At 41.6% G+C, this 115,999-nt stretch overlaps 5 protein-coding genes across 9 annotated transcripts; 3 read left to right on the top strand and 2 right to left on the bottom strand.

The window, feature by feature from the left end:
* Positions 1-338: 338 nt before the first annotated feature.
* map3k9 (mitogen-activated protein kinase kinase kinase 9) lies at positions 339-32,836 on the top strand. Its single transcript, XM_066694593.1, has 11 exons — positions 339-1,006; positions 7,192-7,605; positions 17,509-17,689; positions 22,880-23,028; positions 23,179-23,354; positions 23,995-24,235; positions 24,462-24,584; positions 26,128-26,278; positions 26,380-26,492; positions 27,274-28,017; positions 28,398-32,836. The coding sequence occupies exons 1-11, from the start codon at positions 592-594 to the stop codon at positions 28,850-28,852; spliced, it is 3,162 nt and encodes a 1,053-aa protein (XP_066550690.1). The 5' UTR covers positions 339-591; the 3' UTR covers positions 28,853-32,836.
* Positions 32,837-35,417: 2,581 nt separating this feature from the next.
* On the bottom strand, positions 35,418-41,418 carry ttc9 (tetratricopeptide repeat domain 9). The gene is made up of 3 exons (XM_066694500.1): positions 40,590-41,418; positions 38,691-38,873; positions 35,418-38,164 (listed from the first exon to the last, which is right to left on the bottom strand). The coding sequence occupies exons 1-3, from the start codon at positions 41,062-41,064 to the stop codon at positions 38,085-38,087; spliced, it is 738 nt and encodes a 245-aa protein (XP_066550597.1). The 5' UTR covers positions 41,065-41,418; the 3' UTR covers positions 35,418-38,084.
* Positions 41,419-45,053: 3,635 nt separating this feature from the next.
* On the top strand, positions 45,054-51,083 carry med6 (mediator complex subunit 6). The gene is made up of 8 exons (XM_066694462.1): positions 45,054-45,114; positions 46,090-46,249; positions 47,172-47,263; positions 47,623-47,705; positions 47,927-48,035; positions 48,528-48,643; positions 49,094-49,121; positions 50,212-51,083. Exons 1-8 carry the CDS (start codon positions 45,093-45,095, stop codon positions 50,337-50,339), a joined length of 738 nt encoding a protein of 245 aa, XP_066550559.1. The 5' UTR covers positions 45,054-45,092; the 3' UTR covers positions 50,340-51,083.
* Positions 51,084-57,561: 6,478 nt separating this feature from the next.
* On the top strand, positions 57,562-101,086 carry pcnx1 (pecanex 1). 4 transcript variants are annotated; one of them, XM_066695048.1, is made up of 36 exons: positions 57,562-57,904; positions 62,444-62,658; positions 63,704-63,809; positions 65,863-65,899; positions 66,758-66,847; positions 67,010-68,851; positions 70,917-71,046; positions 75,858-76,045; positions 80,361-80,454; positions 80,765-80,822; positions 82,762-82,961; positions 83,424-83,577; positions 84,253-84,285; positions 85,327-85,498; positions 86,130-86,240; positions 86,562-86,653; positions 86,920-87,029; positions 87,492-87,597; positions 87,941-88,033; positions 88,465-88,615; positions 90,008-90,149; positions 90,440-90,617; positions 91,563-91,671; positions 91,832-91,961; positions 92,090-92,148; positions 93,455-93,670; positions 93,993-94,246; positions 94,955-95,185; positions 95,794-95,894; positions 96,107-96,257; positions 96,597-96,827; positions 97,449-97,723; positions 98,273-98,454; positions 98,647-99,035; positions 99,408-99,548; positions 99,851-101,086. In XM_066695048.1, the coding sequence occupies exons 1-36, from the start codon at positions 57,752-57,754 to the stop codon at positions 99,989-99,991; spliced, it is 7,065 nt and encodes a 2,354-aa protein (XP_066551145.1). In that variant the 5' UTR covers positions 57,562-57,751; the 3' UTR covers positions 99,992-101,086. The 4 variants fall into 4 exon arrangements, with proteins under 4 accessions (XP_066551145.1, XP_066551144.1, XP_066551147.1 ...); XM_066695047.1 differs by having other exon boundaries at positions 82,747-82,961; XM_066695050.1 differs by lacking the exons at positions 70,917-71,046; positions 75,858-76,045 and having other exon boundaries at positions 57,563-57,904.
* A 2,793-nt stretch (positions 101,087-103,879) lies between these two features.
* LOC136716848 (cingulin-like) lies at positions 103,880-110,447 on the bottom strand. Of its 2 annotated transcripts, none has more exons than XM_066694252.1 (11): positions 110,245-110,447; positions 109,987-110,083; positions 109,525-109,679; positions 108,438-109,170; positions 107,788-107,960; positions 106,805-107,192; positions 106,505-106,607; positions 105,963-106,185; positions 105,452-105,621; positions 104,823-104,914; positions 103,880-104,047 (listed from the first exon to the last, which is right to left on the bottom strand). In XM_066694252.1, the coding sequence occupies exons 1-11, from the start codon at positions 110,341-110,343 to the stop codon at positions 103,935-103,937; spliced, it is 2,346 nt and encodes a 781-aa protein (XP_066550349.1). In that variant the 5' UTR covers positions 110,344-110,447; the 3' UTR covers positions 103,880-103,934. The 2 variants fall into 2 exon arrangements, with proteins under 2 accessions (XP_066550349.1, XP_066550350.1); XM_066694253.1 differs by having other exon boundaries at positions 103,881-104,047; positions 107,845-107,960; positions 110,245-110,446.
* Between the last annotated feature and the right edge of the window lie 5,552 nt (positions 110,448-115,999).

Below are 115,999 nucleotides of genomic sequence, written 5' to 3'. Positions count from 1 at the left end.
CAAAGAGCACGCAAATGGCAAGGTGAGCAATCCAAAAGACATTTTCATAAACATAAATTCTCTATTCTGCTACATTTAACACATTTGAAGCATCTCTGCAAGCTCCAGGTGCAGGATTATTGGTGATTGACAGTTCTCTCTAGCCAACGAGTGGCCAGGCGTGGTGGATCAGCAAGCAGTGGGCGGGTCTGAGGCTGAGAACAAGGTAACGCGTGTACGTGATTGATGCACTAATGCTCCAATGACAATCGCAATCGGGTGATTTGTGACTGGATCTGGCCAGTAGAGATCCAGAGTGGGCGTGGCCACGCGTGTTGGCTTTGAACGATGGATGCAAACAGGACGGGGCAGTAGGAAAGCTGCAATTCCGATACAGACGTGGGATTTTTTTTTATTCTCATCTCATCCAAGGAGGACCCTGACATGAACCGCGATTAAATGACTTGGGTTTTAAAAACAACCCCGAGGACTCCAGTGAACTCCCACTGTGGGCAGCCGGGGCTTTGTTAAGGGTACCCCCGACCCTTGTGTCCCAAGTCAGGTGTATATGAGCCGCCAGGATAATCCCGGCTGCCCCTATGGATCGGTTCAATGGATGCCTTCAAATCCCCTTTTAATAGTAACTCAAGTGCCATCGGGTCTGGTGCCCAGCCGTCCAAGACAGAGATCGCGGCGGTGGCGGAGGCTGTCGGCTGGCCGCAGAGCCCCCAGAGCAGCACCGCCGCCGCCCCAGCCTCGGTCCCCGCAGTGTCGGGCTACTGGACGGCCGTGTTTGACTACGACGCCGGTGCGGAGGATGAGCTCAGTTTACGCAAGGGCGACCTGGTGGAAGTCTTGTCCAAGGACTCGCTGGTGTCCGGAGACGAGGGCTGGTGGACGGGGATCATAGAGGACAGGGTTGGCATTTTCCCCAGCAACTACGTGAGTAGCGGGCACGGCATCTCGAGAAAGCTGCGGGACAAGGATGCGGAGGACTATCCCGATTGCCCCGCACAGCCTCTGCACCGTAAGTATACCTGAAGTACTTGTGATCGTAGACCCAGTGTGCTGGAAATCCCTCTGTGATCTTGCACAATTGAGAACAGTCAAGTTTGGCCCCATTCCTATATGCATGTTTACAGATGACGGTGGGGTGCTGTTTTTATTGCCTTTTGTTTGGATTTGCAAGTGTCCAGAGTCAATACGTGTTAGTCGCGCCTATGTGCACGCTAATGCAATGCATTTTGTGGGGCTGTTTCTGCCCAATTGCGTACCGCTTGCACAGCTGATATGCCATGCTAACACAGCCGTGCCCAATCCTCTGCCGATGGTTCCTTCCGTGCTTGACGTTTTCGTCACAAGCTGCCCTGTACCGTCTCCATCACCCCCACCCCCTTAGCTTTTTTTGTTCTCTCTTCCAGGCCGTAAAGCGCTTGTCCTTTTCAGCTTCTTGCATTGCACTTGCCGCTTTCTTATGTTAGTCTGCTTCTAATGATTTGATGCACTATTTGTAAAACAGCACACCACCTGGAAAGCCTTCACGAATGTAGTAACATATTGGCTACAGTAATCAGTGCTGTCATGGAGGCAGATGAATAGACTGCACGTTATTGACCTCTGACAGGTGCCTTACTTGCATTACTGTGTTAAAAAGCTATATACATATCTGGACATTTTCTCAGGCAAACCCTTAGAGAGGTTTTCAGTAATGTTTGCCCGACAGAAGGAAATTCTATTCTATATATTATAATTAAATCCAGCATTGCCTTTGCCACACCCAACATGAAATTGCCTTGGTAATTAGGGCTCATTTCATGATCTCAGACAGTCAGTAGCCATACTTTGCATGTCTAAAGTAACTTTTGGGAGAAACTATTGAGATTCACCCACTGGCTCAGGTCACAGATGAATGATTCTTTAAACCCAGCCCCCACTGGACATAAGTGTGTCAAATATTATTTTGACTACTTGACAGACTGTCTTTGAAATGCTGAGGTGCTTTATGGTGCTAATGACAATATCTTGCAAAGATGTAAATAGGGGTGCAAGCTGGGCATGAGTTTAGGGCTTTTAAGGGATCAGTTGACTGTGACACAGACAGCCTTAATCTACTGTTTAAGTGAAGCAGAATTGAATTTAGAATTGGTTGTAGTGTTGGACTGATTATAAATGGGTCCGAAGCAACCGATTCACCCATTGATTCACAGCAGAAGCCCTTGTATCTGAATGCTGCCTTTTCAAAAACAACTAGAGTTATACCACAGAACAATACATAAAAAAGGAGTTGAACTTGTATGAAACAAACAATATTATGGAAACTGATTCCCTGGGATCTCTTAGGAAGGTGTTTGCTGTGTTATTGGCATCAGACAGACTACCAAGTAACCCAAAACAAGCAATAGAACTAAATGAATTCCCTTTTTTATGTTCTTATGTTTAGAAGAATAATGCAGAATCTCATGGTTGTACCTTGATCCACATCTGAGACGTACACAACGGAGGCTGAAAAAAGGAGCTATAAAATCCTCATAGAAACATTTTTATTCCTGGTTGGGTTTTATTTGATTTATTTGTTGGGCAGCTGAAAGCTAGACCCACCATTAGCAAATTAGGGATGTAAACATGAAGTAACTCCCACTGCAGGATAGGGTTACTGCAGATCTATCTGGCTTCGTTTCAGGCACATAGTAAACCGCAGATTCCCTACAATGCATTGCACGCTACTATGTCACTGTAAGCCAATGGAGCTTACAATGGTTTGTTTGAAGACAGTCCCTTTTCTTTCGTATTGAAAACACAGAAAACTGAGGCCCTCTAGAAGAATTATCTTATTTTAGTACATAACCACATTCCACATAAAAGGGACAAGGTTAGGAAAATGATTCTAGGAATCCCACTGTGTATCAGCCTAATTTATGTTTTTCGTGGTGTGTTGCGTAATTTCAAGCTTGTTACATTAGTTTGAGGTAAGTTGCAGTGGCAGTTGTGTGGTGTTAATGGTTTAAAATGTAGATTTGTATTGCTCTATCACTACAGTCTGTACAAGAGTCAGTACTTTGCAAAAACCTTAAAAAGAATGTGCTGTAAAAATCAGATACTTGTTTCCCTGTATTTTGAAAAAATGGGCATTGTAGACGTATTATTACTTGTATTCATCTTATGTTATGCCTATATAGTTGCACTGCACTCGTTTCCAAGATGTCAGCTTCCATGTAGTGCAGTAGGGGTATGCCTTGCAATTGCTGTCTGTGTGCCACACTCATTTCTATGGCAGACGGGCACTACTCTAGTAGCTGAAGTGATGTCAGACAGACTGCAGCCTTCAGGACATACCCCTTCATTACTGAATGAAAGCTGACGTCTTGAAAGCGATTGTTCTTGTTTTATAATTTCCAGATTTAAATAAAACATGTCAGGAATTGAAAAATGAAAAGAAAACTGACAGGCAGATACCTTGAATGGTTAAGGCAACACATGTATAATGATGTATTTTTTGGAACATGGTACTTGTTTTTAAGATTTTGATCTTGTAGTAAAATGATTAGCAGAAAAAGACTGAGTAAAAAAAAAAAAAAAAGTGAGAAATCTATTGTATGAAAATACAGTTGGGTCTTTTTTTCCAGTCCTTTTTCCAAAACCCAATTTCTCTCCGCGGCAAAAACTGTTAATCTAGAAATTGAATCAAATGATTAAGATAAGAGAACATCAATTTGTACAGCTGATATTTTACAGTTTTTTCCTACCTCCTAATGTGATAAGAAAATATTTTCCAATATAAGACAGGCACAGCTTAAATAACACACTCTTCTGTGAGAAGGATACCTGGTTCAAAATATTAAGTTAAAGATAACTGTGTAATATCATAGGAGATTCAACCTTTACTGTATTAACTTACAGAGGGGGCTGTTATAGGGACTGGAGGAAACTAATCTCCCTAGAGGGCTTCATTGTCTATAAAATACATCACTGAGTGAACCAATTACTTTCTCACAGAATCAACTTCTTAATCTCTTTCCTTTTTCATTATTTTGCCATGTGTACAGACTTATTCTAATTTATTGGATATATGATTATGTATGTTTTTTGTGTGCTATTTTTACCTCCAGCCTCCAGCTTTAAATAAAAGAACTATGTGGTTGACACTAAACATTCGCATAGGTCTATAGTACTGCTCTCTATTCTCAATCACTGTCGGGGAAACTTGGCCACAAGGCCTTAATGCACTTTGTTCATGCGGTGATGGGCTGTGCCAGATGCAAAGGGGGTGATGAGATACTGCTTGGATCTCTGAGAAATATTAGCCGTGCCCAAGATTAAGAAGTGTTGTTTGTGTAAGGAAGGAAAATGTCAATAATTGAAATGTGATTTTGGGGGGAACTTATAATCAAGTATCCTTACCTGTAGATATTATAGGTAATAGGATGTTTGGTGACCTTTTTTTGTGACATCTGGTGATAAGAGATTACGGGCTCGAGTGTGTCTTGTACATCAGTGGAAAGGGTCTTGTGTCTCAATATCTAATTAAGAGATGGTGGTGGTGAGGTTCAGGGAAGCGACATGGAGTCCGGTAGCTCTATTAGTCCATCCATTCTGAATAAATATGGATCTGTAGAAAAGCTTCTGGGAGGCTTATCTGGTCAAGACACAGCTTTGAACACCGAATGAGTCCTCCAAGAGCATTATTGTAGATTCTAGGGCTGCAACAAACGACTATTTTGATAATCGATTAATCTGTCGATTACTACTTTGATTAATCGGATAAAACTAATTCCAGCATTAAATGCAAGTATTTTATTAAAGTTTAGAATTTTTCCTCATCTTGTGTAATGCTCTCTTTAAAACAAATTGAGATGGCAGTGATAAAACCAATGGAAAACATATGTGCACAAAATAAAGGGCTTTATTGTATATAGTGTATATATCAACAGGTGTTTTTACATTGATCTAAAAACACAAAGCTGTTTTACTTTTCAGTTTGAAAGGTGCTAAACTCTTTTGATAAATAATGAAAAATAAAGTAAACATTCAATTCAGTATTTACAGGCTTTTCTACATCAAATAGCTTCCACGGCAGTCCAATACTGGACTGTGGAGGTAGATTTGTTTTTCCTGAAATGAGAGACGATACGAGTATGCATAGTAGCACAATATTTAAATTTACATGCACACTGGATGATGCATACGATCACAAATTGCGTGAAAAGAGAAAAACACGTGTGTTCATATTCCCTTTCCCACCTCGCACACTGACTGTGAAACGAGCTCGATTAGATCTGATTTCAAATGCGTTAAAAATGACGTCGGACAATGAAACATGAGAGGAAGACGTGGATTGGAAAAGCTCATCATCTGTGTGTCTAACCACGGATAATTATACAACACAGCAAATAAATATAGACCGACAAAAAATGGCACGTCAACGCAGAGGAGCCGGGCAGGAGAGGTACTGACTGTCTGATGTAGCTAGAACTCGACAAAGTGGTTAAGCACAGATCAATAACAACACATTCAAAGTAAAATATTATTTTAATGGTAAAATAGTATTTGAAATGAATAGTTTAACATTGAAACATGCACTCTGCTTTTGTGTCTTTATGGTGAGGTGTAGTTTATGTGCGATATTTTTAACATATTTCGTAAAAATTATGTAAAAGATCAGTTTCTTCAGCAGCCCCGTTGCAAACTCGTAACGAAACTCAAACGTTTTCCATTTGTTTTTTCGTTTACGATATATATTTATATTCTGAATTCAGTATTTACGGCACTAATTTGATCATATATTCACAGTCTTCTGCAGCGCACCGCACTTCCACAGGCTGTGAGCAGCGCACACTAGTTTAAAGAAATGTCTTAAAAATTACCCTTTTAAATAAGTTTTTAAGGAGTTGCAAGAAACGGAAAGGCTGTGGACTTAGTTGCAGCAGACTGTCTTCTGTGCAGTTCAGTGTAAAGAGCTCCCACACTGTAGAAGACTTTCGCGGCTTTCCACGGGTGTAGTTTTTTTTTTTAGCTGCGCCCCGGTAGACCCAACTAATCGACGATGAAATTCATTGCCAACGATTTTTAATAATCGACATAATCGATTTCATCGATTAGTTGTTGCAGCCCTAGTAGATTCCAGTCTGCTTCTTGGTTGAACATTGCCCAAGGACTGAAATAAGAAAATAGTTGTCAGTTGGCTAGGAAGCAAGGGGTGCCATGCAGGCATCCAGAGATGTGCAGCAAAAAAAAAAAAAAACCACCAAGGTCAAAGGTTTCTAATGGTATTATTGATTCATTTGTATCAAATTTTCTCAAGAGTCACAATGAAGTTCAGTTGTAGCTCAAAAGCTGAATGTTCTTAGTGGTGTAGCTGTGTGTAAATTCCATGTGTGTGTGTGAAGGACCTCATGACCACCAGTGTGTTTGAGACACCAATCTACTGCCAGCATGGATGAAATGTGATACTGAGGGCGCATGTATCCTACAGCATGACAGTGCACCATTTCAGAAAGCTTGAGCTGCTGCAAGTAGAGTTATACTGAACATTTCATGGCCATCTCAAGAGTCCTGACCTTAATCCTGGAGAGCAGTCAACCACTGGGATGAACTGGAGCAAAGTAAAATCAGGCAGAAACAAGTAAATAGTAGAGAGTTGGCCAGGAAGCAGGGGTGCCATGCAGGCCGTACCTGCTCTCCAGGTGGCAGTTGTGCTGGTCTGTTTGATGATTCAGGTGGCAGCTTGTTTTTCATAGGTGTCTTTTGGTGCTTTGGTGGTGGAACAACAGTTTGCTGGTGCTACCAGAGGAGATAATGTGGTTAAAGCAAGCACTGCATAATGCTAAATTGTAAAATTGTATTGGGCTTTTTCTCTCCAAAAACAGTGTAGCCCGTAGGCACTTTTACAAATGTTTTTTTTTTATCTGTGTTGCCCTGGAAAGTGTTGTCAGCTCTAAGAGTAGTAATATACAATAATGAGACCTTTATATAGAATTTTATGGAAATATTTGTCATGCACTGAATTAGATCATCACAAATACAGAAGAGGTATTGTGAAACACATGACATAAACTGCTCATATAATTTTTCCTCCACTTTTTGTGATAACCAATGTTTTGATAATGCCTACATTTGTTAACCATTTCAAGATTTTCATGGATTGAAATTGAACAGGACTTCATTAGGATCCCTTTCATGTTGACACTCTTTCTCCTTGCCTGTCTCCCCCTACAGTGCTGGAGATAAACTTTTCCGAGTTGGCCCTGGAGGAGATCATCGGGGTGGGGGGTTTTGGGAAGGTGTACCGGGCTCTATGGCGCGGCGTGGAGGTAGCAGTGAAGGCGGCACGGCGGGACCCTGACGAGGAGGTGGGCCAGACCCTGGAGAGCGTGCGGCAGGAGGCCAAGCTGTTCGCCATGCTGCACCACCCCAACATCATGGGCCTGGTGGGCGTGTGCCTCCAGGAGCCCAACCTCTGCCTGGTGATGGAGTTCGCCCGGGGGGGCTCGCTCAACCGCGTGCTCTCGGGCAAGAGGATCCCCCCTCACACGCTGGTGGACTGGGCGGTGCAGATCGCCAGGGGCATGCACTACCTCCACTGCCAGGCCATCGTGCCCATCATTCACCGAGACCTCAAGTCCAGCAATAGTAAGTCCTTCCTTTCCATATATCAAAGTTGTCATTGATAATGTGCTGACAGATGTATAAAGGAAAGTGGTGTGAGAAGGGTCTAGAGTTTACACATCAAGGTAGCAGAATGGCCAGCAATGTCCAGGATGTTAGTGCTCTTTAGAGAATGGACAAGAAAGAAATAGGAGAGGTGTAAATGACTCCACTGTGGTCAGATGAAAAAAGGGTTTTCTCCAGAGAAAAAAAAGAGAAAGCTTGAGCTGCTGCACTGGGGTTCAAGTAGAGTTACACTGAAAACATTTCATGGCCATCTCAAGAGTCCTGACCTTAATCCTGCAGAGCAGTGAACCACTGGGATGAACTGGAGCAAAGTCAAATCAGGCAGAGACTAGGGGGATCAATTTACTACACGAGTAAATGCGCCCGGGGAGAAATGTCAGAGTATCCCTCTGGCCAATCTATGAAAAGCAGTACAGTGGTCGTTAAGGCCAAGGGTGTGTCTATACCCTATTAAATACATTGAGAAGAGAGATCTTTTATATTTTGACTGTTGACTCAATATTGTGTTTCTAATTTAATGCATCGATGGGTGCCACAAAGTGCTATAGCTTTCATTTTTACTGTAAATACATCCAGCGGTCATCATTTCAGGGTTTAATATATATATATATATATATATATAATCGGATGATGATGATGCTAGATGTGTGTGTAGGCCTTTATTCAGCTCAGCCTCAGATTATAAAACACAACATGCATCTGTGAGGTGGTTTTTGATTAAACATAAACATCTCGTGGGGTGCTATGCTTGCTTTTTTGGACCATGTTAAGCAGTCCAGCACTGTGGACTTGAGAACCACAGCATCGCAGGGAATATTTAATTTGAATCGTGGCGACTTCACGTATCTCTGGTTTGAAGCCAATCTCGCACTAGGTCATGTACATTATAATTTAAACACGAACTGAAAGGTAAGATAAGGAACTGTAATTAAAAAAAGCCTAGCATAGATAGACTTTTTGATTTGAAAATATTTCTAACTGGACTAAAGAAATCTCTACAAGGAGAAATGTCCTGGATTTCTTTGCCTTGGTCTCAAGTTATGGAAGGGGAATTTAACATTGCAATGCTCTTCAAAAGTGCAAAAGTGTGGGCTGTACAAATATTCTTTACATTACAGAGTAATAAGGAATTCATCTCTGAGAGGCATCTGGTAAGGGAATTTACCCCAGGTCAAAAGTATTAATGACCCCTCCCACACAAACACACACACACACACACACATACATATTTCTATGAAAATATCTTGATCAAACTCAGTTTTCTTGTTTGATTCTAATACATTTTGTTAATGAATTCTTTGTGCATTGTTTATTTTCTAGGATTATTTTTTTTTATTTTTACTTAAAGGGATACTTTGGTATTTTGGCATTTTAACCAGATGTCTTACTCACCCATAAGAATTCGTTGAAACCTTTTTTAATTCTGTGCATTCAGTTTGAAGAAATTTTAATTTTTCATTTCGTTAGCTAGGAAGTCAATGGTCGCAAAACGCTGACTAATAGATCTTTGAAATACTCAAAAGCTTGTCCGTTTGTCATTTGTAGTCTTACAGTACTATACATAGTAAATTTAATAGTTGTTGTTAATTAACTGGTAATCATAAGAAATGAGTTTGCACATATTTCCTTATTTACAGACTACTTTCAGTTTTGCCTGTGCTCTCTGGGTTTTCATTTGCGCACAGCGAGCGTATCCTTGTGCCGACCTCATCACAGCTGATTAAATGTGTAGTTTGCTGAGAAAAAATGTTTAAAGATATTCATCAAAATACTTTTGATTTTGTGTAGATTTGTAGAGAATACTTATTGTACAAATGTTCTATCCACCCAGCTTTTGAGTATTTAAAATATGTATTAGCTGGATTTTGAGAGTCAGCATTTTGCGACCATTGACTTCTAGAAAGTATGCTAATCTAACGAAAAAACATGATTTATTTACTGATATAGGCAGCTGTAACATCTGTTCTACATTTCAGTACATTATAAAGAATACAATAATTCAAGATTCCTTCACTTCACTCCACAGCCTTGAGTTTGTCTTAAAATCAAGTTTAAGATCAGATGTTTAAAGGCCCTGATTGAGGACTGCATGGTTTGCCTTGGCCAGTTGATCCAGGACTGTGCCTGTATGCGAAGTGGCCTGTGTCTGTGGGGGGGTGGTAATCCTGTTTTGCAGTGCGTTTGCCTTGCTGTGTCTCTTAAACCGCAAGCCTATTAGTGGGGCTTTAGCCTGTGCTCAAGCAGTCGGTGGACATTGGTCAATTGCTTGGCGATTAGCACATCTTCCATCCTCATATCACCTGCAGGGCGATCCACAGTACTGGGTCATGCTCTGCCATTGTGCTGTTCCCCTAGAGTGCAGATCAGCATCTCTCAGGCTCTGGGCTGAGAGACAGAGAGGCTTCAAGGTCCACTATCAGCTACTACTCCTACAATGCCGTTTCTGCAGGATTGCTTTGTCAGGGCCAGTATTATGTTACTGCAATGGCCAAAATCAAACCAGCAAACAAGGGAAACGTGCAAATGGAGGAGATCCAACAGGCAGCTGTAGAAATGAAGAAATCAGTTTCTTTACTTGTTTATTTATTTTCCAATATAAATATCATTTTTTTAACATTGCATGGGTTTTTTTGGGGTGGGGTTGGCTTACAAGGTTTCCCCAATGTGTGTATTGCTGTTCATGATCGCCTTTAACTTTTGTTTGCTTTTCGAGTACCCAGCTTGCTTTAGCTTCTCAGGGGTAATTAATTGTGAGATTGGACCAGTGGAACTCAACGGGGGTTCCCAGCCCCACACGCTAGCAAAGCGCTACACAGCTCCCCACCCCCCTCGTCATCTCGCCGCAGCGCTAATCCACTTGTCAGCAATTGGTCTCCTTCTGTGTCTCCGTTAAACAGATCACTTGAATTAGTCCGTAGTAAGTCTCTCCTGCCTCTAACAACCCTTAATGGCTCATGATAACCCTCATTTGGCTTCCTGGAGAATCAGATTTTGTTGTCAATGGTGAGAGAATGTTTGTCTCCATTCTCCACAGATGCTGAAACTTAATTTGCTGTCGTGACGGAATGGCATATTAAGTGAAATGCTTTATTTTGCAGAAGCTTTGGAAGAGAGTAGAAATGTTGTTAGTTGCCTTCCATCTTTTTAAAGATTTTACCCTACACTGCAGTGGTGTGTTGGAAGGGGAATGTTGAATCATCATGGTGGAATGAAGAATGTTTTTGGTTGTCCATGTTTTGCATAACCGATCCAGAAGAAAATGTCAAATAAATAGTGTCACATTGGGGTGTGTATCTTTCCCTCTTTGATGATTCAATACTCATCTATATACGTTTAGAAATATTAACGTTTCAATATGATTCGATTGGGCTTTGGGTCAATTTGATGCAATACAATACAATTCGATTTGATAGAATGTGATTCTGTACAATTCAAAGTGGTTGGATTTAGAAATACATTTAAAATAATGAAACTCACATCATCCAACTAAAGGATAGAAATGTATAAACTGGCTATATCCCATGCAATTATTATGGCAGCCAATTTAACACAAAGCAAAGTACAAGTTCTCAAGGTTCTCAAAGAGAAAAAAAGACTCATTACCTGTATATAGGACTAGAAAACCTGTCGCAGTATCAGTTTGTGCGTGGTACAAAGGCTTGCTAACAGGCGAGCTTTCGGCAACACTGTGTCACCTTCGCATATGCGTGGAAAGATTTGTTGTGCTGCCTGAATATTTTATCCCTGCTCGGCATGTTTTGCATATCGCAATGCTTTTATCCAGATTGCCGTCTCTCTCATAAAACCTAAATAGTTTCCATACCTTGGATTTCAGGTTAGTTGCCATGATGAATATAGTCTCTGTAGAGCTACTACTGTCCGACATTTTAGCTTTTTTTTTTTTTTTTTTTTTTTTTTTTTAGCGTCCTTAAGGGTAAGCCCCAATGACATACCCTGATTGGTAGAAAATAATTAGACAAGTAAGGATGAGGCTGATTGGGTTGGCTTTGCTTTTGATTAAGAAAAGTAACGACTTGTGAGTGACAAAATACACATTATGATCCGATCTGCAATTGCTGTATAGGTCTTTTGTAACAAATGTCTTGTAATTGCTATAGTTCATAGCCTAGAGTATTTTTGTTCAACTGCCTCTGAATCAACTTGGCTATCACTGAGAGATAAAGGTTGGATCCCCTTGGAAGCACAGCCCCCTCTAACTCTTGTATACATCCATTCAGCCTCAATGACATCTAGACATGGAGAACACTCCAGTCTTCAGCCACAAAATTCATTGAAAGTGAGTGGCATGCTAAGTCGCATGATTAGCTTATTGAACCCCCTGGCCTCAGCAAGCCAGATCTTAAGTCTATCCAAATGAAATGGCAACCACAACCTGGCTTGATTATGAAAATATATATTTTGACGGCCGCCCATCCCTCTTTTGTATAAAGAAGAATGCCTGCCTTTTTCTTTCCATTCTGAAACTACTTTGTATGGAAGACATTTCCAAGCAAGCAGGCAGATTCTTTGCAAACGGAACCATAAGTGGACGGTCTGCAGGGCCGCCCCTCATCTGGAAATGTCAGGTCTGTTTTTCGGATGGTGATGCATTTTGCATAAGAAAGCAGAGCGCAATTGGAGTCTTCATTGCCTGCCGCCCCTTGCGCTGTTGATGTGTGCTGACAGATGGCTCTCATATTGTGGTTTTAATATCCAGGCTTTGCAGCTGCAATGTTTTGTGTGTGAGGGAGTGTGGTGGGGGGGTGGGGGGCTGCTGCACTCCTCCGGCTCAATGAAGGGGTCTCTCCGGATGAGGCACTTTGGAAATTACATGCTGTGGGGGGGTTGAAGGGGGTGTATTTCGATGGAGTCCAGAATGAAATTCTCATCAATATGGCAGTATGACCTGTAGTAATTAAATATCATACAATATTTAACTACCAGCGATTTCCTATCACACTCACATTGTTTTCTTCATTCTTCCGTTGCATTTTTATGCAGCTTCTATATTTCTAACCTATTACCATTCTTTTTGGTTTCTTAGAAATATCCTGCCAGTATTCCTCCAAATGTTATAAAATCACTTTTTAATCAAATTATCAATTCAACTTAAATTATATGTAAGTTACAACTTATAAGTACATGCCTGCTTCTGGTCTAATTGTCATCTGCCATCAAATCCTGCCTCACTAATGATTAATATACCTATCAAAGAGGGCTGTCAAAACGAGCAGATGTGTTATGATCTGAATTGGGCCTTTGTGAGTCGAATCTTGCAATATATACCATAAATTACAGAAGATACTGGGACATCAGTCACAATGCCAGCAGGCAGGTGCTCAGGATGTGTTTAATAGGGTTCGTTTCGTACTGCTGAATATCTTTTTTGATGCATTGGCTCTCATCCCTCTTCCACTAGAATCTGGTGCCGAGAGGTCGGACTCGGCTTTCTCTTCCTGGTTTTTGATGTCCCATCCCTGAGGCTCTCTGTAGGATTGTGGTCAGGACCTTAGCAGTGTGATTGTTCAATGGGAAAGCTGGCTGACAAGTAATTTATGAGACCTAATTCAGATCACTAACTAAACGCCATTGAGCAACATGTAGGCCTAACCAATTTCCAGAACCTTCAAAAATATTATTTATGCCATTTGGTCACATAAACCAGGTTTACAGCTTGAATTTCTTTATCTTTCCATTTTGGAAAATCGTGGTTGTATGTGTTTTCACTTTCACTCTGCCTAAATGCCGTGTTTTGTGAAACCGTGCATTCCAGTGAGGGCAGTACAGAGTAGATGTAGGGACCCTTGCCATCAAATGAAGTGTTGAAACAATTGAGAGTGCTTTTGCCGCTTCAGTTTGTTACCACCCTCCTCATTTATACCCCAAATGTGATTTAACTGACAGATGTCTGTAACCCATCATTTGCAGATTACATTTTTTGTTTGTTTGTTGATTTCCCCCCCTCCTGGTTGTGTAATAAGCAAAAACAGCAGACCGGATTATTGAGAGATTTGAAACGACACTTAGGCAGAAGACCTGCGGGTTCTTAATTGCCTGTGATGGTGTGGAACTAATTCCAGAGCCGTAAGACATGGACTCTTTACAAAATTCCTCACACTGAAGACTGCTGCTAGCTCTAGAGTGACATGGCGCAACCCATTGGTTGTGTGGAGGGCTCATGGTGGAGCACCTGGCATTTTTGGATCGGACTGAAGGAGCTAGTGTACATGGGCAGAAAGATTAGGTTGGCATCTCAGACCCTCTGAGAGAACTCTTGCCCATTGCTTGTTTTTTTTTTTCTTTCACTCTACCATAAGAAGACAAGTTGAACTAAGATAGCAATGGTGGATGCATTCAGTCCTAAATCGCTTTGACCTTGGGCCAAGTATCTCAAACAAAATGATGGAATGAGGTATCCACTCCTTTAGTGGTTAGCTGTGATTTTGCTGGTTACAGATGATTATTCTACTCTGAACAACAAATGGCCAAATGCATTGTTGAGAAACTGACCCTGACAAGATTACCTAAAAACATAATGAGAAGATGATTTGAATTGTTACATATTGATCACACTCCTGTGAGGTAATGGAATCTGTAATCTGAATTAAAGACCAATGTCTGTATGGTAAGTTATTGTATTAGTTATTGGCTCACCTTTTGGGTTTGTTTTAGGACAACCCTGTCTTTGTAATGTATGGTGTATGTTTCTTGAAACACAGAGAAGGAGGCCTAATAGGCCTAGTGTATCACCTATAAAGCTAGATCTCACCTTGCCTTGCATATAACTGTTAATGGAAATTAGCAGATGCATATACCAACTGTTGTGATCTCAAGTTCAGACAGTTAACTTAAGCTTTTGTTGTACATTTTAAACTAGACGACTGAAATTTTGCAAGAGCAGAAAATATCTTCCGTGTTTTATGATTAAAGTCTAGATATCAGGAGAATGATGGGTCTCAAATACAGAAGGATGATAAGGCAAGAATCACTCTATACAATTAATTAACACACAGTTTTGTGCAGTGTTAATAAATAATTATAATGATGTGGTGGAAACAGACATAAAAACTACTATGTATTTCCTAGTTTGACACAGGTCACTCTTACTTTTACTATCATAGTTTTTTTTTCCCAATTCACAATTTTAGCTGCAGGTTCTGAAAGTAACTAATCTCCAAAATTCTGAACATCTGTTTTATTTTATTGGTTTATGTATCGATTTTTACCTCGGGCAAGATATGTTGAAAAGGTTCCTGTCTGGACACTGAAACAGTGAAAGCTCACAGCAATAGTGAGATTGAAATAATACATGTAATGATTTTCTGGAAGAGCTTTCAATGGTTTTCCATCCACACATAGAGTGCAATAATGGAAATTTAGTCCTGCGTTTTTCAGAGATCAATTATCTCATCGCTATTGTGAAAAGGTGCTTTGCTGCTCATTGACTGAGAGATTTTACATGACAAGAATACATATCAAAATTCCTCCAAATAACACTGATGTAATGTAGTTTTGTAGATACGAATCCTCCTCTTGAAGGCCACAGAACTAGAGCTATAGGTCTTTAAATCCATGCCCAATAACACTTTACCTCACATTAAACATGTTTGGTCCAGATTTTATGTGGTTATTGTGCTTTAATAATAAAATCTGAAGAGTGCATCACTAGTTAAGATGCCTCATTTTCTATTTATTTTTATTCTGGGAAGCCTAATGGAAGCTCAGTGAGGGAGCTTCACAAAAAATATATATATATACAGGGGGCTTATTGAATAATGTAAACAAACATGGACATAACATGTTAAGTAGTGATTTTTTATTTAGTTTTGTATATGTAACCCTTCTGACCGTTACTCTGGTGTTTTAAATGCATCAATTCAGACAATGAACAAGTGGATTCAAGAACAGGTGAAAATCTCTGAAGCCACAGTGAGAGCTTAAAAACAAATAACAAACCCACACTCTATGAATTACCTGTTCAATTATAACTTGTCAGTAGCTTTGCCATCGCATTCTTGGCACTGAAGGGCTTCGGTATACTTTTCAGCTTTTTCCCATTTCAATGTGAAACATGACGTGCCAAAGTTACTTGAAAGTCGGCGTGTGAAAACTCATAGAAGGAACTCGACCTAACATTGTGGGTAATTCACACACATATTTAAAAGCCTGCAGATTCTCCCTTTTCCTTATTGACTAACCTCGTGAAGTCGAATACCCTCCAACAGGCTGCTGTGAAACGTGATGTCATCAGAAGGAGCCTGTAATACGACACTCCGCGATGTCACGTCCCGTCTTCATGCTGTCATTGGAGTCGGTTCAGCTGGCTAGTTCTCCTGCTAAATGGTCCCGTGCCAGTAAAACTGCTCCTGGATGCAAGCAGCCTCTGTGATATTTAGCCATCTGTCAGTACAATGTGGGAAGAGTTGGTAGAATCATTTTGGAGAATCCAGATTTCTAATTAAGATGCTTAGGGTCTGAATTTAATTAACAGTAATTCAGTATTCTTCCTTGCAGGGACATTTTTGATCAGGCCTCCTCTTATCTTATTTTTGCCATGGTTGGTGTTGCAGACTTGCATTTGGCTTTGTCAAGATGGACAGGGGATTTATGTTCTTTTCGTTGGGTTGAAGATATAACTTTACCTGTGTGGACTAGATAACGTGTCTTAACAGACAGGTCTTCCACAAATCTTTGCTGTCTTTAGTGTGTTTTTCCGAAGGTTCTTTTTGAATTTTGAATTTATGAGTGTTCCAGCTGATGTATTGCCCCAGTAGTGAATCCTTGACCTAAACTGTTATTTACTATAAAAAATTAAAAAGGGATAACGATTAGATGAGGCAGTGATTTTTGCTATTAGTGTGGTGTGTTCCTTCATGTATTACAATGTTTCTGAATCTACTACTTTTGTTAGCTCATCTAAACCCTACTAACTTTCATTGAAATGCTTCTTCAAGGAGACCGATTCATAAACTGAATGAAGCAACCCATAATGTTTGGTCAGTTCTGCACACTGTGAAGATGAATTTCAGAATAAAGGTTACAATGAAAATAACGCTACTGATATTTTGTCAATTTACTGTGTAACACTAAAAAATAAGACTGATTGCATTAGCCTTTTGGATTTTATAATTGTGTGCAGCTTGTAATTGATCATCAGTTATTAAAAGTTCACTCAACCTTCTTGATATTAATGGAAAACAGGTATTTGGAATTCATCTTTAAAGGGTGATACATAGCAGAAAAAAGTAAACTAGCTGACCAGCTTCATTAACCCAAGTCTCTTTCTTTCTCTCCTTTTTTCTCTGTTTTTGTCTGTCACACCTTCTCCTCTGTCCATCCTTTGTTTCTGTTGCTCATTCCTCTCTACCCTTTAATGTTTGTTTTTATCATCGCTTCCTTCATATATAACTTTTTCATGTACTCTCCTCTTTCTCTGTTACTTATCCTCCCTGGATTAATCTTTTGCAAATTACTACAAATATCTTCTTCCCTCCATCCAACTTTTATTTGTTTCATTCTTTAATCTTTGCTCTCAATCTATCTTTTTTTTATCCTTGTCTGTGTGTTGTGTATTCCTTACACTTCCTCTCATGTACTCCATTTGTACCACCCTTCAATGTTTTACTGTTATCTTTTTATTTTTAAAATTTTGTATTGTCATGAACTTCCCCCGCACACCTGACACCCCATTGCCCTCCCCCTCCCAACTTGCCTTGCACCTGCATCTCCCTCCCTTTAAATCTTGTGGACCATTGTGGACGTGTCCACTCTCTCCCTTTCCATGACTTCTTTCTTTTCCCAAACACCCTCACTCAACTCCCCCCCCCAACTCTCCTCCCTACCCTTCCCCTGGGCCTGCAGTTCTGATCTTAGAGAAGGTGGAGAACGAAGACTTGGGGAACAAGACCCTGAAGATCACGGACTTCGGCCTGGCCAGGGAGTGGCACCGCACCACCAAGATGAGCGCGGCGGGCACTTACGCCTGGATGGCACCAGAAGTCATCCGCTCGTCCACCTTCTCCAAGGGCAGCGACGTGTGGAGGTGGGCAGCAAGGAGTGGGGCGACACTGCTGAGATGCGCCGAGCACAGACCTCCACTTAATCCACGTCCCCATCCTTGTAGATGCTGGTTCCTGACCCAGCCGTCATTTCTAAACTGAAAGCTTCCTCCAAGAAAAGTTAGATAACTTTTATGCATGTGTTTAATCATTTATTGTTACTTTTGTTACTGAAATAGATAATTTCTCATAAAAAACAGCAAACATGCTCCAGTCATCATTCGCTTATTCTGTGTACTCCGCAATCTTTTTCTTTTTATGTTTTAAGGCGACACACTTGTTCAATTCAGGAGTTAAAAACTTTGGGGAATTTGATTTTGAGAGTGACGGTATTAGTTGCTCTTTGTTCCTAATTGAAAGTGTCCTGAAAATGTCTAGTGCTCGTGTTGCTGATTTGATTGCCTGAAACGCTGAGCAATAAGTGTTCTGTAGCTTCTTCACATCTGGCTTTCATGTTCAGTAAATGCTTTATGGCTTATGATAGGTACGGGAAGAGTAATGTTGAATTTTGAATGTCGAAAGTAGGCAAGTGCAAATGTTGCCTTCCCCACTGTTTCTCTGGCAGGTTCTCTTCAATCCCCATAGCAGTCCTGTGCATTGGCCTCTCTTGCTCGTCCATATTGTGAATTGTGGGATCAGCATTCAACAGAAAGCTAAGCTGAAATTTGGCAATGTTTTCTAGTCAAGTCACTCAAATTCGATTTGATTCTGGATCTCAAGGGAAAGTAGGTATCCTAAAACGTGATCTGACCGTTCATGCTTTAGATACTGCTTGTATCATGAATACATTTGTTATTTTATGTTAGTGTATATAGAGTTCCTGTAGGGTCTTCTCAGAGGAATTGTACACCTCTGAAATAGAATAGTTATTTTTATTAGCCATTGTGTGTTCTGTGTATGTCATTGCTAACTCATTGTGAGGGTAGGTACTATGCTTAATTCATTAATTTGTGTCATTTGGGCCTGGTATAGGTGCATGTGAAGTAACTGTACCAGTTGAGAATTGTAGTTTCTTGGTGGGTTGTGAATACCTCCATCATCTCCCCTCAGTCTTAATGCTATCCTAAAGAGAGTAAACTAAGCAAATCAAGTCCTGACACGTTTCAATGAAATGCCCCTGAACTATTCTCAAAGGAAGAATTTCCTTCTTGACTTGAACTGGACATAATATTTTTAGTGCATTGACACTAGAGCTTTATACTTTATTAAAAAAAGAAGTAAATTATCTGATAAAAATACAATACAAATTGAAGATCTGGGCATTTCTGCAATTAAAATATAACTTCACAATATAGTATTCTTAAACAGAATACACACAACTAGTTGAACAGTTTTTTTTAACCATTTTAATCCACTTTGGAGATAGAGACCTATGGACCTCAGTCTAATTAAAAAACAAGCTACATAATTTAAATATCTCAGCAAAACATTAAACAGTATGGACTATTTTCCTTTGAGAAAATGTTTTTGCCATGTACAATCAAATGGAAGTGAAAATGGCATTTATAGTTATATCATTACTTTATTACTCATCTTTGTCAACATTTTGGTTGTAGAGCATCAGCTTTCCAGCCACATTTGGGTTTAGAAGTAGGCATTGAACAAAGCAATTACACACAGTGGTAAGCTAAACATTCAAAATACTTTTATCAGCGTGGTTTATACATTTAAAAAATTGACAAAATAAAGAAAAACTAAATACTCTGAATTTCTCTGCCAAACTGAAAATTCTCATTTTTTCTGTGGCAAAGAGATTTCTAGGATCCCTGGATTACACAGTGTTACCAAAAATATTAGCACACACTTCCCAGATAAAGAGATCTTGTGCTAAACCCTGGGAATGTGTTGCAGTTTAAAGGTTTACAAATGCAATCTATTAAGCAGATTTGATCGCTTTCAGGGCTTTTACAGTTTCCATAGTCTATTGTACCCCTCAGTAAGGCCAAGGGTAGGCCTAAATCCTATCAAACACACTGTGGACAGCAACAATTTTGTCTGTTATCTGTATACATTTTGTTAAATAATGCCTTTTAGGTTTGTAGTTGGCTGTTTTTGATTGTCTCTAAGTTCTTTCTGGAGGAGACCATTGATGAATGAGTCAATGTAGCCAGCTAAATCCATATCATATCTACCCTGTTCTGTTATTTCACATCTATGAGACTTTTATGTTTTACATTCCTGCTGTATTTCAGTAATATACAGTTAGGTCCATAAATATTTGGACAGCCATCATTTTGGCTCTGTACGCCACCACAATGAATTTGAAAGGAAACAATCAAGATGTGCGTCACTTGACCTGAATCCAATTGAGCATGTATTTCACTTGCTGAAGGCAAAATGCCCCAAGAACAAGCAGGAAATAAAGACAGCTGCAGTGCAGGCCTGGCAGAGCATCACCAGGGAAGAAACCCAACATCTGGTGATGTCTATGGGTTCCAGACTTCAGGGAGTCATTGACTGCAAAGGATTTGCAACCAAGTATTGAAACTCCCAATTATTTCATGATTATGTTAGTTTGTCCAAATACGTTTGAGCCCCTAAAACTGGGGGGACCACATATAAAAATGGGTGTAATTCCTACACTGTTCACCCAATTTGGATGTAACTACCCTCAAACTAAAGATGAAAGTCTACACTTAAAGCTCTTCTTGATTGTTTCCTTTCAGATCTATTGTGGTGGCATACAGAGCCAAAATGATGACAATTGTGTTACTGTCCAAATATTTATGGACCTAACTATATGTAATATAAACCATTTGTACAGGACCCGTTAAGAATTGTGGAAAGTTGATTTATCAATCATACTATGGAATGGATTTAAGGTATTTTATTCTAAATCAAATAGCTTTGTGAACTTCTATACACAGGCACAGGACATGGGTAGTGGCCTGGGTCAATGAGACATTTGAGGGCTTATCCACAGTACTTACAGATAGTTAATCTAAAGGTGTGTGTGCACAGGGAGGTTGTTAGCAGTGTTGTCGATTATGGAAATCTCCTTTCAAGTTGTTTTCCAGATCTATCATTTGGCACATTCATAAACAGACCTCCAAGTCTGCATTTTCTGTGAATGTCAAGCACTTTTTTTGTAGTAGTTACCTTTTCTGGTCCTGGTGTGCAGTTTTGTGTTTTAGTTGCGGTCTGAACTATGGAGAACTAGTGTTTGTGATTATTGAATGGCACAGAATTGTATTCAAAAGCTTATCCGAGACCATGCATTGTATTATAACTACTTTGTGGTATTTCACAAGGGATCTCTCCTGACTTTTCTCTTTGTTCTGTGAGTGTACCTTTGGTAGAAAAATAACATTTTTCAAACTATTTAAAATAAAGATATATGAATAAAGTACCTGAAGTAAAGCTAATGTCCATTAACTCTCATGATATCCCATGATAAATATTTTTAACTGACATGAGATATGAATGTTCTTCTGTTCAGACAAAATAAGAAATGTGTGGAGTTACATTTCCATTACCATTTTAATCCTTTTCAACTGCCAGGACTAATGGTGTGATTAACTGGCTTGAGAACTTAAGTAGTATGGGCTCTGATAAGTCAAAACCCGAGTGTAATGCCTCCAGGAATACTGTTGTGTGCATGTTGTGTGACTGTACTGGGAACTCCCAGATTTCTGCAATCTCCTGGAAAGAACAAAAAGCGTTTGTGGATTGACTTCACTTTCTTGTTCCCCCCTTCCTATTGCATGTCAGCAAATTGGCATTATTCACGATACCTACAGTGAAACCACTTTGTAAAGAATCGAAGAGGATTTGATTTAGAGTTAAGCGGGGAAGGTGTGAGTGCTTGGCGTTTGCCTGTACAGCTGATCAGCAGTGGGCCTCTAAATCAGGACCTTTACTTAATCTTCTGCACCAAGCGTTCACAATTACAAGACTGATTTATATTTATTTCCCAACCTTTGGTCCTAGAGCTCAAATATATGCTGTAACAAACCAAATCGATTCTTGTTTTTGCAGTTGTGCACATTAATTTAAATTTTAAGCAGGGTAGTGCTGACCATCAGGTGAAAAGTAAGTGCAGCACACTAGAGGAAAATGTATAATTCATATGTATTGTTTTTTTATTTCATTTTAAATAAAATACCAGTACCAGTATATAGTACTTGGGAAAAGGTTTTTAAATTATTTACTTCAGTATAAATTGGGGACATGTACATTCCAGTGTTTATATTGAGCATAATTTATTGTGACACCAGGGTCTGCGCAAAATCACAGGGTTTGTGTGAATAGTAACGTCACTGGGTTGATCTGGCTTTTTATGTTGTCCTGACTGACTTCTTTTCACAAGCTGTTGCCTTAGGAATACTTTCCCACTTTGACAAATGACACTGAGTGAAATACAAAAAAGGGTAACTAAAAATGCATGTTAGCTTATGCCTTTGGTGCTCAGAAATTCCCTCAGGTGTTTCTTCTCGACACTGTTCAGACTATGATGGGATGTTAAAAACACTGTTTGCCTCAACACACCTGTTTCTGAGTGAACTATTCATAGCTACTGTTCTTGGAAGCTTGGAAAAATAATCCATGAAACAATTGGATATCAACAATGTACCCAACGCTTCTCCACATCCTGTAGCCAGTGTGACTTTTAACACACAACATCTCATCATTCACAGCAAGGATCTCAAACTCAGCTGCCATGTTGTCTAGTTTTTATTGCACCTAGGTCTCTCAATTAGTTGATTAAGCCAGATATTATTGAATCATCTCATAGGAACCCAGCATAATTGATGTCAAATACCTCTTTAAATTGGGATAATATAATATTGTCAAGCTGTTAAATGTTCATCACACTGGGATCTAAATGGCTATTTTACCCTATTATTATTTTGTAAAGTTGATCGCTTACCTTTTCTTTTGATTCAAGGTTGTAAGATATTATCTTACAAGGTGACACAATCTGCAGTGAGGAGAAGCGTTACATTCTTTCAGTTAATCAGCCAATAAGACCAATTAAGTAATTTGAACCTTGGCAGGAACAAAAGTCAGAAGAAACTCACACCCTACCAGGAATAAAGATTGAGACCCCAGACAAACCGGTCGATGCCACATCTAAGCGGATCCAAAAGTCTTCAGGAAGTGGCCAGGTGGTCTACTGGAGGCCTGTGTGTTGAGTCTCCTTTCTTCACCTCTCCTCTGTGCTGTTTTCGCAGTTATGGGGTGCTGCTATGGGAACTGCTGACTGGAGAAGTGCCGTTCCGGGGCATCGATGGTCTGGCGGTGGCCTACGGAGTGGCCATGAACAAACTGGCACTGCCCATCCCCTCCACCTGCCCAGAGCCCTTCGCCAGGCTGATGGAAGGTAGCTTAGAGTATTTATCCCAGGGGTCCTGAGCGTGTCTTTATTACATTTATTAAGTAACCTGAAATTAAATCCATCAGGTTCAGCTGAAGACCATAGTAACAGACTTGATCTGAATCTTGATCTGGAATGTTTTCAAACCCTTCACAGACTGCTGGAACCCAGACCCCCACTCCCGGCCCACCTTCACCAGCATCCTAGACCAACTGACTGCCATCGAGGAGTCGGGCTTCTTCGAGATGCCAGCGGAGTCCTTCCACTCTCTGCAGGATGACTGGAAGCTAGAAGTGCAGGAGATGTTCGACCAGCTCCGGGCAAAGGAGAAGGTGTCCAAAACGAATGTTCATAAATTCTCTCAATTTTAGCCTATATTATTTTGATTGCAGGAGAACTATTAAATCTGAAATTAATCAGACCAATTAAGTAATTGCAAGCTTGGTTGGAACCACTCTGTTTTAGTAGGTCCCTAAAGTACAACAGTACCATCAACATGCCTCCACTCTGACTGTCTGGTTTGCTCATCATAATTATTTGTCAATTATAGGTAGAGAAATATACTTTCAAATAATTTGCGTTGAATGATTTGTAGACATTTGGAGATCTTGGGCAAGTATTACATTTAATTCCAATTGGTAGATTTCAGTTCGGTTTTCTCAGGATAATGGATACTAGCTTCCTGATTTCAAGATTATATTTTAATAGTTTCTACTATTTATTTATTATTTGGGATAGGGTAAAACACAAATAAGTATTGATTAGACTCTCAAATTCCGAGTTTTTATTGCACTCTGTCACAACCCTTTAATCATTTATGGTTGCATTGAAAAATAAACCTTGCAGTGTATATTGACACACTTTAGGAAAAGTGGAAGAAAGTGGTGAAAGTGGAGTTGAAATTCGAAGCTAACGCACACCGACCTGTATTTCCTCCTCCACTACCCTGTGTTGCCGACGGGGGGTGTCCAGGAGTTGCGCTCTTGGGAAGAAGAGTTGAGCCGGGCCGCCCTGCAGCAGAAGAACCAGGAGGAGGCGCTGCGGAGGCGAGAGCAGGAGCTGGCGGAGCGTGAGATCGACATCCTGGAGAGAGAACTCAACATCATCATCCACCAGGTGTATCAGGAGAAGCCCCGGGTGGAGAGCCGGCAGGGCAAGTTCCGCCGCAGCCGCCTGAAGCTTCGAGACGGCAATCGCATCAGCCTCCCCTCAGGTAACAAGCATTCTACTCAGATCCTTTACAGTGGGAGGGAGTGGAAGGAGAGGTGACAGTCTGAAGGTAGCTTTTATTAGTGGAAATTGATGGTATGTATAACAAACCTGAGAAAACCCATCTTCCTTGGGGGAGGGGCAAAACGAACACATGTTGGGGCCAAGTTTCCCCGCATGCCCCCATCCCAGGGTGCTGCTACTGATGTCTGGCTGTGTTGGTCCTGCAGATTTCCAGCACAAGATCACGGTGCAGGCTTCCCCGACGCTGGACCGCAGGAAAAGCCTGATGAGCAGCAGCTCCAGCCCCCCCGCCAGCCCCACCATCATCCCTCGCCTCCGAGCCATCCAACGTGAGTCTCCCCCTCACGTACCCTCTCGCTGCCCAGCACTGTGTGGCCGCTCAAGCAGGCTGTTAGTGGTAACTGGCCTCCAACAGTCATTAGGAGTGTGTGAATGCTCAAGGATTATCTAGTAATACCCCGAACTAAGACCAGGGGCCGCTTGCATAAACATAGACTAAGTCTTTGTCTTAGTATCATTTTAAGTCCTACTAATGATAGTCACCCAGTTAAAACCGTTGGATAAAACAGTCTTTAGTCTTTTAGTCTTACTTAGTCAACCACGCAATGCATTCTGGGGAAAACATGGTGGACGTTTCTCTAAAACAGCGATGATCCCAGTAAACTGAAAATCTGTGCTAGTTATTGAAATATAATGCAGAGAAATTTATAATTTGGGTGACATTTTCTGCAACTTTCACTAACGCACTCAAACACAAGACGTGGGATAAAATGACAAAATAGTCAGGATACAAGTGCTAAATTAGAGTACAAAATTACAAATCAGGCATAATACAAATAGAAATACAGTTTATAAATTATAAAAGTGCCAGTAAAATACAGTTACTGAAATCTTTGGTGAGGGGTCTCGATGTTTTGGGGGATTGCCGTGGGCGAGAGTGTGGAGTATGTGTGAGTTAGTGGGAGGAGTCCGCATCAGTGACGGTGTCGCCGTAGACTCAGACACGCAGTTTCAATGGGAAGTTAGACTTAAATTATAAATTAGCCTGGGAGTGAGGAGGCTAACTTTTCAGGCTAAGTCTTAGTCAGTCTTAATTTTTTGGCATTAGACTAGTTTAACTGTCAAATTAACACCAGTCTAATAGTTTAGACTAGTCTAATGTAGTTACTGGCCCAAGAAACTGTGCTGTTTCATTTCTTTTCATTGCAACATGAGAGTTTTCAGTCTGCTATTTTTCTGTTCCAAGCAATGATGATAAATGATCTCTTTGCATTGTACATTTTACTTCTCCTTTAGTCGTCTCTCTCTTGGTTCTTTCTCTTCCCTGATTTCAGAAGTATTAGCATATAAGGACATTAAGGCACTACTAGGCCAGCTCCTGACACAGGGGAGTCTTTTTCAGAAGGCAGTGCTGTTACTCTATCCTTTGCCACTTTTTCCTATTTAATTGCATTCCTTTTCTGATCCCTGTGGGTGTATACCATTTAATTGGCGAAAACATAATCCCAAATCCACATAACTAGTCTGCATGAAAATGCCCTGAGATGATTTCTGTTTGATGGTCAGAGGCCTCCTTCTCAGTATGATTGATATTGATAAAACGATGAAAAGCAAGAACTCTCATACTGCAGCTGAATAATTCCAAAGAAACTCTTCTGTTTTAAACAAAATGTCGGGGGTTCAACTTGTTAAAATGAATTATGAAGAACTTTCAAACATAGGTTTGTACCTAGTATAGAGACTTTTTTTTAATACCTATATTTCACTCATTTGTGCTGCAAATTCATTTTTGATGGTGCACTGGTGGTTTGTGTGGCCCAAGGTTTCAGCCTCTAAGCTTTTTCCATGTTGTTCACCTGTGTTGATTTGCAGTTACCCCAGGAGAGGGTAGCAAGGCTTGGGGGCGAAACGCTGCATTCCAGCCCGACACGGAGGAGGAGGATCGGAGAGGCCCCCGGAGGAAAGGCAAGACCTGGGGACCTGGGCCACTCTGTCACAGGGAGCTGCACAGTGGGGAGGAGAGGTGAGGGAGAGGGAGAGGGAGAGTTGACAGTATGTGGTCTGCATTCAAATGGAGTCCTCTTCTTTTACATGTGGCACTTGCTTTTGTGTGTTTCTCTACAGTGTCAAGGTGCCATTGGAAGGGAACAAACAATGGTCCTGTAGCACCCCCAACCTCCGCAAGTCTCCCCGCAGCAGCCCTGCTGTGCCTGGCGTGCCCAGTCTGACGGAGATGGGTAAGGACTGGCACCGTCTGGCACCTCCCACACTCACATTGCACACAGATTGCATTCATTCTCCCTTGTTCGGATCAGAAACCAACAATAACAACAACAAAATGTACAAAATCCAGGGCTGGTTCACAGCATTCAAAATGACGCATCATTCCTTGTGCTATCTGGCAAAAGGATGGCAGTCTTTAATATTAGGATATGATGGTTCTCCTTAATACACCGTGCCCACCTGTTTGTTTGTTTTTTAATGCATTTTTTTGGTTGTTGTCGTAATATGGAGTGCACAATGTATAGATGGAGATTGTGATAGGATTTTGATTCTCCATGAGAAAACACTGCTCCCCACCCCCAAACACTGTATTAGTTCACCAGCCGCAGGCTTATTTCTCTAACATGAGGTTGCATGAGGAGCAATGAGGATCTGGGCTCAGTTGATTAAGCAATGATAGCAGGTGTGCCGTTAAGGAAAATTGTTTGTGAAATGGCATAATCAGAATCAGCCTCATAGGTTGACTAGTTTACTGACTTTTCCCAGTTTTTCCAAATGAAATGTCCAAAAATGAAACCGTGCTGACATTATTTTGTTTAGGTGCATAACCTAAATTATGGTAGCTTAGCACTTTAATTTTGGGTCACAGAAAAAACTCTGGTCCTAACCTTGACTCTAGATTTCAGTATGCTTTGCTTTGCACTGCAGATGGATAGTGTTGAATGTATAAACTGCTGTGGAAGGACTTTAGTTTATGAAGTGTAAAGAACCAAGTCCTGTCTCTGTGTCTTTCAGAAAACGAAGACTGCTGCTACGTGACGGAAACAGGGGACGCGTCTCCACCCCTGGAGTCGCCCAGCCACTCCTACCTCTGCATCCCCTTCCACCGAGAAGGGCCTGTCGCCGAGGGCAATGGGGAACCTGCTCCAGCCGCCCCCGCTGCCATCTCGGCCCCTGAAACACCTCCCAGCAGCCTGAAGCGCAGTCCGGCGGGGGGGCGTAGGTCAGAGCTGGTGCTGCTGGGCTGTGGTGCCCTGTTGGCAGCTGTGGGTCTGGGCTTCGACTTGCTGGGCGTCGGCCGGCCGGAGGAGAGCAAGCACCGCTGGGAGGGCTTCTTCCACCGCCCGGGGGGCCAGCGTCGCAGCACCAGCCCTCCCACCAGAAAGCTTTTCCGCAAGGAGAGCCCCCTCCCGCGCCCCGCCCCCCTCCCGGAAAGGACCTTCCCCTCCTCCCTCACCCTGCTCTCGCTCTCCTCCATCTCTGACTGCAACTCCACACGCTCCCTCCTGCGCTCGGACAGCGAGGAGCTGCTGGTGTACCGGCCGGCACCTCCTCCTCCCAACCCCCTGGTCAACACTCACCTGGAGAGCTTCAAACGCCACCCCCGCCAGTCCCTCACCCCCACCCACGTCCCGGCTGTCCCCGCCACCAATCGCACCCTCCGACGAACCCCCTCCGATGGAGCCATCAAGAGGGGCTGCCCCCAGAATAACATCCACCTCCTGTCCCGCGCCACAGAGGGTGTCCCCAACACCTCAGGTCAGTGTACGGGATAAACCAGCAGTATGAAAAAAATGAGTCACTTGTAGGGCAGTCTTATGTAGTGATATGTATGTGGGTTTTTAATGTTTGCGTCTTATGTCACCATCCCTGTTTGATTCATCTCCTTGGGGCAAATTGCTGAGTTGAGGTTGAATGTCAAATTTATTCTAAAATGAGTTTCAGTACAACTTTGATTTGATTGTGATTAAGCAATATTGACAGGGTGGCAGCATTTTAGTGCCCCTGGCATTCTTCTATTTATTTATGTATTAATTGTATTTTAATTAAATACATTATCTGTTCAGCTGCTCTCCTTCAAGTTATTCACCTCTACTCTTGCCTCTGGTGGCTAACCATCCTGCTTTCTCTACCTCCAGCCGGGAGCCCCAGGGGCCCCAAGTGCGACGTGCCAGAGGTCCCCCGCCTTCCGGACCCTAACTTGGTGTTCCCCCCGACCCCGAGGCGCCGGTGCCCTCCCGAGCGTCCCAAGACCCTGGACTTCTTGGCCCGGCCACGGCCCTCTCCCCGGGCACGCCGGGATCCCTCCTGGGGGGACTCCCCCGGGGGCCCTGGGGGCTGCAGCGCCTCCCCCGCCCACAGCTCCAGCACAGACACCCCGCCCACAGTGGAGGCCAGCTGGAGCGGGGGCTGCCCCTCTGCAGAGCGGTCTCAGGCCCCCGAGCTGTCCACACCCTCCACCCACAAACGCAGCACTCTGCTCGACCAGGAGGATGAGCTCCAGTGCCGGGATGGGACACTCCCCCTCTGCAGACCTGAAACGCAGCTCCCCAAGCCGTCCCCCTACCGCCTGCGGCCGGGCTTCTGGTCTTAGGTTGTCACCAGATGGACACACAGAAACCCCCCCCCGCCACACACACATAGTTTTATTACTCTTTTGTTGATTTCTTTTGCAGTTAGGATTGAATCTGTTTGTTCATTTCTATCCTTCTTTTTGATCCTTCTGTAACCCCAAACACTCCCAGTCCTGCAGAGACAGCGGTCACCTATCATCATTATCATCATCATCGCTGAAGAAGGCCTTTGCGTGAGACACCACCATCAACATGGTGTTTCACTTAGTCTCTGTTTTTACTGTCAGCTCAGCCCTTTCCCAGAACCTCCCTGGCTGTATTTGATCTATCTAAAGGTGCTTCTAATGATATGTTGACCTTGCAGTATTTCTACAGAAGAGGCAGATGGAATAATCCATACCATTCAAATGGGCAAATAGGTGTTGTAAGCTAGCGGTTTGAATGTTAACTCAAGCTTATTGGCTCTTCACAGCCGGCACAGACAGCTTGAACTCATTTTCCTAACTATTAAGAGCGGCTTTCAATTTCTTTTTGTTGTTCATGCATCTTCTGAAGAGCAATTTTGAATGGCCCTTGGTGAATATGAGTCTTGCTTATATGAATTCAAACAGAAGTTTGAACTAAGAATTCTTTAATAGGATGATTCTGATCAAAGCAAACATTTCCTTTAGCGCACCCTCTATAAATATAAAGGGCAGATTTCAGAGGTATTCTGGGAAAACTAATTTTGTCGTTTTTGGACAGTAATACTTACAGAAACGTGCTGGTTGACTACAAAGCCTGGTCTGAAGTTGAGCGAGATGGGTTCGAGAAATAAGTCGCGATTCCAGTTTGGCTAAGAGTCCCCTCTCATAGGCAAGCCTCGTATTGTTATCCAGCTGTAACCAAGGCCTGCAGGTATTCTAGGGAGGTGGTCTCCGGAGGCGTAGACATGAATGTACAAAGTGAAGGAAACTGATCAGCACATGCCAAAGGCCTTTCTTTGGTTTTCCTGCTATTTCACATGACAAGAACAAGAACCGTGAACAAGTGAGGGAGTTGGAAAGCACAGCAGGCAAGCCGTTAGTGAGTCAGCTGAATGTAGACATGATTCGCCCCCATTTATTGGGACCCACGGACACCACATGATTGTGTTTTTATACTTTGAAGTCGCTTAAATATCTTTACACTTCCAGCCATCTTTGCTGTTCAGCTTTGTCTTAAAGTGCACTGCAGGCACTGTTTGCTCCCATCACATATCCTTCTACTAAGTGCTACTATAGACTTGGATGGGGCAATGTTTTGAGAATGCAAAGTACATTGTCTTAATTTTGAATGTTATCCTTTCTCACTTCAATCGCAGGGCAAGGAAAGCCTGAACCCTGAGCAGTGCTTCACAGTTATTTTAAAAGTGTGAATTGGGTTGGATCCTCTTATTTTATTTATGTATTTATTCATTCATTTCTTTATTTCGAATTAAAGACTGCAATCCAACTGAAATGTCGACACGCTTTCAGACACAGAGCAAAACTATGCTGTAGATTCTCTGCCAGTTAATGTAGCATGTGTGAAAAAACAATGCACCTGTTTTGTATGTCTTTATGCATTTTAAGTTGATTCACTGTATTGTTTTATACCTCTATATGACATGGCAAATGATCAAAATGTCTGTAGGCATTCTTTTCCTGTTGCTCCCAGTATTTTGGGGGGGGGGGGAGGAAAAGACATACTTGCTGCCAAAATGCAATCATATACATCCTCTCCTGAAAACACTACTGTATGTATTTTTTATATCCGCTTGCATATGCAGGTACAAATCTTCTTCCATGAACACCTCCTATGAAGCTTTTTGTCCATTTAATTCAAGCTTATTTTGTTTTATGGTAATTCAAATGCAATTCCAGTGTTTCCAACAGAAAGCAAATATCAAACCGACAAATAGCAAATAGTGTTTGAATTCTGTTTTTTTTTTGCTTTTTTGTATTTTGCATCAGCTCTCTGTTAACCACTTTAATAGAGCTTGGATCTTTCCCGTTGACCGTCCATATAAATGTTTTATTCGGGGCCTGTTTTTTGTTTAGTCACAAAACCTATTTAGTCTTCGTCACAAGACTGTTATACACATAATTGTAAGTGAACACTGCTTTTTCAAGATCGTTTGTTTTTCAGGGCTTTTTCTTTGGATCCCGTGGTGCTTTCGGTCTTGCACCTTTCATAAGTCTTGAAAGTACCCCACAATATGAACAAACATTTCTCTAGACAAATCCTAGGATAAGACGAGCTACAATCTCAAGTAGCTACAGCTGGAACAAGCAGGCACAAGCTATATTAAGTGGTTACACCGTGACACACATTTTAGCAATCTGAAGACATTTCTCTAATATCTTCAAAGAGGAGGACCACAGTCTTCAGAAGATGTGCATTCCAGCCACAATCACAGACAAAAGTGACAAAACAAAATTCCAGCTCTATTCCCAAAGTACTTAATCACACTTTAAATGATTTTTTTTTTTATATATATATAGTTGTAAAATGAAGTCTTACACTTCTTTCAGAGTTATAAATGCATCTTTCCTGATGAAGAACAACAGTACGCCCTGGTGGCATTTATTTATGTATTTATTTATTTATTTATATGATTGGTTTAATTTGTATTCGTTCATTCCTTGCTTCATATGAACATGTTCAGGGTTGACCTACTGAGGTTGGTTGACCTTGTCTTGATAAGACAATTTTGATCACAACATAACTGATGTGTGCTACAGAGAATATGATGGCGCTTTGCAATTGCAGGAGCTGAATAAACCAAACGGACTGTAGACCAGCTGTTACTGTAAAATGTTTGTGGTTTTCTTTCTTGTTTTCTTGGGCACCTGTAACCACTCGAGGAATATGTGTTTTATCTGGCATTAAATCAGTTCAACTTGTTGGTCAATCCAAAGTGAACCCCAGTAGGGGGATGTACTGTAATTCATTTAGACATGTAGCAATCCTGTTCGCTAATACAACAATTGGGATCAATGTATGGAGACGTTTGATTCTTGAATCCTCTATTGAAACCAAAACAACTCGTGTTCCTATAGATATCAGTATACCGTTTTCCATACTGTATAAATGTGATCGCAGTATACTCACAGGAAAATCAGTTTTGTAATGCTTTATTTTGTTATTGCTTTATTAGAAATTGTCACAGAGTGGTGTGAAGTGTGGAGTTGATTTTTAGTGAGCAAATAAAGACTAGGAGGTAGGAGGGAGTCTATCCTAGAAACCCCTAATTTACAACTCTTAAAAAAAACAAAAAAACATCTATCCTGCACCCATGACAAATATAACCTTGGGCTGACTGAGTCACGTCTTCTGTGCTGTAATCATGTTGTACAGCAAGAGAAGCTTCAATATCCCAGTCTGTCTACTCCTCTTTTTATACCTTTCAATCCTAAAAACAACTTGGTCTAACGTCATGGCACACTGTATCACTACACTAACGAAACGGCTCAACATTTCCATTTGCTCTCACGAAATAATGATTATGGGTTGAAACTCATTATTATTACAAATTCATTATTAAAATTATAATTTGGATGGTGAGCTGAGTCGAGCTTCCTTAGTATGAAAATCCACTTCCCACTTCCAGTTCTGAATACTTCTAAAACACCCAAATCAAGCAATTGGAAACATTTCCTTGTTGTTAAGACGTGATGTAGCCAGGTAGCCAGGTTAATTAACCAAGACTAAGCCTTCAAGATTTGTTTGTATAAACACTGAGCTGTGTTCGGATGTTCAAAATCATAAACAAGCTGTACTGTAACTCTTCTTATTTTTACTCAAGTTGTTAAGTTGTAGAATCTTTCAATATGAGAATAAGCCGTCCTGATTATTTCAACCAAGGATGCCAAGCAGGCTTGGTTCTATGGCTAGAGGATGAGGATGGGGACAGTATTGTTATTGCATTCAAATAAGATACTGTTTGTAGGGCTTGTATCTGCACTGGAGCACATAGACCTGAATAAAAATCATAGTAAACAGATGGATGTCCATGTGGAGATTATTATTTTTTCTACATTTCAGATATCTCTTTCTCAGACCAGCAGCCACCAAGTTGTCTGTTTTTAGATTTTTAAGCATGACATATCCATGCTTCTTTATGACACCATCTCATCTCTTTCAGCTCCCCACTAATGCTGTATTTCTCCCTCCCCTCTTCGGGAGTCAAAACATCCATCATGCTTTGGGCCTCCTTCTCTGATTATGCAGACTTGTCCAATCACTCGAGTGCCGGCCTGGTGGTCTGTGCCTGTCTGGAACTGTGTGCGATCTCTTATTCCAACGGTAAGCTGTAGAGCTGTTTTATTGTCACACACTACCATTATACTTAAGGAAAATGGCACAGGAAGACGTATATTGCTTTTCTCAGTGCCAGAAGCAAATGCCACTTATTTTTTACACTTGGTTTTATGGACTGATCTTTCTCCATAGAAAATACTTAGAGGCTAGTGCTGAACACTGCTGACTGACTAGGTCTATGTAGAAATCGATTCCTTGTTGCTCTCTTCCACTTAGAACAGTTCCATTTCAAATCTTGTCCTGAATGTTACCATTTCCATTAGCAGGCCCTGCTACTTAGTGCTTACAGAAAAACATGATGGAGTGCCTTAGTTTGAATTCTTTCTAGTTATTTACATCTGTAAACGCTGGTGTTTTGCGAACATAGTTGAAATAGTGTTTTCTCATGTGCTTATGAATACATTGAATTTCATTTAATGTATCTTATAATATTGGTATATCTCAACATATAGTACTTCCAAACATATTGCGAAGGATTTTAAGTAGCATTCCCATTTTATTTTTAAATTTACTGGTAAATGTATAAATTTTCCGCATAGTTGGTATACATTTACTGTTTTCACACATTTACCATAACATATACACTAAAAGCTTTTATAATATAGCCCAGATACCTTATTTGTCTAACTACATTCAGCACATTACAATTTGCAGCTCTTCAGATGGTCTTCATTCAGGATGATGTAAACTCACAGATTTCACACTGTCTCTATACAAGCCGCCTTCTGTTGCCAAAGGTTCCGTAAATCTGCCCATGGAGGGAAAAAAATATATGAGACAAAATAAAATGGCTCTTGTCTACCTCTGTCTGGGTTTGCATTTTTAACTGTTCTACAAGAAAATGTACAAAGAAAAGTACCCCGAGCAATTCATTGCTCACTCAAGTGTCTGTGCCTTCAGTGTAAAGCAATGAAGAAGAAAAAGGAAAAATCTCCAGTGGAAATTGAATTCACAAAACAGGTGCTTGAAAGTGTTTGAAACATGTTAGCAAATAGCAGCACCAGCTGCCTTTGGCATCCCATCTTCACTATACCTAGCTCTTCTTAAACTGTTCCCAGCTATCAAATTCCATATTTGTTCTCATGCACCAGTGATGTGATAGAAGTAGGCCGTAAGACAAATGTGAACTACATACCAGCAACTACATTCTATATGCTATTCCTGCGATTTTGCTCAACTTTTTTGGTTATTTACTGATATTTTTTCTTTTTTCTTTTCTTTTCCAACAGCTCAGCTCTAAATCTGAGCCTGGCCAGTCTCCTGGGAGAGGGATGTTTTCACACCTCTTGTGAGGATACTGTGGTGTTGACATGTAGGCCTTCAATTATTCATTGGGACATCTGTGGAAGAAAAACAATAAAGCTAATCCCTGCCATCTCTCTTCAGTGCAGAGCCCAGGGGACGTGTATCAGAGCTTCCAGAACATGACAGAGATGGGATGGATTGCCCCGCTTTCATTAGAAGTAAACCTTGTGGAGATGAAAAGCTTCTAAGACCTGGGAAACAGGTTTTATAACATCAGGAGCTGTCAACGCGAAATAATGCTGAAAAACGTTTGAGAGCAAATAGAGGATGATTGGAGGGTTGTGAAATTGAACTGGAAAGTGATTTAAAGGTTGTATACTTTTGGTTCCATTGCAAGTTATTTTCAAGCCGGTGGAACAAATTCTGAGCCAGCTTTGGGAAAGAATTTCAACATTAATTTAGTCTTCAAAAATGGATTAATTATCAAATCTTCTGGACTGGGGCTCTACATTAGTGATATTTTAAATGTGCTGTTCTTATGCTTTAGGATGGCAGACTGCAGTTAAAAAATATGAACTTATCTGTGTACACTATTTCATTGTAATTTCTCAATCACCATAAACCCCAGCATTTTTTGTTTGTTCTTCAAATTTATACCCAGGCAATAAAAACCTTCAAAACAATCTGTAGGATAAAAGGGACCACCACAAAACTCTGGACATGTTTAAAAACATCGCTAATGAACTGAAATCACAATTTTGTGACTAAGTCAAGGTACAAACTGCGATTGGTTCTAATATGCACAAAATATCCACACACCTATTCTGTGAATACTATTTCCACTCCCTATTAAAAGTCTAAAGGGATAATCCATGGCAAAACTAACACCCTTGTTCACAGTTTGCATACCCGGAAGGGAATTTAGAGCAAAATGCTCTAAATTTATGGGTGAAATGATAAAGTGAATGGTGGTTGTCTGTTATCAGTCTCTCAATAAGCAAACAAAAGGGAAACCCATTTTGTGATACCAATTTTATACTGAATGTGAAACAGTAGATTACAGAACGATATTACAAACAATCCAAAAAAGTGGTTATTTTCCACACACCAATAATTACATACATCCCAAAGAGTTAGCGTCATCCTAAATATAGTTTACATCATTGTTTTCTTTTCTTTTCAACATTCTCTAAAAATATATATTCAGTATAGTACTCAGACCACTTATTATTACTCTACACCTTGTAAGTGTGCTTATGGTTAAGGATGCCTACTTTGTAAAGCTGTATAAGTTACTGGTATCCATTAAAAATAACAGCCCTCCCGTAAAGATATTATAAGATGCAAGATCAGAAGTATGTTTACCATCTGCTACAATAAAGGAAGGCTCTAAAACCACATGGATGTATTTTAACTCCCAAGAAACCAACAGATATAATGAACATCTCTTCTTCAAACTGCAAATGGCAAAGCATACAGGCCAACTCTGCATAATCTTTCAACATTTCCCAGCTAGCCTCCTTCACGCAAGTAGAAATAATTCACTCAAAGGTCAAAAACAATCGCTGATCGCGAAGCATCACTGTACACTGTAATACTCAAAACATTGCAAGCTTTGTGTTTGTACCAATGCGATAACGACTGCATGGAAAAGTAGCTCAAACTGTATAATACTGAGCTGTCTTTGGGATGGTCATGGTTTGTGGGGTGGGGGCGGGGGCGATCGTCGTGCATGAGTTGCATCTTAAAGCAGAATTCTCTTCGGACAACTGGTCTGTTCAAATCAAAGACCAATTCGACAGAATGAATCGCTCATGCAATAAAAGTGATCAGCCTACAGCAGTTGTGCTCACTCTTGTGTTTTTCTTAGGGGGAATGGGGTTGCTAGACGTTTTCACTTTATTTATTAGATAAATTCGTTGGGCATTTTGCTCTAAGTTGTTCCAAATACTCTTTGATCATTTACTTTTCTTTTTCAGCCTGTAAGCCAATGCAACTGCTGGTCCCAAAACATCTTTCTTTTATGAAGTGCTTCAGCTGACTGGTGATGTAGGCCATAGCTATGTACAATAAAGCCTTCCATTTTAACTAGGAAGGTGTGTGAGTACAACGTTGTATCATAAAACAAAATAAATACAAGTACAACATACTTATTGTGATTTAAACACAGCTTGTTCATATTTACAGCTGATTCCGAGTGTAAAGCAATGCAACTTAGTGCCACACTTTGATTGCCAGGACTGCTCACAACTTACAGCACTGTATAAGGACACACCTCTGTTAACGCAGTTTCTAAAGTAATTCTTTACAATTTACCACTAAGTGACTTTAGTCCTACTATTTCATATAATTCCCTTTCTTAATTAAGTAGTAACATCACAAAGGGAATTACAACTAGATTACAGTGCGCTTTGACACTAGCGGGACCTGATGTGTACATAATTACTACATGTGATTCTCGAGGAACAATTCAATTTTAATTTCCAGTTATATTAATTTGCCTTGTGTAAGCGGCGAAGGGAACCGTGGGAGTAGCAAAGACTGTTTTGTACCAATAAGATAATGCCTGCATAAGTGACTATCTCATCGAGTACCGGTGAGGTTGTGGGTGATTACAAACGATTCCACTATTAAGGAAAATAACTGAAGGTGGCTGAAGAGATAAAACAATGCCATTCTGCAAACAAACACAAAACTCTCCACTAATATTCCTTTGATGAATATATAAAAAATGAGTTCTTTGCTGTTGTTGTTTGAAACTTTTTCGCTCCCTCTATTGACCCTTTTGTGGAGAAGTTAGGGCCTGGCTTGCTAAATGGTGCACTACATACTTTACAGTATATATACAAATGTATTTAGATTTTATGCCCCAATGTTTTTTGTTTGATACACTTACATATACAGACTTACACATCATATTAAAGCTAGCTTTTAAAGCAGTTTTTTTCTCCCATCCAAAACAGACCCTCTTTCTCGGTTAATAGCTTGACTCCAGACTCTTTGTGGGATTAGTTTTGTCTGAATTTGTTAGAAAAGGTTGTTCTACCTTCTTCAAATCTCCAAATGATCTATCCCAATGTGATGTTACCCATTACTAATTTTGGCTCACTGCTATGGCCTCCATGTTGTTTTAGGAGGAACTGAGACAGAGCGCACATCTTTTGATACACACGCAAAGTCTTCTGCTATTTTTCACACTTCGACCCCATCTACCACACCAAGCAGAGGTTTTTCACCATGACAGTGAGTTATAATATATATATATATATATATATATATATGTGTGTGTGTGTGTTATTGGGCTGATTGTTACAGCTAGAATGCAGGATGATTGGTCCTGCTGGATCTTTTTTATCAATGACAGATGTTGCAAAATGTATATATAGTGGTAACTGCCAGTCAACCCTTCCAAAGTAGTTTTTCAACCACACTGCCAGTTTACATTGTGTGTGTGTATGTATGTGTATTTTGGAAAAATGACTCAGAATGAAACAAAATGGCCGTGGATTACTAAATGACCACGCACGCCACATTCACTCCCAATACCCAATAGAAAGGGGTCTGTGTATAGGCACATATCCAATCAGAAGCTGCAGGTTTGAGCGCCGGCCAAGAGGTACGGCCAGCCAGGCTCCGGTGCAGCGGCTGCTCGTGGCCCGTTTCCATGGCAGCGGCGGCCACTGTTTACGAGGCCTCCTTCTCCCTCTGAGAGCTGCGGCGGAGTTTCATCTCCGTCAGCTGAATGTAGCGGATAACATTGGTGTCTGCAGGACACAGCACGGAGACACAAAGGCAGGAAAAAGGCTGGTTAAAACCGGACATAACAGGAAACTCGCACTCTAAAGGAAACAAAAGACCCACTAAGATTATTTGTGTCTGCTACAATGCATATAAACTTGTATTCTGTGTAACATGCCATGAATAATTCAGTTTTTCCTACATAGCTGTAAGCATTATAATGTGTCAATGCCCAAAGATACAAATAAACAAGCAAAAAAAAGAATAGAAAGAACATTAATGTGAGACACTGAGGAATATTAGTAAATTTTACTTGCATTTCTCATGTACGAGGTCTTCACAGAACTACTTTCTCGCACATTCCTAGTACTTAAAAGATTCAAGTGGCCCATTTGTGGCACCAAACAAGCATAACAAAGCAAACTGGACACAAGGGGCTATCATAATGTATGTATTTATTTACTTATATGAAGAGAAAAGCTTTGGCAGGACTTTTGGCAAAGCAGAGGTGTCTCGGTTGACCCAAGACCAGGTGGTGTGCCCTGCTCTCACCTGAAGGCTGCTGCTTGTGAGACTCCTTCAGATAGTGCAGGGCCTTGTGGAAGTCCCCCAGGTGGTAGTAGGCCACTCCTGACCGATACAGGGCCTTGAAGTTTTCTCCCTCCTTCCGCAGCACCTTCAGACAGTACTCCTTCACCCTCTCGTAGTTAACCAGCTCCATCTGCAACAGGCAAGCTGGGAGAAGCACACAGCAGGAGTCACAAAGAGACACAGACAGTTTGCCTCTCCTTAGAAACAATGCGTTTTCATTAGAGATGTGGGTACTGGGACTTTGGCCATTAAAACACTTGTTTCTTAATTAGGATTCCTCTGCTTTGACAGTAGTCCACGGGTTGCTTCCGGAGCACTCATAGGTAACTGTAAAAGCTTAACTGGTTGCGTTTGTTTAGCCAATTATTGCAATGCAAGGATTGATGTCACTGTCAATCACAGCAACCTGTCAGTCTTTATCCAGCTGTGGTAGACACCCTGCTACTGGTAGCACAGGATGACAACTGCATGACATTCAATTTGGTTTGCTTCATTGCTTTCAGAAATATAAACAAGGTTTTCTCCTTTGATAAATATGTTAAATGACAAGGATGAATGGGATTTGATCAAATATTTCAATTTGGGGGAAATCTGAAAATGCTATAACAAAAGGGATAATGTATTTTGATTATTCTTACTTTGAAATGATATGAATCACCCTCCAAAGCCAGATGAAATGTGAGTTTACAGAGTAAGATTACAATACATTACCATATAGGCTATGCCGCTTATCTAAAATGATATGCTTGTTTAAATAGAGTCTTGCATTAATATGTCTTATAAATCCACTCACAGTTCATAATTTCTCTTCATAATTGCTAAAAAAAAACAGCCTGTGGGGATATGAAAAAGCCTCTCAGTGGTGTTTTTTGTTTTTTAGAGGGGAAAAAAACGTCATCCTCAACAAGTCAAATAACTTGCACTGAAGGTATGACTAATTTATTGGGTGTGACTACATTCCCATACTTCTAGTAAAATGCTTATATATATATATATATATATATATATATATATATATATATATATATATATATATATATATATATTTAAAAAAACACACATTATTGTATTTAACTCATTAAGTTCTCGCTGAAATGTATTTGTAGCCTACTCTTTAAACGTTTAAATAAATATATACTGATACAATTGAATGGCATGTAAAAATAAATTGCGAATGATTATCCAATCAGTCTATAACATCCGATGTACGCATTTAATAATAATAATCTAATCATCATCATGCAATCTGTATATGCTTAAGAAGGGAAATGATATTGGATTGAGCACAACATTTATAGCCATATGCACTGCATTGTCTGGAAATAAAAAAATACAGTTATGCAAACACCATACACAGAATGCACCCCCATCCCCACCCAAGTAAATAAATAAATCAGGCAGTTATGAAATGTAACCCTAAAAATCGCCTTCATCTTTTCCTTTTGCTGTGTAACCAAACAATAGCACTCAAACACAGCAACTCGAGTACTGAAATAGATCTGACCGCAGAACTACAGCCATGCCACCCGCCATCCTCTCCAAAATAACAATGGCAGTTTGCAAGACCATTCCGACGGTGACCTGTGTGAGTCCAAAAGCAAGGCTGGCATACAGGGCATGCAAAAGAAGATGCCCTGGCAAAGGCGACTAACACCAGGGTGAACAGGTGGATGTGGCACTCAAACGCTGCAGTAGGCTGTTCATCTCCACTGAAGCGCAACTTACTGCACACTTGAATGGAAGGCATGGGGACGTGCGTGTGGCCACACAATTTTAAAACGCATCTTATGTTATGGAGGCGGTATAGAGAGACAGTATGCGGGGCTTATCGGTGCATGGCCGCCTTTCTGGTGCCAGTACCTGCCAGGCTGTTGTAGCACTCCAGCTCGGCGTTCTCCACAGCCCCTTTCTCCTCATCCGTCAGGGCGGACTTGGCCGCCGTGGGCAGCGCGGACGATGGCGACTTGGAGCTGGCATCGGGGTCCCCGAGCAGCCGGCAGATCCCCTTCATCTCCAGCAGCGCTCGGTGGTACTTGCCGATCGCCTCCCGGTATTTCTTGTCTTTGTAGCACTGGGTGCCTTCCGTCTTGAAGTCCAGCGCTCTCCGCAGCAGGTCGGCCGGCTCCGAGTGGCTCGGTTGCCGCACGCCGGCCGGCCCGCCGTGCCGCCCGTGCTGGGGGCGCAGGTCTCTGCTCCGGCCACTTTGCGGGTGGCTGTGATGGAGCTGCGGGCGAGGGACTCCTCCTCCTCCTCCTCCGCCGCCGCCGCCGCCGGTCGTGCCACCACTGTCTGCTCTCCCGGGATTGCCGTCCTGTCCTGCTCGGGTTTGACTCATCTTCCCTCCCACATGCAAACCCCAGCCCGCGTCCACACGGGCTCAAGCCACGGGAGTTGTGCACAGGTTTGATCCCCCGCAGGCGCCTCGTCTTCTCCCTGCGCTCTCCTCACGTCTGTTGCATACAGATGCTCCGCGCTCTCTGACTGGACGCAAGCCTTTGTCAATGCTTTCTAGTCATTCTTTGATTTTTCGGTTGTTGCATCGAGGTTTCTCATCCACGTACCTTCCCCCCCCCCCTTCTCTTTTTCAGGTTATGCTGACCCGGAAGAAGCTGTCCTTTCTTTTTTAAAGAATAACGCAACTATACGTTTCCCCGACCTGCTGCAGCTGTTTTTCTCAAGCAAGGAATGCAACCAGCCCCTGTGGAAGGGAATGCACACAACAAGTCTGGAGATGCATTTCTGTCCTCCCCAGTCCTGCCTGTTCCCTTTGAGCGGCTGCACAAATCTCATTTTGATTGCTGCGGAATTTAATTTGATGTTGTCATAGCTTCAATTAAATATATATGTATCCCCCCCCCCCCCACACACACACACACACCCCCCACTACCCCTGAAGAGCCATATCCTTTTACAATATGGTATTTGTACAATCAATGCAGCCCTATTAATTCTGTATTAGAGGGATGTTTCCCAGTTTGGATGGAACAGTTGTTCCCCTGCTTCCACTAAGTACAAAACAGTTTAGTGTGTGCGATTCAGAATATGCTGGGCTGTATCGATTCATTTATGGACTCTTATGGAATATTATTTATTTATTATACAGGATGTTCTTTTTAATTAGCAAAACCTCTCACACACGCACCAGTGGATCTGATTCAAATTGATCTGCAGCTCAGTTCAGTAATTAAGTTCAGCTAGGGCACCTTTTCTTCTCCTTCAAAGCTCCTGTACTTTTGGTCCTCCTATTTCAGCTATGAGTTCACTTTCAGCCTATAAACTGGGGGGACAGAAATAGAAGGCGTGATTCTGGCTGCTGCCCGGTTGCAGTGCAGCTGTTTTGCGGTGAGATTTGGGTGTGGCGAAGGATTTCCATCATATGTTGGACAGCAGGGTGGGGCTTCCGTTTCTGACATAATTGTAAGGGTGAATACTTGCAAGGCTTGGAGTATGCCCCAGTCTCCTGGTCTTTGGCATCCCCAGACATGCCAGGCTTTCATCCTTGCCCTGGCTCCTGCATACTCCAACTCCTAGAATCAACCCAAACATTACACCATTTTTTGTTTTTACCTGGACAGTATCCTGTAGAGACATGTATAATTCCTCTGCTTTTTGAGACCCTTAGCAATGCCATATAAAGATCGCCTGGTTTCTACTTTGCTAATGTGTTATTCACTTAAAAACATATATATATATATATATATATATACATATACACACTCACCTAAAGGATTATTAGGAACACCATACTAATACTGTGTTTGACCCCCTTTCGCCTTCAGAACTGCCTTCATTCTACGTGGCATTGATTCAACAAGGTGCTGAAAGCATTCTTTAGAAATGTTGGCCCATATTGATAGGATAGCATCTTGCAGTTGATGGAGATTTGTGGGATGCACATCCAGGGCACGAAGCTCCCGTTCCACCACATCCCAAAGATGCTCTATTGGGTTGAGATCTGGTGACTGTGGGGGCCAGTTTAGTACAGTGAACTCATTGTCATGTTCAAGAAACCAATTTGAAATGATTCGACCTTTGTGACATGGTGCATTATCCTGCTGGAAGTAGCCATCAGAGGATGGGTACATGGTGGTCATAAAGGGATGGACATGGTCAGAAACAATGCTCAGGTAGGCCGTGGCATTTAAACGATGCCCAATTGGCACTAAGGGGCCTAGTGTGCCAAGAAAACATCCCCCACACCATTACACCACCACCACCAGCCTGCACAGTGGTAACAAGGCATGATGGATCCATGTTCTCATTCTGTTTACGCCAAATTCTGACTCTACCATCTGAATGTCTCAACAGAAATCGAGACTCATCAGACCAGGCAACATTTTTCCAGTCTTCAACTGTCCAATTTTGGTGAGCTTGTGCAAATTGTAGCCTCTTTTTCCTATTTGTAGTGGAGATGAGTGGTACCCGGTGGGGTCTTCTGCTGTTGTAGCCCATCCGCCTCAAGGTTGTACGTGTTGTGGCTTCACAAATGCTTTGCTGCATACCTCGGTTGTAACGAGTGGTTATTTCAGTCTCAGCTTGAATCAGTCGGCCCATTCTCCTCTGACCTCTAGCATCAACAAGGCATTTTCGCCCACAGGACTGCCGCATACTGGATGTTTTTCCCTTTTCACACCATTCTTTGTAAACCCTAGAAATGGTTGTGCGTGAAAATCCCAGTAACTGAGCAGATTGTGAAATACTCAGACCGGCCCGTCTGGCACCAACAACCATGCCACGCTCAAAATTGCTTAAATCACCTTTCTTTCCCATTCAGACATTCAGTTTGGAGTTCAGGAGATTGTCTTGACCAGGACCACACCCCTAAATGCATTGAAGCAACTGCCATGTGATTGGTTGGTTAGATAATTGCATTAATGAGAAATTGAAAAGGTGTTCCTAATAATCCTTTAGGTGAGTGTATATATATATATCTTATGATAAGGTACCGGTGCTGCCTTTACAAAATATGTTTCCCTTATCCTAAATGTGCAAATGCACATGACACATAAGGCTTCTGCTAACCTGTACATCCGTGCTATTTCAATATAAAGAGCACCATTGGATTTATTCATTTGTATCTTCCTGCTAAGTCATCGGGAATTTGTATTGCCTGTCATCTTTTCTAACCCATATCCTTGCTTCCCCATCTACACAAACACTGCCAGAAATTGTAAACAGAGAAGTCAACGGAAAAGTGCTTTAAATTAAATAATCATTGATTTAGTAAATTTTTAAATATGGTGGCTATATAGGCAGCCTCCAGTGTGTCCACCACTTCTATCTGCATTTCACTTAAAGCCCGCTCCATACAGTGGCCTCACTTACAGTTATTGTAAGATATTGGGTATTTTCATTCCTTGTGGATGATCTTAGTGATCATTGCAACCAGCCTTAGTGTGTATTGTGATCTATAGTGATTAGCTAGTCCATTGGTCTTTATTTACTCTCCCCAGCCATGACTCTACAGCAGAGTCTGAATAGTTTATGCCAGGTTATGAAGTGATTGTTTTCCATGACCCTCAGATCCGGACACCAAAGTTACCTCTTCTAAACCATTGTGAGTGCTATTCACAGGCCAACTGGTCTTGGTATTCCAGTAATGAAAACACAGATGCTACCCTGCCTGCCAGTGTAGATCATTTAGAGTCATAGTAACAGAGCAGCTGATAAAACAGAATTTTCCACGTAGGTGACCTTTGACTCTATAATTATTCAAGAAAGCTACAGTTGCAATTCCTATATACCATGTATGTATGTCACTTATTTAGCTTTTTCTGTTGTCTGTGTGTGTGTGTGTGTGTGTGTGTGTGTGTGTGTGCTTTATTTAAACCAAAAAAATCATAGCAAATGGGCATAGATTAAAGTGTTTGCTGAACCTGCACATACTATTAAATAAGCAATGTTGTAAAGGTCAAAATCATATGCTTATGGTTAATGAAAGTGCAGTATCATATCATATAATGAAATAATATAACATCAGATCAAAGATATCCCAAATAAAAGTACGATATGGTTTTAATGTATGCACTGTATGGAATATAATAATTATTGCTACTGTAAAGTAAACAAACTTGAATAATACAGTATACAGTAGTTAAACTATCAAATGCTATAATATAGATTGCTAAAATATAGAGACCATACTATAGAGTAGACAGTGTGCTATAGTAAGCATAATTCAGTATTGTACAGAATATAGTAAATTCTACGGATTAATATAGAATACCATTAGATGCTAATATATATAAAGTGCGACTTGCCCTTACTTTGATGGCGTGCAAGCTCTCCCACAGACGTCATATTCCTTCGACGAGAAAAAATGAAACAAAATCATCTCTATGCGACGAATATTTAACTTCCAAGATGGCGTCCGTGGATTTAAGAGGTCTGTTTTCCCATTCTGATTATTATATTTCTGCTTTTAACGGTGTAGTTATGTTTCATACACAAGCACGGAAGTAGCACATTGAATAATAATTATAGAAATGTACGATTCCCAGAGAGATCTCTGTTTCGCTTTCTTCAGGCATCGTTTTATGTGCTTTGTGCGGTGGGTATATGATATCCGCCAGTATTGTGGTGACCAATACAAAACAAAAACCGTCTTTCGGTTTATTTAAAATATATGTATATGTATAATTTGACTGGTATTTACGATATTTAAGTTAATATGTAAAACAATACATACCTAAATTAACGTGAAATATGGTCAATGTTGTTACAACCGTTCGATACCGGTTATTGAAGTGACCAATACATATTCAGTATATATATATATGTAGGGTTTATTATTCTAAAATAAAATTGACATAGCATCTAATTTGTAACAATTATAGTAATACAGTACTATTATGTTTAACCGTTACACTCCTAATACAGTACAAACGTCATACATGTGTCATAATTATAGATGGCGCCAGGCTTTCATTCAAGGACGGGATGTTTGCACTTCTTTTGTACAAAACATTGGAACAATTATAATAATACAATAATATCGTCAGACATTTATTATTGTTTCAAAAATATAAAAAATAAAAACTCGTAGCTTAAAAAACACATCTCTTCATATGTCTTTTTATATGTTTATATCTGCTTGATCTTGTAATGTATTTTGCTGCGCTGTTTAACTTACTTGCATAATTGTTGTATCTCTTCCTGTTTTTGTTTATTAAATCACTACAATCTATAATTATTCACTGTGCAACTTTTAACTATATATAGCCTATATTTGACTTGCACAAAGTAGTGTTCTAATTTATTATTATTATTATTATTATTATTATTATTATTATGATTTGTATTATCTGTAGTTGGAAATGACAGTAATTTTTCTCTGCATGGGTTGTTTCTTTGTGAACAGATAATCTTCTGGGAATATCATGGGTGGACAGTGGCTGGGTGCCAATCTTGAACCCTGGCAATGTGCTTGATTACTTCTCCGAGAGAAGTAACCCCTTCTACGATAGGGCGTGCAACAATGAGATGGTGAAAATGCAGAGGCTCACTCTGGACCATATGAAGTAGGTGCTAATGTTATTTTATCACCGTGATCGATTTAACCTCATTCCCAACATTGTAATGAATGAGTTCATATTTAGCTTTCAAAGTAGGGATGTTTTTATCATTCTTAGATTAGGTTACCTCAAACAGATGCCACTGTTTCCAATATATCCTGTCCATGAGTTGTAAAGAACATTGAACTGAACAGTTTTCACACTAAGGCTGTAAGATGCTTGCTGTTCAGAGAGCGAAAAGCAAAGTGTAAGGGGATATGATGCAGTTCTGTATTTGTGATGGATGCCAGGTGTCAAATACTGAGCAGTCTGCTTCTTATCTTGCTTCAGGGCCATTAGTGAACCTGACTTGAAGTGCAGAGATCAATAGCTCTTAGTTCATGTCTGGTCTCTCTTGAAGACTTGATTTACTGTTGCAACAAATGCCACAATGAAATGCATCTGTAGTCATCCATGAGTCTCTTATGTAGGTTTCAACTTGTCGCGTGAGCAGCATTGAACATGGGCTATTTTGGCACTCTTCTTAAGTTTAGATTTGGTTGGTCCAGTACTTTATGCCTGTACTTCCTCTGTACCTTGCTAAATATGTTGAAGAGTAACTCGGACAGTTCTAAAGAATCATGGAAATGTGTATAAATTGCCAACAGTAAATTCCTGGGAAATGTATTTAAGAAATAACCAATCCTCTGCCAGATTTAACAATTCGCACACGCAAGGTATTTAGGAATAAATGTACAGTAAAATGGTGCTACCTTTTACAAGTGAAGCCTGCTTTCCAGTTTAAGAAACATTTACTTGTTGTGTGATCCAGTCCTCTATTACACTAGGAATATACCATTCTGAAATGAGTTGTGTACATGTATTAATTAAATTCATACCATGTGTGTCCGATAGTCTGATGTTCACAAACATGTCTTTTGTTTCTCAGCCAGATGGTTGGATTTGAATACATTCTGCTTCACGCTCAGGAACCTATTCTGTACATCATCAGGAAACAACAGAGGCAGTCCCCGACTCAAGGTGCGTACAGAGAGCCTTTGGCAGCCGTTCATTAACCCTTAGGAGACTAGTGTTACATACCGAGGCCTGCTCAATTTGAATCCTATATTTTAGTCAAGCCTGTTAAGTATATATTCAGTACGTCTCACACTGGATAATTAAGTGCTAACTAAATAGCTGCCATTTTCATATCAAGAACTTTGCTTTAATATCATGTGACATTCATTTCCAAGATCAAATTTCCTTATCGCCGCCTTTTTTACGTGGCTCATCAGACATGCTGGTTTAATAGCTGGTAGTGCTTCATTTTACGTTTGTCTGGCAGTTCTTTCTTAACCCTTCTCCGCTGTTGACTGTGCTCTCTTATTCGTGTCTTCCAGTCGTCCCACTGGCTGATTTTTACATCATCGCAGGGGTGGTGTATCAAGCTCCTGATCTGGGCTCCGTCATCGGCTCCAGGGTGGTGAGTGCCTTTAACACACAAGCGGTCACCTGGATTTGGTTTAATTGCCATTCTTTTATTTATCCAGTGACTGCAAACTGTACAGGAATAAGTGTAGTGATACAGTGCTACTATCGCCATGTTTATACTGATAATGGACTGGATCTGGTTTGTTTGCGCTGGGGTCTTTCTTTTCCCATTACTCTAGGGCTCTTGACAAGCTGTGTCTGTTGGTTTTCCAGCTGTCTGCAGTCCATGGGGTCCAGTCTGCATTTGATGAAGCCATGTCCTACTGCCGCTATCATCCCTCGAAAGGTTACTGGTGGCACTTCAAAGATCAGGATGAAAGAGGTCAGGGGATGATATCAGGCCGTTCCTTTTTTTGTAAGAGTTTCAAATACTGAGGACTTTGTCCTTGTGAGTTCCTGTAGAGAGACATTTCTAAATTATACTATACAATAGTATAGAGTACTATAAAATATACACTATGAATACTCTAGTTGCAGTTGAAATTGGGAACATTTCTGTGCAGTTTCTCATAGTACTCACAAAGTGAGTACTTCAGATTAGGAACTTTAGCATGAATTTATGGATCCATGTTTTAAACTCAGTTTTTAACACGACCAGAGTCATATAAAGCCTCTTAAATGTTTTATTTCCAGCCAGCGGCTCATGAATGTGTGAAATATGCATATCTTCAAAATTATTCTTCCAAGAATTGTTATGCTCTTCAAGAGTGAGTGTCCTAATGGGCAAAATATCCTCCAATAAGAGACGACTTCCCATAATGTTACCTAAATCAGAATTGGTCATAAAGCGCTGTAATTGATTTTGATTTTGCAGAAAAAACAAAGCCTAAGTCGAAGAAGAAGGAAGAGCCCAGCTCACTTTTTCAGCGACAGAGAGTAGACACCCTGCTGCTGGATCTCAGGCAGAAATTCCCTCCAGCCTTCTACCAGGTAAAACAGAGCGGTAACTAGAATAGCACGGCTTACAGGTAATCTGTCTTGTCTCGGGACCCATTTCAAGATGCTATTATCCTGCTACTAAAGCATCAACTCGGACTTGTTAGCCTGTACACGCAGGTGATCATAAACTTATGTAGTAATTAAGGTGGTTTTATGAGATTGTTTCAGCAGAATAACAGTAGGTGAGGGTTCAATAGAATACATTGATTGGTTGTTAAGTCATTTCCTATGCATGTCTTCCCACAATTTTTGTTTGGGTTCTCAGTTTCAGTTTTGGGAATAACAATTGAAACTGAAGGTTATTCTTAACTCATTGCAATATCCTCTCTTTAAGTATGTCTGAAATACATGACTTGTTTAATTTTGTATTTTAGTTTTCATTTTGTTTTCTGACTGCAGACAATACATCTATGCATAATTAATGTATTATTTTATTTACAGCCAAAAGCTGGAGAAAAGCCTATTCCAGGTAAGATCAGATACTTTCTCACAGCACATTTCTCAAACAGCAGATTGCCTTCATTACAAGTGGTACAATTGACACTGAAAGGATCAACATTTAGAATTTATATTTATACCAATAACTCATATAAAAGAACTTGATTGAGAGGAGCAAAACAAATATCGCATTTGATATAAAAACACCATTATTTTTCAGCAGAACATTGCTACATACACTACCAGTCAAAAGTTTTAGAACACCTCCATTTTTTTTTGTAATGTACGCAGTTTAATGTGTCAATGTACTCTGAAATTAAAGCATAGAACAAATAAACAATTGTAGATAAAAAAAGAAATCATAGAATCCTTTTGTTTAACAATTTCACCCCTTAAGCTGACAAACGCCTCTGGTACCCTTAAAAGGGCACTAAATCTGTGTGCTTCTCTTTACTCCCAAGTGTACTCTTCACTGTTGTGTTGTTTGCCAAGTGTTTGTTATCCCATGAAAGGTGAGACTCTTGGCTTTCTCTTATGTGAAAAAATAGTTTTTTATCCCCCCCCCAGCATTCTGAAATGGAGGGGTGGGGGGATACTTGGTCTGAGTAGGAATACAAAATCTCAGAAAATATTGACAATTATGACATATTCTGTTACCAGACAGTCTACTGATCAAAACAAGACCATCCAGGTTTTGGTAGAAGCAACACACACCTGTAGAGAGCTCAAAATGTCAAGATGGAAAACTCTGATTACAGTGTACTAATACACAACAATTTTACGTAATTGGATCTGAACTTTTCTGTGTAGTAATATATACCGGACTAATTGCAAGGTTGTTCTAAATAAAACAAGCCTGAGTGATCTGTGGCCGTCTAAACGAGACTCCCCCACCCCCTGGGCATCACGGTTTACCGATTTGTACCATTTCAGGTTATTCACTGGACTTGAACTGCTTAAATTTCAATAAAAACTGGAAAAATGGGGGTGTTTTTAAATCAATGTGTTTCATATGAGAAGGTCTTGTATTTTATGAAACCTGCAATAAGTGGTATAATGAGAGGCTGGATTTCTCACTCCCATAACGGCACTGTAAGAGTCCCGCTCTCTTGTCTTTGCAGTGGAAGTGAAGAAGGAGCCGGAGCCACCAGCTGAAGCAGTGAAGCAGGAAGAGAGGGAACCAGCCAAGAATCCGGCACCAGCTGCTCCTAGTAAGGCCCCTCCAGAGAAACGGGCACGACTGCAGTGATGCCCCCTTCACACACACTCACACACTCCGATAATCACAGTTCTGATCAGTGAGACACGTTCACAAGGTGTTCTCCAGGCACTGCTGATGGGAATGGCTTTTATTTGATATATTTAAAAGAACCATGGATTTGGATTGACTGAACAAAGAGCAGTGTTGCACAGACAAAGACATAAATCAAGGCATGGCAAGAATTAGGAACCAAGCAACGGAAACGGTGCCTTCTGTGAGAACTCCCAGACTGCTCTGAGACGTGCCAGGCCCTCACTGGGGTGCTAGCAGGTGCTGCTCTTTTCAAGCCCAGAGGGTGATTGTGTGCACAGCCTGGACTGGATCTGTGCAGGATTTACATAACAACTTCCCCTTCTCCACGCTCTGGCAATGCGAATGCTTGAAAGGAATCAAGCATTTCATACGTGACCGAAATGGATGTCGACATTGCAAGCAGAGCGTCAACCCATCGCCGATTTTTGGAAAGAAAGAAAAGTGCCTAACGCCATTTTAGAAGTGTGGAAGAGGCATTCCGAATAAAGTTTATTTAATTCTGTAACTGTATCCGGAGATGTATGCATAGAATCCTAATTTAGGACCTCAGCAATTGTGGCTGTAGATTTCAAATCATGGTACACTTTGGCGTCTGTTTAAACGCACTCAATATTGGATTGGGTTTAACATGCTCATATGTAACCTTCCCCAGAAGATCTTTTGTAGCAGAATGGACAATAAAATCAGAATTCAACTATTTTTTGGTGTAAACTATTTTACCTTAAACCCTGAACATGTAAGTTATGTCTGACAATTGCAAAGTATACTTGGCACTGCAGCTTTTCAGCTCTAAACAAGTGTGTTGCAACATAAAAAGATTTGAAATGGCAACCCTTGGGAATAAGGTGCACAATATTATTATTACTGGTTAGACAGATCTGTTTGTATCTGGACATCAACTGCCGATAGTGATTACTTTATTTCATCATTTGTGTTCTGTTATTGAAGTATGCTTGCAGATTCCAGTCTTTTGATGTTTCATTGGGTGTTATTAGTTATGACAGTGCTTGGGCTTCCTTTGAAGGAAGCATCTCTACTCTGCAAATAGAAACATGTCTTGTGGAATCTGGGTTTTGAACGAGTGCATTGCTTACTTCCCCAGAGATCGGAGAACTGAGAGCACAATGGTCTTTTTGACAAGCTTCTCATATCTGTGTCCTGAAATTGTCCCTGATCCTAGTTTAGTTGTATAATTGTGAGCTCAGTTGGATTGGAACTGAAGACCCCTTAACTGACTAGGACCAGGGTTTGCAACAATTGTAAATCGACGCCTATCTTAGGAAACTATGGGATCCCCTGACACGGTTGATGCACCCCTTTTAGCTATGTTACATTTCAGTGCAAATCAAGCAGGCTAGATATTCTTTTTGCCAGTCTGCAGAAAGGGCACTCTTTGGTTGCAGTGGGCTAATCAAATATTAAGGGAAAATTTGATGTTTTTGTATTTTTTTTCCATCAATGTGTTTTTTTGCTAGACAGTATTTTTCTAATGTGATTTCTGGGAAGAAAATGTTCTGCTGTGCCCTTGAGAATGCATTGCGTCAATAAATGGAAGCTAGTTTAAAAGGGCTGCAAAATGATTTGGCCTCTCAGGGTTTTCATGAGAGCTCAAAAGTTTTCAGTATGAAAGAGTTTATTTGATTTGATTATTAAAATAAAATTGGGATTATTGCATCTGCAAGCTCTACCTGGTAGGACCTCACCCACATGAACACGTGCAGTGGTGTGAAAAGGATGAGAAGTTCACAACTGAGACATTAATTGTCATTGCATGTTTTGATGTATATTCATAAGAATAATTTGGGGGTCAGATTAAGTTTCTAGAATATAATTTGTCTTTTTGTTTTTGCTTCTTTTCCCTACATTTGCTTTTTTTTTTTTAATGAATCCCACTACTGCAAAGAAACTTAGTTTTCAAATTGGAAGGGACAAAAATATTAACGCTAAAATCTGATTCAATAAATCTTAAATGTAAATACTTTCTGTATAGGCCTATTTTGTTGTTTTTCTTCTCTAAATGTACATGTATTGCAATGTATGGAGAGGGGAGGTGTCCCAGACTAAAATTGCATTTTATTAGGTAGCCAGGATTGTGTAGCAGTGCCATTTTGTTTTTTGGATGTGTTTGTGTGTCCAGGAGGCAGATAAGTGGAGAGATTGGGAGACTTGGGAGATGCCAACAACACAAGTCATATTCATCAGTAAATCAAACCCACAAACAATAACAGAAGAGATCCATTTGTTGACCCAAAAAAGGACAAACACGGTCACGCCTTTACGTTAAGTCATGCTGTGTATGAATGCCTACATGCAATGAAACGAAAGCAGTGTGATAGGAGTGCCTTACTATCAAGCAAGAAGCCTTTTAATACAACATTATGATGAAGGGAATTGTGTCAGGATAAAGCAAAAAGCAGTTGAAGACTGCATTTCCCCACATGCTGTTCTTCCCTAGGGACATTTCCAGGTGTACGGTGTCTCCCTTGTGGAGCTTGATCACAGTCCAGCCAGAGGCGCACTGTCCTTCTCGGGAGCAATGAAGCGGTTGAACCAGTCCAGGTGAGTGTAACCATTGTGCACCATTTTGATAGAGGTCCATGTTATATACCTGAGTCTGAAAGGCAAATAAATGCATGTGCATTCCCCGTCTTTATAAATGACATTAAACCTAATGGGTCAGCAGTGTTCGTAGTTTCACAGCTGCATTGCTTTGTAACCTCCCCTATCCTTGCACTTTGTCTTTCTGTGGATTTGGCCTGCCTGGCACTTTATTATTATTGATAAACATGAGTGCCTCCACATTTTGAAGAGTATCAATAAAGTTTAAGTGCTGAGCTCTGTGAAGTGAAGATGGCAAAGAAACCAAACATGGACGACAACAGTTAAGGTGTTGATGTAGCTGAAAACTTGTTTGAAAACACTAGACTAGGTGGGAATTTAAATTTAAATCAAAGTTTAAATGAGTGGAAGAGGAGGTCTGCAACTTTGATTTCTTGCTATTGCCATCCCAGAATACTCTTCAACATGAAGTGTAAATGAATATGGATACACAAGCATCATAGTTCACCTCATTCTGTAGTAATTAACCTTCTCTGTGTCGTACAGGGGTGTCCTGATCCCACAGAGACCCAATCCCACACGTGACCATTTTATGATCGCAGGAATCATGTTATAGTTAGGGATGAATGAATCTGTATTCAACTTGAATTCAAATGTGGTGCTTATGGCCAGAAACGTGGCCATTTATAATTTAAGTGTTTGTCCCGAATGATTCTGGATTCACCCAAATGCCCGTGTCATTTATCAGCTTGTTTTGCAAGTCCTTAATTTATAGCTACAGTATAAAACCTTCTGACTTGGATCTCTGAAGGACCAGGTTTGGACAATGTGTATGCATAAAAGAAAGCTGGAACATGAAAGCTGAATAATGGTTTGCCAGTAGGAAAAATAGTAGGCAGGTAGGTGTGTGTGTGTTCTCTGTCAAAAAGTTGAATTTGTATTTGAATGTATTTTTGTTCATAGCAGTAACTGTAAATGGAAATTAATTCTGACAGCCAAATAATACAAAATGTTTTATATGTGTTAGTTCAATAGTTTAATAAATGTAATATTTTGTGTATATTTCCTTTTTATGATGAGGATTCTCTAGAGAATCCACTTCAGAGCTGTTGAAAGAAGTGTGGTAGCCTTTCATATTCAGACGATTTCTTTTTTCTGTCTAAAGCTGTTCGCAGTGGCAGTACGTTGAGTGTGAATGCACTACAGTGTTATTTATTGTATTCCATTCCGTTTTCTTTTTGTTGTGGACATGGCTAATTTAAAGGTTATAGACATTGCAATTGTGTAAGTAGCACGTCTAATTCTTTGCAGAAATCACTTCTTCCAGCAAATAGAGCTCTGTATTGATTATTTCTGTCTGTTTACATAAGAGCACTGCATAGAAACAAACAAAACAAATATACACCTACACAGCTATTGTCTCCGAAAACATGTTCTGAAGACAAGTGTCACTCACATCAAGCATGTGCAATATTCCAGTGAGATCATCGTATTTGAACAGAATTACGATGATGGGTTTAAGTACTACATGAAGCCAGCGTCTGAAAATGAAATAAAGAAAACTAATATGATATTTATCAATTTCCTGCTGCCTGGGGAGACTGAAGTAAATGGTATCAAGCTGGTAGAGAGCAACAGTTATATTTATTTGCGTGCATTAATGTAATCATCTAAAAAACAGATGTCTTAAATAAATAGAAGAGTCAGTGTAGGATGGAGTGGGATGAAGGGGAAACTGCAAAGCCTGTCTTAATGCATGATATTTCAAAACATTGGCCTTCAAAACGTGAGGTTCCCCTTCTCCTTCAGCTTCCTTATTAAATGTCAAATGTATTTTCACAAAACAATATCTAGTTCTAAATATGTAGTCGCATATTGCTGGTTCGATGTCCTAGATTTCCATTAAAGCAAAAACAAAAACAAAGTGCTCTCGTGTGCACAATCGTAGTTGGTACATTCCATCTTTTCCATCTGACAAGAAATGTAATCAATGGAAAGGTAGTGCAATTGCTACCTGTGTGTGGACATGACTATCAAACACTCCTCTAAGGAAATTAGTTAGGATTGGCACCTGTTGCTTAAATCCCAGACATCTGATCGTTAAAACAATATAGCTAAATGAGGAGATGTTGCAGCCTTACATATTTGGCACAGGGCTAAAAACTAGTCAAAAGTGATCTGTCTAATTAAGCAAAGTGTTTCATTATCTTAAAAACTCCAGGTGCATATTTTCACTTCCAGAGACCTCTAGCCGTTTTTAAAAAGGCCTGTTTAGTAAGAAAACGGATCATAAATACAGAATTTGAGATGTGTGGCGCCCTCTGGTGCTAAATATACTTTATTGTATGGCAAGAAAAGCTCAGTTTACACTCACCTAAAGGATTATTAGGAACACCATACTTATACTGTGTTTGACCCCCTTTCGCCTTCAGAACTGCCTTCATTCTACGTGGCATTGATTCAACAAGGTGCTGAAAGCATTCTTTAGAAATGTTGGCCCATATTGATAGGATAGCATCTTGCAGTTGATGGAGATTTGTGGGATGCACATCCAGGGCACGAAGCTCCCGTTCCACCACATCCCAAAGATGCTCTATTGGGTTGAGATCTGGTGACTGTGGGGGCCAGTTCAGTACAGTGAACTCATTGTCATGTTCAAGAAACCAATTTGAAATGATTCGACCTTTGTGACATGGTGCATTATCCCGCTGGAAGTAGCCATCAGAGGATGGGTACATGGTGGTCATAAAGGGATGGACATGGTCAGAAACAATGCTCAGGTAGGCCGTGGCATTTAAACGATGCCCAATTGGCACTAAGGGGCCTAAAGTGTGCCAAGAAAACATCCCCCACACCATTACACCACCACCACCAGCCTGCACAGTGGTAATAAGGCATGATGGATCCATGTTCTCATTCTGTTTACGCCAAATTCTGACTCTACCATCTGAATGTCTCAACAGAAATCGAGACTCATCAGACCAGACAACATTTTTCCAGTCTTCAACTGTCCAATTTTGGTGAGCTTGTGCAAATTGTAGCCTCTTTTTCCTATTTGTAGTGGAGATGAGTGGTACCCGGTGGGGTCTTCTGCTGTTGTAGCCCATCCGCCTCAAGGTTGTACGTGTTGTGGCTTCACAAATGCTTTGCTGCATACCTCGGTTGTAACGAGTGGTTATTTCAGTCAAAGTTGCTCTTCTATCAGCTTGAATCAGTCGGCCCATTCTCCTCTGACCTCTAGCATCAACAAGGCATTTTCGCCCACAGGACTGCCGCATACTGGATGTTTTTCCCTTTTCACACCATTCTTTGTAAACCCTAGAAATGGTTGTGCGTGAAAATCCCAGTAACTGAGCAGATTGTGAAATACTCAGACCGGCCCGTCTGGCACCAACAACCATGCCACGCTCAAAATTGCTTAAATCACCTTTCTTTCCCATTCAGACATTCAGTTTGGAGTTCAGGAGATTGTCTTGACCAGGACCACACCCCTAAATGCATTGAAGCAACTGCCATGTGATTGGTTGGTTAGACAATTGCATTAATGAGAAATTGAACAGGTGTTCCTAATAATCCTTTAGGTGAGTGTAGCTCATGGGCATGTGTACTTTAAATTAAACCACCCAGGTTTGTATGATGAATTTAGAGAAATTAAACAAGTTAATTGAATGTTTAGCTTCCTCAAGTGAAGTGTCAAGTTTACAATAGACACCAGGCAATGACAATACTGTACAGAACAGTGAAGCATCATGAGTGTGAGCCACTGAATAGCTGGACAGGTCACTGGATCGTCACACAACAGGGAGCGCTCCATGGCAGCAGCACAAAACACACAGAGGTTACCATGGGATAGACACCACACAGCCAGAGTAGATGCTTACCTTGGAAACAGCATACAGTCCTTAATATGTACATACACACACCCATTGTTGCCTGAGTGTGACAACAATAGAGTCAACACCCACCTTGACTACATCTATACAAATATACCCACTGCTGTGATCACGAGCACAGTACACCTCACAGATTACCAACTGAGCTGCAGACCACAGTCCTTCCAATTGTCTAAAATCCTTAAAAAATCGGGCAGATGTGAAGAACGACGTGCATTTGTGAAATATATAGACCTGTCACAGGGATGTCCTTTCGGTGATTGTAACTGGTTGTGGCAAGGGCGGAATCTGCCGTTGTTTTATCTATCTGAAATTAGTCCAATTTTGATGACACTGATGTCAGGCATGGGATGTATGGGATGTTCCTAGGATCAGATTATTTATTTAGAAGTTCAAGGACACACTATTTAACATGGGATACACATTTATTATCTGAAACACTAAAGCTGATTGAAATTTTTATGAATAAGATGGTTTTTTTAAGGCATACAGTCTTCCACTCAAAGGGGGCACTATTGAATTAAATCACTTGTCCCCCCCCCCCCCAACAATAACATTTACTGTATTTACTTACAAAAGATGTTCAATGGAATTAAATCGCAGCGACGCATGTGAACGCCCGGGGGCGCTGTTGAGCTACAGTGAATGTGTTAGTCTTTCGTCTGCCCTCTTGGCTCCTGTGGTAGAGATAGTAGCGACTCGCAGGGCGTGGCGGGATACGAAGCCCCTCAGTGGAGGACCGAGAATAGTCCTCCAGCTATTCGGAGAGAAGATGGCTGCAGCAGGGATTTTCAGGACAGTGTCTGGAAACGGAGCCCTGCACTGGATGTTTCGTGACGGTTAGCCTCCGTGGCAGCCCAGCTTTTTTTTGTCGTTGTGCGGCGGATCGGACCAGAATTTAAAAAAAAAAAAAAGATGGGGTCTCAGACGCTGCAGATCTTGAGACAGGGGGTCTGGGCTTCAATCACGGGAGGCTGGTATTACGATCCCCATCAGAATACGTTTGTCAATGCCTTACACCTCTACATCTGGCTGTTCCTGCTCTGTTTCCCCTTTACGTTGTACATGGTGAGTTGGACCGTGCATGCCTTTTCAATGGTGTTGATGTTCCCCAGCGGTGCCTCCTGCCCGGCGGTGCGGGGACTCTGAGCTCCCATCGCGGCTGTGTGGCGCTGCTGCTGGACCCTTTGTCTGGCTCCCGTTAATTGCACATTTTTCTAACAAGACGTTGCTCTTATTTTCAGCAACAAAGTGAACTTACGCGTCGTGTCTGGTGTTTAAAGACCTATGACCGCACATCACAATTAAACACCAGAGTCCGCCTGTGCAGGGAAATGGAGATCTCTGTTTTGGAAAGGAGAGCGTTTATTAATTAGGCTACCCCACTAAAAACGACTCCATACCCGAAAGGGAATATGCATGACATTGTTATTAGTGCATACACGGTATACAGTACACTAAGGAATAAGCGCCCCCCCCAGTGAATACGGCCTGTTTTTATTTGTTGTTATATTTCATGAACACGGTTGTGCTAACGATTACAGATCGGGGTTTTCACAGCTACGATGCCTCGATAAAAGTGCGCCCATAATAATAATAACTTTCCACCTGGCACAGATATTCAAGCCTTGTGTTTGTGGAGCAAAATGTCAGTATTGAAGTTCCCCTGCGATGGCATTTTGTTACGCATCTGATATAGTGTAGCCAGGGTCTGACCCCATGGTTGGGCTTAATTAGCAGAGTTAGCTAATTTCCATTTCTTTTATGGACCGTTTCATACGCAATAATACATAAGTGTTCAGTCGAGGGCTTATTGTGTAACTGTATTGTAGTATTTGTTTGGTATTCTCGTACTGGGAAGTGAAATCCGGAAACAAAGCCTGGTTCCCAGAGTAATTAATCAAACTGTGTTAGTTAAAATGCCTGTGTCGAGTGGTGTATGTAAATTGGAGTAACCTCTCTTACTAGTAAAATGTTGACCATGCATTTTGTACCCCACTGAGGAGGGATGGGAATAGAAGAAGACCCAGTGGTTTTTCAAGGCACAACTATAAACAAACAAAGACACCCATACAAAAATAAAATGCCAAGGTCAAAATTATGAGGCAGATCTGAAAAGTGACAATCCGGGATTCATTCCTCTCAAGAATATGGAACCAGCGGTGTGTTACAGCGCGTCTCTCCCATCAAAGAGCAAAGCAAGCTCACAATTTGAGATTTGAGTGAACAGGTGTGTCGGTTTGTTGAGGCCGCCTGAGCCAGCTTCCCGGAGCGTGCTTCTTCATCGCTCTGCTGGCTGTCAAGCTTCTCCCATAACAGATCGGGGCGTTTAGGTGGCTGCGGTGGGCGGCGAACCAAGGGGTCGGACAAAATAAAAGGTTGGGGGATGTGGGAGCATCCGTTTGGCTTGCGACACCCGAGGGGAGTGAGTTGAGCAGTGTTTTTGCAGGTTGCTTATCTTCCACGGTATCTGCGGCCGGGGAGCTCCTGGCTTTGCCTAGACACTTGTGCTTATTCAGCCTTGCTCAGGTTCGCGTCACAAAGTTGCCTTCCCAGAGGCTGCTTTTGAGCGGGACCTTCACTGCTGAATATCTGTGGTGACGAGGCCCTTAGTACTTGCTCTTCATCCCTTTTTGTGTCCGTTTGTTTGGTGATTTGCAGATTCGAAGACTTCCTTTGACTGCTGAGGACTGGAATGACTTTTGTATTTACATGCTTTCGTATCCTGTCTCTCTTCTTCTTCTGTACCCTATATGACAAAATGGAGCTTAATCAGCAGTATTTTGGAAATCGGACTTTTGCCTTTGCATTTGACCCCATATAGATTACAGGATCTGACTCGGTTTGCTAAGTGGATGCCCGGCTTCCGCGTCTCCTTGCTGGATGCTTTTGCATAAATACAACCGCTCAAACCCCCCGCACGCATATACACTGATAGCCTTTCAAGAGAGAATACAGGAGTACCTGGGGTTGGGTTACCTGGCGAAACCTTCTAGAGGGTTTCATTTAATTTCAGAAGTACGCTGTGCTTCCTGTGGAGGACTCAAGTCAAAGTAAATGAAGGGCTCCTGGCTGTGGCTCGCATCCAAATGTATGACTTCACAAACAAATACAGAAATAAACTATTCACTTAGCTCCTCAAAGACAAGGTAAAACCTAGAGCCCCGTGTGATTGATGGGCAGCGAGAGTTAAGCCCACTTCTTCCTGTCTGGTCTAGGTGATTGATCTGCCTAGGCCAGTGTTGATGTGTTCCTTCAGGGAGGCTTTTGGGAGATTATGTTGGGACTGCTTGTGTTGGATGTGCTCAGAACGTCGATGGAAAACACAGAGCCAATTCCAGTTATTGGGCACATGGAATTCACGGCAGACCTTGCTGTCACTTAACTAAAAATACCACCACTGCAATACAATGAAGATCATGAGACACCAAAAATAAAGCCCCACCTGGCCCACCCTTGGTTGTGGGTATCTTCATTTATAGTGGCCCATATTCAGGAACTGTGATATTTATTATGGGTTTATATATTTTGGCTTTGTTTAATGTATTGTTTGGTAATAACGTGTAAACACAAAAGAAGCTTTAGGGATTCAACTTGACTGATCTTCGCCTTCGTTTCCAGAATGATACTTCACAAAACACTAGACACGGGTTGACACACTCTTTGATTAAAGCATGCTGCTTCTTTGCAATGTTGAGGGTGAAGATTAAAGAAACATTTGTAGCAGATTTCCCAGTTGTACTTTCTTAAGGTTAGCTTCATGCTTTTATTTGGTAATTATTCATTTTGTTCCCGTCTCTGTTGCGTCCTCAGCTGTGCACCTTGGGGATTTTAGCATTGTTTGAAACTATTGCTTTTTGGGGGGTTTCGCTTTTGTCCCTTCCATGCTCTTTTGCATGTGTGCAAGTAATCATCGAGGATTTTGATGGAGCAGGTGAAATTAATTGAAGTGGATGGCAATGAAAGATAACACACTTAATGCTTTACTATGGAGTAAAAAGCTTATTCTGTGCCATGTACGCAACCGCCGTGCAGATTACTGCAGATCTAGCAACATTTGAGCCTCTTCAACAAAACGCAGACATGGTTTGACCTTAAATCCAAAGGGAAGGACTTCCTGTGGTACCGAGCTACTTTGTACTATTTTGGATCTGTTTTTAAGATTGCCATGCATATTCTGTAGTGGTGTCTTTAGAAATGTGTAGTTTGTGCTAATGCAATATGCTATAAACTAGTCTGCAGGTTTGTTTGTGTTTTTGGACAACATACCATACAATATAGATTTGATGCCTTTGTGTGAGATGATTGACTACTGCATTAATATCTGAGGATGCAATTGCATGCATTTTTGTGTGTAATATAATTCAGGCCATGTTTCCAGTGCTCACAAACATCCTCTTGTTCAAATGAGAGTTGCATGCATTTAATTAGGTTTTGAGGGCTTAAGGACATTTCTGTAAAGTGTTGAAATGATTAAATCCTTCTTCCAAAAAAAATAAAAATCCAGTTTGTGCCAATCAAGCACAGCAACATGTCATGCTCAGTTGCTGGTCAGCTTTGAAAAACGACACTGTAGCTTTGAACAAAGACCAACAATTGCTCATCTCCCAGAATCGAGTCATTGTTGGAAGTGAGAAGGAAGAAGCTTACCGAGTGTGGGGCTGATGTTTTGAGAGCGATACCGTGCCACTGGGAAGCGTGGGAAACTGAAGGAAGTGGCCTTTTATAAGGGAAGAAAACCCCTGTCTGCCCTTTCAGTTGTACCTTGACTGAAGTACACCCTTATATAATTGACAGTGCTGTTACTCATAAAAGCTTGCCAGTTTTCAGTTAGCTGTAAACAACATGCGCATACAAAAACAGACAATTGCTGTATCGTGCAAAATAAAATTAAAAAATGATAGTGAATTATTTTTAGTTTTTTGCCCATATACAGCTTTCAGAGAAGTATACTCTAATACCTTTTGCAATACCGACAAAATGGAAAGGCATCATAGATATTTTAATTGCTTTCCTAGAACTTCCTGTTGTGCGAGTTCCTGATAAAAACCTGCGGGTCAAACTGCCTGAAGCCACTGCGGGAATGGCTGTTTTCTGAAGAGTGGTGTGTGTATAATTTTCCACTATAGGTTTATTGCTTGGTGATCTGAAAATGCCACAGACTGAGGCGAAAGAGCTCAAGTAATACCTTCTACATAGAGTTGCAAAGCACAAGAATTACTCTGTGTCTCTGTCATCTTCTTGCTATCATATAGGCCCTAAAGTCTTCTTGAGATAAGGGACAACACATACATGGGTCTCTAGTGAACTGCAGGAAGAATCTGTAAGATCAAACGCTGAGTGAAGCTGTGCTTAAGGTATGGGCTCACAAGTTAGTAGGGGGAAAAGCGCTAATTAAAGTTGTGCTACTGAGGAAATGCATGCTTTGTTCAGGTGAAAGCAATTATATCAAATACAGCCTAAAGAAGATGAGGAATGAAACCTATGATTAAAGACTTTTATATAGAAGTGAAATTGATAAAAGGTTTTGAAATAACAGCTAGAAGAGATCTGTAAATTTATTGTTGGATTTCCTTAATTTCCGCCGATGGCGCTTTCTGCTTCCAGGCCCTGCCCTCCACCATGGTGATCGTGGGGATCTACTGCGGAGTGATCGCGTCCGTGTTCTTGCTGTTGAAGACGGTGAACTACAGGCTACACCGGGCGCTGGACGAGGGCGAGGTGATCGAGCACAGAGCCAGCGAGCTCGGCAGCCGTGGCGCCAACCCAGACGGGGCTAACGACAGCAACGCCACCCGCCGAGAGGACAGCAACGGCCCGGGGTAAGATTTTAGAGCCGTTATCTCCTAAAAACACTTAAAAGAAGTATGGAGCTGCTCCTTCGGCAAGCATTCAGCACATAAAATGTTAATAACATTGAAGGGCTCAGCTGTCAGCCTTTGGCTGTCAGTGTCATCCTTCAGTGGCGTGGAGCTTGGCTTTTGGTGTGAGTGTCTGTAGATCAGCGAGAGCGGTGGTTTCCTGGATTGTGATTGAAAACTCCACATGTGCCGATCGCTGCGTGGTACAGCACTTGCGGTCTTACAGGTTTCTCTGATCCGCCGTTTTCTTTCAGAGTCATTTATAAATAAGCGAGAGCACGAGTTGGCTCCAGCCCGCTTTCTCATGCTCAACTGTCGTCTAACTGTTTTAATTACTGTTTCTGCATGAACACTGGACCGTGTTCTTGGCAAGCCGTAGTTCGTTATTTTCTGCCTTTATTAGCAAGGACGGGAGAATACTTTCACAAGAGCTTGCTTCTCGCATTCCTTCAGGAGTGCTTGGGTGAACGTCTACTGCAATAAACAAGATGTCTGTCGTTAATTTCTAAAAGAGCAAGAAAGGAGGAGCGAAAGAGTCTAAGACAAGGAAGTAAATAAGACTCCCTGTACAAGTTGGATCCCTGTCAGGTTTTATGAGCTTAAGGGCTCTTTACACCGATTAAAGCCAAAAAGACTAATTAGTATTATATAAACTTCAAAAGTCAGTAATGGGAATCAAAAATAGTTTCAAAACTGGGTGCTTGCATCATGTTTTTCAGCTACCACTGTGGTCTGCTTGTAATAGACAAAGCATTAAATAAAAAGATGATATAACTTGTTGAGGCCGTGCTGTTCAGTGCATGCTGCACATGCTGGTACTCTGAACCTTTTCTACCCTCCCTGGTAGAGCTGAAATAATGGCTGTGTTCAAGCACTGGTCTCAAGCTGTTCACCTTCAGAAATGCAGTCTGATTCTGTTCAGAAATGCAGTCAAGAGTACTTTTAATTGCTTGTTAAAAATTGAACAAATAACAAGTTTTGTTTTCTTCAATCTGGTCGTCCGCAGGGATCCAGGAGGGGGGATAGAGATGTCAGACTTTACTCGGGACGTGACCCCTCCAGTTGACTGCAGCTCCAGGAACTCCTATTCTGGGATGGACTCCAGTAATCAAGTAAGCCTGCATGAAAGCCACACCAAGAATCCATTTCCCCTAAACACCATTCGACTTTTAAGTAATTCTGGAGATGTTTGTTTTTTCTGTCTTTCATTTGTTTCTTTGTTTGCCAAGAGCTTTCTGTACAAGTATTCCTATTACTTTCTCAATAAGTGTTTATTCATTAACCCGACATCCAGCAGAATAATGCTTGAAAAACTCTGAACAGCACTGAAGTCATATGAACTCCTCTGTTACAGCCTTTCCAAAAGTCATAGAGTTTACAGTTATTGACACCTTCCCAGAATGCAAAGTATGCGTAATAAACATTGGCTTTGTTTACATTTACATACAGGTATAAAACTCCTCATATTGGAGGTACTATTGTCCTAGAGGAGGTGTTTATGGCTGCTTACAGTTTAAAAAAAAAAAGAAATTGGTTTATGTTTGGGGGGGGGGGGGGGGGGGGAAAGAATAATCAAACAACAATTGTTAAATTGTAATCCACCCTTAAAACCTTGAAGCCAAGACTCTCTCTATTGTCATGACTTTGCTTCCAGAATGTCAACACAGTCGTTCAGAATTCAATAAATCCAATACATTTGACCAGAACATCTAGTTGCTTGGTATTGATTTCTTTCTGGTGCTTAAAAAAATGTCCCAAAGCGCAATTTATAACTTCGAAATAAATAAATAAACAGGACTGCAGCAGTTTGTAATGAAATTATATAATGCATAGTCTAAGACAGATGTGCCAGGCAGACTGACTGTAGCTTGAATTGGGGCGATGAAATATTAAAAGCTCTTTTAGGAGGGAGGGTAGCAAGACCAGTCGGATACTGCAGGGTTTTTCTATACTCCGCTATCAGCGTTCATAACTTCCAGTCAGTTCCTGTCCTTATTAATTTTTTTCCTTCTACATTTTTTCTTTACGGAGTGTTTTAAACTTGTTGAAATGAGTAACGCCTTAAACGTCTGTGCGAACCAATGGTATTTTTTTTTTTTTTTTTTTAATAATAATAATAAAAAGATTTCTCATCATCCTATTAGGAGCGCAAACATTATAACTGCTACAGATCACTGGTTCCCTTGTGTATGATTCCCCCATTTAACTTGTATTCTGTTAGATGTAAGCTATTTGACATAGAAAGTAGTGGAACATTTCACTTTCCCATTCATATTAGTTGGCATCTAGTGCGTTTTATAGATTATTTATTTCATTTTGGAGCTGGAGTTTTGAAAGACGGAGTTCAGAGGGAAAAGGGCAAAATAATGCTGAGAGTTCATATCGAGAGAGAACAGATTTGACCTGACCCCACCCCCCAAGTAATAAAATTTGAATTTTTATGAAAATAAATCTGATGTATGGATCATCTCTCATCCTTTTTAATTGATCAGATCATACAGTTGGCTCTTATATTATTTTCCACCATCTTCTCTACTAACATCAATATATAAATAGTTTTAATTTTGCTTTTCAGTAATGTTCCCCTTTCACTAACAGATTTGTGTTGTGTGCCTATGGCAACAGAAAACTGGCGTCATTATTGTTAGACAGTGTTCTATGATTTATGATTATACTCCAAAATGACTGTGTCATAAAACAAAGTTCTTGCTCACACCCAGAGATGTTTGACCGTACGCATACTAGCGTCACTTGAGATTTGAGGAGGAATTCGCACGGGATGTCTACAGGAGTGCCAGTGTTACATGTATGTCATGTAAAGTGCTGAATAATGATGTGCATCCAAAGGCCTAGCCGCTAGCCCATGTCTCTCTAGAAGGGGCCTTGGCTGTTAAGTGTGCCATGGCCTAATTGCTTCTTCAAGCCTGTCTCGCTCCTGGTTCCTGATGTTCCAGAAAGGTCCCCCACTCAAAAAAAAAAAAAAAGTGATTCTATTTTAGTTTTGAGTCTTTGGCCTCATTACTAAAGCTTGCTAGCAGAAGGTGATGCACATTTTATGAAGTTGCACCTTTTCTCCCTCGCTGTGAGTCACATAATTACTTCTCTGTGTCTCTAACTGGTTTTCCTTGGTGTCCTAATTCTGATCTTTTCCTTCCTTTAATCTAGATCGCCTCCACACATGGAGGAACCACCACAGCCAAAGGTATGAGTGTTGTTCTATACACCCAAATTCTACTTTTAAATGCTGGGAGGAAAGGGGTAGGCCATTGTACAGTTCTGAAAATGATCCCTGGGTTGATTCAGTTGTAGCTGCATGTGGTTTACTGTCTTGCCCTTTAGCGTGAAGCAGCTGACACGGGCCTCACATAGAAACCTTTAATTATTCAGCAGGTCTCATCACTTTCAATATATTATTTGCTCTCAGTTGGCTGGAGGGTAGCACTGTAATTAGCTAAGTGGCATTGATGATGATGGAACTTCTTCATGATCACAACGAAATGTTAACATTCTCTGTAGTACAACAGGATAACGTTTCCAAAAGTAAGAGAAGAGCAAGATTTTGGATAAATACCACCAAAAATAGACTTTAATGCCAGTTTCCTGCCCTTAACTTCAGACATTTTCACCTGAATGCAATGACATTATTTCCCATCAAGCTTCATATAAATAGGATTCTTATGGTCTAATCGCCGGTTTTCCCAGAAACATTAAATCAAATCACTAACCCAGTACTGTTTACCTACTGGTGGTTAGTGAAATGTTGAAAGCCAGTTGGAAGCACTGATGTTTGCAAATGTGTAAATCATATATAGATCTGATTGGTAAAGCACTGTTTGAAATCCATCGATGTAAGCTGTCACACCTTCCCCTCTTTAACAAGTCCTCCTCTGCCCCATGAACCCCATTTATTTGCTTGAGCCCTCCACCTCTTTGACCCGATTCTGCAGCCAATGATGATTGAAAGCTCTACCCTGCAGTTTGGGCCCCAGAGAGAGAGAAAAGGGGGAAATGAATTAGTCATGAGTTTCTGTGTTAAAATTCCTTTTCTCCTCTGCTGCAGGAGGGGCAGAAATGGGAAAGACCTCAGACGACATCAGCTTGAGTCTTGCTCAGAGCTGTAGCCTCTGTAAAGATGGAAGCCAGGATCAAGGTGAGACCCTGAAGGACCTGATGCATGGTGGGCCAGCTCCATTTACCAGCCTTTTCAGCTCTGTACTTGTACATATCCAGCCCAGGATTTCTTGTGCATTTTTTAACTTCCTTAAGTTAATTCAGTTTCTTGTAATTTGTTTCTTTTGACTTCTTTTGCCAGATCTGATGTCAGACCCAAAGATGTACTGCCTGGTTTCCAATGACTCGTTCGCCTCCTTGCAGCCCTCCACCTCCCTTGGACCCCCAGAGCTTGCTAGGGACCCTGTGGACCTGAATAGTGGCCCGATCTCCCATCACGTGGACCAGTCTCTGTCGGCTGCCTTGGACACTGAGGCGGCCTCCCTGGTGCCCTTGCACTCCCAGTCCTACCGCAAAGACTCACGACCCCGAGGCCTCCCCCGCACCTCCAGCTCAGCTGGCTCTGCCTTCCCCGACACCTCACTCCCAGATTTTAGCCTCTACACCCAGCCCAGGAGAGGGGGGCTGGACCCCGTGTCTGAACTGGAGACCTCCAAGCCCTCGAACTCAGAGGAGGCCGAGTCCAGAGGTTGGCTATATAAACTGGACAATGGGCAGCCCACTGCCTCCACCTCCAGGGGGCTGGAGAGCGGCGACTGCTGCCGGCACTACCAAACAGAGGCTCGCAAACTGGCGTCATCGGTTTCTCGGGAAGCAGGTGAGGGGGGTTCTGGGTTCTATCAGGGGGAGTCCAGTGTCTCCCGGAGTGTACAGGGCAAATCTTTGCGAGGGGAGCGCAGCGCGGACAGCCTGCGTAGTCTGAGCACCAGGAGTAGTGGCTCAACAGAGAGCTACTGCAGCGGCACTGATCGAGACACCAACAGCACCGTCAGCAGCTTCCGCAGTGAGCAGACCAGCTCCACACATGTGGAGAGCCTTCTGTCCCTGTCTGGGGACGAGAAGAGCAAAGAGCGTGGGGACTCGAGCTTCTCTGCAGCCACCGAAAGCAGGACTCCAGGCGAAGGGGGCATCAGTCCCAGCTGTCCCAGCCACAGCAGTAGTTCTCGGGGTCTAAATGGTCTGGCCTCAGGAGAGGCCAACAAGAACCCACATGCCAACGAGCTGACAGCCAAACAGCAGCCGGACGCTGCCCCTGCTCCTCCTGAGCTGAGCGAGCCCTGTAGCTGCTCGGAGGACACACGGACTCGGACGAGTACCGAGAGTGGGAGCAGACTGGTGACCAGAGACAGGGAGAGGGATAGGGACCGGGACCGGGACAGGGACCGGGACCGGGACAGGGACCGGGACCGGGACAAGGAGAGGAACAGAGGCAAGGACCGAGAGAAGGAGAAGGAGGACGTGCGGCCAAAGTCGGCCAACTTGATCCACAGGACTTCCTCCTCCTCTGGGTGTAATGGGCGGAGGCGGGCTGGGAAAAAGCGGGCAAGCAGCTTTGATGCCAGCCGCCACCGGGATTACGTCTCCCTGAGGGGCATCGCCAAGCCACGTAGCGCTTTTTTTGCGGCTGAGGAGGACTCCAGCGACCAGAGCGACTTGAGCCGCACGTCCAGCCTTCACTCGGCCCACCGTTTCAGCACGGACAGCTCCTCCAGCACCACTTCCCACTCCTGCCAGTCCCCTGAGGGCAGGTACCGAGCCCTGAAAGCCAAACACGGGGCCGCTGCCAGCGCCGCCTCCTCCAAAGGTCAGTCTGGCTCGGAAGGGGGTGGGGGGGCAGGTGGGCGCAGGCGCTCCTCTCGCCGCACTCCCAGCACGGGCAGTGCCAAAACGCATGCCCGTGTGCTCAGCCTGGACAGTGGCACAGCAGCCTGCCTTAATGACCCCAACAGGCTGGGGGCGCCGGCCAGCACTCGCCCCCTCACCACCTCCAAATCTGACCTGGAGGCCAAGGAGGGCGAGGTCCTGGACGAGGTGTCTCTGTTGGGCCGAGCCTCCCAGCTCGAGTCCGTCACCCGCTCCCGGAACAGCCTGCCCAGCCAGGCAGCCTTTTCAGAGTGCCAGGACACAGGAGCCACGCCGCGGGGTAAGTGGCCATCGCAGGATTCTTTGTGCAATATAACAGATCTCATAACCATGCGGTTTCTGGTAATAAAAGAAGAAGGTGTGAGCGTTGGTATATTTATGTGTACGTGACAAGAACCTGCAGCTGGGGCAGTGAAAATATTTTTAAAAATGTGACGTACTGGAGGGACTCCCTTCTAGGAAGTAAGTGGCATTTAATCTGTATACACCATCTGCCACTTAAATGTTATCGCTCCTTAAACACGTCATGATGGCTGTACGTCTATGATCGAAATGATGGGAATGGAGCAGATGGTATAATCTCTGTGATTTTACCAAATTGTATCTGTGCTCATACACACAAATACGGCTTTTTTTTTATGTCCGTGGGTTCACTAAAGTATCTCACAAAACCAGGAAAACACTGGGAAATTGTCTGGAGAGATCGTCACAGTCAACTATGACAGGAATCAACTATCACAGGGAGGAACAAGTTGTACGAGCATGTGGTTTTAACCCAGTAACAAAAATTATTTTATGAGCATTCAATTCCAGCTGAACTTGTTGCAGTGCTTAGAATGGGTTTATTACAGAGCCAGTAATGTTATTTGGCTTTCATCACTGAACTGCTATCCAGTAAAGTAGTCTGGGTTTGCTTCCCTAAATAATGTTGAATATTTGTCCATTTACTAAAACATGCATGTGGGGATAAAATCTATCAGATGTTGTACTGTCCACTGAATCTTATTTTTGATTGGTCTAACGAGATACTTTTAACTTCTCTGTCTACCTGTGGTTTCCATGTGCATCTCAGTAATGTCTCTCCCTAAGCATAATACAAAGATTATAGTGTTTGCTAAATAAATGTCCTTTATGAATAGGTAGAAGAATTATTGACACACAGACCCACTCTACTGGCTGGAAAACATTCTTACCTTACTTCAGAAATGTTACTTTATAAATGTACTGCAATCTGCCTGGTTGGTGTGTAGGCTTTCAAGCTATCTGAAGGTAAATTGAAGATAGCAACCAACTATTATCCATTTCTGTTTATGTGACGCATAACGATTGTTTAGACCATTGTGCAATGACTGTAACTAACATTAAGTTGTATGCACTTGTATGGCCTTCATGATAAAGGCATCCAAAAAGGGAAATAGCCTTTAAATGGCTGATGAAAAAATACATGAAAAAAAACATAGTGTCATGGAGAAAAGTAACTTCTTCTTTGCTGTTAAGTGCTGTTATTTTGGTGCATTTTTACAAACAAGTTGTACAGTTGGGGTGGTTTGAGAACGAATCCCAAGGAGACTTGCCTACTAATAATCTGTCTGATATAGTGTACAGTATTACCCTTGTTTGTAAACCTCTCTTTTGGGAGTGAATGATCAGGGCTGAACGTGTCCTGCTGCTCTGCACCACCGGTCTGATTGTCTGTGTGCCTGTGACCGCACGTTTGAGAGGTTGGGCAGCTGAAATAGCCTTGTGTTGCTTTCATATACAATAACAGCTTGGCTTCTGCCCAGTCTCAGAGCTGACTTTTCTTGGCTTGTGACATTTTGAGTAATTTGTTTTTGCAGATTGAGTTTATTGTTTTTTTTTTTTTTTTGGTCCCAGAGCCTCAGCAGGCAGATTTATAGAGGAAAGGCTGACACTGGTTTCCTGGGAGTGCTAAATAGAGACACACAGACACACTTGCAGATTTGAACACTTGTGATAATTGAACTTTATTAGTGTTGTTTATTTGGATCCATAGGTGTAATCCAGCCCATTTTGAAGCATCCCAGTGACCCTGGATGTAATTAATGGCTTGGTAATGTTCGATATAACAACTTTTTGATGGTTGGGTTATATTTGCAATTCATTCCCAACTCTGATACAAGTCTCTGTGCTAAGTTTAAAATAAAACAAACAAACAAGAGTATGGTTTATAACTTTATAGTCCTCATGGGAATGGTTCAGTTCTGAGCCCTTATCAGAGTGGAGTGGTTGGAGCAGGGGGTGGCACAGCAAAGCGCCACACAACAGTGCCACGCCGCCCTTGATCCCAGACCAGCATTTGCTGACACTCTCTCTTGCCACGGCAGCCCCATCGAGCGAGGAGACGGTAACATTTCGCCGCGAGCGCAGCACATTTAGGCGGCAGGCGGTGCGGCGGCGGCACAACGCGGGGAGTAACCCCACTCCGCCCACCTCTCTCATCGGATCGCCTCTCAGGTATGCCACACGAGCTCTCCCCGGGGGGAGTGCCGCATGCAGCCATCTGCCTTCCTCCTTCCCCACCACTCACTTCACGCCTGAATTCCCCACTGCTGACACCAATGGCCCACCCCAGCCCCTCTCCGCTCCCTGAATGGAATACCATAGGTTGATGCGCCTTGGGTGCTGCTCTTGCATGAACGGCTTTGCATGAAAGCGCTCTCTACAAATGTATTCTTGTTTTGGGGGTTCTTTCTATTTTCCTGTCTGTTTTGATTTTCTTTTTCCCCCCAATATCAAGTATTGTCTTTATGTTCTTAATTTTAACCAAATTTAACAAAATTGTCCCCCAGTGCACAAGGGCCATATTGGCCATATTCGAACCATGTTTGTACGGCTTTAAGCTATTGCAACTGATAGATAAGTGAGGCGGAAAGATACAAATATTAATTTCTGTATTTCAGAAATTGCAAAGTACATGTGAGTTTCATATTTAATGGATGACCATTCTATTTCAGAATATTTTAAATACCTTTTACTGTGGAGCATATTAAGTTTTTTCTTTTAGATCAACACAGTCTTCTCTCCCTTAAAATAAAAACATGTTGTATCGTGTGACATGTTATTGCATCTCCAGTGCCAATAAATAAAGGGGATGGGATTTTCATTTGCCATTAAAGGGTTTAACTTACACTACCTAAGATCTAGGCTATCGATTTAACAAGACAATCCCAGAATGGAAACAAAAGCATCCGACTCATTTGCTAACAGTATAGCTCTGGCTCTCTTAAGAGTGTCTGTGGTCTTCAGAGCTGGAACTGCATTATAGATGTTAATCCTCCAATTTGAATGTTTGCTCATTAGCTCTGCATTACAGTTAGTGTTTGCTGGCTGGTGACTGGTTCCATAAGTACACATGGCAGATCCATCAAAAATCACTAAAGTCAATACATTTTTCCACTCTGGTTTGTCCTTCTTCCTTTAAATTGCTCCCCAACCCCCTCTTAGTTTTTTTTAAGGTACTGCTTTCAGCTCTCACACAGCCTTGCATAAACTCCTTCTGAATGGCTTGCTAAAGATCTCCTTGACAGGGCAGGGATTGCATAGCTACCAATGCTGTCAATTTGCAGGGCAAGCTATCATGAGCATTTACGAACTCATCAGTTGCAATGCCTTGTAAGATATGACCACTAAAGAAAAAACCTCCATGACCAATTTAAGTATTAATTTGATGGATCCCATTTGAATGTCTTATTCCTGAGCAACAAGAGAGAGCAGAACCAGCATCCCATACTTTGTGTTTACATGCATGATCATGTATTGTTCCGGCACTGCCAAAATTGGAGGGTATGCAGATGAAATGCAAAGGGAGGATTGTCTGTGACATCCAGCAAAGCACAGTGGTTTGGTCAACACTAGGTTGTCCTGTACAGAGGTTGTAGACATGGATACTTCCACAGCAGTAGAATGTGTTCTGAAGTGTGGTAGAGCTCATACAGTTGGAGCACACAGAGCTAATTTTGGTGCATGGCAAAAGTAGAAATTACAGTTCTGCCACTGATACCGCTGGGGCTAACAAGCATCATGACAGAGAACCAATTTAGAGAACAGTGGTGACAGGGTTGGTGGAATGCTGCTTTCAGACCACACGTGAAGCAAATGTCCCACTACCATCTCTGAAGATGCTATGATTTAGATAGGTCTCAGATATTGCAGGCCAATATGACTATAGGAATGCACTGCCAACATGAAGGATCGGACCATCTCCAAAAACACACGGCCATTAAGAAATTGAGAGAGGCTTGATCTGTCCCGATCAGCAGTCTTTTGGAGAAATACATGTCCGGCATGTCATTATTTTTTCTAGCTTTCAGATCCATTTTAAAACGGGGGTCAGTAATCTTGGTGGTGAGTGGGTGCAACCACAGACTGTTGCCGTCATCATTTTCAGGTTTTTCCATTTGCATATCACTCTGTGTGCCTCCAATTTGCAGCAGCTAGACTATCTTCACACCTTAACTTCAGGTGTCCCAAACTATGCAAGGCTGGGCCCATTGAGGACTCAGACAGGAGACCTCAAATGAAAAGGCTGGAAGTGGTGGTGATGGAGCAGTAGCTGAAACAAATCCCCCTGCATCCTATTAACAGTCATAGGGGTTAATGGGCAATGAAAGGTGGCGTCTTTCTCATAAAGCATTGAACCGAAGCCCATTACATTGTTTTCCAAGATGGGGGTGTTAACCCTGGTGTCATGCCCACACTTCAGAATTATTTATAATAGCCAGACCCCTACTGTCATATTTTAATTGGGGTTCCTTGACAAACTGATCTGGGGGATGGGGCTGAAATAGCAGTGAGAGTTACTGGTTAAGCAATATAAAGTAAATTAATAGATATACAAGAATAAAAACAGGATATTTAAAATCGTGATATCGTCATCATCATCAGCCTATATCGATCTGCTGGAACAAGGCATCCTCAAGATGTTTCCACTTGTTTCAAGATATTGCTTCTCTCTTCCATGTCATGCCTGCAAGGTTTATGATTTCATCTTCCCATCTTATATGTGGTCATCATTTTTCACCTCTTGGTATCCATTCAGTAACTTCCTTTGTCCATCTTGGATCTGTTCTTCTTGCAACTTCTTGCGGCCCATTGCCATTTAAAATATTTCACTTTCAGCTGTAAGTTTGTTCTCTGATCCATTCTTTTCATACATTTTTCCTTATTACAGTATTTATATGCATGTATACGTGTGTGTGCATATATATATATATATATATATATATATATATATATATATATCAGATGTGTTTTGATTGTAATGTTTCCCCAACATAGATTAGGTAGTGTAAATTGTTGTTTGTATTCTTTGTAGTCTTTTTTTTTTTTTTTTTTAGTGTCACTCAAAAGTTTACATAGGAAAAGGTGTTTTATCTGCCTATCTTGAAAATACAATTGGCACATTTAACATAACATTTAAAATAAAGTATTGGTCAGGTAGGTGTGATATACAGTTTTCTGTATGCCTGAAAGATACATATATTTCTAAATATATATTAAGTATATTTGTAGTCCTACCTTGAAATGTAGAAAGTTTGCACCAGTTTCTGTATTCTATACACTTTACAAAGCAACTGCTTGATAGATCATATACATCAGCATATACAGAATCGGGGTATTCTTAAACTGGGATGTCTGTATTATTTGAACCATTTTTAACACATTAACCTACAGACATCAATTTGTGCCCCATTCTGCACATCAAGGGATTTGTTACATGGTTTTCTTACTTGTTTGCTATTTTAGTTTTTAGTTTTTTTTTTTTTTACAATTAATCATCTTACAAAAAATCAATGTCATATTTAACCACTTTTTTAAGCACTTGAATCTACACGTCTTGGAGAGTATATTTAGTTATTGGTCACAATGTATAAATCATTGATTGCCAAGATCTTCCTGAGGCCAATCTTTAGCAAACTGTCTGTAGCCATCCCTATTCGTTTTGCCATGTCATCCTGTGTCTCACATCTTCCTCTGCAGGAAACTTGATAGCATTTCTTTATGGTAAGCTAGAGAAACAAATAAAAAATAAAGGTTATTTCAGTTAAGTTACAGGTACACAAAGTTTAGAATAGAAGAGCAACACTAGCAAACTGCATTTAAAATACATTGCATTACTAAATGTCAATAAAATAAGCAGGTTGACAAGCAATAGGTACAAGGTTCAGTTTCATATATTTTAAGTCGCTACCGTTTTTTTCCATGTGAGTCCTGGCGATAAAGGCTGAGGCCACGGCAAGAAAGCAGCAGTTTTTGACTGAAAGATTGCTCTTCCTGTTGTAGATGTTCTAACGCCCTGTTCCACTCGGCTTGAATTCCTAGATCAACATTATATACTTTGAGAACAACTATTTTTTATATGAGAGAAATTCTAACTGTGCGCAGCTAGATTGTATACACTTATGTGTTTTTGTGGAGAACAAAGGAAAGTGTAAGCTGCAAGTGGAAGTGGATTGTTTTGGAGTCTGACTGAGCTGAGACTGAGGGACGTTTGGGCAATTAGAGCTGCTTTTTGTTTTTTCCCTCCATTTTCCTCAGCATCGGAAATGGCTAGTTTAGAACAAGGTGAAATTTAATTGAGTTTTTGGGTAAGAAAAATTGGAATAAAAAAAACAACGCTGACAATCTGAAAAAATAGCATTCATTATGACACCGACACCGACTACGCGTAATTGGACAGCATTTCAGTTTGAACATTGAACTAGATACATCAGCTAGCAAATTAGGATGTATCCATGTCCTTGGCTGTTTTAATATGCAGCAGACAACGTTGTGTATTGGATGTGTAGATTTACCTGCCTTTCTTAGTAATTAGGCTCACTAGCTTTTAGCTATCAAGTTTCCTGCCTTGCTTTTTGGTGGTGTTTTTGTTTTGCTTTTTTATGTTCTACATTTCCTCTTGTAATGCTGTTGGAATATTTTCGTTTTTTCATTCTTTCTTGGAGTTCTTTTGTTATTGAAGTATACAGATGTTTGTTTGTTCGTTCATTCATTCATTCTCTTACTTTCTCTCTATAAACTGGCTGACCTTCATTTGACCTCCAATGCCCCTTCCCAACACCCATCTGTGAATATAATTATTCAATTTGTGCCATCTCTTTCTTCTCCCCACTGTTTAACTCTGACTTACCTGTGCACCCTCTGCTAAACACTGGCCACATCGTGTCACCCTGTGCTTGTTTTAACCTTGTGTCTCTCCCTTCTCTAACCCCTCCCTTTCTCCCACCTCTCTATTCCTTCCCTCCCATCCCTTCTTTCTCTAACAGTCTTCAGGAAGCTTTGCAGGGCTCCCAGCCCTCTACTTCCCAGGTCAAAGGGCAGTCCCGCCCCCCCTCCCAGGCAACCGTGCTGAGCGCGAGCGCCTCCCTGCTGGCCAGGAACGGAAGTGTCCACCTGGAAGGTTCTCAGGACAAAGCGTCTACTGTGGGCGGAGCCAGTTTGCACGATGAGTTCGGTAGGCAGCAAACGGTAAAACTTGGCATGTCTGAAAATGATAGGCTGGGCTGCTGAGGTGTCAGGCAACCATAGCTCCTCACCTTCAGATGTTCCACAGACAAGCTGAGTGTAGGCAAGCATACAACTGGCTCCTCTACCAAACCTATCCCCACCCCTCCCATTAAATTTGGATTACATAGTTCATGCTAAGCTTAATCATGTTGACTCCAATAGTAATAACTATACATTTATCTGCAAAAGATGTCAGTACTTTTTTAAATACATCCTTTTCTAAACTCCTTCCTCTTTTTTTTTTTTTTCATGTATTTTGCAAATCGGTTGTAAAAGAGGAATTTTAGCCAGCTGCTTTGTAGAAGCAATAACCAATGAATCTGAAATTGTGTTATTCCAGGTTTTGTGATGTAATTGTTGATAAGGGTGCATCAGATTTGAAAATTATCTGAAATAGACTTTTATATAAGAAGAATTATGATACTCTCTCCTGGGCCTGGAGATGTAGCCCTGCCAGTTTTATCAGGTACATTAAACGCCAAAATGGACAAACACTTGGGAACAATGTTACATTTGGACAATTATGTCAAAAACTGATTCAGTGAAGTCTTTAAAAGCTAATTTGGATTGAAAACAAGAACATACTATAGCTCTCCAGGACCAGTAGTGAATATCACTGCAGCTGGAATTTGTCTCGGTGAACAAAAAACATACCCAGCCCTGTCCAGCATCTCATCTTTAGGACTGATTACCACAGACCAACAGTCTAAATCACTTGTCAAAATGGGGATATGTTGTGAGATTTATTTTGTGTTGCCTTTAAACAAAGATCGATTTGTCTTTCCGTCAGTAGCCAGCTATTTCTCGATACCTAAAAAATAAAAAATAAAAAAATGTAGTTTTACCCACTAAATGACAAAGCAGGGAGTTGGTTTACTCTCCACTGTTCCATTAACATTTTATTACTACACATGTGCCCATGCTAATGAAAGGTATTGTGTAACATTGCACCAGATATAACAGGTTCTACTGCATATTATTCTGAAATTACAGTTCCCCCATCTCCCACTTATTTTCCCAAAGGGATCAATGTAAAATTACTTAAGTTCCTAACTAGCTGATGAGACTTTATATTCTCAAGGAATACAGACAATACAGGCAATCATAACATCCTCAAAACCGAAGCTGCAAACAAGTTTCAATTAACGCTTTTAACTTTTCATCAGGGTCGGATGATTGATTTGTTTTGGAAGGCAAAAGATCTTTAATGTGTAAATGTTATGCAACTGGGATCTGGACCGTCTCATATTTACTGCTATAGGTTATAGTTGAGGTTGAGTTTTGAGATCCATTTGATAACATATTCATTTACAAGCCATCAGTGGGCCTTTTTTTGTTAATATTATTATTATTTTTTTTATACTTCTCATGCTTGCTGATGTTTTTCTGAACTTTGAAGAGGGAAGCTGGATTCCCTCCAATTAGGCACAGCGGCAGAATTTTTCTTCTACTGCAGTATTTGTCCGAGCCAGGATCACTTCAGAACAAAGTTAAACTGTGGCTCCTCTCTGTGCCGGGGTTAACTAATGATAATTGTGGAGTAGCATGACTTCTCATCACAGGTCAAGCTGCCAGCCATCTGTGGCCAAAAGCTCCCAGGGGAACTTAAGCTTTTTGTGGTGGTTGTTTAGAAACTGTAGGTAGCATCAGTCTGAGCATCCAAGAACTTGAGCATGTGGATGTTGTGACTGAGTCTCCGCCGTCGTGATGAAGGATATGAAAATCCAAGGGATACATATTTGTTATGCTGATATTAATACTCTTAAGTAACAGTTACTGATTAAAGACTGGTCCCTCTTTTAGATCGCAGCTGCCCTCTCGATCAGTCAATCAGTCAGTCAATCAGTCTCTGAGCCCTTTAAATGAGTCTGTGAAGCGTGGAAGCAGCTTGATTCACAGGAAAGCAGGTGCAGGCACACCGATTATTCCTCCCCCTCCCCCCAATGTTTGTGGCATGGGAGGTATTACCAGTATAACCCTATAGCCCTGAAAAATTGGGAATTCATTTATGTTCGTTGTAAAGAGGAGTACTGCTGTTCAGTGATTGTACTTACTTACTCCTGGCGGTGTCCGCCTTTCGGTCCAGACTGGAGGTCTGAGAATGTCAGGTGAACAATAAGCAGAGATTACTGAGCTGATTTCCTCTGGCTTCGGTTTTATAATTACCTGCTCAAGGCTGAAGCTGAGTGGCTGAAGCTACGAGCTTCTTTCCTGTTCAGGTATTCTGCATGCAAAGCTTTGTTTCGCTAATGGTCTTGTTATTATGGTACTGTTTTTTTTTTTTCCTCATCGTGCTGTACTTTACCTCTGGCATACCCCCAGTATTGGCTCTGATTTCACTTTAAAATGCATGGGGAAAATACCAAGTATGTGTGTTCTTGTGTGTGTTTTTAATCACTACAAAAGAACTCGCACACAGACTTATAATGTGACTAATGGATCTATTCAAGCAAAACTTAAGATGAAGGTACTTGATCCTTCCTGGATCAAAACGTCAGCCTGGGTTTTGGTGGAGTCAATTATGTTTTTGGGGGGGATAAGTGTATCTATTTGTCTGCGTTTGAAGTCTTAGAGGAGAGTAAAGAAAAAGACAAACTGCACATGCACTCTGATTTTTTTTTTTTAAGGAAATTGTCAACACAATTATTGAGCTGCCTTCCATGTGACATAACACTAATCAAACCTTCACAGGTTTTTTTTTTTATACTTTACAACATAGTTAAAAAGAAATGGCTTGGAAGTGAAATTGATATGCAAAATCCATGAACTGGGCCATTTTAATTGTGGTTTAAAATGCAGAAAGTATTCAACATGCTTTTTCCACAATCTACACGCTGTGCCTTGTGGAAAATTCCAGTTGGAAGTTTTTGTTTTTCCCCCTACAAGACAACACTTCTGTTTTGTACTATTAAGGCTGGTGTCCCCCTTTTACATGATTACTTTTGTCAGCTGCCCTGTATTATTCATGGTCTGTGCATAATGTATCTGAGACTTACACTGAAGACAGGTTCATACAAAATACAAGGAAGAGAATCGCAGCAGATTGCCTATGCTTGCTTTAATGGTTGTACAGGACAGGAAGACTTTTTGTTTGCACCCCTGAAGGGGCAATAGTATTTAAAGTGGTTTGCCTATTGCATCGCAAACGGTCTTACCTGATGTGGTGATTAAAAGAGTGAATCTCAACCAGTGCTGTACTCAAAGCATTCAATACAATAAAAGGAATCTTGATTGGATGGTTCTCTTTCTGATTTCTCATTCATGCTGATGGGTGCGTATAATCACATTTCATGCAAGTTTGCGGAGATACTATCTCAAATGGAGTAAAAGTGATTTCTCTTTGTATGTTCTGTCACTTTCAAAAGGTACCTATAAAATAGATCAGTGTACAAAGTGAATTCAACCATAATAGTCTAATTATAGGAAAATGTGTGGATAGAAACTGCCAGTAAATGCCTCTGGTAATTTCTTTTATGCAAGGTTTTTTTTTTTCTTTTTTTTTTTTTTGCTCTACAACTTTTAGCCATGGTTCTTTAAATGAAATGGACATCTTTGATTTATCTGAAATATAATTACAGACTACTTTACAGGTGCAGGCATGAAAAAGATTTCTTGTAGGGTTTAAGATGGATTACACGGATTGTTTGACTGGATTATTAAGTGTTCATTTTCATTATATATATTTTATTTATGCATGTATTTATTTATTTAATTTCCCACGACAACTGTTAAGCATGCGCCTTAATCTGAAGAAATGCATTGTTCTTCGACTTGCACCAGATCATTAGAAAAGTGTGGAGGAATCGGAGGAAGTGTGGGGTCATTCTGCTCGTCTATTTTAATATACATAATCACTCCCAGAATGCTGTGTAGCCTGCTAGAAGGAACCCAGGGAGTCGGAGTTGGTATTTAGCTTTTTATTTTAACGGTACAAAAGTGCATCCTGTTTTCAATTCACAAACATATTCGAACAGGATGACCTCTGGTGTTTGTTTAAACTGAGTTTGAATTAGTCTCTTAGAATGACTTTTTCTAAACCACTTTAAGGGTTTACAGATACCTAACACCTCACCTTTCTTCAAGATGATTTTCACGAGATTCAGTGGCTCCCTCGGTTGTCAGTTTATTGATCCCCCAGGTGTCTTGGCAGGCCCCCTTTGTGCTGGGCATTGATCTTGCAGTCTCCTCTCCTCATTGCCGTATACCGAGTACTTCAGTAGGCTGTGATGCTAGTATGCTGACTTCTGTTTTTCTAATTCCAGGGAAGTTTACGCCTCCACTATATGAGGCTGGGGGCTGCGACATGTCTCTGGTGAACTTTGAACCCGCCACGAGACGAGCATCAAACAACATTTGGTGAGTGAAGGAGAAACCTCACTGGGCTGACCCCTCATTTCAAGGAATCCATGATATAATCTATGCGAAGCTGCCTTGTGGACAAAAGTCAGTTTTCCATATCGCAGCCAATCCTCCTTGACTGACCTGTTATTGATGGAGACTAGGGAGATTTCCACTTTGTACAACTTAGACTTTCTGAGAGGATGTTGTTATTAGACTTTAAGCCAATGTTGTCATGGAAGCCCTTCTCATTATTCTGCACCCTGTACAGAAAATGTGTTTTTATTGAAGCTGTATTAAAGTCCTTTATTTTTTATTTTTTATAAAGGGACACTGACTCTCACCTTTCCAGTTCTACCTCAGTTCGCTTTTACCCTCATGATCTGGTAAGTAACCAGCCAAGTGTTGGCTTGTATGAAGAGAGATGCTCATTTAAAACACAAATGACACTCTATACTGCAACTCTCATTGTAAGATTGTGTCCTGATATGCACAAGCATTTTCTGTACAAACATTATCTATCCTGTTTTTGGACCCTGTACTCTTTATCTGTATACATCTTTAGGGCAGGAATCAAAGCCTGGTGGCTTTAAGAACATTTCTATGAATAAGGATCAGAGCTTGGTTCCAATAGGGCTGTGCCAGTGACAAATTTTTGGTATTGATATACCGTTGAAGAATTGACCGCAGTGATCGCTATTACCATGGAGGGTGGGGCGTGGGGGAGTGTGGTTTTGTTCCGCTATTCTGAAAAAGCTTTATTATTCAGTCAAACAGTACAACTAGTTACTATACAAATGCAACATAAAGGTAGTATTAATACATATTAATAAATACACAGCACAAACTTAATAAAATAAAGATTTAAAAGAATAATGTGCAAATTACATTGCAAATTGTTGACTTAAAATCCTGACTTTAAAAGGAGCATTTGAAGTAGACTTCTTAAATTTAAATAGGCCTACATATTTTGAAGAACTATGTAAATTAATCAGTTTCAGTGTTGTTGTTTTTAAGTGTTACAAACGCTTGCTTTCAGTGATGTTGTGTGTGGAGATTCTGTGCCATAAATACCCACATGACTATCTGGCTTTAATGATGATCACACCAGAGCTACAATGTTGCACTATTCATTTTAAAAACAATTCTTAAATGGAGCCTAAGGTACCTGTTTATCACGAGTTTTAAATCGCAAACAATAAGGTCAACAACAACAAGATTTCCATCAACAAGTTTTCTATTGGAAATCACTATACCTAAGCTGTTAAAAACAAGTAGCGCTATAATAAAACGTAAATAACAGATTCAGTAAGTATTCACATTACATAACTAAAACCCCAATAGATCTATTCATAAATCATAAATAACAGATACAGTAAGTATTGAATTAAATAACTACATAAATAAAACCTGATCACTTTAATTGAAATTTAATTGAAAATAGCCTTTCACTGCAGTTGTAGTCTTTTCAACTCTTTAATCTCACCTTTTTATCGATAACTCTGGCAACATGTTGCAACTAAGCAGGTTTCCTATAGAAACTATAGAACTACCAGGCATCACTCTGTCAGCGTGTTTACATGGGGTTTTCACAATGTGCAGACTTTCCTCATTCTGCACAGAATCTGACCATTTAGTGAATGCATGCTCAAGACTTTGTGCTGATTCTTTGCAGAATGACTAAAATGAATGAATAAAGCCACATTGTTTTCAAGTTTTCAAAACCTCAATGTGTGAGATTTGTCTCGTGTTAAAACGGATGGGAAACCGGTCAGCCTGAGCGGGGTGGGGGGGTGTGGTGTGGTGAGCGTATGCGTAGCAAATTTAGTTCGAAATGAGTGATATGTGCATGACTTCAGAGCTATGTATGCAAACACACACTTCTACCATAACAATACTAAATACTGAAACAAAACTAAAATATCCCACAAGGATAACGTATAGATTACTATACAAAAAAGGCCCTAATGTATTTTCTGGTGTATTAGGCTTTTAGGAATATAATTTAGAATTAAACTCACAGCACTTGCTCGTGGAGCAGCCACACCGTTTGGAAGTGGTTGAAAAAGTCATGAACAGGTGAATCTGAATTTAGTTGAAAGCAGGGTAGTTGGTACAGCTGTGATTAGAAGGGCTTACTTCTAAGATGAGTTCTGAGTACAACCTTAAAAGTACTTGAGCATTACAAAACACAGTGGGACCCTGTTCTGCTACAGATAAGCAGGTAGTCAGCAAAAAGTGCTGCCCAAGTGATGAAAGAAGTGATGGAGGCCAAGTGGCGAGGAAGGGCTGGTACTGACGCTTGGGCAGTTATCTGTCCCTCAGATCAGACTGAACTGTTTACTCACCATTGACCCTGAGCTGGAGCGGCAGGACACCGACCTGAGCCCAGACCTGCAGGATGCCACACTGCCGCCAGAGGAGGCCGCTCACAAGGCCAAGCACTACTACCGCTTTTGGCTGCTGCCCTACCTTTGGATTGGCGTCAACTTCGACCGTCTCACCCTCCTTGCTCTCTTCGACAGGTACCGGCCTCGCAAGCCCCCATTCCCTTACAACAACTGTGTTGTTTGAGCTGGATTGACAATCCTGGAAATGTGCACTAATCAATTGTATGAACAACAAATTCCAGGCAATGCTGGTTGTCTCTTTTTTTACAGTGTATAACATGTGCACAGCATTATACCACCCAGAGCTTTTCTAGCCCACTGGCACTTGGTAGCTTTAGCTAAACTTGTTGTTCTGTATGTGAGGTTTTATTATGAAACAAAACTTGTTGGAACCCTTGAGAATCCCCCGTTCACTCTCAACGAAACATTAAGCCAAGTCTGTTCTGCTGAATGGTCTTGTACTCCAGCTCAGATAGTTCAATAAGCAATAAACTTTATCCAAGACACAACCATTCTTTTGAAAAGCGCAGTCCTACCCTCTGTAATTATGATACTTCCATGGATATACCAGAGACCTGTGTGTGCTTGTATTTGCAGGAATCGGGAAGTGCTGGAGAACATTCTGGCGGTGGTCCTGGCTGTTCTGGTGGCGTTCCTGGGCTCCGTGCTGCTAATTGATGGCTTCTTCACCGATATCTGGGTCTTTCAATTCTGCCTGGTCATCGCCAGCTGCCAGTACTCCCTCCTGAAGGTGAGTCAAGTGGGATACCGTCTCATCATACTAACAACTACAATATGAAAATACAATGATGCTGAAATGGACTGAGGACCTCTTTCTCTGTAAGGAAGAATGCATCCCTGCAACAGCTTGTTTTTTATAAAATTGATTTAAATGTATTTGAAAAAAAAAAAGACTGAGTAGCAGCAGAAGGTAAAACAATTTATAAAAGCAGAGTTTGGAGGCATGTATATTACAGGAGCTACTTTTATATTTGTTTTCTAGAGAATGTACTTTTTATGTAAGACAAAACCGTTTAATATAGTTTTTATAGTGTTTCCAATAAATATTCTCACTAGTGATACGTAAGTCAAGGAAAAAAAACAGTTGTACGATGAATTTACTGGAATTGAAAGATTTATCTCCAATTTAGTTGCCACGGCTACAAAGAATAATAGCCATTTTGTGGATAATATTTTTTATGGCAAGTCCAGTTGGTTTTAGAATCTCAGATTTAATAGTGTGTGAAAGTAAACATTGATACGTTTCCTTCTTTCACTAAAAACATTTGTTAAAAAATGTATACCCTTGACATTACTTTGGTAAACCATTCCTTAGGGTCTGTGTTTTGTTTTGTTTTCTCAATCAGTTGTTGACTGTAAGTATGTGAGCTGTAATTTCTAATATTGTTCTTTGTGCCTGTTTTAGAGTGTACAGCCTGACTCATCATCTCCAAGACATGTATGTATTAATGCTTTTAAAAAATTATAATTGCCTTTTTTTTTTTTCCCCTGTGTGGTTGGGCTTTTGCATGGCAACCCTGTGGGCACAACTCGCAGACTGTGGAAATCAAAACTTGAGACACCATGGCTATGTATACAGGAGAAACATCCTGAGGGAAATCATTTTATAACCGCAATATAATTACACTGCCAAGATATACAAGCAATGCAAGAGCTCAGAACTTCTGAAAGGGGTCATCTTAGCCATGTTTGTGAGAGTCTTCCCTGAGAGAAGTTATTCTATTAGCTATATGGGAGTGCCCTAAACGTTTGCATTATATTAGAGGCCCTGTATGTTTTAGTTAGTTATTTCTTAGCCCTTTTGCAGGGTTATTGTTTGTTTATCTACAAATTTTATATAAATACTGTTTATATGATAGTATTTATATAAACTAGTATATAAACAATCACCCTGCAAAAGGGCTAAAAAAAAAAACCTTGCTTGGTAAGAAATGTGGTTTCCATCAAGCAAAATACATCTTCTAACACTTTACCGTTATTGTTTTTCTTTTTTTTCTTTTTGTAAAGGACCACATCTGATATTAATGTGCCCTGCTTCCTGCTGCAGTTGCTGTCTTTAAATAGCTGCCTTGATTTTGTGGGCCATGTTTAAAATGTGCATTTAGTGCAGCCCTGTCAACTTCATCCTCACTGGTACTTTTAAAAGTGGTTTGCTGTTCCCACAGGATGCCGAAACTTTCTGCCCCCCCTTCCCCCATTCTTATTTTATTTTATGTGTTTTTGCTCACCTTGGATGACATCTGTACTGTAAAATGCCAGTTCTGCTTTTCACCTTGAGTGAGAATGACTGGCAATGATGCCCAGACCCCATCTTAGTGTCCAGTCTTCCTTAATCCACATAAATCCTTAAGCTTGCTATCTCTAATGAGCAGATATTGGAGGGGAGGAGAATTAAAGATAATGATATAATATACTTAGTGTGTCGCAAGTTGATGCATTGGTTAAAATGATGGTGTTTCTTTGTCTGTATCCGCTTTAGGGCCACAACCGTATCATTGCCTACAGCCGCCCGGTGTATTTCTGCCTTTGCTGTGGACTCATCTGGCTGCTGAACTTCGGCAGCGAGAGGACCTCCTCTTCCCGATTCACCCTGTATGGAGTGGCCTTCACCAGCTCCCTGCTCCTCTCCTCGGCCAGGGACCTTGTCATTGGTAGGTCCTCACTCACGACGGGCGCCTAATTTCTGTTTTTGCTCCACCTCACTAAACCTCTAGCCCCAGCAGAGTATGTGGGTTATGTCAAGAGTTCCCTTGTAATAATTTCCAAATCTGTTATTGCACTGTTTATATAATTTGTACATAAAATACATCCATATGGATATACAGGAACATAATAATAATAAACTGCTGGATTCCAGTATTGTTTTCATAATAACATATGCGTATATCGCCAGGTAGAGGTGCCACTGCTTTGGCCTTTGCCAGGGCAGTCTTGTTTTGAATTACTGTCTGGCTGGCTGCAGTGAAACTTTAATTCTGATTTTTCTATCCTCTCCCTTTCAGACCAAAAATAATAAAAGGAAATACCAACCATATGATCATAGAAATGTACTAATCACATTTGTTTTATATATTAAGTCATTTTTTTTTAAAATATTTTTTCTGTCTGCAAGTCTAGTGGTGTTATTATACCCCATTTACTTCTGCTTTCTTCAGGGAATGTCTGTTCTGTTGTGAGCTCATAAAGTAGCTCTTGGAGTGGTAGAACAGCAGTGGCACTTCAGTTCTTGGTGTATTTTGTGTGCCCCGCTCCTGCCGCACACCTGTCCTCCTGTCTCTGCAGTGTTTACGCTGTGCTTCCCCCTCGTGTTCTTCGTCGGCCTCCTCCCGCAAGTCAATACCTTTGTGATGTACCTCTTTGAGCAGCTCGACATTCACGTCTTCGGAGGCAATGGTGAGCATTGCTTTCACTGGAGAGTAGTTTTGCTTTCATCTTGGTAGTTATTGATGTGACCAGTCAATACTTTAACTTTTTATATGTAGGATCTGGAACAATGAATGTTAGCAGCATCAAAATTTGAGTTGTATGTAAATGTGGGAGGGATGTTGTATGTATAAGTGTGTTTCAAGTTGTTTTAATCAGATCATGGTTATTTTCAGCCATTATAATTCTGGATAGATAACATTTGAAGCAGTCTATGTTGATCTGCTCTATATAAGCAGACCATATTCTTCAGTGCCTTTTCTTATCCTGAAAGTGTGCTCTGTCTTCCAGCTTCCACCAGCCTGCCCTCCGCCCTGTACAGCGTCATTCGCAGTGTGATTGCCGTGGCCATGCTTTATGGGCTCTGCTATGGGGCTTTGAAGGTAAAACCTGCCAACTGCTATCCAATGTCATGTCCTGGCAATGCCTCCCACCTCCTGTTCCCTTCCAGTTTCAGCTGGCACCACATAGGACCAGCTGTTCTCCAGTGCCCTGTATCACAGCCCCTTCCTCTAGTCCTTTTCGAACACTTGAACAAAATGTGTGTTCTAAAAAGATGTCTATTTCAGGAGACTTGAGGGGTTTGTTGGTGGGATGCATTGTAACGTAACCACAGCGGATTGAAGTGCGCTGTCTGCTTGTTTTGCAGGAGTCCTGGGACACGCAGCACATTCCCGTGCTGTTCTCGGTGTTCTGCGGCCTGCTGGTGGCCGTCTCCTATCACCTGAGCCGGCAGAGCAGTGACCCCTCGGTCCTGATGTAAGGAAATTCTCCCAAAAGTGTAACAAGTGTTTCATAGGTCATCAAGCGGACGAGCAATGGGGACTAAAATGTTCCTTTAGTTGCCTTTGTTTTTTTTTTCGTTTGTCAGTGCTTCATAGGTTTTTACTTGCTCTCACAGGGATTTCCCTTCAAACACATTTAGAACATATCCCTAGGAAAATTATCCTTTGCTTTAAAATGTTTGAAGTAGGTGTCCTGTTTTTACGAATGAGAAAAATTGTGTGATTTGTCTAAATGTTTTTTCCTGCCCATTTGCATTGGCACATAGTGGCTGAAGGTTTATCTTAATGGCTGTATAATAATCTTAATGTCTTTATAATACACGGCAATAAATACAGTCAGCTCGAGAGTGTGCGATTGCAGATTAATTATTTATTTTTCTCCTTTGAAAAGATTCAATGTTCCTAATTGTTAATGCTGTTTGCTCCGGTTCTCTAGCTCTTTGCTGCAATCCAAGATCTTTCCCAACCTCAAGGACAAAAATCCTGAAGACCCCCTGTCTGAGGTGAAGGACCCTTTACCCGAGAAGCTCAGGAACTCTGTTGTAAGTTGACTGAAATCTACAGACATTCAGAAACCAATCTTTACTGCTGCTACAGCATTTAAGATGCTTCACTGAAATACGTTATGGAACCCAAAATTCTGAAACGGTAAAAAAAAAAAAAAAAAAGTAAGGTTTTGGATGAATTCAACTTAAATTGCTGGCTGTGCCAAACCAAATCCCTGCAGTAAATATTGTTTTTCCTTTTCATTCAGTTAGACCTCCCCAAAACTGTGGTTCTGTGGTGTATTGGAAGACAATTTACTGTGATATTGTAATATTGGGCTAGGGGGGGGAGTTCAGTGTGTTCTTTAACCCATTCCCCTCTCTCCTTCCCTCCCTCCAGAATGAGCGACTGCAGTCTGACTTGATAGTCTGTGTGGTGATCGCTGTCCTATACTTTGCTATCCACGTCAGTACAGTGTTCATCGCGTTGCAGGTATGGTATTCCTAGAAAGTGTTCTAGCAAAGTGTTCCTCTTTCACATTTGTGCTTTAAATATTTTGTTATGTCCTGGGAGTCTGAAACGGGCAGTGGGTACACAGTTACTCCCCATGTACTGGAGAGGCAAAACTTAATTTATCATCACAGATATAGCTCTCAATCTCGCAATCTTTCGCATGATTGTAGTGAAACATAGTAATACCCTTTGGTGAATTATTTATCTCCATAAGAATCCATTGGTAGATTATATAGGGATAAGAACATATTTCTTAGCAGACACCGTTATCATAGGGCACTTTGTTTATGCATGTATTTGATTTTATCCAGCATTCTGCAACGCAACTGATTTTTTTAGTTTTCAAGGAAGTGTTACGGTGTGCAAACTGCAGATGTTATGTGATAAATTAGTTTTCTTGTCTCCACCAGCCTTTCCTGAGCTATGTGCTATATGCATTGGTGGGAGCGGTGGGATTGCTTACCCACTACCTGCTACCTCAGGTGCGCAAACAGCTCCCCTGGTACTGCTTCTCGCACCCTTTAATCAAGACCAAGGAGTATTACCAGTTTGAAGTCAGAGGTAAGCTGGGGTGATTGTGACCTTTTCATGCTTGGGACCATGATGATCGCTTATTTAGTTTTTGCTTAAATTTAATAAAGAATCACTCGTTCACTTCCTTCGGTGTAATTGTTGCTAACACTGCATCTCCTATCAAGCCCTATGTGCTAGATTCATCTGTATAAATATATATTTCCTCTTGGGTGAATTTGTTTTTTAATATTCCTGTTCCCGTGTTATAACGCATGACCTGAGTTTGATGTAACTTGTGTGGCTTAAGAGGTTTATATTTATTCATTTTAATATTGTGAAAATGGCCCTCAGGTTACTCAGTGGAGTACTTAAGCCAATTGCTATAGTTCCCCGTTTTCATAACCTTTGTCCTGGACCTCCTCTTAAGCAAGTATATGTTGACTCTTAACACACTAGCTGAACAGAAAACTATATCCCAGGGGATGTGCTACCAGTGTGTTAAGAAACCTATCGTGTCGTTGCTGATTTTGCTATGGCTGCATCCCTAACTTACTCCCTTTCTTACTCTTGAACTTGCTTTGCTGAGGAGGAAATGGTAGGCTCTCCCTCTTAAGGTGTGTTCCATTCCCTTAGGGAATGAGTGAAGGCAGCCGAATGTACCCTTTTGACGGGGTGAACACAAGAGTACACCTCTGCAAAGAGTTTTGTGCCGAAGTCCCAGAATCCTTTGGGTTAAGAGGCAGAGATGAGTGGGACAAGGTCCAAATTTAGAACACACACAGATTGTAGATATTGTTAAGCTTGTGAAATGTATGTCTTATGAAGTGGCTTGGCTTATAAAATTAATCTGTTTCACATGTTTAGAAATGTATACCAAAAAGCATTTCAGAACCAGTTGATGGCTATTGGGGATTAAAATGTGATTCAGTGTTGAATGTCCCTTTGAGTGCTTTTCACTCCTTCCTGTACCCTACTCCCTTGTTTAGTCAAGTGCAGACTCCGTAAAATGTCACACGGATCATACAATTACCAAACGGAGTACGCAGTGAGGGAGTGGTTTGAGATCCAGCCTAAGCCTCTGGTTATTTATCCAACCACGTCAGTTGCCTTTGCTTAGATTCCTATGATATGCTTTCTTCTTCACCACAAAATGTAATGTGTAGTCCCCACATGTGTGTGCCACTGCCAGCAGCCAACCATTAGTATTTATAGACACAAAAACAATACACACCGATACAGTGCCTACAGCTAGTGATTTGAATGCTTACAACAATGAGCAGAGGATTTAAATGAATCGATATTCCAGGCCACCCTCCGTCTTTGTTTTAGTTGCCTCAGTGGGAATCTAGCCTGGTTGTTCCTCTAGACAGTTCCTTGTCTGCAGCAGCGCTAACCCCTCTGCCCCCTGCCCTGACATGCTCGCTGTGTCTTGTCCTCCAGGTGCCGCACACGTCATGTGGTTCGAGAAGCTGCACGTGTGGCTGTTATTTGCAGAGAAGAATGTGCTATACCCCCTGGTCATCCTCAACGAACTCAGCGGCAGCGCCAGGGACATCGCCAGCCCAAAGAAACTGGACACAGAGTGAGTACCTGCCATACTTCAGCCACCTTGTCCTTTACAAACATCCTGAAGGACATGAAGATAACATGTCTAGTAGGTGATGTTTTGTAAAGTGTCCCGAACTTGTAAGCAACGGTGAGCTTATTCCGGTTCATGAGCATCATTGATCAATGTAACGCTAAATGTTTTCCTCCTTACAAGAAGGGTGCATGCTGGTGAGTGTGTGTAAAGGTGGAAGTTCTGCAGTGCATTGTGGGTACAGTGGCAGTACTGTGCTTAGTCGGGCTCTGTGCTCCTGTTCTCTGTTCCAGGGTGGGGGCTCTCATGATCACCATCGCAGGGCTGAAGCTGCTGCGCTCCTCCTTCAGCAGCCCCACCTACCAGTACGTCACCGTGCTCTTCACCGTCCTCTTCTTCACCTTCGACTACCGCTCCCTCTCCGAGACCCTGCTGCTCGACCTCTTCCTCATGTCGATCGTCTTCAGCAAGGTGAGGGCCTCCCGTTGCTGCCAGTATGCGTCAAATCCAACGTGTAGTTCTGGGGCAGTATGCAAGGACATATTTTTAGAGGGTAGGGTAGGCATCCTCGGTTCTTTCAGTCCATGCCAGTGCAAGACTTCAAGACTAGCTGATGCTTCAATATATTGACTGAAGTGCACTTGTGTAGCTCAGGAGCAAAGACTCTCATTGGACTTGAGGAGTCAAGGGTGCTATCGTTGACCCCAACTCTAGTCCTTGAGTGTCAAACTGTCTTCTGATCTTGCATAGAGGCAGGTATTTTTAAATGCAAACTCTTCACTATGCATCTGAATCAGCTGTTTCCTTCCTCAGTCAGTTTCCAGGTTAGCTGTTGAGAATGGGGAATATTCCTAGAAAACGGCTGACTTTTAGCCCTGTTAAATACATCTGAACCATTCACCACCTTCTATGTCCACAGCAGAACCCGAGCCAAATTAAATATCATGTACAGACAGTAGTTGATCTTGGGAGGCAGCAATCCACAAACCCTCTTTGACCACAGCAGCTAGCTTCAGATCTCATTGGTTCCCTTGTTTCACAATACCAAGCCACTTCCTTGGTAATAGGATTTCACAGTTGCCTGGTTTAAAAGGACTCTTTCCTTGAACTTTTGGAAAAGCAAAAGGACAGTGGGAGTATTCCAGAATGGTATCGGAACAATTCAGAATAGACTTGCGACCTATGAGTTCTGACCTGACTTGGGCTTTTTATACAGGAAGCTGGACCCATGAAGGACTCTAGTATACTAGAATGTATCCTTAGAATAGCCCTTTCCAAGTACTTTACCAAATACTGAATGATAAACTGAATAAATTTGGTACAACATTCTTGGTATACCTTATTACAGAGCATTTACTGGACATACTGAGAGTTGACTGTGGTTAAGTGAGAGTGGACCATCTGTGTTTCTTTCAGCTTTGGGAGCTCTTCTACAAGCTGCGATTTGTCTACACCTACATCGCCCCCTGGCAGATCACCTGGGGCTCGGCTTTCCATGCCTTCGCTCAACCTTTTGCCGTGCCTCGTATCCTTCTGTACCACTGCCCAGTTTAGGGTACCTTTCTGGTTGATAAATCATCTGTGTCCTGTGCATTTCAGGGCAAGGTAGAGAACCCAATTGTAAGTCCAGGGTTGTAATGAGCTGTTGTTGTGAATGTTGTGTCCTTGACCAGTGCCCCCCACAGACTCTGCCATGCTGTTTGTGCAAGCCTTAGTGTCGGCTGTGTTCTCCACCCCCCTCAACCCCTTCCTGGGCAGTGCCATTTTCATCACCTCCTATGTGCGCCCTGTCAAGTTTTGGGAGAGAGACTACAAGTAAGACTTTCCAGCTTTTTTCCCACCTCTGGTTGTTTCTTCTCTTGATCTTCAAAAGTGACTTAAGAATGTTTCTTTAGTTTGAAGTAATTCTATAGTAAATGTTTGTTTGCTTATTTGTGTTGTAGCACTAAGAGGGTTGATCACTCCAATACCAGACTGGCCTCCCAGCTTGACCGGAACCCAGGTAGGCTGGATTTCACTAAACAGATGACCACATAATGTTTTTGGTAGCTGGTTGTTTGATCTTTAACTAATATCGCCATGTTAAAAAATGTATTTGGAGACCTATCAGTGCAATACATGCAAAATATAGATTTACCCAAAATGACTAAACCGAAGCTCATTCAGAATCAGAATTAGAATGTACACCGATCAGCCATAACATTATGACCACTGACAGGTGAAGTGAATAACACTGATAATCTCGTTATCATGGCACCTTTCAGTGGGTGGGTTAGAAGCAGGAAAAATGGGCAAGCTTAAGGATCTGAGTGACTTTGACAAGGGCCAAATTGTGATGGCTAGACGACTGGGTCTTGTGGGGTGTTCCCGGTCTGCGGTGGTCAGTACCTATCAAAAGTGGTGCAAGGAAGGAAAAGCGGTGAACCGGCAACAGGGTCATGGGCGGCCAAGGCTCACTGATGCACGTGGGGAGCGAAGGCTGGCCCGTGTGGTCCGATCCAACAGATGAGCTACTGTAGCTCAAATTGCTGAAAAAGTTCATGCTGATTCTGATAAAAAGGTGTCGGAACACACAGTGCATCGCAGTTTGTTGCGTATGGGGCTGCGTAGCCGCAGACCAGTCAGGGTGCCCATGCTGACCCCTGTCCACTGCCGAAAGCGCCTACAATGGGCACGTGAGCATCAGAACTGGACCACGGAGCAATGGAAGAAGGTGGCCTGGTCTGATGAATCACAAGTTCAAGGTGTTGACTTGGCCTCCAAATTACCCAGATCTCAATCCAATCGAGCATCTGTGGGATGTGCTGGACAAACAAGTCCAATCCATGGAGGTCCCACCTTGCAACTTACAGGACTTAAAGGATCTGCTGCTAACGTCTTGGTGCCAGATACCACAGCACACATTCAGAGGTCTAGTGGAGTCCATGCCTCAATGGGTCAGGGCTGGTGACAAAAGGGGGACCTACACAATATTAGGAAGGTGGTCATAATGTTATGGCTGATCGCTGTATATCTTCAATATTTTGTTAGTGGTTTAAGAACTAGTTACTTGGCAGTCTAGGATATTCAATTCTTCTTGCTGTTTTTTTTTTTTTTTTTTTTTTTTTGTACTTTTGTTAACATCACCTGTACATTATAAAAAAAAAAAATGCACTAGCCTTGTTTGCTTGTTTTCACTGCTTGTGTAGTATGGATATATAATTAGTGGCAAAAGGATGAGGTGGGTTCTAGTGTGGGTGCCCACTCCAGACCAGTCCATGGGTTTCCTGTGAGGACCTGATGGATTCCCTCGTGTCTCCCGTATCTAGGCTCCGATGACAACAACCTGAACTCCATCTTCTATGAGCACCTGACCCGCTCCCTGCAGCACAGCCTGTGTGGGGACCTTCTCCTGGGCCGCTGGGGCAACTACAGCACCGGGGACTGCTTCATCCTGGCCTCTGACTACCTCAACGCCCTGGTGCACCTCATTGAGATTGGCAACGGCCTCGTCACCTTCCAGCTGCGCGGCCTGGAGTTCAGGGGTAGGCACTGCGGACATCTTGTTGTCACGTGAAGCCATTTTTGAAAAAATAAAATAGAATATGCTGAGGAAGTTGTAGAAGTCCACTGTACTGCCCATGTGAGGAATGCTGGGTAAGTGGATAACTGTAAGTCACTACTGATCCTGTAGGTTCTGTCTGCTGGTTTTCATGTCCAGATACAGATAATGATTGAAATTTGCAGGGTACTAAAGAGAAAGCAAAATATAGTTACTGTTAAAACTGTATGGGCCATCCCTTCGTTCACCACCATACAAGTGAGCAGCCTGTGTAAGTGCCCACTGCTTTGGTGTCTTCTGTTCAGGAACCTACTGCCAACAGCGGGAGGTGGAGGCCATCACAGAAGGGGTGGAAGAGGACGAGGGCTGCTGCTGCTGCGAGCCGGGCCATCTGCCCCATATGCTCTCCTTCAACTCGGCCTTTGGGCAGCGCTGGCTGGCCTGGGAGGTCCTGGTCACCAAGTACGTGCTGGAGGGCTACAGCATCACCGATAACAGCGCCGCCTCCATGCTGCAAGTGTTCGACCTGCGCCGCATCCTCACCACGTACTACGTCAAGGTAGCCCATCAAGCCAGCGGGGAGGGGTGCAGTCTCTAATCGTTAGTCAACATGCAGGCCTGTGTTCTTTAAAGGCAGTCCTCCAGGGCGGGAAGCATTTCTGATTTTCATTCCAGCACAATCAATCCATTTAGTAGAGCGCCCCATTGCAAAAATGCCACGGAGTGCTTAACAGATTAAAACAAGAAGGAGCACCTGAGCTCCTACGTTAGTTAATCGAATATAGTATCCACTTAACCAAACCGATTTTATCCCTTTTCCTGTACTACTGCTGGTGATGATTTAAAAAGATCTAAAACTTGCTCAATGACAGCCTGTGCTGGAACAGAAGATAAACACGAGATCCAGTCAAAATCTTGAGCATACAAAACTGTACTCTTATCATGTCTTTATTTGTTAGAAGCCACTTTCTACTACTAACATGGTATGGGTACAATTTTGTAATGTATAATTCACATGTGGGTCAAAGTTGCGATTCAGGCTAGCTCTACATCTCTGGACAGTCAAGTGTAGTAAAATGGGCACCGCAAACACACAGCTCCTCAACTCTTCCATTTCCAAAAAAATATATATATATAATAATAATCTGATTAATAATAAAAGACCCTTTCACATCCTAGCTCATCTTACTTTGCCTCTCATAACTAAAGAAGTAGCTCAGGGTGTGTTTTGGAAATGTGGTGCTGAGGTTGGTTGTTGCTCCTACAGGGCATCATCTACTACGTGACGGCCTCGGACAAGCTGGAGGAATGGCTGGCCAATGAGACCATGCAGGAAGGGCTGCGGTGCTGCAGCGACCGCAACTATGTGGACCTGGACCCCACCTTCAACCCCAACATCGACGAGGACTACGACCACTGTCTGGCCGGCATCTCCAGGGACAGCTTCTGTGGGGTCTACCTCGCCTGGATCCAGTACTGTTGCTCCCAGAGGCAGAAGGTAGCAAAGCCTGGTCCTGCTGCCTATATCCTGTCCCGAAAGCACATGGTTTACAGAACACTGCTTACATTTATGTAGTATTTCTGCATTTCATTTGCTAGCTTTCATTTGCTACTTCATAGTTCCTCTGATGGTCATTTAGACCTCTCTACTTTACAAATGTTGTGACAGTGGCTGTATAGAGTTCCAAGAAGGTTTTGAAGTACTTACAGTTTAAATGTTCATGCCCAATTAAAACCAGTTAACCCCCATAATTTAGCCATTATTTGAGATTACAGTTTACTTCCATTGGAGTGGAAGAGTTATGAGGCTATTATAGTAGTCACTAACTGCAATGTGTGTCTTTGAATGTATGTTAATTGGCTGTGCTTGACCTAGTAGTTTAATAATTGACTAGCCTGGCTGAATACAAAAAAAATAATTGGAAAGTCCTGAGCCTTTGAAATCTTGGAGAAGTGACAGAATTGGGGCTAATCCGGGCAGCTCACATTCAGAATTTTTTGGGGTTTTGTTAGTTTTTGCTTATTTGAGGTAGTATACTAACATTTATGTTATAAAGAGCTCAGATTAGACCAAAAACTAAATTCTGACCGCATGTCTCTCCACAGCCGCTGGCCTGCGACAAGGACTCGGCGCTGGTCACTCTATGCTACGGGCTGTGTGTGCTGGGCAGGAGAGCTCTGGGGACAGCCGCACACCACATGTCCAGGTGAGCATCTCTGAAGGTCTCTTCCCCAAGCCCTCCTCATCACAGAATATATGCACTGGGCCTCTGACTCCTGTATATGTACTTTTTATTTATTTGCCCACTAGTTGTGAGTTCCTGAAACTTTGTGCTGAACTGTAATATGATCATGAAATCGAAATGTTTCCTATTCTACTCTGACGTTAATGAGTCGTGTGTGTGGGCTGTTTGCACAGTAACCTGGAGTCCTTCCTGTATGGACTCCATGCCCTGTTCAAAGGAGACTTTCGCATCTCCTCGGTCCGGGATGAATGGATATTCGCAGACATGGAGCTCCTGAGGAAGGTGGTGGTGCCTGGGATCCGCATGTCTCTCAAGCTGCACCAGGTGAGGCCAAGTGATGGGTTATAAAAGAGCCCAACTCCTTTGTATTCTGTAACCATAGGTAGTATTGGAAAAAATATATACTTTGTGGTTGTCTCCTTTGCTTTATGCAAGGCAGCAAAGCACCTACAATTATTTTGGGTGAGCAATTTGTATTTATAACGGTCAGGTCACAGGAAATGTATTCACTCAGGCGGTGATTGTTTTGACGATTGCCCACACACTGGCATTGGGGTTGCTTTAAATATTTGTTTCACTTGTTGTCTTGTTCACTTGGGTCTTGTTGTTCTCTGCCCCTTCACACACTCTCTCTCTCTCTCTCTCTCCATTTCTCTCTGGCAGGACCATTTCACCTCCCCCGACGAGTACGAGGAGCCAGCTGTGCTGTTCGAGGCCATCTCTGCCCACCAGCAGACCCTGGTGATTGCGCACGAGGGTGACCCAGCCTGGCGCAGCGCCGTGCTCTCCAACTCCCCCTCGCTGTTGGCTCTGCGCCACGTCATGGACGAGGGAACCAACGAGTACAAAATCATCATGCTCAACCGTCGCTACCTCAGCTTCCGTGTCATCAAGGTACAGCCACAAGTCACGCTGTTGATAGGGATAGATTTACTCCCTCAATACATAGGTGGACAAGGAAGACTCGGGGCCCGATTGAATGAGAATAATACTGAAGTAGATCATTCAACTATAATGAAGCTTATTTAAAGTTTTTGTAATGAACATACTATTGTATAGAACATTACTCCCATTGGACTCAACTGAACTACTGCCAAAAGATACTTGGATATATCGGATATTAAAAAGCCTTTTTTTATTTATATTTTTGATCTGGTTGATTTAAAGTCCCAGAGTTTTTGTTGTGTATGTATATAGTGTCTGATTTAGGTCCTGGGTGAATCGCAAACCATTTTATTGGTCAGTTTATGCCTAGACTATGACTTCCTTCAGGACTGTTTTAAAAAGCAAGCACTGTAGAGGACTGGGATATTTTGGAATAAGTGCAATATTTGATGTATGATTCTTCTTCAAGCTCCGAGACCCTAACCTATAGTATACTAACCTATTTGACCTGTTCTTCTTTGGACTGTAAATGCATCAATCCAGCCATTCCTGTTTGGCATTTTCCTTTGATCAAAATAAAAATAAAATAAAACGGACTCCAAAAACAAACTGCACCCCCATGTCGTGCAGGTGAATAAGGAGTGTGTGCGTGGGCTGTGGGCGGGGCAACAGCAGGAGCTGGTCTTCCTGCGCAACCGCAACCCCGAGCGCGGCAGCATCCAGAACGCCAAGCAGGCCCTGCGCAACATGATCAACTCTTCCTGCGACCAGCCCATCGGCTACCCCATCTACGTCTCCCCGCTCACCACCTCCTACTGCGACTCCCACGCCCAGCTCCGGGACATCCTGGGGGGGCCCATCAGCATCGGCAACATCCGCAACTTCGTAGTCAACACCTGGCACAGGTACTGGTGTGCGCAATGGAGATTCTCCCACCCAGTGTAGTCCATGAGCCAGACCCCCAAATTGTGGCCATCGGTGTCATTTGGAGGGACGATGTCTCATAGTGCATACCCTCAAATCATGCATCATTAGAAGCTCTGAATCAGATTTATCCAACTGACACTTTTAAGTGCTCAACTGACCTTTGACCTCTACAGCTGCAATAGGGTATATCAGAGCACCTGTATATTTACGTGTTTAAATATAACACACATTTAGATGTTAAAATTTTAGTAAGCTCCTTACTGTTTGTACTTGGATTTTTTTAATTATTATTTTAATTTAAATAGATCTTGCTTTGATGGTCCAGCTCATGTCTGGTCTTGACATAAACCAACAGCCAAACTGACCCATACAGAGCACTTTGCAGCCTGGTGTTTTCATCACACCCAGCTATATAACTAATTGTAATTCTGCGGTCTAATGCCCAACTGTGTGATACCAGTTTATCTGCCACTTTGTCTGTGAAGCCGCGTGTCTGAGCGTGGGACTGTGCTGGTCTATGCCCGCAGGCTGAGGAAAGGCTGTGGTGCCGGGTGTAACAGTGGGGGGAACATCGAGGAGTCGGACGCCGGAGGAGGGGGCTCCTGCGCCAGTGGGAACGGAGCAGGGGCGGACTCTCAGCAGAGCGGCATCTCTCAAGGCGGGGTGTCCAGCCTTGTACCGCCTATATCCTACCAACCCCACATGCTGGGTGAGTGCCCAGGAAAAGCCTTCACTGGCTAAGTCAAGTGTATTTGTTCAGATAGACAATGGAAAAGCAATAAGACTATGTCACTGGAGTTTAGAGCTGCTGCATATCCAGGAAGGGGAGGGTTTTATTTACTATTTATACTATTTATTTTTATTTATTAATGTACCCATCCCCCTCCTCGTTGTTTTGCAGGCACCAGCCAAAGCTCGCAGTCGGTGCAGTCAGGGCTGGTGCGCCACTCCCCGGCGCGGGCCTCGGTGGCCAGCCAGTCGTCATACCGCTACAGCAGCAGCCGGCACTCATCCTTGCGCACCTCCGCCACGGGCCTGGAGCCCTGCCGCCGCTCCTCCACCAGCCAGCTCTCCCTGCGCACGCTGCCCACCTCCATCCAGCTGCGCCTGGCCTCCGACTCCGCTGGCCCCTCTGTCAGCCTCTCCAGCCACAGCATCCCGCCCTGCAAGCGCCACACGCTGGTGGGGCTGCTGGGCAGCGAGGGGCTATCCGCCCTCGAGTCGGCACCAGGCATCCCCCCCGCCCCAGGATACAGCAGCCGCCGGGAAGATATCTCCTACAGGGTGCAGGTGAGTGGCATGGACTAAGTCAGGGTGGTCTGTCCTGATCTATTGAACAATGTGTTCTTCTTACCTGGGCTCAGCCTGTGTCTACTGCAGCAAATGTGATATTGACTTGTAGGTCAGCACTAGATTCCTGTTGAATACGAAGCTAAATCCAGACTATTTAGTAACTTGGAGGTGCATTAGGCATCACGCAGAATAAGACTGCAATAAATAGAGCCAATTGAGAGATCAGTTTCTAGTCTACATAACCTTCTGAATTGTGTTGGCTCCAGTTTTAGCAATTCTTGGGCCCATACAAAGGGGCAGTTGTAGGGTGAGACCGGGCTTCCCCTTACCCAGCCTGTATGCTGATGTTGCCCGTCTGCTCCTGTTCAGATTGTGGACGTGAGCCAGGTGCTGGAGACCATCAACCTGTCGAAGCGGAAGGAGCTGCAGTGGCCGGATGAGACGGTGCGTCTGAGATCTGGGCGCAGCTGCTGGAGGGACTGGAGCCCCCAGGAGGGCATGGAGGGACACGTGAGTCTGGGCGGGGGGGGTTATTCAAGTTATGTGGCGCTACACCGCTCAACAACTGTTCTAGTTGCTTCCCTATAATGCGATGCCTTTTCTTATTCACTTCCAGTTGTGTTTTTAACTCATAAGTTAGTGTTCTCATGTTCAAGACGTAAGCATGGATTCATTAGTGGTGTGTCTGAGGCTGCTTTTTGTGTTATTATTGGAGAGTTGCTAGAGAAAATGTGAGTGTGTGTGACTGGGTATGAGTGCATATGATTTTGTGACTCGAGCCTTCGGTCTTTTTTCTCTATCTTTTGCTTCAGGTGATTCACCGCTGGGTGCCTTGCAGCAGAGATGCAGGAAATCGATCTCACATAGACAAGACTATCCTCCTGGTTCAAATAGAGGACAAAATTGTTCCAGTGATCGAGTCGGGGGTTATAGAGTTGGGTGCCGAAGTGTGAGCTCCTATGGACATGGAGCTCAGAAACCGATGACAAAAGACAGTGCCTCTGGAGGTGGGAGGCTGGTCCTGCAGACAGGAGAGAGTGACTCTTCCTGGACATTTCGGAGCAGAAGTGTGTGAGAAGAGCGACCTGCGCCAACATAATTCTCACACATATGCTGCATGACGGTTAAACTCCTCTTAACATGTATTATTCTAAGTTGACCATAATGATTTCTATGCATCTCATAAAGACGTGACCGCCAGCCTTTGCTTTACGGTTCAGACGGTTCCAGAGTGGAAGAAAACAGATCAATTAATTTTCAAATCACTTTGCCAAAAAGAAAATTATATCAAGAAAGATTGCCATGGTTTCATACAATGCATGTTTTAGACTTTTCATGTTGCTGCCAAGACTGTTCAAAAAGAGTAGTAGAATAGGAGATCTGGTTAACAGAAGGGTTTCTTTTCTGTTGCAGGTATTGTAGGTGAAAAACACTTTTTGTTTGTTTGTTTTTGAGTGTTTGTTTGCTTTCATTGTCATTCCTGTTTTTGTTTGGAGTTGCAAAAGATTTGTTGTGAGAAAAACCTGCACTATGTATTTTCAACAGCAATGCACTACATTTCTGAGGTAATCTCAAAGTTTATTTATTACTATGAGAAAACAGAAAAATCTTAATTTGCCATTATTTTACCAATGCCTTGGGAATGAAAACATGCAATCACCTTCATGTCATTCTACCATCTTTTCTCTTTATGTTATTTATCGCTCCAACTTTTTTTCTTTAACTTGAAAAAATATTTGTTTTTTACTATATATAAATATATATAAATATATATAAATATATATATATATATATTATATGTAATTGTAAAAAGGAAAAAAAATATTTATTACTGTGAACATGGTATATTTACATTTTGTTACATATCTTTTTTTTTTTCTTTTTTTTGCATTCAGGGGATAAACAATGGTATATAAATGTATACAGGACCATCGGTAAGAGGTGTACACCGAAATTCTGTTGGACTGTTTCCCAACAGATCTAATTAAAAAAAAATTTTATAAGGAGAAAAAAAAAAGAGAAAAGAAATAAAGTAAAATTTGATTTACTGTGCTTTGACGGTTGTGTTTTTTTCCCCCTGACTTCCCCTGCTGCCCTTAAATTAATGAGATGATAGCGTACAGTCACAACCTGTGTGTGGAAAGTACAAATAGTGCCACTCATAACTATAATTACATCTGCCAAAAGAACACCAATTTATATACTACAATAGCAATAAAAAAATATTTAGTTATGTAATTCATCATTCATAATTCATGCAAACATCATATATAGATCATTGGTGCCTTAAGTTTTAACAAAACCTAAATTGCATATACATAAACATATTTGCAGTAACCATGTTTCCACTGAAGAACTATAGAAAAGTTATGAGAAATTGGCTTACATTAGCAATGATAGCAACACAACCTTTCACTTATTGTATTTCAGTTGATCTCTACAAATAACCATATTCCTAGTGACAAGATCAAAACAGTAAACCATACATATTTGTATGTTTATTTATTTCTGCAGGAAAACAAAACATGATACATGGTGTATGCTTAGTTTAAGAAATGGGGAAAGGTATGTGAGGACTGGATTATCCCATTATAAGTATTTAGTGAAATTAAAAGTAAATTCAGCTATAAAGTTGTAAAATCCCCTTAGCATGTGCTTAACCTCTGATTCTAAGGAAGCAAGTATCTCTATTTTCTATTTATGTGTATTAATTTTGGGGGTGGCCAATTACGTACATTTTATGAAAGAATGAAAAAAACAACAACTGCCTATTGTTTTCAATATTGGTAAAATAAGTAACAACATAATTTGGGGATGTATAGAGTAATATGATTTCGCTTGGGGGAACATTTGATTTTTGAACCAACAGCAGTGTGAAAATCAAGTACATTTCCTTAGAGTATACAATGCCATGGGGGGGGGGATATACAACCTAACTAAAATCGTCTTTAATAAAACCATGTGCAATAAAGACTGAGACCACAAAACCCCCAACTTTAATAAATAAAAGAAATAAGATCCTAAGCAAAACCCTATACTCCCCCCACTCAGCACTGAAACCGTATACTAGACTTCACACACCAATCCGACCGCGGTGCCACAGACTCCTGCAGACGCTTCACATCGGTGACATGTGGGTTGGGTTTGACCTTTTCTTTACCAGCTTTTCTGAAAGCTTTTAGGACTCACAGGAGGATGCTGTTCTTAAACTCAATACATGTCAATTGTCTGCTGCTAAAATATGTATTTAGTCCAGATCTGTGCATAATAAAACTTATGGAATCTTCGATTTAGATTCCACTAATGCTAGTGCTTTGGGTGAGGAGTAAAGCATTCAAATGTTTCTCGGCTTGCATTGGCGTCGCTGAGCTTCCCCTTTTCCAGTGCAGTAGATGAATGTGCATTCTAGCAATGACACCAAGCACCAAAATAAGCTCCATGTGCCCACAGCAGCAGCAATCACGACTATCTGATTTGGACTCTTGCAGTGAAACCAGGACTGCAGCAGTTTCATCCCATCTATCCAAATGACATCTGACCTGAAGCTTTGGAGCATCGACCCTCAGGATGCAGAGGAAGAGCGGCCAGAGCGTCTCTGATATGTAAGTCCAATTTATTTATTCATGTTTTGTTTTCTTATTTGCAAAACTGTGTATGCAGCAAGAAGAAGAGCTGTTAGCTTTTAGTTTGAACCCCAAACGTAAAGCCATTTAAAAAATACATGTTTACTTTATACATTGCACATTGCTTATGTTTTTAGAGCCAGTCACTGTATTCTGCTCTTTTGCATATTATTATTAAAGGGAAAGGTGATAATGCAGCATTAGAGATATTTGATCTACCAGACTATAAAATAGTGCAGATGTTTCCTTTAAGTTGTATTTCGGTTTCAATGTATTACATTTCCTTTAGAATAATGTCAATAAAGCTCCAAAGCTTCAGGTCAGATGTCATTTGGATAGATGGGATGAAACTGCTGCAGTCCTGGTTTCACTGCAAGAGTCCAAATCAGATAGTCGTGATTGCTGCTGCTGTGGGCACATGGAGCTTATTTTGGTGCTTGGTGTCATTGCTAGAATGCACATTCATCTACTGCACTGTTAAAGGGGAAGCTCAGCGATGCCAATGCAAGCCGAGAAACATTTGAATGCTTTACTCCTCACCCAAAGCACTAGCATTAGTGGAATCTAAATCGAAGATTCCATAAGTTTTATTATGCACAGATCTGGACTAAATACATATTTTAGCAGCAGACAATTGACATGTATTGAGTTTAAGAACAGCATCCTCCTGTGAGTCCTAAAAGCTTTCAGAAAAGCTGGTAAAGAAAAGGTCAAACCCAACCCACATGTCACCGATGTGAAGCGTCTGCAGGAGTCTGTGGCACCGCGGTCGGATTGGTGTGTGAAGTCTAGTATACGGTTTCAGTGCTGAGTGGGGGGAGTATAGGGTTTTGCTTAGGATCTTATTTCTTTTATTTATTAAAGTTGGGGGTTTTGTGGTCTCAGTCTTTATCGCACATGGTTTTATTAAAGACGATTTTAGTTAGGTTGTATATCCCCCCCCATGGCATTGTATACTCTAAGGAAATGTACTTGATTTTCACACTGCTGTTGGTTCAAAAATCAAATGTTCCCCCAAGCGAAATCATATTACTCTATACATCCCCAAATGTACTTATTTTACCAATATTGACAACGATAGGCAGTTTTTTTTTTTTTTCTTCATTCTTTCATAAAATGTACTTAATTGGCCACCCCCAAAATTAATACACATAAATAGAAAATAGAGATACTTGCTTCCTTAGAATCAGAGGTTAAGCACATGCTAAGGGGATTTTACAACTTTATAGCTGAATTTACTTTTAATTTCACTAAATACATAGAAAAGAAAATATCAATCTAAAGTGTTAAACGAAAATCTGTCACTGGGATCTGCAGAATTCTGTGATCCATTTCCTTTCCGATCGGCCACCTCCATGTAGTGTTTGTAGTCTTTCTGAAAACTTTCTGAAACCATACAAGAAGAAAAAAGACTCCGTTAATATAGAACAAACCCAAAACACAGTGGACAGAAATGTTTAAACGACATACTATCAAAGTGGAGTTTTCCAGGCATTCAACTGAAATCTTTTTTAAGGAAGAAGTTGGGTTATTTTGATGCATTCCTTGCAGCCATAACCTAAGGTTGCTTTTTGAACAGGTTATACAAAATAACTACTAAGAAATTCATGTCAGCAAAATTCACTTACACCAGTAAACAAAGTCTGCTCTTGTCATGCCATGAATCAAGCTTTTTTCCTGCACCAGTCACATCAGGAAAGCCTTGGTGTTTTGAATAGGTTTCTATGGTGTATGCTTTAGTCTTCAGGTATATCTCCCAGAAAAGACAAAGTGACTAAAATACAGGCAAAGCCTTGCCAATTAAATCTACTGTTTGTTATATTCTTTCTGAGAATAATGCACACCCTTCCGCACTCGCTGCAGACGTTCCTTTGACCCAACATGGCCAACGATGTACATCAACAGATTGTATGACTTAGACAAGTTATATAGGACCAAGATGGTTTATTTGCATTATTATTACTATATTTCCCAGCTTTCCCAATGGTTTACTCATTTAAGCTACCAATGGCATTCTCTGTATGTAGAGGTTTAGTCTCTAATAAGACCAATGATAGAGTATTAAATATATACATATTTAATACTACCTTCAAATCATATCACATCTCATCCTCTGCTGTCTATTGCTGGCAAGACCAATAGCTCATTTGTTTGTTCTTACCTGTCTGCAGACGCTGCAGTCTTTGTTGGCGAATCACTAAATACCGAATGTACTCATCTGTTGATGCCTCACTGTCTGGGCTGGTTTGAGATCTGAAAACAGGAAAAAACAGAGACCTGTTGAATCTTAAGGGCAGCAATTAAAGCTAGCAGTTACTATTGTATGTAAAAAGTATTTTCAGGGTTTGTCCTTCTACACACCTCATGCTGTGATTACAAGATGTTTAGCAATTTATCTATTAGGAAACAGTAGCAGCAATTAATTGACTACACTTGAATCAAATTAAAAGAGATGGGGGTATCATGAAATATGTATATTTTACTTTATTCATTTGTACAAGTGGTCTAAGAATGGTGGTCCAGCTGGATTTGTCTATCAATTTATGTGACACTCGTAATTACATGTTTTATGCATTCGGATGAGCATTAACACGGCTTGTGTGATACTGTGTTTGTGTCGGATAGTGTAAATTCCAGTGCTGAACACTATGTGACTCAGTCTATGTGACTGGTATCCTATCCTGTGCAATTTTCAGCCACCCAAGGAGGAGACGTATTTGAAAAGTATGAGACCAGCTGAGTTTCAGTTGAATTTCTCTGGGGGAATGCTGGAAGGGAAGACTTGCTTACCTGTGATGAGACTTCAGTGAGTGAGGGAGGGGGTCTCTGTGGTATGCTGTGGTGTCTTTAGTAGGAGGGGAGTAGCTCATTGTTGAAACAGGGGTCTCTGCAGACCCCCCGCTCTCACTGCCTGCTCTTTCCAAGACCTGACAACTCTCCACAGTACAGAGGCTTTCCATCTGAAATCAATTCAATCACAGGGATTCAAAACAGGACCAAGATTACAACTTAATTAATTTTTTGTAGATAGATTATCAAACCATTACAAAATTTTGAAGCGCTTAAAATGGTGAAAATATGGTGCATAATATAACAAAAGTATATCAGTTAAGATTCCCTTTCTGCAATTTGACCTTCCCTTTGTCCCAAAAGATCACTCCAGAAACCCTAACACTTGCTCGCATCTAAAGTAATAAAACAAATTGGCGCAGCTCCATTGCCATGTATCTCTAATTGTGACAAAACAAAACAAAAATCTATCCCAGCCGTGGGTTCACTCTAGGGTCCTGGGGGTGTTTACCAGTTTCGCTGCCTTTCCCTCCCAGTCCTGTGTTTTTTCCTGCAGCTTCCTCAGGTCCTCCTCCTTTCTGTAGCTCTCTGTCAGGGAACACAGGCTGGTTTTCAGCTCCAGGAACTCAGTCCTCAGCCTGGCTCTGTGGTGCCGCTCTGTGTCCAGTGACAGCAGTGACTGCTGCAGCGCTTTCTGCTCCAGGGCCTCCTCTCTCTGGTCCATCAGCATGGATCTAAGAGTGCAAAAGGCAGCAGGAAATTCTGCTACATTACACTGCATTTCATATTGTTTTAAAGGCAGATCTGCAATTCTTAAGTCACCCACAAGCGTTAAGTATAGAGGCAAGCTCTTTGGCTCTGTGTAATTTTGGCAGGAAGTTGTACTCCTTTTTTATCAGCACACTATGCAGGTTCAGACAAATAAATGGAAGTAAACAACTTACTACAACACATCAATAACATTTGCAGAGGAAGAAAAAAGGTACCAATTTGCTGTGATTCACTCCATACTCTGTGTGTGCCAATGTGTGAAAGATTGCCGAGCAATAGTACCTCATGTTTCTCATATCCTCCTGCCGCTGTGCTTCGACAGCCTTTCTCAGCTCTTCAATAGACTTGGATTTCTCTTCTAGAAGTCTGGCTTCCATGGTGACAACTGAAACAGCAAACCAAATACAGAACCAACTTTACAAATCAACACGAATTGGTCTTCAAGACAGCAATGGAAGTTACAAGCAGAAGCTCCCACCCCAAAAATGCTCACTTGTACACAATGGAGGAAAACTCTCGTTAAAGTCTGAAATGGTTTCCTTCAACTTGACTGAATTGTAGGGGTAAGGGAGGGTCTCTCACCGTGGCTCTGCAGCTGTTGGGCCTGCTCAGCAACCTGGCGCTCATTCCGGGTCAGCGCCTCCTGCATCTTCTTCAGCTCGTGCCTGTGCTCCATCAGGGACACGTCTAGGGTCTGCTGTAAAACCCGGGTTTGCTCCTGGGTGCCCTCTAGTGTATTCTGCAAGCCGAGCACCTCGTCCTTGTGCTCTTGCATGGACGACTGCAAAGCCTGCATAAGCCTATTCATTTTCCAGCCGAGGTCGTTTTGACAATCCTTGAGGGCCCGCTGGAGCCCCTGCGCCGTGGCCTCACTGTCTGTCTGAAGACGTTTCATGGTCTCCTGATGCCGGCGCTCAGAGTCACTCAGCTCGGACTTCAGGCTCTCAATCTCAGACAGGAGACGCTTCTCCTGTACTCAAGTAAAACATCAATCAAACCTCTGCCAGGCTTTACAGAAACCGTTATTTATTATTTCATACACCAAGGTCGAATTTATGATAGAGGATCTTTTTCGCCGGATTGGGCTCCAGACCCAGATTACCCAGTCTGTCTCCTAAAATCAGTCTTTCTTTCTTGTGTAATCCCTATTTGAGTGTATATAATACATTCAGGGTATCTTAGGTTCAATAGGAGATTGGTTGTGCAAGTTGTGGCATAGTGCAATAGCAACTCCTGCATAAAAAGACATACCATTGTTATTACTTTCCTGAATGGTATTTTACTTGGCTTTGTTATTTCTTTTTTTTTCAGAAATAATTTGCTATCAGTTCATTCCCATAGCAATAAAAAAGAACAAAAAGAAAGAAAAAACATAAGATAAAATAAAATTACACCACAATTCTGTCTCAATCAGTTATCTCTATCAGTTTGTATGTCCTACCACTCTTCAAAACCAGACCACGTGTCTGATATATGTAGAGAGGTGGAGCAGCATAACAAATGGAAAGGCACATTATGAATGAGAGTTTTGATGGAACATATATGGCATTTCAACCCCAAGATACCTTCAGTTTGGTCAAGAGCTCTTCCACAGTTTCTCCTGACTCTTCAGAAGCACTTACTTTATGCTCAGAAGTGGGCAGAGCAAGCTCAAAGAGACGTTTCAGCAACTCAGAGTCCAGGTTCTGAGCACTTTCTCTGCCCTGGTGCAGCTGTATGCACTGATCACGGTTGTTTTCTGAAGAGAGAGCACAAAACACTTAAATCACAAAGCTTGAATTTAATTATTTGCTACTCTTCTGCAAACAAACATGGGTCTGTTGCTCTAGTTATACGTGTTAATGATTTTAGAGGCTTCAAGAGAAAAGAGCAACACTGTATGAACACAGTTCAATGAACTTGCGTAACATCAAATCAAGGTCTAATTTAATTAATTAATATTCTGCATTTTGTTTTTACTTAGAAGAACACTGCACAATACCACACTGTAAAATCAAGCAACGGAGAATCTGAATGATTGTTCTAGAAAAATATTTGCAAAGCTTGTATATTCCGTCAATAACAAAAGAACAGATTGCTTTTAATAACAGGTGAGATGTGGAGGATGCATTTTTGAGCAGGCTCCACACTCCTCTTATCCAGCAGGTACAGAAAAGGGAGGTGATTTACTTTGAGATTTAAAGAGGCAAGGTTGAAGGTGGACGGAGTCTCTCACCATGGCTGTGAAGGTGAGTTTGTTCCACAGATATGCTCAGTTTCTGCTGGGCCTTCTGCATTTCCTCCAGGTGATTCAAGTTGGACATGGCTATCATCTCCTCCAGGACTTGGACTTTCTTCTGAGATTTCTCCAGTGCTTTCTGCAATCTGTTCATCTCCATATTGTAACTGATCATAGACTTGTCCAGGGTCTGCTCTAAGAACTGGATTGTGGTCCGAGAGCTCTCCAGTGCCTCCTGCAATCTGTTGATCTCCATATCATAACTGATCATAGACTTGCTCAAGGTCTCCTCTAAGAACTGGACTCTGGTCTGAGAGCTCTCCAGTGTCTCCTGCACCTTCTGCACCTCCTGCTGGTGCATGATCTCTGAGTTTTCCAGTGTCTTCTGTAAAGACTGGACTTGCACCTGATACAATTTAATTGAACCCTCATACTTCAGCAGCTGGTCATTGTGCTGCTCTTTACAAATCTGCAGCTTCTTTTCTAGACTCTTAACATCCCTTTGATACTGCTGCTCATATTCCTCCAGGGTCTCCTTGAGTCGCTGCTCTGCGGTCATCCTCTCTGTCTCGGACATCTCTAGAGTCTGCTGCAGCCTCTTGGCTCTCTCCATAGAGAGGCTATGAGTCTGGTGCAGTGCCGTCACAGTGTTCTTGCACTCTTCCAAGGCGGCCTTCAGGAAGGGCTGGAAGCTCTGGGCAGTGTTCTCATCCTGCAACTGGGTGTCCTCCTGCTCATGTGAAACAAGAATTAGCCGACACATTTTTTTTTTACTGACAAGCATGAACTCTCTGCACAGCTACACATTTCATTTGAAAGTTTTTTTTTTTTTTTTTTTTTTTTTTTTTTCTCCCCCCCATGCAAAATATAGCCTTTTATCCTAAATGGAATCAGCTTCTTTCTGTGATTGTCATGAAAATATAGTTTTAAAAGGTACATTCACCAAAACACTCTACCGTATATACAGGTCGATTGCCATGTCAGTTTTCAGTAGGGGAAGAACAGATATAAATACTGGCAAACTGGACAGGTTTTAAATGGTGGTCTGAAGGAGACAAAGGAAGACACTTCAGTTGTGAGTTACCTCCGTATCATGTGGGAGCATCTCCATGCAGGCTTCTGTCTCCAATGTGTTTTCTATCTCATCATCAGACATAGACCGGTCCAGCTGAGGGTCCCCGACCGGCTGCTCAATCCTGTCCATCTTGTACAGCGGTTCCAATAGAAAACCACTGGTTTCTGAGGAAAGAATACCATTGCTCATTGACCATTTGCCAAGCCATTGGAATCCCATGCTTCTGTTTCCGTGTGTCAGTGTGGAAAATGCATCAAAACTGTTTTTTTGTTTTGGTATGTTCTAGACCTGCCAGCTTAGTGTAACAAAAATTGAGAAATAGTTTTATTATCCCTGTCAGAATACTTTACAAGCAAGAGAAAGGCACTGGCACTGTAATTCCAGGATGACTGTGTGTTGCTTATTGAACCGTCTTTGCTCCAGAAAAGCAGCACAAACAAATTGACTGGGTAGAGTGTTATTGGGGCTTACTGTTGACTGTAGGGCTCACAGGGCTGTCCCAGAGCAGATCTGAGAAGGAACTGGACACCTGGCCATCTGCATCACAGCAATAGGGCGTGACTCGCTTCTGAGAACAAAACAAATCCATGTGTTCAATATTTACAGAAATAAATAGATATAGGTTATTAAACAATTTGCCAAAATATTACAACAAGGTTGCCTATATCACCATTTCAAATAAATGTTTCACTACACTCCCCAAACAAGCAGAAGAAAATATTACCACACCTGGCGAGGGAGCTCTTCCAACATCTGGTTGCTACCAGTGGAGCCATTTTCATGCTCTGTGGGATCCATGTTCAGTGCTAAATTACCGTTTGCACTCATCGAATATTGATTTAATTTAAATTTTGGATACTATGGATCTCTGTGTCTTCACAAACAAATGCCACCTCCTGTCACTGCAAAACCCTACAACGTCTCTAGGGAAGCATTGGAATGTCCGGTTGTCAGATGATGAATAGCATTGTGATGTCACAGTAGAACATGCAGACAGTGACAGACATGATGATTTAAAAATGATTCCTCCAGGGTATTAAATACTGTATATAACACCATTATATTGCTCCTGTATATCTATATTCTCAGTAGTTTACAGTAGTAGTAAAAATAACAACGCTACCTAGTGTACCATATACTATACAATTGAAAAGGACAGAGTTCAAATTTGATTCCATTTATAATTTTATTAAATGTTCAATGTTTTTCACTATTTTATTTTTAAATATACATCATACAGACACTTTATTCATAGATAAAGTCACAAACTTACATCTTTCATTTCTGAACTTGAAATTATCCTTCCTAGTCAACCGTAATGACCAGTTATATTGTTAGTTCTCAAATCATACTACTAATATACAATAACTTCACTTTTACATGTAATCTGCATTCTCAGCTGCTGCTACACCTTTTTACGAAAAAAATATCGCTGACTCTTACTGGCATTTATAAATATATATAAAAAATGGAATTAGAGTGGTTTCTTACTGCTGCACCGCCCTCAACACACATTCAAATCCTGATAATTATCCATACAAAAACATATAGACAGAGTTCATTGTTCAGCTGAGATGCATTAAAACAAATCCAATAGTTTACCAAAAACTTCTGTAATTATTTTAACACAACTGTGTTGAGAGAAGCCCATCATGTATCTCATAGTTTGTTTTTATCCATATCTATATCTTTTGAATTTAGGACAATGCATAATTCATTTTTCTGTTATATATATATATATACAGTGAGGGAAAAAAGTATTTGATCCCCTGCTGATTTTGTAAGTTTTCCCACTGACAAAGACATGATCAGTCTATAATTTTAATGGTAGGTGTATTTTAACAGTGCGGGACAGAATAACAACAAAACAATCCAGAAAAACGCATTTCAAAAAAGTAATGCATTGATTTGCATGTTAATGAGGGAATAAGTATTTGACCCCTTCGACTTAGTACTTGGTGGCAAAACCCTTGTTGGCAATCACAGAGGTCAGACGTTTCTTGTAGTTGGCCACCAGGTTTGCACACATCTCAGGAGGGATTTTGTCCCACTCCTCTTTGCAGATCCTCTCCAAGTCATTAAGGTTTCGAGGACCTTAATGTGCTTCTTCTTGAGCCACTCCTTTGTTGCCTTGGCTGTGTGTTTTGGGTCATTGTCATGCTGGAATACCCATCCACGACCCATTTTCAATGCCCTGGCTGAGGGAAGGAGGTTCTCACCCAAGATTTGACGGTACATGGCCCCGTCCATCGTCCCTTTGATGCGGTGTAGTTGTCCTGTCCCCTTAGCAGAAAAACACCCCCAAAGCATAATGTTTCCACCTCCATGTTTGACGGTGGGGATGGTGTTCTTGGGGTCATTCCTCCTCCTCCAAACACGGCGAGTTGAGTTGATGCCAAAGAGCTCGATTTTGGTCTCATCTGACCACAACACTTTCACCCAGTTCTCCTCTGAATCATTCAGATGTTCATTGGCAAACTTCAGACGGGCCTGTACATGTGCTTTCTTGAGCAGGGGGACCTTGCGGGCGCTGCAGGATTTCAGTCCTTCACGGCGTAGTGTGTTACCAATTGTTTTCTTGGTGACTATGGTCCCAGCTGCCTTGAGATCATTAACAAAATCCTCCCGTGTAGTTCTGGGCTGATTCCTCACCGTTCTCATGATCATTGAAACTCCACGAGGTGAGATCTTGCATGGAGCCCCAGAGCGAGGGAGACTGACAGTTATTTTGTGTTTCTTCCATTTGCGAATAATCACACCAACTGTTGTCACCTTCTCACCAAGCTGCTTGGCGATGGTCTTGTAGCCCATTCCAGCCTTGTGTAGGTCTACAATCTTGTCCCTGACATCCTTGGACAGCTCTTTGGTCTTGGCCATGGTGGAGAGTTTGGAATCTGATTGATTGATTGCTTCTATCACAGGTGTCTTTTATACAGGTAACGAGGTGAGATTAGGAGCACTCCCTTTAAGAGAGTGCTCCTAATCTCAGCTCGTTACCTGTATAAAAGACACCTGGGAGCCAGAAATCTTGCTGATTGATAGGGGATCAAATACTTATTTCCCTCTTTAACATGCAAATCAATTTATAACTTTTTTGAAATGCGTTTTTTTCTGGACTTTTTTGTTGTGATTCTGTCTCTCACTGTTAAAATACACCTACCATTAAAATTATAGACTGATCATTTCTTTGTCAGTGGGCAAACGTACAAAATCAGCAGGGGATCAAATACTTTTTTCCCTCACTGTATATATATATATATATATATATATATATATATATATATATATACATATATATATATATATATATATATATATATACATATATATAAACGATCACTTGACTGTCCTGTTTCTTTCATTGCAGTTTTACCTGTGCCCTTTCTTACCATGACAGCCCTTGCTCTGAAAAATAAGATTACACTTCCATATCCGTGCTTTGTGCAATATTTTAATATCTGCTCTGCGTGACTCTCTGGGTTTGCACAGATATCCCCACCCCTCTTCCAATCCCAGTACCTGAAGACCCAGCAAAGTTAGTGTGACAGAAAACTCTTGTATAAATGTGATGCAGATTGACAAAAGCATTATATGTGTTATATTATGCAAAATAAAATAGTTTATTACTATGTAACTAAAATGCAATCACCATTATCTATTGTATATATGGTATATTCAATTGAATATGCTTATGTAAGCACAATTTAATGTTGCTACATATATGCCGGGGACAAATAGAAAAACAGTCACTTAAACTAAGTGTCTAACTGCAGTTTGTAGTTTAATTGGCCAGGGGTGCTATTCAGAGACTGCTCCTGTATAATGAGTATGATCACATCACTGTGTTTAAATCTCCAAAAAATGTAACCAGCTGTTCCTCATTCGGTGGGATTTATAGCTGTTGATAATGAGAGTTACAGGATTTTTTATCTTTAAGCTATGAAACAACAAATAAGTAAAATATAAGGATAGGAATGGGGGTGACCTGTATGATTTTTACTTTCCCTCTCCAGCACAGTGAAATGGCCCAATTCCGATCTCTCAGCCTACATCAATGCATTAAGAGATGTAGGACAGTATTAAGATAAAAAATTATTTAATTTTAGAAATGATTAAACTGTACTCACTTGCATTCTTAAATTTTTCAGGTAAACCCCCTTCATGCTTTGAATGGACTAACTATTCACTGCACATGCGCTAACCCCCTTTTCTTTACACAGGCTTATATCATGGTCATATTCTTGTAGCGCAGATCCCCGCAGTCTGTGGCGATTCTAGAGTCCGTTGGGGCCCTAAGCAAAAATTCCTAGGGGGCCCCTGCAACCAGCGTTCATCACCATTAGGCTATGGTATAAATAACCTCGGGGGCCCCCTAACGGCCTGGGGTACCAGGCAGTTGCCCTGCCTTCCCTGTTCACAAGCTGCCTGCAGGTCTCCGCAGATCTGCAGAATCCCAATGCAGAGCTGTGGAAATCTGCTCTTCACGAGCACGACCATTGTTCTTTCTGCCCACTGTGCTGAATTCATGTACTGCTCTTCATGCTCCAAGAAGTACATCTCCCCTTGGTGTTGCACCTTGGTCTCCTGCAGTCGGTGAATTTATTTAATGGTAGATGCACAAACTAGAGACCATTTAATTTATTTTTGAATGTACGTGTGGTGTGTCATCACCTATTACTGCCGATTAATGCATTTAGGGCTTTGGGTGCTGCTGCAGAAAACAATAATACAATGAATATGAGTAAGATTATAAACCAAAGGCTGTAATAAAAATTGCATATCCCAGTATCTACATCAGTATTGTTTGACGAAACACAGTAATCAAATAATAACCAGTGGAGACATCAGTAGTGTCTGTTCTGGAAATTGATGATTGATGTCTATGTTGCAATATTTCAGATTGTGTCGGGTTAGCCTATGTGGTTTTTGTGCATCACATCAATAGGAAATACTGCCTTTTTGTGCCTTCTGATGCTAGGTTGTCTTGATAAAACTCCATTTAAATGCTATGTTATGTGTAGCCTAATGTCATGATTTTATGTAATGCTAGTTTTCTATTTTACTGTATATTTAATTTGATAATTTGAATAGTCTACCACATATAACTTCATGGTCATAGTTAGAACATAAGAACACAAGAAAGTGTACAAACGAGAGGAGACCATTGACCCATCGTGCTCGTTTGGTGATCCAAGGATCCTATCCAGTCTATTTTCAAATGTTCCCAAACTTTCAGCTGCAACCACATCGCTGGCGAGTTTGTTCAGATCGTGACGCCTCTCTGTGTGCAGAACACCGGCGCAGCCAGAGGGGCGTCCGGGAGGGGCACTGGACACCCCTGACCTCTGATTGGCCAGCCCGGGTGCCACCCCGACATTTCATTGGCTACTGGCAGTTTGATGCTGATTGACGTCTCATTTCACCGCTTGGTGAAAGAAGCGCTTATTCTGACGTTCGGCGGCGCATTGTTCTGATCCAGGACGAGGAAGAGAGATATTAACGTCTTTTGCGAGATACAGACGAACGAGTAGAAGAACAGAGAATATCTCCACAGCTCCACAAGCTCTTTTGAAGTAAGTTTTAAGGTTTAGCATCGGGTTTAGGTTTCTTGAACAACGTTTACGAAAGTTGAGTCGCTGTGTAAGTTAACGTTAGACCTTTGGCTCCATTGACAGACAGCTGATGAGAGATCGGTTCCCAATTGAGCCTAACATGATGTTCACATCTGTGCTAGTAATACACACAGACACAGTGCAGTGTGTTAGTTACGGTATACGCATGTTTAGCTAATGTGGGGTAACTAGCAGGCTACAGCTGTCAGTGTTCAGCAAGTTGACATTTAGCAACTGGAAATCCATTAAGTCATGAACTCAAAACGAACAATTGTTATTATCAATCTGTTAACGTTACCACAATTTGCAGATAGCATGCTCTGCTATGCTAAAGTTGTAAGAAATTATAGCTAGCTAAGTTACTTACTGCAGAGTAGGGCTAGCCATGATCTAACTAGTAATTTAGGTTGGTAGTTGATGTGTGTGTGTGTGTGTGTGTGTGAGAGAGAGAGAGAGAGAGAGAGAGAGAAATTGAGAGAGAGAGAAATTGAGCTGCAGCTCCGAGCTAGAGACACTGACTGTTCATAGCATGTTGAAGAGTTCTAGTGAGGTGACCCTTTTGGACCACACTATCTGCCACATTGAATTATCACTTCTGCCTCTAATCAGCAATCATGGGATTTATTCATGCTCCTTAGATGCCAGGTTAGGGTTACACACTAATTTTCTGTCATGGTCTATGGACCCCCTGAAGTAGCCTTGGCCACCCAATGTATAAAACTTTGGTCCGGCCCTGGTGAAGAAGTGTCTCCTGTTTTCCATCTTGAATTTGAAGCCCAATTTCCATTTGTGTCCCCAGGTGCGTGTGTCCCTGCTGATTTGGAAAAGCTGCTCTGGTTTGATGTGGTCGATGCCTTTCATGATTTTGAAGA

The sequence above is a fragment of the Amia ocellicauda genome, chromosome 21, assembly GCF_036373705.1.
Source record: "Amia ocellicauda isolate fAmiCal2 chromosome 21, fAmiCal2.hap1, whole genome shotgun sequence".
NCBI classification, from domain to species: Eukaryota; Metazoa; Chordata; class Actinopteri; order Amiiformes; family Amiidae; genus Amia; species Amia ocellicauda.
This window is presented reverse-complemented; position numbering and strand designations above follow the sequence as displayed.

Bases quoted from the DNA above. Each gene is read 5' to 3' on its own strand.
- map3k9 (XM_066694593.1), top strand. From the start codon at position 592: ATGGATGCCTTCAAATCCCCTTTTAATAGTAACTCAAGTGCCATCGGG. The intron at 7,606-17,508 runs GTAAGTCCTTCC...CTGGGCCTGCAG, and splicing joins AGACCTCAAGTCCAGCAATA to TTCTGATCTTAGAGAAGGTG. The intron at 28,018-28,397 runs GTCAGTGTACGG...CTCTACCTCCAG, and splicing joins GGGTGTCCCCAACACCTCAG to CCGGGAGCCCCAGGGGCCCC.
- pcnx1 (XM_066695047.1), top strand. From the start codon at position 57,752: ATGGGGTCTCAGACGCTGCAGATCTTGAGACAGGGGGTCTGGGCTTCA. The intron at 71,047-75,857 runs GTATGCCACACG...TTTCTCTAACAG, and splicing joins CTCATCGGATCGCCTCTCAG to TCTTCAGGAAGCTTTGCAGG. The intron at 86,241-86,561 runs GTGAGCATTGCT...TCTGTCTTCCAG, and splicing joins TCACGTCTTCGGAGGCAATG to CTTCCACCAGCCTGCCCTCC.
- med6 (XM_066694462.1), top strand. From the start codon at position 45,093: ATGGCGTCCGTGGATTTAAGAG. The intron at 47,706-47,926 runs GTGAGTGCCTTT...TTGGTTTTCCAG, and splicing joins CCGTCATCGGCTCCAGGGTG to CTGTCTGCAGTCCATGGGGT. The intron at 48,036-48,527 runs GTCAGGGGATGA...TTGATTTTGCAG, and splicing joins CAAAGATCAGGATGAAAGAG to AAAAAACAAAGCCTAAGTCG.
- ttc9 (XM_066694500.1), bottom strand. From the start codon at position 41,064: ATGAGTCAAACCCGAGCAGGACAGGACGGCAATCCCGGGAGAGCAGAC. The intron at 38,874-40,589 runs GTACTGGCACCA...TGCTTCTCCCAG, and splicing joins GTGCTACAACAGCCTGGCAG to CTTGCCTGTTGCAGATGGAG. The intron at 38,165-38,690 runs GTGAGAGCAGGG...TGTGTCCTGCAG, and splicing joins TCACAAGCAGCAGCCTTCAG to ACACCAATGTTATCCGCTAC.
- LOC136716848 (XM_066694252.1), bottom strand. From the start codon at position 110,343: ATGAGTGCAAACGGTAATTTAGCACTGAACATGGATCCCACAGAGCAT. The intron at 110,084-110,244 runs GTGTGGTAATAT...TTTTGTTCTCAG, and splicing joins TGGAAGAGCTCCCTCGCCAG to AAGCGAGTCACGCCCTATTG. The intron at 109,171-109,524 runs GTAACTCACAAC...TCACATGAGCAG, and splicing joins TGCTCCCACATGATACGGAG to GAGGACACCCAGTTGCAGGA.